The 144,179-nt window shown below is 40.4% G+C and overlaps 2 protein-coding genes, 1 long non-coding RNA gene and 2 other non-coding genes across 6 annotated transcripts; 1 reads left to right on the top strand and 4 right to left on the bottom strand.

Annotated features, from left to right (window-relative positions):
* The first annotated feature begins 16,569 nt into the window (after positions 1-16,569).
* TRNAV-AAC (transfer RNA valine (anticodon AAC)) lies at positions 16,570-16,642 on the top strand. Its single transcript has one exon. It is a non-coding gene; the product is annotated as a tRNA-Val (tRNA).
* Positions 16,643-19,013: 2,371 nt separating this feature from the next.
* On the bottom strand, positions 19,014-31,769 carry RBM24 (RNA binding motif protein 24). Its single transcript, XM_074348137.1, has 4 exons — positions 30,536-31,769; positions 29,358-29,481; positions 27,800-27,854; positions 19,014-21,170 (listed from the first exon to the last, which is right to left on the bottom strand). Exons 1-4 carry the CDS (start codon positions 30,701-30,703, stop codon positions 20,807-20,809), a joined length of 711 nt encoding a protein of 236 aa, XP_074204238.1. The 5' UTR covers positions 30,704-31,769; the 3' UTR covers positions 19,014-20,806.
* A 2,556-nt stretch (positions 31,770-34,325) lies between these two features.
* On the bottom strand, positions 34,326-94,750 carry LOC141574204 (uncharacterized). 2 transcript variants are annotated; one of them, XR_012500978.1, is made up of 4 exons: positions 93,636-94,750; positions 90,321-90,404; positions 75,441-75,547; positions 34,326-34,459 (listed from the first exon to the last, which is right to left on the bottom strand). It is a non-coding gene; the product is annotated as an uncharacterized LOC141574204 (long non-coding RNA). The 2 variants fall into 2 exon arrangements; XR_012500979.1 differs by lacking the exon at positions 75,441-75,547 and having other exon boundaries at positions 34,331-34,459.
* Positions 94,751-95,106: 356 nt separating this feature from the next.
* Positions 95,107-118,661, bottom strand: STMND1 (stathmin domain containing 1). The gene is made up of 5 exons (XM_045509684.2): positions 118,307-118,661; positions 109,625-109,805; positions 105,737-105,888; positions 99,263-99,394; positions 95,107-98,581 (listed from the first exon to the last, which is right to left on the bottom strand). Exons 1-5 carry the CDS (start codon positions 118,544-118,546, stop codon positions 98,297-98,299), a joined length of 990 nt encoding a protein of 329 aa, XP_045365640.2. The 5' UTR covers positions 118,547-118,661; the 3' UTR covers positions 95,107-98,296.
* On the bottom strand, positions 104,909-104,981 carry TRNAA-UGC (transfer RNA alanine (anticodon UGC)). Its single transcript has one exon. It is a non-coding gene; the product is annotated as a tRNA-Ala (tRNA).
* Positions 118,662-144,179: the final 25,518 nt, after the last annotated feature.

Genomic DNA, 144,179 nt, shown 5'->3' with positions numbered 1-144,179 from the left:
ACACATTTAGAATGCGATGCAATGTCTGAGGGCGAAATATTTATGAGAACACTGGACAAATATGGGTCTGGTGCTTAGACTGTAGAGAATCTTAAGCACTTAACACAATGGTTCTCAACCCTTTGAAAACCAGCACCTCCTTTATACAATAAAATAGTAATCCCCCTGCCTAGATAATATGCACATTGAGTAAATTTCTTAAGAATCCAAATAACACAAAAGGAGAAATAAAAGGAAATCAGTTTTTTTATGGTAAATTTCAATATCTTATAGTAACCTATAATGAAAAAGAATATGAAAATGAATATATGTATGTACATGTATGACTGAAACTTTATGCTGTACACCAGAAATGGACACATTGTAAACTGACTATACTTCAATTTTTAAAATTTTTAATATTTACATATTCTGGCATGGCTACATTTACAGTAAACAGCTCAAGGTTCGTCCCTGCAGAACGCATTTGTTCATTCATTTAACAATTCCTCATTGAGTGTTTCTAGGTTCTAAGTACTCTTTTAGTTTTGGGCGTTGGAAAACAGCAGTAAACAAAAGAGACACAGTTTCTGCTCTCATGGAATTTACATTCTCTGACAGGGTAAGATGGGCAATGAGTAAATAAATAAGTAAATAATAATACGATTTCTTATGGTGATAAGAGCTATGAGAAAATAATACGAATGCTGGGATAAAGATCGGTAGTGAAGGGGGCTCCTTCGGATAGTAAAGTCTGAAATGTCTCTCTGAGACATTAAAGACAAAAAAAGAGGCAGCCAGGTGGAGGAGTCAGCAGTATCCTCAGATGGAGAAAAGTTGGGTGTGTTTGAGGACAAGAAGGAAGGCCCAATGCAGCAGGATGTTTTAAGATGAAATCATGGAAGAAAGCACAGGTCACATAATGCAGGGCCTTGAAGATCAAAATAGGAAGTTGAAGTTTTGTTCCAAGTGCCGTATGAAACCATTGGAAAATTTTAATCAGAGGTGTGATGTGATCTGATTTACATTTTTAAAAGTATATTCTGAAGCTTTCCAATTATGATAGCGTGGCAGACTAGATTTCCGAAATGAAATCTAATCCGATCAAAGTGTGAAATGAATCTCTCCCATTAAAAACAACTAAAAATTCTGGATAATTTTGTATGTTTAATGCTTTAAAGATTCTGCAGATAAGTAAGGAACTCGCAGATGCCAAAATGAAATAAAACCAGGAATCCTAGTTGATACATCCCTGAAATTGGCTTTTATCCTAAGGGTGTTGGCTCCGTTTTGGTGAACTTTAATCTCTGTTTTGATCAACACTGAGAGCACGCAGGAGGGGATGAAGTCTAGCGTCTACTCAAGCTGGAGTGTTATAGGGAGCCGCTACATAAAGTTCAGCTCCCAAAAGGATGAGTCTTAAGAGCACGAACAAATCAAATCACAGTGCACAAAGGGAAAGCAAGCACTCTCTTACAGTGTTGCTGGGAGCATAAAATTGTAGTGTAACAACTTTGGAAGATGGTCTGGCTGTTTCTTATAAAACTAAGCATAATCCTGTCCTAGAACCCAGCAATTTCTACCCCTGAGGTCTTTACCCAAGAGAAATGAAAACATATGTCCAAAAATTGACTTGTATGGAAATGTTCATAGAAGCTTTGTTTACAACAGCCCCAAACTGGAAACAGTACAAGTGTTCATCGACCCAAGAATGGATAAACAAATTGTGGTATATGTATACAATAGAATACTAGCTAACAATAAAAGGAACAAACTAATGGTACATTTAACACCACCAATAAATCTCGAAAACATTATGTTACGTGAAAGAAGCCTCACACAAAGGAGCACAGTTGGTCCTATTTATATGAAATTCTAGAACAAGCTAAACTTACCTGAGGAGGGAAACATCTGAACAACTGATACCGCTAGGGTTGGAGATAGAGCTGAAAAAGGGCATGAGAAAATTTTCTGGTGCTGCGTTAATGTTCTATATCTTGATAGGATTAAAACTTATAAACAGCAAAATTTAAATTTGTGCATTTCATTTCCTTTAAATTTTATTCTCCAAAAAGGAAGAACTCTAAACAAATATTGACTTAATTAATGATGCATAATACGCTGAAGTGCTTAGGGGCAACATATACTTTCAGATACATAAAAAACACGATGGAGTGATGTATAGATAAAGGGGTGAATATCACATAGCTAGATATGTAATAAAACAAATATAGAGAAATGAAACTTCTTAGAACAAAATCATGGAAGGAGAAAAGAGTATGGAAATGTGACTGTCTTGACTTTAACAGTAAATGGAAAGCAAAAAATAATTCATATTATCCCAAAGGAAGAATTTAATTTAAATGGTCCTAGGTCGTTAGTGCCCATAAGGCATCTGGAAGAAACAACTGCAAGAAGAATGCTGGTTCAACCCAGGGCTGAAGGATCACTTAGATAAAGTTTTAAGGATATTGAGCCCCATAAACAAAAATCTCTCAGAATGTAAGGAAACAATAGTTCATGAGTGAGAATCAGCAGAAAAAACCAGATCACAGAAACAGGGTATTTGAATTATTACACAGAAAATATTTGATGTTAAATATATTTAAAGAAGTATGAGAGGCTTGCAATTATGAGTGAAGAACAAGAAGCTAAAAGCTTTTATCAAGTAAGTTAGATAAAAAGGCATCTAGAAATAAAAAGGATAATAGAATTTTAAAGCTCAATGGATGGAGTGATGAGTAGATTAGACCAAGTTGAGGGGAGTATTTGTTACTTAGAAGACATGCAAACTGCAGCTCAGAGAGACTAAGAGATAGATAATACGTAAAGAGGTCAAGAGGTGAGGAAGATAAAGAGAGAAGGTCCAACATACATCAAATTAGAGTTTTGGAACTGGGCAGAGAGAGACTGGGAGGAGGAAATAGTTTAAGACACATGCTGAGAACTGAGAATTATTAAAAGATATCAATCCTTTGACTCAGGATTCCAAAAAAAATTATAAGTAGGATAAATAAAAAGAAACCTAACCCTCAGCATATCAAAGTAAAGTTGCAGAAAGCCAAAAGAAAAGAAATTTTTAAAGCATTCAAAGAGAAAAGGATGGATTGCCATAGAGGAGTGGCAATTAGACTTATAGGTGACTTTTCCCCAGCAACCTTAGAAGTCAGAAGACAATGGAAAACTATCCTGAATGTTTCTAGAACACAGAAACAAAGCCCAGAACAAAATACATTATGAAACTATATTTCAGGAATGAGTGTGAAATAAGCACATTTTCAGATGTGTCACTTCTGCTCACATTTTCACTGACCAAATCAGTTTGACAATTATGCCTACTACAAAGGTTGTGAGTATCCAAAAGTTGAGGAGAACCAGAAATCTTCTTTTTTTTTTTTTTTTTTGTGGGTTAAGTTTGAGAACCAGAAATCTTATTGAGCATTAGTTATTCTACTAGTTAGGAAGATGTACATGGGTGGTAAAAACAGTAAAAAGAAAGGCAAATTAGGAACACAAAATTCAAGAGAATGGCTACCTTTGGGAGAAGAAAGAGGGACATGACTGAGGAAGAGCATACAGGGGGCTTCAAAATAATTTATTGATAATATTCTCTCTCCTAACCTGGGCGATGGGTGTATTTGGTGTTTTTTATCACTATTAACATAGAATTTATATATTGTATATGAATATATATACAATGTACATATACAATATATAAATTCCATTAATAATAAATATTTAAACTATATATAATAAATATATAAATGCCTAAATATACATAATTTGATTCTTAGCATATACATACATACATATATATCCACATAGACGTATATATACATATATATATACACACATGTATATATGTGTGTATATATATATTGCTGTTTGATGATAAAAACAACCACAGATCACTCTAGCTACTTTGTGGTGAATATGAATGGACAAAAAGGGTCAAGGTGGAAGCAGGGGAACCAGCTAGGAGGCTACTGTGGTAAACCAAGTGAGGCATCATAAGATTTTCACCAAGAGTAACAGCAATGCGATCAGGGAAAGTGGTTAAATTCGTGATATATTTTGGAGCGGGAGCCAATGAGAAATTTGATATGGGTTGAAGAAAAGACAGAAAACAAGAATGGCTGCTAATATTTTAGTCTATGTGATTGGGTGGATAGAGACGTCATTAACCAAGAAGAGGAAGATTAGGAAAGGAAAAATTGATGGGGACAGATGGAAATTCTCTTACTGACCATTTTAGTTTTGATACCTATTAGATATTAAAAGTGAAGACATGAAGTGGACAGTACGAGAGTCTGGAGGAGAGGTCAGGACTTGTGATGTAAATTAGGGAGTCTGAGCATACAGGTGACATCATTCATCATTTTTAACATTAAAATATATGAAATGTTTAAATGTGTATAATGGCTAGCTAATTACATAAATAGCAGTATTCATAACGGAATATCATATAGCCACTAAACATGAATGTAGATTCACATACACTGATACTAAAGATGTTTGGGATGTATTGTTAAGTTTAAGAAGCAAACGGGATGTGTATCATATGATTTGTGTAAAAACCAATTGTGTAAACTTGTGCATGGACGGAAAATTTCTGGAAGGTGCATAAGCAGGTGTCAACAGTGGTTACATGTCTGGAGGTGGGGTGGAGAAAAGGTATGGGGAGGGTGGATTTTGCTTATTTTTTTATTATTTAAATTTTCACTTTGAACATATATTGTGTAAATAAAAATCAAGTAAATATCTAGGTTGTGGCGGTATTATTTTCCTAAAAGGGGCTTCCAGTTATGACAGAAAGAGAATAAAACTAGGAAAGTGAAAACCTGGTTTTTTAACTGACTATGTGTGATGTGGGACCAGTCATCTCTTCTAAGTAGCCTTTAATTTTCTCATCAGTAAATCATCATCATTAAGCAAAGAGCTCTCTGCATTCAAAGTCCCATCTAAGCTGATTTTGTGTTATGCTATATTCAATTCAGGCTTAATTATTTACACCACAGACCAACACATGAATTCAAATATGCTGCTTTACATCAATCTGATCCAATCTATCCAAATCTATTCAGTTCATCCAATCTTAATCAATCCATTCAAAATATTTAATGCAACAGTGCAGCTACATCTATGTCCCAGGCACTGGGTAAGTGACAAGGCAGTAAAAGGCTGCACTAATCTTCACAACGAGTCCCTGGTCTGGCCGACGAGACAGCCAGGTAAACATCTATAACACCCTCTGTGATAGCAGAGACGTACAGAAGTTCTAGAGGTAAAACAGGGGAAGCAGTGATGCACTCTGTCTGGGAAGATGGGGGGAGGTTCCTTTGGTAGACTGTATCACAGTCTGCCCTTCCTGGGAGAAAATTCTACTTTCCCAACCCACTGAAATCATGCTTGGGCAAGAGACTTGCTTCTGACAATGAAGTATAAGAAGTGATGTGCATCAAGTTCATGCAAAAATTTAAGAGGAGTTTGCACTTTACTGCATGCCTTTCCCTCTGTCACCAGCCACACTCCAGATAGTCTCTCCTAGGGTATCCTGGGTCCCGGAGTGAAGATGACACGAAACAGCACGACAGCCAAACACAACAGACTTGGAGCTCAAGCGAGATTCAGACTTTGTTATCACATGCCACTGAGATTTGGGGATCTATTCAGACTTCATACCTCCAAGGGCTAATCACTGATGCTGGGCTGAGTCTTCCACACAAAGAAATTCAAGGCAATAATCTACTACACTGTCAGGGGTCAGGGGCACCAAAACCATATCATTCACGAGCAAGGCAACCCAGGATAGGTCCTCGGAAGGACAGCACGTTACCTTGACGTGGTTCACCTGTGTTCCAGGGACGAACACACTTCTCTCTCAGCGAGTGATGAGAACACAATTTCTGTCATACTATCCTTATAAGTTAGTTTCCACTCTTGCAAAACTAAACTTAGGCATAAATTAGACAAGTTAGAAACAAAGCCCGTCTCTGACTTCAAGGTGGCTCCTTCCTGAAAGGGGCAAATCAAACCCTCATCTTTATACAGAGAGACCCAAAAAGCTCTAAGTAAAGGCAGCTTCTTTATGTAGTAAGTGTGGAAAGGTCTGTTCCTTGGTCCAGATTTACAAAAACAACACTCACGTCTAATAGCAGGTAGATGATGTGGAAGTGGGAAGGTAACTTGGGAGCAGAGAAGTGAGCTAAGATATCAGGCTTTGGGGCTCTTGGAACACTTTCGGCAACATCATTTTGATGACAACCCAAAGCATTTCATTAGGAATTTCATGACTTTTTCTTTTTTTCCCCTTACCTCTCCTGTTTGTTCATGAAGCTGAATATTTTTTTTCCAGGTAGAAAAACAAGATCATTCTAAATACTGGCATATTTTTTAAAAAGATACAGTGCTTTAAATTCACAACCATGATTAATCTTCGTGGGTCTTGAGAACTGCTTGTTAGTCCTACCGTGTGTCTCGTAATTCTCCCACTCTCCTAGACTTTTATCTTAGACTTTCACCTCCCTGCTCAAAACACATCCTTTGGATTCTCCTGCTGCTTAAATTCTGGGAGCATGGAAGACCAGAAATAAACAAGCAAGCAAATACACTTTTCAGATAGGTGGTAAAAGTAATGACAAAGAATAAAGAAGGAAGAGGGATAGAGTGTGATGGATAGAGGTAGGAAACAGGGTGGGGTTTTTGATTGGCTAGGCTGGGAAGCTTCTCTGATAAGATGACATTTAAACAGAGAACAAGAGTATGTAAACTTGTACATGTTCTGGCTGCTCCCTGCTACCTCCCTGACCTCATCTCCTACCACTCTCTCCCTTACTTTCTCCACTCTAGCTGCACTTTCTTCGTCTCTCTTCCTTAGACACACCAAGCACACTCTGGCCCCAGGGCCTTTGCACTTGCAGTTCCCTGTGCCTGGAAGGATCTTCCTACATAGCTTACTCCCTTACGTCTTTTTGTTTCCTATTTAAATGTCATCTTATCGAGAGAAACTAAGATGCCACTCCCCTCTTCCCACTTCAATCACTCTCAATCCCTTTTCCTTTTTTCACCTCCTGGAATAGTATGTTCACTTGTTTGTTTATTTTTGTTCTTCTATGCTCCCAGAATGGAAGTTCCATGAGTATCAAAACTGTATGTTTTTCTACTCCTGTGCTCCCAGTGCCTAAAACAGTGACTAGCACATATTAAACACTTAATAAATATTTTTCAGATGAATAATTAAGAAAAACAATGATGCAGTTTGGTGCAGCCACTGTGGAAAACAGTATGGAGATTCCTCAAAAGACTAGGAATAGACTTACAATATGACCCAGGAATCCCACTCCTGGGCATATATCCAGAAGGAACTCTACTTCAAAATGACACCTGCACCCCAATGTTCATAGCAGTTATTTACAATAGCCAAGACATGGAAACAGCCTAAATGTCCATCAACAGAGGACTGGATAAGGAAGATGTGGTATATTTATACAATGGAATACTATTCAGCCATAAAAACTGACAACATAGCACCATTTGCAGCAACATGGATGTTCCTGGAGAATGTCATTCTAAGTGAAGTAAGCCAGAAGAGAAAGAAAAATACCATATGAGGTCGCTCATATGTGGAATCCAAAAAAAAAAAAAAACAAAACAAAACCATAAATACAAAACAGAAATAGACTCATAGACATAGAATACAAACTTGTGGTTGCCGGGGGTTGCAGGGTGGGAAAGGATAGACTGGGATTTCAAAATGTAGAATAGATAAACAAGATTGTACCGTGTAGCACAGGGAAATACATACAGGATCTTGTGGTGGCTCACAGCGAAAGAGAATGTGTCAATGAATGCATGTATGCTCATGTATAACTGAAAAATTGTGCTCTACACTGGAATTTGACACAACATTGTAAAATGACTATAACTCGATAAAAAATGTTAAACTTTAAAAAAAAAAAGAAAAACAATGAAAATATCTAGCCTTTATTGAGTGCCCACACTTTACACTCTTGAACTTTCTGAGGCATCAGCCCCCTCTTACAGAGAAGGAAATAGAGACTTCGAGAGGCTGTGTAACTTGCCTAAGGTCACTCAGCTGGCAGGTGGTGGAGCCCAGTCTCAGTCCCAGATCCGTCTACCTCCAAGTCTGAGCTCCGTGCCTTCATGCGCTAATGACCTTGTCCTGCCATGATTTTGGCAAACTCCCTAGTGAGCAATCTATTAATGCACTCTTAAATTAGAAACTAAAAGTAAGGAAGGATTAATAATTAAAGGTTACCATAAAGAAGAACTAGACAGATCTAGAAGATTATGAGCTCTAAATGGAATGAAAAATAGATTTGGGAATTCTATTGATTTTCAGGCTACCATATTGGACTTAGAACCAGGCGGATGACATTTTTATACTAAATATCAGTGACCTGATATAAAGCCAAAGGCCCCAGAATAACTCAGTGCCCTTGACCCGTCTTAGAGACAAACAAACAAGCAAACCTCTGAGCAGGTTTCTTCCTTCCCTCTTTCCTTCCTCCCTTCTTTCTTTTTCTTTCTTTCTCTTCCTTTCTACTGGAGTACAATTGACAAATAGGTCAAACATGGTTTGACCAGAATTTGACCCTAACAAATTAAGTTGGCAGAAAGGACCGTGGGATGCTGTATGCATCTTCTAAAATTGCCTCTGCTCTAAGCTATCTGGTGGTGTCACTGGAAAGTTCAGAGAGTTCTGCGTCACTCGGAGCAGATTCTGTTTCCCTGGAACGAGGGCACCATTGGCTCTGTCTTCTACAAACAGCAACATTTCTTATTAATAGAGCTCTTTCTCCACAGGGCCATGGATTATTGATGGATCTCACTGTTAGGCAAGGACCCTGTTGCCCCAGACAAATGTGACACAGCTTTTCAGCCTCACTCCAGCAGGCACAGATGTCCCCTCCGGTGGTCTACGTACATACTTGCCCAAGGCAACATGAGGGTGGCTGTCATTCAAGCTACCTCTCTGAGGAAGAGCGTCTTTTCCCTGGCCGAGTGACTAGAGAAAGGGGAGGGGAGGGACATTGGCCACTGCTGTCATCACTCCAGACAGACATCATAACTAGGTTTCTCTCAAGTTGACCAGCAAGCTCTCTCTGGACCCAGAATCTTAATTATAACCTATTTGCACCAAAATACCTTCTCATCAAGCTCTTTCTCATGTCTTTCTTCTCTTAGTGTAGGCATTTTAATACACATAAAAGTGCACTGAAGCATGCAGAGTGCTAGAAGATTTATTGTAAGATCAAGCAGTTACCAAAGGAATGCTTTTTAATTATTTTTCCTATCTTTGCTTCATACATGCTTTAAGAGCCGCCCTGTTAGGAGCACAGAAGGAGGGACTTGAACTAAAATCACAGGGTTATTATAACTGGAAGAAAGGAACTCCTGAGCTTCCTTGGGCTAAACACTTTAAAGATAAAGAAACTGAAGACAAAGAAGTAAAGGGACTTGCCCAACACATGATGGTGACCACTGGTGGGGCATGGATTGAACTTGCAGCCCTTGACCTCCCAGTCCAGTGCTCTTCCAATTGTCCTGGCTACCGGCTTCCCCTGGTTGTAGGCTCCAGCCCTTTTAGATATTAGGATGAAAAAAGGCATTAAAGGTAAATGAATTTATTGAAAAAACTTTACTAATACAGCAATTTTAAAGGTGGCGCCAAATAGTTCTCATTCCTCCCATCAAGAGGTGAGGTCTAAGTCCTCCGCCACTGAGTCTAGGTTGGCCTTAGTGACTCACTTGGAATCCACAGACTGTGGCACAAGTGATGCTACATAACTTCTCAGGCTTGGCCAGGAGAGGTCACGCAGCTCCTCCCTTGTTCACTGGAGTTCTGAGCTGTTGTCTAGGAAGTCAGGCAGCCTTGGGACTGCCATACATCTACCGTCTTTGAAGCGATCCTCCAGAGCCCAGCTGTCTGGACCACCATGCATTCCAGCCACCTTGGCCATTCTAACCATGTTTGCTGAGTCTAGAACAGACAATATACAGCAGAGAAGGGCTGTCCCCACTGTGCCCTTTCTGAATTTCAGACCCACAGGACAGCAAATATGAAAAATTACTGCTTTTGATTTTACACCCCTAGGTTTGGGAGTGGTCTGTTATACCACAATGGACACTGGAACAGTTAAATACTTTGATACCTCTCTGTGTTCAAATGTATGATTCTTCACACTATGGTACACTTTATTTAAATTTTCCCACCCTTAAAGAATACTTTGCATCATTCTTTGATGCATTTGCATGGTCCCATAGTCCTTTAATAGCTTTTATGCTTAGATTCATGTCTGCGTTAACTGACATCTCCTCTGTGTCTAAAGAATCTATAAACATATACTAGGTATATCTAATTCGACATAAACAAAATCATGAAAATGATTAAAATTTTATGGTTACCACTGCAAATAATTCCCCTGGAATAATTAAAAGAAAGATAACTGATTTATAAAACAGTGAAAATTTTAATTTTAAGAAACTGGTTCCCACCATTCTAGTTACTCCTGGTTGATTCTATCAGAGGTTTTAAAAAAGTCACTTATTCAAAGAGCTCATAAAAATTAATAACGTCCAGGGAATGTTAACTGCCATCCATTGACTATCACATAGAAGCAAAACTCCAGAAAAATGTAGTATATTTAATATGTCTTATACATAGGAAATGCCCAGTAATGCTCAATAGAGATTAAATTTTAGTGTTGATACCATTGTAACAAGAAAGGAAAATGGAACACTGTTAGAACAACAACAAAAAAAGAGTAAGAATGACTCTGGAAATGAAAAATAATTGTACCTTTCATGCTTATATGCATCTTTTGTTTTTAAATTATAACTTGTAGAATCCACTGGCTGTATCTCTCGTCCGCCCCAGGACTATGAAATGCTGAGCTGATGATGTTTGGAATTGCAGGACCTCAAATATGACACCAATTCATCGTTTAGAGTTACAGAGCTTCCACCCTTCCAGCACAACCTATTTCTATCAGGATCCAAACTGTTATCTAATTAGCAATAGCTAGAAAGAGTTTTCCCTTTGTAACGTGGAGATGTATGTGTGTGTTCAACTGTTCTTCCTGGCAGATTATAATCAGTGCGGGTTTTTACAGAATACATTCAGATATGGCAAATGATCTGATTGAGCAGACAATCAAAATGAGTAAATCCAGCTTGGATGAACCCTGCTTGTTGATTTTCCCCTTATCCTAAGAACCTGGACTTAATTAACTATATAAAAAGTTCGTTCCCGTTTATTCCAAGCATAGTGGCTATGGATTTCTATACAATCAAGAGATTTACCTTCAATATTGGTTGATACCATCCTTTGGAATTATACTCTTAATAGCATACTAGCAACACAATGATAGTTTGACAAATTTGCTCAAATTTCCTAGGTTAATATAGAAGAGAACAATACTGGCCAACCCCAAAGAGAACCAGGGCATTACTCAGGACCTCTGTAATTTTGGAGGATTCTTGAGTGGGAATGAATGAATAACAATTGCCAAGCCAGACCCTCTTATCTGTGCCTAGCAGTGTGGCATCCCCAAAAGTTTTCCTTTCGTTTTTCAGAGGTCCTCAAGCCCTTATTACATATATATATTTTTAATCTCCTCAAACTAAGATTATATTGTTTCTCTTCATCACTCAGAATCCATCATGGTAAGAAAATCTGGTAACCTCACAGAACTTAAAATTATCTTAAAAGAATTAACCCTGAGGTGTGGCAATCACATTGATTACAGAAGCTTAGCATCAACTCCAGCAGGCAAGTGAAACCAACTAGTTTCCAATACAAAATGAGATTTGTCACCAGCTTGCAGCATTTACCTTTGTGTATACAGCGGGGATGCCAGTTAACATTTTATCCAATTGAGAGGGTATTATGTAAACTCGGTAAAGCTGCTGCTGCAGAGAATCTGCATTTGAAAGGGGAGAAATCTCTTGTTTCGGACAATTAAGTGCCCTGTGGTTCTCTTTGGCATTTCTTTGTGCAAGCCTCTTCAGTGTCTCCTCCTTTCAGAAATGCAAGGGTTGCTTCATGGAGCACAGGTTGTATGAACGCGGAGATGAATTTTTTTTTGATAGATTTCAGGGCTAATTTTGCAAAGGCATTGTTATAATGGTTCTCTTCCCTCCCCACATCAGCGTGCTGAAATGTCTCATTCTGTGAGGACTGGGAGACAACCACTGTGCCAAAAGTGGCAGCTGGGAAAGATTTAAAAAAAAACATACAGATAAAGGAAGCCAGGGCTGAAAGGTAAGAAAGACAGCTGGGAGATTTAAGGGATGTGGCTTCTAAGCAGCTGAAAGAGACAGCAGTCCCGAGAGAGAATGTTTGCAAGATAAGAGGCTTTGTGCAATCTGAAGAAATATGCCAAAGATGATAAGAAATGCAGCTGTTGTGGAAGTGTGAATTAATCAAGATTCCTGGTATGCCCAGGACATAAAGCCATTCCACATGCGTGCTTTAAGGGGCAAGTATGATGACTTCTTTTACCAGTCAGTCTCACTCCTCAGATTCTCTGCAAGTGAGGACCCTGTGCCTTCCTCTCACTCAGCCGTCCCCAAGCTGCTAGGGCTCCTGTTTCCGGCATTTTTCTTCTCCAGGTTTGCCTCTTCTCCTTAAGTTCCTCTTAGTTGTCACTGGGGCAGTCAAGCTATTAATGGCAGATGACTTGAACTATCTGACTTGAACACCTTTAATAGCTATGTTCTATATTTAAATCCAATGTTGTTATTATTAAAATTGGCAATGTTTATTAAAAGTCTATAATTATCCGACATTCTTTGACAAATATGCTTATTTAATTTTACAGCTGTTTATAATAATAAATCACAGTATAATACCCTTCCCCCCAAAGCACAGGTGGCTGGAGATCGGGATGACCACATAGCCATTCTAATCCTTAGTCCTATGACTAAACAAATGTTGACGAAAGAAATTAAATTAAGAAAATGAGCACTGAGGCATTTGTGCTATGCTGTCTTTATATATATCTTTATACTTTTAAAGGGTTTTAATCATACAAATAACTTGCCTCAGGGTCCTTGGATTTGGTTTTGACCCCAGAGTCCATAGAACTGAAGGCATGTGTATTAAACATCCCTTAAGAGTTCCTGAGACAATTCCTAGTGACACAGAAAGAGATTTCAAATAATCTAGTGGTAGTCTTTGGCATCATCCAGACTTGGGTTTCAGCTCACAGCTCTATCAGCTTCAGTTATGATTTTAGGCAAATTACATTAACCTCTATGTCAAATGAAGATAATAATGCCAAACCTAGAGTGAGGCTGTGAAGACTGAAGATAATGTATACAGACAGTCGCCAAGATATGGGAGCAACCTAAGTGTCCATCAACAGGTGAATGGATAAAGATGATGTGGTATACATACACAACAGAATATTACTCAGCCATAAAAAAGAATGAAATCTTGCCATCTGCAGCAACATGGATGGACTTGGAGGGTATTATCTAAGTGAAATAAGTCAGATAGAGAAAAACAAATACTGTATAATGTACTTATATGTGGAATCGAAAAAATACAACAAAATAGTGAATATAACATAAAAGAAGCAGGCTCACAGAACAAACTAGCAGTTAGTGGGGAGAGGGAAGTGGGGAGGGGCTAGGGGAGTACGAGGTACAAACTACTAGGTATAAAATAAGCTACAAGGATATATTGTACAACATGGGAAATACAGCCAATATTTGGTAATAATTATAAAAGGCATATAATCTTTAAAAACTGTGAATTATTATACTGGACACCTGTAACCTATATAATATTGTACAGTAACCATACTTCAATTTTTAAAAAGGAAAAAAGAGAAAAAAGTTAATGTATGCACTGCCTGGCATAAGTGGATGCCCAGTAAATGGTAGCCAAAAATCTGGACGTTTAAAGTAAAAATGTGAATGATGGTAATAAAAAGTGTTCAGTTTGATGTTGACTATTACCAGTATTCATTTTCTGATAAAGATCTATGACACAGAATGACTCTTTGAAAGTGACAGCCAGAGCTGCAGGGAAAGCACCAAACAAAGACTCTGTGAGGTAAGATTTTGTACTTAAAATCCCCCATTGATTCATCCTGGGACTTCAGACACTTGCTTCAACTTCCCATTTGGCCAGTCACACAGCCCCCGTGTATTATCTTTCCATCAGACACTGGTTTATGCCAAGCATGTTGCTGAACATGGTCGCTGATGAGCACATGGAGTGTTTTTATTTTATTTACTTATTTTTCTAATTGAGGTATAGTTGATTTACATATTATATGTTTCATGTATACAACACAGTGATCCATGATTTTTAAAGATCATTCTCCATTTATAGTTATTATAAAATATTGGCTGTGTTCCCTGGGCTGTGCAAGATACCCTTGCAGCTTATGTATTTTATATACAGTAGTTTCATACCTCTTAAACCCCTCCTCCAATGTTGTCCTTCCCCCATTGCCTCTCCTCACTGGTAACCACTAGTTTGTTCTCTATATGGAGTGTTTTAAAAATATTATTGATGAGGTAGGCATCATGTGGAAAATTGGCATTAGGTATATTTTTTTAAATATGGTTCCCACTGATAAGCAGGTACAGAAAGAACAATTAGATGTCAGGCCAAAGGTTTAAAAAAAAAGAGTGGATTCAACTGTAATTGGGAATGAAGCAAGTTTGCTCAGGGCAACACTTCCTCAGCCCCCTGGAATCTTCTACCCCCACTCTTCCCAGGAATTCATACCTATATGCAGGAATTTTACCTCCACTAACTCAGTGGTCACATGCTTGTGTGTCATAGGATATGGAGGACCAGGAACCAGTGGCTCTGTCTAAGGAACCCAGGGAAAGTGCTTAGGGTTCACTAGAAACAACAGAGTCAGGAAGCAGCTGGGTGAGGTGGTGGGCACCCAGGATGTGGTTTCAGGCCACCCGACCTTGACATCCTGGTTCTGCACCATGCTGACTTGATGACTTGGGGCAGGTTACTCATCGCCCACTGGGGATACCATTTCCTACCTTATGTTTAATGAGGAGTAAATACAAGTACCTGGTACACAGCATGTGTTTAGTGGTGCAGGCCTCTTCCTTGTATCCCTTTGCTAACTTCCTGTTGTCTCTCCGAAGGTCCACCAAGAGAAGTGACCAGCATCGAGACAGAAGCAGCATAGCATGTGCAAATACCGATGCTAAGGGCCCACCTTTCTCAGCCACAAATGACCTTGTCACATGCTGGAGGAAAGTATGCTGGTTAGCAAGGTAAATACCTTTTCTTTAATATTCCTCACTCTTTCTTCTGATGCTCTTGTCTGCTTAAAATGGAAGGTGACAATAGATAATAGAATGCCACTGTTCCCTATCCCTAGACTCCAGAGCCACGATGAAGCTCTACCAAATCCTACTAGAGGCACCATAATTGTCTGTTTCTGAAAGTTTCCAGTTACAAAGAATATACTCCTTTTTTTAAAAATGTGTAAATCTATGCAAGCACAGTTCAAAAATTCAGCTGTTGCCCTAATTGTTTTTTTTTTATTTAACTAGAAAATTAGGTATCTCATTAGTGTCCATTATTTTATTTTGGAGGGGGGGTAATAATTAGGTTTATTTATTTTGAATGGAGGTACCGGGGATCGAAACCAGGACATCATGCGTGCTAGGCATGTGCTCTACCCCTGAGCTTAGTAAGTGTCCTTTAAATGATCCCCCGCTCCTCGTCCTCAGATGAAGTCTCCTGCCACCCTGCAAGCCACCTCTCCCTCTCTTCCTTACGTAGCTCCCTTCGTGGCAAACCCTCAACTCACATGATCTGGTCCATGCAACTCCCACTCCTTCATCTCCCTGCCTTTCACCGATGTTCATGGGATGCTTTAGACCTCAGTGCTTTTTTCACTTCTTCATTATTTTCTTCTACTTCTTTTTCACATCACTATGTTCTCAAATTTCAAAACGTACATAAGCAAATGTAGAATGGAAGTGCATACATGCTCTAAGACTCTCCAAAGGCACCTTCTCCATCTCTACCTCACAGAGGCACCCACAGCACTGGTGGCACAGCAAAGAGTCAGCGTTTTCAGAAAGTCAACAAGTTCATACCTGGCTGGGACTGTCAGATGAACACAGTTTAAAAATAGAGCTAAAACCCAACTTCTCTACTTGGCAAAATTATGTTTTTGTATTTAGTGCTCATTTTGGAAGTCAGCCTGAGATACTTGCCCTCTTATGAACACATTATCTGAGCTATTAAATGAAATGAAATAATGATTGCTACTCACCCCCTGTTACGATATAATCAGAATTACCTCTAATAGGGGAAAACTGGAAAACATGGCACATTCTCCAACTCACTTAAAATACATTAATAGCTTAGTGGTAGCATCTTGGATTTAAAAAAGCAATGGCATTCATCGTCCAGGAGACAAGTGAGTGGAGAGAAGGGCGCTTTATAGACTCTCTCTGAAGAAGTTGGTCAAGAATGACTAAACACTGTACAGTTTTCAAGACAGAACTAATTTATGAGAGCAAAGCTAAAAATCCTTTTCCTTATCAAAATTTTTTAAAGTTCAGGGAGGGTATAGCTTAGTGGTAGAGTGCATGCTTAACATGCACGAGGTCCTGGGTTCAATCCCCAGTACCTCCATTCAAAAAAAAAACCAAACAAATAAATAAATAAACTTAATTACCTCTCACCCTCCCAAAAACATAAAATAAAAATTTTAAAGTGCTTATCCATGTATTACCTGATTCCTTTCTCATTTTGATTTATGATCAGGATTTCAAAGCCTGGAATGTAAATGACTTAGCTAAAAATCATTATTGAACTTCTAAAATTCCACTCAGAACAACTACCCAAAATGAAACCTCTTCTATATGAAGTACTTGAGCAAAACCAAGTTAGAATTTCCATGGAAACAGTCTGGAACTCTTGAAGGAGAAGCGAGGACACAAGTATGAAAATGCATGAATTTATTTTTTGGTTCCTCTTCACCACTGCCCCTCCAAACCTTAGGCTGTCATCTTAATGAACACTTTCAAGCCTCAGAGGGAATTAAGAACAATATTTGATGGGAGTGAGGAAAGAGCTAAATATATTTCCCCTGTGAGAGAAATATATTCCATCATCTTCTCATCTCCCCTTCCTTCTGCTATCTGGGCAATCTTTCCATCTTTCACTGTTACTTCTGTGCCACTCTGGCTGTACAGCTAGTTTAGCTGTGACTTGGGACAGAATAAAGATAACATCGTGAGATAATTTTGTCCTCTTTTGGAAGGGTCCTTTCATACAAGACAACTGAGGTCAGTTTTCAAATTAATATTCTGTATTTTCCCACCATGTAATTTTCATTTGCCAATAGTTCAGAATTCCTAAAATGCTCTTGGATCAGGTAACTCATTTGATCAGTACAATCTGAAAGGGAAACAGTGCCATTAGGTTGGGTTCTATCAACTCCCACGTTACCAGTTTAGAGGGCTTACCCTGCTGGTAAGTAAAGAAACCAGGACTCTGGCCAGCTCTTTGCATCTCAGACCATTGCTTTCTCCAACTCTACCAATACGACTAGCCTCGTGACCAGTGTAGACACAGTATCATGGCTACTCTCTCCTCTTTAGTAGGTATTAAGAACTTTTATTTATTTACTTTTAGAAATACAGTTTTAGTTTGATAAAGTAAAAATCTTGCTCTAACTGCTCATATTGATATTGGTATAAGATCAGCAAATACCTCCAAGAAAGGCATAGTCAGGGTTAGGTGGACTTTTGGCTTCCCTGAGGATGGCTATTTTTGACAAGCTTTTCCCAGAACCGTCTGACCTATTTTTAATCGATAAATCAAATAATGTTTCATTTTAAAGCTCAGCAATCAATATATGACTTATGGAGGACAAAAGTGACCTTTCATAAATCCGAAACATTGAATGTAGAACACGTCTTCCGGAATAAAATAATCATTGCTGCAATGACTGAATTAAGTAGCTTAGAAATTATTTTACTGATCCAAGATAAAACCTCGGGGCACAATAATCTCTCTCCCTAGGGATAAGGTGGTATCTATTTATCTTTGGAAAATTAAAGGCAGTTAAAGTTGGAGAATGTGATGGCTCTAAATAGGATGATAGCTGTCATAAAGTAGAAAATGTGATGCAATCTGTTATAACTTTCTGCTACTTGTAATTTTTAAAAACTCTTGGAATTCAGTAGAAGAAATTATACCGTGGGTTTGGGCAATATTAAGACCAAAGGAGCAACAGACAACACATTCCATAATTAATTTACCATATACACTTTGACAATCAATATGACATATTCATTTGATGTTCTAATACACACCTTATTAGATATTGCCACATAATCATGGACCGAAATTTAAAAATGGAAACATACTAATAGGTGATTTCCTCTTTGGTTAGATTTTGCTATACAGCATTATAACTACTAGCAGGAATCATTTATCTAGAGTTTACTATACACTTGACTCTGTGCCAAGTAGTTGGTATACTTTATTTTATTTACCATTTAAATAACTAGGATAAGATTAGATATTACCGTCCCAATATTATAGGTGAGAAATCAATAAAAACCTCACCCTAAAAGTGGATTACAAAAAGCAATGTGTCCCATGCATATAGCTAGAACACGGTAGAGGTTAGCACCAAACCTCAGTTTACCTGTTAAGTTTACCTGTGAGGTTTGCCAAACCTCAGTTTCACTGTGTTACTCCAGCTTCCAACCGACTGTGCCCCTCTACAGCCCACTTCTTCCAAGCCATCTTCTGGTAACCAGTTATCCATGAATAGTCCTTTAAGGCTCACTGTTGGAGGAAGACCTCTATCATTCACTAAGCATAAGGCAGATACTGAGTTAATGAAATTTACTTAAAAGGTATAAAAACGGGGCATCTGGGGAGCTTTCTGCTCACTGAAAATGTTACCTATAAATTATGGCCATTAATTCTGGTTAAAGGGAAAACTCATTCCACCTTTATGATAAAACCAGAAACAAGCAGTGCAACAGAAGTTTTTAAAAATTATATTTAATACAAGTGAATAGATTAGAAGATCTGAAATGTTATAAAGCAATATACACAATGAATAAATAATTTGCACAGGAGAGTCATGTCTACATTACATAATACTGTCTAGTATGGGAATACTTAAATCCAGTGATAATGGAGAAAGTCCATAAAAATGCTAACCTGTCTTCCCTTGTATGAAATTGTTCAAGTATAAAAATCCAATACAGTGTAAAATAGTATTCAATTTAGTTTTAGAATAAAAATTGCAAGTATTGCAGTTTCAGAAGAAAAATGTAAAGCAGCATTTAGAAAACTACATAAACTATGTAAGAAGGGTGTTAAACTAATGAAGTAGCCATAAATGAGAATTACACGAGCAAAAATCGGAGAAGGAAGCGTGAAACTAGCAATAGATCCTGTTTAAAAAAACCTAAAGCCTAAAATAAACTAAAATGTGTTAATGTAAGAGTACTCTCTTATACAGTGCACATATGAATTTAAATAAATCCAAGTCAACATCTTTAGTTGAATAGGTTAATATTTAATATGCTACATCTAGACCTACTAAATAATTTATGCCATGAGATGAATACATAATTTTACAGTGTCACATCTAAAGTTCCTTTCTTTAGAGTGCAGCATAGTAAAACTTAAAAATAAATATCTTAAATAGCATTACTATTAAGGCACAGTATAAACCACATTATCATTAACCTTTGAAGAATTGTAATCTCAGTAACCTTGTTGTCTCTTGTACTGTATTCACTAATAAATAGTCTTAAATATGACTCTGAAATAGATACTAAAAAGTGTAAAATTATTTAAAAAGGGAACAAAAAATAAATGTCCTTAAGACAGTTCTTAAGGGTTTAGAGTCTGCAAACTTTGCCTGCCTTTAATCATAAGCCACGAGTCGACACAATAAATAGAAAGAGAAGGCTGTTGTAGGAAAAGCCTGATCCTATTTCAGAATCAGAATTGCTGACACCAGCAGATACAAGTTTCCCAAAATTGAAACAGGATGGGGAGAGGGATTAGAATGTGACAAGCTCATCACACAAGCACAAGTGATGTGTTCTTTCCAGAACTGTGTGTGTTATTGATTGTCTGTACAGCTGTTGCACCCATTCATTTCCACATCACTTGTTTCACAGTCCCACTCATCCACTGCGTAGATGAGAAAATAGCTTTGGTGCCTGTCCACTGTTTCACCCACTGCCACGCTCCTAGATTGATTGTTCGATGCCCATTTTTCAAAGAGTAAGAACACTACCTTCTTACCTCAAAAAGTTCTCCAGGCCATAGTGACTGCGAAAAATGACAATCAGTGCTTTCACCATTTTTTTTTTTTAAATCTGCTTTTAAATGTAATTCAAGCTACATATTGCTCACTCTGTATTCCCTGGTTCAACTGGATTCAAATAGCATTTTCTAACTTGTAAAAGGCAGTTTGCTTCCCTGATACTATAAAAAGAGCAAAAATAAAAATCCCATTTATAAAAGTGAAGTTCCATTGTTACTCCTGCCGGCATTTCGTAGCGGCCTTTCATTTACTCAGGCTCTTTGGGTTTGATTTCCGAAACTGCGCCCACTCCCCCTCACTCTCATCTCTTTCACATCTAGAACCCTACCGGAGTATTAAAAATAATAATTCTGCTTCACAATAGCATAGCTTTTTTTTTTTTTTTTTTAAAGCTGTTAAGTCAACGTTAACGCTCTGATTAGCTACTGAAAATTGGGGAATCGGGAGGGAAAAGAGAGAAACAATTCGACTTTGATCGGAGGGCTGGCCTATTGCATCCGGTCCGTCTGCAGCTGCTGGGGCTGGTACTGGCCGAAGGCGGCGGCGGCGGCCGCGGCGGCGGCGGCGGCGGCCGCGGTCCCAGGCGCGGCGGCGGTGATTGGCTGCTGCACGGCGTAGCCGTAGCCCCCGGCGGTGACGTAGCCCGCGGCGGCGGGGGAGGCGGCGTACGGGTACTGCTCGTAGGCGGCGGCCGCGGCAGCGGCGGCCGCGGCGGCCGAGTACTGTGCGTACGCGGCGCCGGTGTAGTCGATGTAAGGTGTGGTGGAGGCGGCGGCCGCCGTGGGCTGCACGTGTGGGATGACCACCCCCGGCTGCACGAAAGCCTGCGGATAGACATAGTGGGCAGGTATCCTGTTGAGAAACGGAAAACAGAGTCAGGCAGGAGTCGCCTCCTGTCTGGAGCGTGGCTCGTTCAGAGATAAGACAGACTCAAATTTAGTGGTTATTATGAGCATAGGGTTGCCACAATATCTCCTTGCCAGCGATCTGTGCAAGTCCTCTGGCGGTAGCCCAAACCATGGAGTGCCCCGGAAGGAGTTCAACAATGAAAATGGGATGCCCTCCCTGCCAGAATTTGTTATTTAGGATCTTTTTAGAACCAATAAATATCATCGAGAAGAAGTTTGGAAAGCTAAATCAAAGTTCATGAGGGCCTCGCACACAAGAGGTATTTAATAAATGCTTAATTGACGAAGACTTCAACAAATTTTGTAATCGGTTCGTCCACCAAAAATGGTTTAGCAAATAGAAGAATTCTTCGCCGTGAATAAAGGACTCAGAAGGGAAGCCGTGATCGTTTAATTCCGTAAGGGTGTTGGCCAGTTTCTGAAAACTAAATTTCAAGAAAATCCCTGTTTATTATCATGGCAACCCTACTTGAAATTGCTATGCAGACTCAGCACACATTAATCTCTCTGCAACCTCAGTCACCCTTATTAAAAATAATAATAAAAAAGAAGCAGGCGACAAAATAAAAAAAGGAGTTTAAAAGTTCACAAGTGTGGTAAACACAGCAGAATCACACTTCTCAAACGAACTGTAGTGCAGCTCACTCTATCACAAGAGGCTGTTGTGGGAAGCTACAGAAATGCTATTAACATTCATGGCAGTGATTCCCAAAGAGATGTGCAGCACGCTTGTCTTTCTTTCTTTCTTTCTCTCCATTAAATTCATAAGGACACAAGGGTCAATCAAACCTGTTTGACTATCAGGCAACCGAAGGTCAGCCAGCTTGTTTATCTCTATGCAAGACAGACAGAAGGGGTTTTGGGGAAATGATGAGGTTGAGGGAAAAGGCAGGGATAGGGAAACACAACTAAATATTTCTAAAATTAATATCAACTCAAAAGGATTACATAATAATAAGGTTAAGGAAACATTTTTTTGTGTGTATCTACTAAACTCTTGTTTTATCCTCTAACTCAACAGAAATAGATTTATTAAGCGTATCTGTTTTAAATCTTCCCTACTGGTAGATGTTTTATACAAATCAATTCTATTACTAGGTATTCTCCTACAAAAGTTCTAGAAAGTGAAACAAAATCGAGGACCTTTCAAAATTATACATTCAGAGGTCACATACAAGACACATTCCAATGACCTTACTTAAAAGTTAATTTTGTTAAAAAAATAAATCACAAGAGGTATTAAAAAAAAACATGCATCTCTATCCTCACTCTTGTGATTCATAGCTGCCCACTTAAAATGCTACCATTAATACCTGACTTATTTTCATCCTTCTTTAGAATAATCTCCATCAAAACCGCCTATATTTCTAAAAATATGACACTATGATGCTATCTGGTTATTACCAAAGGCAACTTACAAGAAGTACAAGCACAAGGAACAATCTTGCAAATTTTAAAACCTCAAAACAGAAAACTTCAAGTCTAGATTTCAAAACCATAAATTTTGCTTCGCCTTTCCCGAGTTTTACTGAAATCACTCATTAATGAACATCCATGGAAAAGATGAATTTATCACAGAGGGTAGTGAACTTTGACCCCAATGATAAAAATACACTCAATTTTACTAGACTTGTAGATCTTTCCCAGTGCCAGGAGAAACGACGTCATCAAGTGTTTCTGAGGACACTTAGAGATGTTCTTGACTGCTTGTCAGAAACCAGACGCGTGGTCATGCACACACTCAGAACTTCTCAGCGGGTCAGGTGACTGGCTCACTCACAGCGACAGGTGTGGCTTTATGAAACACTGTCCCTGGAGGCCGCCGTGTCCACGATGTGCAGACACGGCTGAGAGAGCCTACAGTCATGCCAGTTTGCATGTGGTGACGGACAGCAGGGGCTGCAGCCGGGCTATTTTTGATCCTGTCATGCGACAAGGGTTTCCAGCGGGTAAAATGTCTTTATAAGGCCAAAGTAAAACATCTATCAGCTGCAAAGGCCAGCCAGTATGAATCTCACTGATACTGAAACATTAACCCCTGAACTCCCGAAGCTCCAAGGACAATATGATGGCTGCTAGGCTTGTATCTTTGAATAAAGGTGGTAACTGAAAATAAGTTTAGCCCACAAAAAGGCAGGATAAAATTGTGTGTGTGTGTGTGTGTGTGTGTGTGTGTGTGTGTGTGTGTGTGTGTTTGAAGAATGCTTTAAATGATAGCTAAGCAGGGCTGCCTGCAGGACTCTTGCCCCTGTATTTTTTTTTTTTACATTAATAGTTTTCATTTGATAATGCCAGCCAATCAGAGTATAAAGTTCCTTGGAATATCAGAAACCTACATGAAGTCTGGCAAGAGTTAGGATGACATCTGGAAGGCAAATGAAACCCTAGAGTATTTTAAGGCTCAGAGAAAGGACGACCCAGGAGCCCATAGAAAGACGAAAATATCTCAGTCCAGGAAGGGAGGCAGTATTGGACTTAAGGGTGAGGTGGCACTGTGGAAGCAATTCCTGTATTAGGAGTTCCTTTAATAGTCTCCAGAGCCCATTACAGCAATTTGGGAATCTCCCTCCTACTAGACAGATACCAGCATCCTTCCCCTCACTGAATCACAGACTGTACATCCTAGCAGTAATAAAAACACAAGAGCAAAACAGACACCTTGGGCAATTTTCAAAGAAAATTTGCTACGTTTTCCTTTTCTTCCTACCTCTTCAAGGCCCTTCTGATGTCTCTCTATGACTTTTGACATCCTTAAGGGTTTCCTCTTCCAACCTATCACAGAAATGCTGACAAGTCTTCATCTCATTCACTGGTACAAAGTAATCTAAGTCCCTAACCTTGTACCAAACTAAGTGCACCATTTCTTAAACTTTGGCCTGCCAGGCCTTTTACACTTCTGGCTCCAAAAGACTTTTTTCCCCAGTATTTCTTCCCACCTTTCCTTGAACCTGGGTCAGCCGGACCACTGTTGACTGGACATGCCACACGTTCCTAGAGCCTCACCTTGGCTGGTGACACCCCTCCGCCAGAGCTGCCAATCCTCACTCTGTCTCTACCTGGTGAAGTCCCAGCCCCATCCAGCCTAGCTCTACCGCTACGTGTAAAGCTTCGGGAATTTGCTTCACCTTGTAGTCTCACATATTTCTCATAACTGAAATGAACGTAATATTTCTCACCCTGAATTATTGTGTATTAAATAGAATTATCTGTGTGAAGAGCCTACGATAAGGAACATACTCACTGCAAAAGTTCCCTATCCTCCCTCATGACCTTTAAAATCTAGGTCAGCTTCTACCTCCTTCATGAAGACTTCCTGGATCCCACCCACCTGATGTCACTCTGCCTCATCTGAAGCCATATGGACAGCTTTCTCGATGCTTCTCAGTTTTCTTATGAGATTACAGGAGAGAGTGGAGTGGTGTCTCTTTGGCTACAGCTTGACACAGAGGAAAGAACATGGCTTTTGAGGTCAGGCAAACCATGATTCCCAGCCTAGAACCAGACTCTATCACGTAGTAGCCCCTGTGGAAAGTTAATTAACCTCCCTGAATCTCAGTTTTTTCATCCGTGGAAAAGACACTAACAGTGCCTTCATCAAATAATTATTGATAATGAAATTATATAATTTATGTAAATCGTTTATCAGTACTAGGCATGTTGCAGGTGTCGAATTCCTGTTAGTTATGGTCCCTCCTGCCCTCCTTGGTGGACAGTATAATACCTAGAATGTGTTAACACAACCAGCATAAAACTTAGCACTTAAAGGAGTACTGAGTAAATGTTTAAGTGTATTTCAACCTGATCTGAACTAGCCTGGAATTCACCTACAGATCCAAAGTTTCTCCTCCCCAAGGTTTTGATAAGAAAATGCTTCTTTCAAATATAAAATATTTATAAGCTACTGTTTAGCAAATCCGCACATTTCTATACATCTGCCCACTGTGTTACATCAGAAATTCCTTCAGGCTAAAATTTTCTCTTTAAAGGTTCAAAGTAATCTGGGGGCCATTTAAGGACTATATATAAAAAAAAAAGTTTAGTTCCTAGAATTTCAAACAAGTCAAGTAAGATTAAAAATTCTCAAGCTTCTTTCCAGGCCTAAAATAGAACATTTGGCATTCAGATAGAATTTAGGATGACCAGGTGTGATTTGTTAGGTACAGACTCTGGGAGTTGGAGCTGTGTTAAGAACCCCTTAAAAAAGAAAGAGAAGGCTTGCTTAGTCTATCTGGAGTGCTGTCTATTTCTAATGAGAATCTCAAGTTCAGACAATTTATGCAAACAGTAATAATCACCATCCTTTATAAAGACAGCTCATATGGGAAGGGATGAAAAACCAATAGTTCCTACTAAAAACATGCTTGATTTGAAATTCCTACATGACACATTTTATTCTGGTTGTTATTACCCTTGTGCTACTTTCTTTCTCAAGAAGCTATGAGACTACCACAACCAGTCCACAGTTTTATGTCTAGCTCTCAGGACACTCCATAAAAAGTCTGGTTTCTCCACGCACTGAGTCTTTTCTCCACGCACTGAGTCTTTTCTCCTCTGTGCTCATGCTCTCATCCTGTACCCTTCAGACATGTTCCTTCTTCCTAGTACCTGTTCAGGACATACCCAGTGGTCCAAGTCTAGCTCCAGTCATCACGAAGCCTTGTCCAACTCCTCCAACTCTCTGATTTTCTTGCTATTCTGAATTCCTTTTGTACTTAATACCGAGTAATTTAGCAATGAACAGTTCCCAATTGGTTGGTGTTAGTCTTGCTTCCTAAACTCAAGTGCCATCTCCTTATTTTGTACTCCTGACTAGCACGGAGAAAAATAAACATGCTAAGACCAGTTGATGGATTTAGTTGTCTAACAACCGTTTGGAGATTATTAATGTGAGATCATGCCTAAGTTCACCATCACTCCTTAAGATGTCTGTTCCCCTCCCCAATCCTACCTTAAATGTAGTCTAGACCAAGGAGAGGGGATCCACAGAAGTATGTGGACCCACCAACCCACCATTGTCAGTAGCCAGAACGGTTTGAATGGGGCATTAATAAAAAGGAAATATGAAGGCCGTTTGTCATCTATTGGATAGAAGACTCTAATATGGTTTAAAAAAAAGTAAGAGTTGGTAGTAAGAGTGAAGTACCGATCTATTAAAGGGACGGTTATAAAGAAGGGATTCATGGAAAATATAACTTGACTCTTCCCAGTCAAATTATTATTACTTTCTTGGATCTAGTCTTGGAGACACATAAGGTAGACAGAGTCCAACCTTCCAGGTCACACATGTAGATGTTTAGGTGCTGAGCTAGACAAGAAATGACTGCTGAGGATGAAACACTTCCAAACAGTTAGAATATTTAAGAAGGGAGTGTAAATCTCCGGCATGAGAGTTACAGCCATGCTGATCAGGTAGAATACAGATGAAACAGACCCTAGGTGTTCAGAATAAACTGAAGCGGTTGGGGCTCTCCCATCCATATCACGTCTGAATGGAAGGGAAATGAGGGAGCTTGGATTAGGAGAGCTGGTAATCAAAAACCTCACAGAACACAAATCGACACCAGCCATTTACCTGAGTCAGGTCTGAACGGTGAAAGTTAGTGCTACTCTACTGAAAACGCTGGCTACTGTTAGTGAAATCTAATGAGTCGTTGATCCTTTAAATGAGAAGGTCTAAAAGTGGATACACGTTGCCAAAGAAAGAACCCCATTCCCAGAAAAACTCCCCAGGAAAACAGAAATTTAGGACATGCAAGCAATGAATCTGTATTCTTACAGAGGGAAATCACACCATTTAGCACTCACTACAAAAATACGGTTAAATGGAAGTCACAGGCTACAGCTTCAAAGCAAGGAAAATAAAAGGCCCTTTGCTTCCCATGGCAAAGTCAAAAGTCAACACCCATCAACACCACCACCAAAACCCAAAACACAAAGAGCCCCTTCCCCGAGGAAAAGAAAACACTTTCACTACAGCTCTTTTCAATTAAGTAAAAAAGCACACAGTTTAGCTATCAACACCACTTCATTACTGTAATAAATAAAATAAAGCACACGGAGGTCTATTGACTATTGTGAAAAATAAAACAACACCACCAACATCCATGCATCGTTAATCACCATCTGAGCTTGTGTGTCTGAGTCTACTGGTTACAGAGTTTAACTCCAAACAGAACTATTCCACCTCTTATCATGGTATCCTTCTGATCAGTTAGCTTAACTGTATACGAGCCCTGTCAGGTTAGAAAGAGATAAATACAATTGAGTCAAGTTGAACAGCAGTCACGGTGTCGGGACACAATCGTCTTGTACACAAGTCATACCTGGTATTTTGTTTTGTTTTGTTAATCATAAGCTCAAAAATGTGTCTGTTTGGAGGCTGCATACTTGGTCAGATAACTTGACTCATCTAAAAACATTTATGTTATCGGCATTAAAAATACACAAACATATGTAAATATGTATAACCAGGAACATTCTGTGACATGATGGCCTTGACTGGATATAATGAAGAGGCAAGTTAACAAGTGGTAGACATATTGAATCAGAGGAGGGTCTGATTAACTGACTTACCCAAAAGGTCTCTGTATAAGGGCTGGATGAAGCTGTTGAACACCAAAGGCAAAACCTAACAATAAAACATATCATATTTTCTGCTTGTGCACGATTAGGCATTTATTACTGCTACATATAAAATACACCTTTTCACTTAGAAAAAGTAATTATTCTTTTAATACTTTAGAGAAAATACAATAAATATGTTTTTAAAAGCCATTTTACTAATGTTATCGTTGATCTAAATGAGAATTTTAATAAATATTATAAATATACTTTTAAAAGTCATTTTACTAACATTATCATTGATCTAAACAAAAATTTTAACAGGCTACAAGTGGAAACTAAAAATGATCTGCAAAGTTTAGTTGACAGACACAGAATAAGACCTTAGAAAATTAGACCTGTGAGAAGTTCTTGTGGAAAGAAAGCAAGAATAATAGGGCTTGATAATGAAGTTACATGTCACAAATAGTCCTACAACTCTGAATCATTATTTTAAAAAAGTCTTTTTCTTAATTTGGAAAATTCTGGAATGCTCTGGACAATGCTTTGGAAGATTATGGATTTTATAGATTATAGTATTAAAGTTCACAAAAACAAACTCTTCTTTCTTTTCTGGATAGTGTACACACACACACACCGTATTAGACAAATACGTTTTTTAATGCTCATGGATATTTGCATATGTACTCCCTTTAGTGACAACCTAGTTTCCCAGTAAATCTATTTGGATGGAAGTGTCCACCTCTTTCCAAAATCTCAGGTGGAAAGACTTAAGAGTGAAGAGCATACAACTTAAAGTTGCGTGCTGAAGCAAAAGATTTTATTTGTTCTATAGTCAACTCACAATTATATGTGCTAATACAATAGGCAGTGTTGTAAAATAATCCCAAAGGTCACGATTTCACATAGACAAAATTCTGCTCCTTTTTGGTGACTAATAGCTATGTGACTTTGGAGTAAACCATTTCTCATGTCTTAAGCATCAGTTTCTTCATCTGTAACAGACGGGCCCTAGAGTACCTGAAATCTCTCCATTTCTTTCATCGCTAATATTCTGTAATTTTATATTACATTTACCATCCAGACACCACCCCCTCCCTGTGCTTCTCTCTTCGGTCAGTGTTCAAGCTGGATTGCCTGCTCGGAACACAGGGCAGCTGGTGGCAAAAGGAGAGAAAACACTAGGCAGGTAAGTATAACCAGCTGGAGTTGACAAATTTGGTCTGTATCATCCACGTGTGGATGATCTACAAGTGGCTACAAAGCGGAAAATGGGGACAGAGGACTATGGCTGTATACAGGAAACAGAGGAGTCAAACTCAAGTCTGAGTGTGCACAAACTGTCCCTCAGATCTGTTTTTTGCCCATAGGTACATTTCAAGTCCACAAAGGAGTGTGTACAGCTCTCATCTATCTTTATTGCCTTGGTAGAATAACCAGCCATGGTTTGACTTCACTAAACACACCTACAGATTCTCAGGGAACCAGTGTCTTCTGAATCAGGGATTCATTCTATTCAGAAGTGGGGGTCTCTAGTGGAGGAAGGAGGGACTCAAGCAACATTTCTCACCTGGTTGCATGATCCTTGGTTTTGCTCCCAAGTATGCCAGATTCACGTTGGCCTTCCTGCCATCAATGATGGGGTTGGGATCCTTGCAGGCTCTTTCAGCAGCAGCCCGGTCAGCCATGGTGACCTTAGCAACACACACACATAGACATACACACAAAGCTCTAAATCAGCCCCTGAAGGAAACTGAGAATCACTGGAAGAAGTCATTCGTGTTAATGAAACTGAAGGGGTTCTTAAACTTTTTTTTTTCTTTCTTTCTTTCTTTTTTTTTTTTTTTTTCTTTTTTGGCAGGAACTTACTCCTTGATCCAAAGGAATAAGAAGAAAACAGAAACGAGGAAAGAAAGAAATACCACCCCCACCCCCCTAAGTCCTAAGGGTGCTGGTAGGGCCTAGCAGAGCTCTGGAAGCCTGAATTTCGTCTTAGAACTCCTCTAGGTCCCCCCTCCCCCGACCATTCCCCAGGTCCCTACCCGGCTTGAGAGGCACTGTTTGCTCTAAAGAAAGACCAGCTTCACATCCGCCCGGTGTTCCCAACCCCATAAACACTCCCCAACGACAATAGCTATTGTCCTACGCTACCCGCTCCTCGGCAGCTGAATTTGCACGCTTAAATCTCCAGGAAGCTTACTATGCTCTCTTTCAGTTCGGCAAAGAGCCAAAGGATCATCTTTGCAATTAAAAAAGGGGGGGGGGGTGACATAAGAAGAAGAGCCCCAGACCTCCTGGGGTGTCCCCTCCCTGCCCCAGCCGGAACGCCGGGAAGACAACGCATTTTTACAAAGCAACAGCGCGCTCAACCACCGGCCTCTACCCTGGGAGTGCAATTCCAAGGGGCTGCGGCCCCTCTTTTCTAGTCCCCCGCACCCCCAAATCCAGCAGTCTACAGTGCTCTCCCTCCACCCCTGCTCCGCCTTTCCCCCGGCACCGCAGCGCTCTCGGTCCGCTCGGAACCCCGCGAGGCAGGCGCCGGCGCGCGCAAACTTTCAGTTCAGCTGGGAGCAAAGGGGCAACACTGCTCTCGCCCGCGGGGTTCCTCGCTCGGTCCTGCTGAGCCCCTCACTCCAAACTCCGACCCTCGGCCAAGCGCCACTCTGTCTCTCCCCGCCCCTGCGGTCCTCGGTTTCCCCGCCGGGCTCTTTGTCACCCACCCCTCCCCCCCGCATCCACGCAACTTACAAATCCATAGCCCCGGGACTTGCCCGTCTGCCGGTCGGTGATGACCACCGCCTCCTCGATCTCGCCGAAGACCTCGAAGTACTTGCGCAGGCTGGCGTCGGTGGTGTGGTAGGGCAGCCCCCCGACGAAGATCTTGGTGTACGTCGTGTCCTTCTGGGTCGTGTGCATCTTCGCGCCCGCCCCGCGGCTCGGGCTCCGGCTGCGGCTGCGGCTGCGGCTCGGGCAGCGGCTGCGCCTCCTCCTCCGGCTTCGCGTCTCCCGCACCCTTTCGGGGCCGCCGCGGGCCAAGGGCGAGCTCGGGGGCGAGGGCGGCGGCGCGGCGGGGGCGAGCGGCTGGGGGCGGCCGAGGGCGCGGGGCGCTCGGCTGCTGAAGTCGCCGGCAGCCTCGGAGACTTGACTTCGCTCTCTCCTCCCGCCCCCCCTGCCGGTCACGGTACAAATTCTCCGGATCGTCTGGGTTAGGCTCCGGTTCTGTAGGATGTGCAAACGGTTTCCACTCACCCGGCGGGGAGGCCAAAAATGAAAACAGAGGGTGGTCCACAAGCGAAGAACGGGGTGCGTTTAGAGGTAGATTTTCCTTCCTTACGATTTAGGTAGGTGTCTCGGGTCGGCGGTGAGAGCGTCCGGGCGCGGAGGTGGGCGGGCGGGGGGCGCGGCGGCCGGGCCCGGCGTGGAGGACTCCGCGCGGCTTCGGCTCGGGTTCTGTCGCTCCCGCCGCGGAAGCTGGAAGACAAGTGGCGAGGACAGCTCGCCACCTCTCTGCTCCCTTCCCCCGCGGGCCGGGGGTCGGCGCCCGGCTGGGGAGGGGGCGGGCCGGACGCCTGCGATTGGCCGCGGCCGCACCTGGGGCGCCGGGCGCCGCCGCCCCCCAGCTGTTGGAAACAGCTGCTTCTCTCCCCGCGCGGCGCGGCGCTGGGCGGCCGGCTCGGACTCTGGAGCCGGCGCTGGGGTAGGGCTGGGGCTGGCTGCAGGCGGCCTGGCCCTCGGCGTCGCCTGCCCTAACCCGTCAAAGTCCAAGGGACTCAGTGTGCGGCCCCAGCCGGGGCCTGGGGCGCGGGGACTGCGCCCGAGGAGGGAGCTGCGTCGCTTTCCAAAACGGCGACGCGAGCTCTTTGCGCTCCGCCACAGTGACAAGGCCGGCGACCCGGTCTGAAGAGCTGGGGGCCCGGAGGCCTGGGGGCGGTTCGCTAGCAAGCCAGTTGCCTCCGGGGCGCGGAGGACCGACGAGCTCGGCCAATGGTACCAGCGTGGGATACTCCCCGGTCCCGAGAGGGAGGGCCGCCAACCTTCCTTGACCCCAAAGAGCCAGTGCTGGGGACAACCAGCGCGGGAGAGCCAGGAGGAAGGAAAAAAAGAAAAAAAAAAAAAAAGGTCTGACCCTCGGGTGTGCTGGGGAGAACCATTAGCTTTCATTGCTCAACGCCCAGCCAAGCTAAGCAATCGTAGACACCTGTCAGGCACCGCCTTCTATTTCAGAGGACCATAAATTAGTACTTGACCTCACAGTTACCAAATTTGTGTTTCCACCCTAACTTACTCCTCCCGAACTATTTGGAAAAATTGGTAGAGATTTCTCATCATAAATCCTGTTGTTTTTTCTCCCTAGGCAAAGAATTAATCTATCTCCTGTTTGAATTGCAGGAACGTTAGGGACTCGACCTCAACTGTTTTATCAGGAATAATTGTAAAAGGTGTAATTTTGGAAATCGACTTGTTACATAACCACTGGTTTTGACCAGCAAACCTTTAAAGCATTTGTAGAAACTGCAGACTCTAGTGCCGCCCATATATATTTATTTTTATATATCAGCTTTTTGCAACTTCTTTTTATCAAGAGTACATTCAATTAGGCTGTAAAATCATGGTCATATTTGAGGTTTGGATGAAGATATTTAATGTGAACAGAATGCTTCACCCACCACTGCTGGCACACAATTTGCTTTTAAGTCATTTCCACCCGGCCTGTCCGCTGAAGTCCACAGAATAATTGCCCCAGGCCACATTTATTCCCTTTAAAGCAGTTCAGTATGTTAACCTATTAGAGGGGCACATACTTCTGTTCCTCTTTCCAGGGCACCTTTGCAGTCAGCCCGAAAGGATGAGATATATTGCATTTGCAAAAGTTAATGGGAATGCAAATATTCTTGTACAAAATGTTAAATTCAGTTTTTCCTCCTGCTGACTTCTGCATGAGGTTGGCCTTTTGAGGTCATCAGTTTCTTTAAGTTTGAACTCCCAGTGGCAGATATGGAGAAATAAGAAATCTAAACTTTTTTTGGAAAATACTTTTAAAATCCAATTGAAAAAAACTATTTTGCAGACCTATGAGAGCCAGAAAGTGAAGCTGTAAACAACACCCTCTCCTCATTGCTTAAGTATAAGTACAGGTTTAAGAGGAACTCTGTGTACTGGTCCTATGAAAGATGATTTTTAAAAATTAGAAAAACAAAGCAGGCCCTGAAACAGAGGAGGCGTGTTCTTTAATATTCAACATCCATTTTGCAGTGTCACTTAAGAATCACTGTACTGAGATGAGGCTCAGGAAAAACCTCTTTGTGAGGGGAAGCCACTTACAGAGAAGCCTTAAAGAGCAGAGTGACTTTGGCTGTCTCCCTTCTCTTCCTGCTTGGAAGAGGAGCCCATCCAGAGGGGACGTGATAACATCAGGGAAGGAGGGTGTCAGCAGCTCAGATGCTCACTAGGTAAAGTGGTGAGATCTACAGGGGAATTCTGATCCTAGTTTGGGATACCTGTGTCGTAGAACTTGGCTTCTGGAAATAAGAGGCTTCCCTACCATAGTCCCAGAGAAAATAATGCAGCCACCCTTCCCCCACCCCCTGTAACCCCTACCTGGTGTGCTTTATTCTTTCAATCCAATAATAATTTGATAGCTTTGAGTCTTCCTTCATTTTGTACTAAATGGTGCCTGGATATGCCTGATTTTGAATTCCAGGGTAATGAAAGCATTCCTAATAATCTGGTGGTGTGTGAAAACAGAGTTTAAGAGGAATGGAGATACCTTGTTTTCCAAATCAATTTAAATAGAAGCGGTAATACATACCCAGTTCTGGGTGACAAACCATCGAGCGCCCCCCACAGGCAGGCACTGTGCTAGGGTGAGGCGTTACTGACACCGGGTTTGTTTTACATCTGCACCAAGGTGAGCGCAGTGACAACAGCCAGACCCATTCTTGGTGAATTTATGAACCTGAGCCATCAGACCGTGTAGCCTCGGGGGCATAAAATCTTTCTGAATTCAAAGTTTCAAGGTTATTAAGTACCAAATATTTCTGCATAATTACCCGCTACAAATTCAGGTTTGGAAAACAACCTTCGGTTAATCCTTCTGCTTTCTCCGCTGCTTTTGGCAGAGAAGAACACTTGTATATTCACAGAGCTGGTGCGAGATGATGTGTGCTTCTTGGGAAAGAAAGAGCCATAAAATACTTTAAAAGTTATAAATAGGTTCCAAGCTTGTCATATCCAAATTCCTACATACGGGCGGCCTGGAATCCTGGGTTCCTACTCCATGGCAAGATCGATATTACTTTATTACTTACAATCAATTATTGTCCACTTTGTCCAAAATCTTTATCAGCCTATTAAAGGCCAAAACCAAATGTACAAGTTTCACATTCATTTATTTAATTTCTTCCCCCCATCGCCACCCTCTTCCTCTTAAATTAATCACGGAAATCAACTCTAGGCCCAAGGCTTATCAAGGATGTTGAGAAAAGATATATCAGGAAGGGAGGACAGTACCACCCCGATTCCAGAGGTGCCTGCTCTGCTCCAGAGATAGTGTGGCTCTGGACAGTAAGTCCCCTCCAGGTAGGGTTGGCCTCTTAGATGTTGCGGGATGTCCTGCAGGTCCATTAAGTCCTCCTCAGGGTTCTACACATATGAACACTGAAGAAATATTTACTGAAGAAAAAAGAGAATTGCTCACTTAAAGATGTCTACTTGTAAGCTTGATGAGAGAAAATACATTTTTAGAACTAACCCCTTGTAAAGTATTTACTTTTTTTTTTTTTTTTTAATTTGGAAAACAAAAGTATGGCTTCCATGAAGTCTTTTGTTTTGGTTGTTTGGAAACATTTGCTTTCTCGTGAGAGTCTGTGTGAGCATTCTGATATAAAACCAACAGGTTTTCTGCCCTTTGGAGAAGTCCCATGATCAGATGTATTTCTGTTTCTCTGGGTGGGTTGGTAATTTTCTCCTAGTAACAGATAACAAATGTGTGTAATAGGTTATGCTGCTATTTTAGTGTGCAGAAGAGTTGGCAGTCAGAAAGCTAGTCAGTTCAGCTCAGATCCACCTCTGGCAGAATTCTATTCATGCTGCATTAAACTACATCTAAGCTAGTAAGTAAAACAAAGTGGAAATTTGTAACTGTTATTTAATCATGAAAATCATAATGCCTCTTTTCCATCAAACATCCAGAAAATAGCAGAATAGGGTCACTTTGGAGGATGAGGGGAGTGAAACGGAAAGAGAGGGAGGGACAAGAAAGCTCACTGCCAACCTCGCCCTTCTGACAGTTTCCGTTCTGCCCTGTAGAAGTGGCTTAAGGGTACTCATACTTTAAATTCTGTTATATAAATCTGAAGGGGAAGGAAGAGAATGCAAATATTTTCAACCCACTATGTGTTTCTTTGCATTTTGAATTCAGGGTGTACTTTGGTTTCAAGTCTTTAAACAGTGAGCCTTGGCGCTGCCAAGTTATTTTAAGGAGCTGATGGTCTCTCCAAATGTATTGAATGACTTTCTCCTGATGACAGATTCATTCTAATGATGTTGCTGGGAGGCAGAGGACACAGTGTGGTGGAAATAACCCTGGATCCCAAGACAGGAGACCGAGGGCCCGGTCCAAGCAGTCTTAACCAGCTCCAAAGCCTTGTTTCGTTTGCTCCATTAAAAAGTACGAGTGGGGTTAGAAGAACTTAGGACTGTCCTCTCTGAACAGGCCCACCATAGCCTGGAGGATGCTGGTCTGACCCTTTATTGACAGATGGTTAGAAGTCACCATGGATTTCTGAGACAGCCCAATGTTGGCACTCAAGTGTTATTTAGTTACTTTTTTAATGTAAGCTACTTGAGATTATTTCGTAAGATTGATATTTTCTCTACTAACAAAGGAAAGGCATCTTTATGACAGAAAATTAGGACAAAGCATAAAGACGTACAAAGAAGAAAATCAAGATTACCCACAGTTCTACTCAGAATAACGTAATATTTTTGAGTATCTAATATTGAGTGTTTCTTGCGCATAAATATTCACTTGTAAGTGTACAAACGAGTCATCCTCTGCACTGTTTTACTATCAGCTTTTTTCACCTAGTGAATATTTTTTCCTTGTCATTAGTTGCTACAGTTCATTTTCAATGCCTAAAGAGCATTTTGTCATGTCAGTGCCCCCAGATTGATTTAAGCAATCCTCTTTTGTTGGGCTTTTTTATTGTTTCCAATTATTCCCTATTATGAACAACTCTGAAATTAATTAATTAATTAATTAATTAATTAAATCCTTATAGATAAATCTTGTTACATATTCTTGATTACTTCCGAAGGCTGGTTCCATAAGGGACTTTGCTTTGTCCATGGCTGAACCCCCTGACTCCTAGAACAAGACTAAAGAAGTGCTTAAATATTTGTTGAATGAATGAATAAATTCTTACGATTTATTAGGTTGAAGGCTATGCCCGTATTTAGATCTTTTGATATATATTGCCAAGTTGCCCTTCAAAAAGTAGTAGAGATTTTACTTCTACCAGGAACATATTAATGTCAGGTTTCCAGAATCCTCATTGACATTGCTGTATAAGATGGAATAATTTTGTTCGCAAGTAAGAAAAATCTTAACTCACGTTGACTCAAGTAATAAAAAAGGAACTTTTTGTCCCTATAGTTGAGAAGTCCAGAGGCAGGGCAGGCTTCAGGTGTGCTTTGACCCCAAGGATCATGTTGTCACCAAGACTGTGACAGCACTGACTAAGAAACTCCTGCCTTCGCCCTCCTCTGCTGGTTGGCTTTGCTTTTTAGCCGATGCTTTCAAGGTAGCAAGTTCACTGCCAGCAGCCACCAGGGCCATGAGCCTCCTTGGTCACATGAAGGGGAAAACAGGACTTCTTTTTGCCCGATTATCAGACCAAAGTCCAATCTTCCTTTCGGTTGTGTCATCTTAGATTGCAAGCTCGCCTTTGAACCAATCTTAGAGGCCAAGGAATGTGATTTGCTGATTTTCTTGGGTTAGGGTTCCATTCTGTTTTCCCATCATGGGGCACACCCCTAAGGCACAAGGATAGATGACATTGATTTGCTCAGACCCATGATGGCCCAGAACTAAGGAGCCCTGCCGAACTCCATGGTTGTGAGATTCTGGGTTCTTTTGGGAAGAAGAAATAATAGAGTAAATGCTTTGGAAACAATAGCAACACTGAATATTAGCATTTAATTTTGAAAATATATGCATTTTCTGAGATAAAAATATTTTCTTGTCACTTAATTTTTTTCTATGTGTCTGTAGACCATTTGTTTTTGAGAACTATCTTTTTTTTTTAAATAGGGTTTTTGTCTTTTTTCCTTCAATTTTTAAGAACACAAAGAGCTGTTCTGACAGACCCATTCCATGTAATTCAGATCGTCCAGTCCAATCCCTCATTCTGGAGTTAAGAAAGCTGAGGTCTAGAAGGAAATGGCTTCCAAAAGTTCACATATTTAGCAAAGGACTCAACGGGGATTCAGATGAACTCTATTTTACCTTTGAGAAAAATTTGTCAAATTAAGAAATAACTTAGGTATACTCAGTTGCTCAAATCTAAACATACACATTATGTACCACATGTAACCATGACCTAGATCAAGATGCAGAACATTTTTATCAACTCAAGAGTTTCCCATCCCTTTCCCAATCAGTGACCACCCCCTTACACACACACACACACACACACACACACACACACACACACACACACACACACAATAATAACTACAATTCTTACTTCTATTACTAAGGTTTAGCTTTCCTTATTCTGGAATTTCACAAAAATGAAAATATAGGGTATTTATTTAGTCTTTTGTGATTGACTTCTTTTACTCAATTCACAGTCACATTTGGAGATGTTAACACTTCTTTCTCAGTAATTAAAGGAAGCAAGATTAAGCTTGCAAGAACTTAGAAGTGGAAAGTTAGCATGATGAGCTACAGCCTCCACAGCTCCAGAGGGTCTCAGGGTACATCAAATCCTCATCTTCACCTTCTACACTGGTCTAGATTCCACTCAGTCCCAGCTAACATGCTGCCATCTTAGTGGTTTGCTTAGAGCTCTCCAGAGAAACAGAACCAATAGGATATGTAAAAAATTATATACATATGGAGAGAGAGAAAGAGAGATTGACATTTAAGGAACTGGCTGGTGCAAGTTTGAAATCTGTAGGGCAGGCCAGCAGGCTGGAAACTCAGGCAGGACTTCTGGCTTACCGTGTTGAAGCAGAATTCCTTCTTCTCCAGGAAACCTCGGGTTTTGCTCTTAAAACTTTTCAACTGATTGGAGGAGGTCCTCTCATATTATTGAGAATAATCTCCTTTACTTAAAGTCAACTGATTGTAAATGTTTAAGCACATCAACAAAATATCTTCACAGCAACATTGAGACCATTGAGCTTAGACAAGTTGACACATAAAATTAACCATCACAATGTATGATCAAAGCCTTCACCCCTAGGGGTTGAGCCCCCATCACCATGCCCCTCTCATGATGTGGCTGCTGCACTTGTCCATCTGTTGTCAAAATAGGGCAGGGGAGAATCAAGAGGAATCCAGATGGATCACGCGAGTACAAAACTTACTGCCTCTGTATTACAAAGCAGCTTTTTTTCCCTCCTGATGGCTGTGGTCAGTTACCCATGTCAGGAGGGTTACTCCTCTTCTTGTCTGCTCGTCCCTGGACATAAGGAGTCTGAAGTGCCCAGGTGGCAGCTGTGGCTTGTATAGTTCTATGTGACTTGTATAGTTCTATGTGAGTTGTATTTCCTGGCTTAGGAGTTGTTTTTTTGGAAGCAGGACCTCTGTACTCACAGAGCTGAGAGTTACAGGGGCAGGAAGCACAGACTTGCCAGAGAGTCTCTGGGGGGTGATGGTAAGCAGGGCTACTCTTTTTTTTTTTTAATATTGTTGTTGTACAATGTTATGTTAGTTTCTGGTTTACAGCATAGTGATTCAGTTATACATTTATGTATTTTTCATTATAGGTTATTACAAGCTATTGAATATAGTTCCCTGTGCTATACAGTAGGTCCTTGTTGCTTATCTACTTTGTATATAGTAGTTTGTATCAGCTAATCCCAAACTCCTCATTTATCCTTCCCCTACTTTTCCCTTCAGTAACCGTAAGTTTGTTTTCTATCTTCCTGGCTGGTGTGGGGTGATACCTCATTGTAGTTTTGATTTTCAATTAATTGATAATTATCTGATAATTATCAATATTGACCGTCTGTGTTTCTTCATTGGAGAAATGTCTGTTTAGGTCTGATAATTAATTCTCTGATAATTATCAATATTGACCATCTGTGTTTCTTCATTGGAGAAATGTCTGTTTAGGTCTTTGCTCACTTTTTGATTGGGTTGATTTTTGTTGTTGTTATTGAGTTGTATGTGCTGTTTGTATATTCTGGAATTTAAACCCTTGTCAGTCACATCATTTGCAAATATTTTTTTTCCAGTCTGTAGGTTATCTTTTTGTTTTGTTTATGGTTTCCTTTGCTGTGCAAAAGCATGTAAGTTTAATTAGGTCCTACTTGTTTATTTTTGCGTTTATTTCTATTGCTTTGGTAAACTGCCCTAGGAAAACATTGCTAAGATTTATGTCAGAAAATGTTTTGCCTATGTTCTCTTCTAAGGTGTTTATGGTGTCCTGTCTTATGTTTGCATCTTCAAGCCATTTTGAGTTTATTTTTGTGTATGGTGTGAGGGCGTGTTCTAACTTCATTGATTTACACGCAGCTGTCCAGCTTTCCCAGCATCACTTGCTGAAGAGACTGTCTTTTCTCTATTGTATATACTTGCTTCCTTTGTGGAAGATCAATTGACCACAGATGTGTGGGAAGAAATATCTTCTTCATGCTAAATTTTTGCCTTAGCCAAAAGACAAAGCAATGATCAATTTTAATGATCAGATTTTGAAATACAGAAACAATAAAAAAAAGTCAGGGGTCCCTCAAAGTCAGCTTCCACATCTGCATCCTTATCCATCAATTTCTGGGCAACTTGTATAAAATTGTTTAAACTATCTCAGTGTTTAGCCTAGAATATATTTGTATTAATGACAGTGCTCAAAAGCAGTGTAAATGAACTAAAATCAACATAAAGAGATAAAATTACAATACAAATGTGTCTTTCAAGAGATCCGTTAGCTTAAAGTGTAAATCTTCACTGCCTCAGAATTCTTTCTCCTTTCTTCATAGATACGTAGATTTGTTTTCTGCAAATGTGGCTCTTGACCTCTAAGCACAGAAGTTTTATGCTCTCTGTTATAAGAACTTGCAACCTTTGCTTCGGTGGACATATGTGAGTTTTTAATAAGAACATGGGAAGGAGGAACCAGAAGGGTTGGGCAAAGCCACACACATCCTCCTGTTCTGTCTACACGGGACAGGGAAGGGACAGGAAAGTGGGGATATATCTGTTTCTAGACATGTGTTTTTGTTTTTGTTTTTGTTTTTGTTTTTGTTTTTCCAGAGGAACACAGTGCTTTACAATGGCTTGGCTTTCTCTTTCTAGGTGAAACTTTCTGGGCCTGGAAACATCATTTCAGATGTTTTCTCTGACATCTGAATATTGATCTTTCCTCATCCAGCAATATTTCTGTATAATCACTGGTCTAAGTCCTCGTTGTGAGAGGCAACCCCAGACATTTGGAGCCTAGAAGGGAGAAATGGAAGAGACGGCGTAGCAACCAGGAGATGGAGTGCAGGAGTGTCAATTAAGGAAGGCATGAAGTCTGTCTATATGCTCGTACCAGGCTCTGCCCCAGAGACCAGTGCCAGTGAACTTGCTAAAAAACACAGCGAAGAGTCAAACACAATGAGGATTTCTGTCACATTCTGGCAGTGATTCTGAGGGGATCTTGTGCAAATAAACCTTTCTGTACTATGTTTTAAATCACAAACAGTGAAAATAAAGATAAAAATTAATATGCATGTGTATATGTATAATTATGGTTAAGATATCTCTGTTTACAAAGCAAAGCAATTCATCTAATTATACCCACAAGAACACAATGGAACAGCCCAAACAATTTATAAAAATAATTTATTTTGGCTTATCTATTCTGTTTCTATTTATATCACCCTGCATGAAAGTACTCAGCCCCATTTGTATATGGAACTATGTCATTTTCAACTTGTACTGATAATCTATCTCAATATAGGATATCACAATTAAAGCAGTTTTCTTTGAACTTAAAAGGACAATTCAAAAGATAAGTCATTGATGTAAAAGTTCCTTAAGGAACTCACTGCACAGTTGGTTATTTTTCGAATCCTAGGAAGATGTTTATAAAATATTTTCCCTCATAGTTTTAAAAACAGATTTTTTTTCTAATCATATTTTTCTTCCAGTTTCAACCTACCTTTTCTTTTTCTTGCATACTTATGGGTGAAAAGCTGTCACTATTTTTTTCTTAGAAAAAAAGAGCAACAAGTAACTTTACATGAAAAAAGCAAACCAACTTTTTATTAGGATGCCTTGTACTTTATAATAAATATAGTACTATGTATCACAATAAATTAGCCTAGATCCAAATAGTGTGTGTGTGTATATATATATATACACACACATATACATATATTTTTTCCCCTGTTATATTAGGTGTCATTACCTTAGCCATGTTGGTAAGTTTGGGAAGAATAAAATATTTATGATAGGCAAATATTGCAGGGTTGGAGATTTTTTTTTTTAATGTTAGAAAACCAAAATCCACCTCTGTTTTCCTGAAACTATCCTGGATACTCTCTATCACAAAGCTCTCTAAATACCAAAATACATTAGTTAAAGATTTCCAGAATTCTCTTCAAATCCTTGATCCATAGACAAGATAGGTTAAAAAGATGAATTGCTCTATTTTTTTCTTACTGGTGTAAGGCAGAGAAGAACTTTTCTGAAAAGTGATTGGTGTGTATGATGTAAAGCCGGATCCTAAATTCTCTGCCACTTTTTTATTAATATTAATTAGGCTATCCCTGAGAAAGCCCACAAGTTGGTCTTACTAGACAAAGACTTCAAATCAGGAATTATAAATACATATAAAGAACTAAAAGAAGTCATACCTTAAAAAATAATAAAGGAAAATGCTAGAATGATGTGTCACCAAATAGAAATTATCAATAAAAAGATAGAAATTATTAAAAAGCATCAATTAGAAATCCTGGGTTTGAAAAGTACAGCTGAAATGAAAATTTTTCTAAGGGGCTCAACAGCAGATCTGAGCTGTCAGAAGAAAGAATCAATGAACTTGGGGACAGAATTGAGATTATCCAGTCTGGGAAACTGAGAAAGAATAGTGAAATGAGAAAAATGAACATAGACTCAGAGACCTGTGGACATCACAAGTGTATAAATAAATTTGTAATGGGAGTCCCAGAAGGAAGAGAGAAAGAAAAGAACAGAAAGAATATTTAAAAAAAATAATGGTTGAAACTTCCCAAATTTGATGAAAAATATTAATCTACACATCACAGTAGCTCAGTAAAGTCCAAGGAGGAAAACTCAATGAGACCCACACCTACACACATTTTATAGTCAAATTGTCAAAAGCCAAAACCAATTGCAGTACAGAACAAATACAATACAAAATCAATTGTGTCTCTGTGCACTTGCAATGAACAATCCAAAAATAAAATTAAGAAAACAGTTCCATTTTTAGTAATATCAAAAATAAAATACTCATGAATACATTTAACAAAACAAAAGCAAGAGTTGTAAATTGAAAACTACAAAGCATCATTGAAGGAAATTAGAGGAGATTTACTAAATGGGAAGACATCCTATGTTCATGAATTAGAAGACTTAACATTAAAATTGCAACTTTTCAAACCAATCTTAAAGATTCAATGCATCACTTTCAAAATCCCAGATACTTTTCTTTGCAGAAATTGGCAAACTGATTCTAAAATTCACATAGAATTACAAAAGACCCAGAATAGCCAAAACAATCTTGAAAAAGAAAACAAATTAGGAGGGCTCAGAATTCCTGATTTCAAAACTTAGGACAATACTGTAGTAATCAAGACAGGGTGGTGCTGGCATAAAGTGAGATATATAGATCCATAGAATAAAAAAACCGGAGTCCAGAAGTAAGACCATACATTTATAGTCAACTGATTTTTGACAAGTGTGCCAAAAAATTTTGTGGGAAACTAAATGGGAAAAGAAATCTTTTCAACAAAAGTGCTGAGAAAGTTATATATCCACATGCAAAAACAAAAGTTGGATTTTAATCTCATACATATGCAAAAATTAATTGAAATTTGATCAGAGCCCTAAGTATAGAGGTAAAAATATGAAACTCTTAGAAGAAAACTAGAAGTAAATCTTCATAATCTTGCATTAGGCTGTAGTAGATCAATCTCAGTCCACAAACTCTGGTGTACAAGAAATATAACTTAAAGTAGAGCATACATGTTAAGGTCACAGATGGTGCTGCCAGACTGCCTGGGTTCCAGCCCTACCTCTGTGTCTTACTGGCTGAGATTAAAACATTTGTTAATAATTCTTAAATATTACCCTGCTACAAAGAAGATCCAAAATACAAATGCCAAAAATATTTTGAGCATTGGTAGCATTACTGAGATAAGTGAATAGCTTATTAAGGTGATTACTGTGTTTATTTATTATCACATGTAACTTCTAGTATGTTTGTAAAAATAGTCTCTTTACTTTCTGGCCATAGTTTTATGTAGAATCACAGACTTTTAGAGATGGAGTGGAATTTACAAACGTTATTATAAAGGTGAAACATCTGACACTGGTGTGATGTGACCTGACATCTTTTTAAAGATCACTCTGGAGGGTGTAGCATGATAAGTATAAAAGCAGGGAGGCTATTAGGAGGTGATCGTAATTATCAAGGTGAGAGGTGAAGGGATGATGGTGGTGGCAGGAGAAGCGGGGGGAAATGGTGAAATTCCAGAGAAAGACTGAAAGTTGAACCAATGAGATTTCCTAAAGATTGACCATGAGAGGCAGCAGGAAAAAGGACTTATGGGTGATAGCAAAGATTTTACCCTAAGCACATGCCGTGGAAAGTCCTGACCTTCAGGTTGGGGGTATTTTAAGGAGCTGTGCATTGAAAGCTCTAAGGACTGATTGTGATTACCTTGAAGTGTCATTTAAATAATACATTAACGTACATCTATGGACACAAATTAGAGCATGACCTACTGCTTCTTTGGGGAAATGAAAGACAACCAAAGACTGTCGTGTACTCTGAGTAGATCTTTATGGAGATATTTTATTTTATTCCACCTGTCAGGATAAAGAGTGCAGCAGACAGCTTTCCAGCTTACCAAATGTTACCAAGCCCTGAATGCTTCAGCCCCGACGCAATTATATCCTTTTTATTTATTGATAAACACCATATGCCTGTCATGTCAGAGATCAGAGAATGTCAAGGAGTCATTCATTAGACTTTACTACAAAGCCACCCTCATTATTCTCCACTTCGTCCATTCTTGCTAAGCCTTCCCGTCTAAGGAACTCTGTCTCTAGGGAACTCACAACAGGGTATTCAACTCACAGCGTGTTTTGATAGTTGAGCCAATGGTGGTGTCACTAATCTGCAACTCCGTTCTTTCAATTACTTGCCCTGATGTAGAGGAGCCATGATTCAGGCGATTTAATATGAGAGAGAAAGAAAGAGAGGATAATAAAAATTATTTATAATTAATTTGGAAATATACAAATTGCCCTTGAAACACGTCACTCTTCTTAGTTATAGTTTACGCAGACTAAATTTAAAGTTGATTAGCATCCTCTGAGCTTACATGAGCTAGAGAGGAGGAAGTCCTGTTTAGTATGACAGATGGCAGGGTGATACTGTTTTGGGATTAAAAAGAAAATACATCGTAGCATTTCCATTAAAAAGGGGCTCTCTGCTTTTGGAATAAACTTACAGGAATGCATGAGATGATAATGGTGGTGATAATCATAAGAAAAATAGAACAATAATAATAACTAATAACATACTGAGCTTTTAATACGTGCCACATACTGCTCTAGGCACTCCACTTCTATTAATCCTCTTAATCCTCATATGAGGTCTGTATTATTATTAATCATATTTTATATATAAGGGAATTTATGTTCAGAGAACATAAGTAACTTGCTCATGGTCATATGGCCAATATGTAGCAGAGCAGGGATTTGAATCCAGATGGTCTGATTTCACATTTTTTACTTCTATATGATATTAGATCATATGCAAATATCAACAGCAAAGGCTCTACAGGAATAGTTCCAACATTCAGGATTAAGGGGTACCCTTGAGGGTGGGAGGGAAACAATGTGAACTACTAGTAGAAAATTATGGACTACACAAAGAAATAAACCACTCTGAGCATGAGTCAGCAGATAAAAGTAGTACACCAGGTATTAGACATGAGGTAACTGGGAAAATGCTGTAAGTATATTTTAAATTATTACAGAGACAAAAAAAAAAAAAAAAAAAAAAAAAAAAGAACAAAGACTGTACTGCAAGATAGGATACTGTGAGTTAAAAGAGTGGATATATAAAAGAACCAAATAGAACTTAGGAAATGAAAAAAATTAAATAAAAACTCAATAGATAAATAAACAAGAGATCTGATACAGATGAGTGGAGAAGTAATGTTCCAGTGGATAGAGCTGAGGAATTTATCCAAAGAAAACAAGATAGGGGAGGAGGGAGGAATTATTATAAAGAGATAGAAAATGAGAGGTTAAGAAACATAGAAGACTAGTTCAGAGGGCCCAACATATGCCTAACAGGGGTTCCAAACTGAAGAAACAATATTTAAAGAGATAATAGATGGCTGTTTCTCAAATCAAAGCAAAACATGCACATGCAAACCAAATTATGAACAGAATGAATAAAAATAAATCCGCACCTAAACACATTGGAGTAAAACCACAGCTCTCCAAAGAAAAATAGAAAAGTTTGAAAATGGACAGATAAAAAAGATATGTAATGAAATGTTATAGTGGGACTCCCTCTGTCTCAATTTCTACATAGGCTACTTAAGATCAATAACAAAATAATAAGGATCAAATACTGTCTCCCTATGCAGGATGTGGGAAGGGAGTAGTGAGTAAAACTAGTGATTTTCCCTCTTCATCTTGATGTCGGCCATTTAGAAACACTTCCTCTGTAGCCTAGAATGTTGATTTTTTTTGCAGATCTCAATGTGTGTTTGCAATGAATATGTGTTGTCTTTTTGATGAATTCAGTGATTTTTTTTGTGGACGTATTTCTAATAAGTAGGAATGCATTTACCTAGGAGTCATAAGGTATACATACGTTCAGATTTAGTGGGAACTGCCAAGGAGTTTTCCAAAGTGGCTGCATCAATTAACACTCCTACCAACAATGAATGAGAGTTCCAGTAGCTCCACATCCTTAGCAACACTGTTATAATTAGTCCTTTAAAAATATTATCCGTATTGGTAGGTGGAGAGTGGTAGCTCTTTATGGCATTTTCTGCTTACTAATGAGGTTAGTCTTTAAAAAATTTATTTACTGGCCACTGGATATTGTCTTTTGCAAAATCTTCTGTCCACTTTTACCTTATTTTTTATTGGGTTAACTTTTTCTTACTGATGCATAGGAGTACATATCAATTACATATTGGTGCATAATAAATTTCCCCAAAACTTACTAGCTTAAAACAACATTTATTATCTCAGTTTATGTGGATCAAGAATCTGGGTGCCATTTAGTTGGGTGCCTCTAGTGAATGATCTTCCACAAGGTTGTAGTAGAGCTGTTGGCCAGGGCTGGTTGGCCAGGGCTGCAATCATCTCAAAACTCAATTTATGCTGGAAAGTCTGCTTTCAAGCTCACTCATGTGACTGTCGGCAGATTTCAGTTCTTCATGGGTGTTGGACTGAGAGCTTTGGTGTCTCACCACATCACATGAGCCTCTCTATAGGATTGCTTGTAATATGGCAGCTGGCTTCTCTTAGAGTGAGTGAACAAACAAATGAGAGAGAGAAAACCTCAATGGAAGCCATTCTTTGTATAACCTAATTGCAGAAATGACATCCATTACTTCTGTTTTCTATTTGTCAGGAGTGTGCAGTAAGACTAGCCACTGTCAAGGACAAGGGATCACCCAAGGCTATACATACAAGAAGTCAGGGATTACTGGGAGCCATCTTGGAAATTGCCGACCTCTGGTAGCCAGTGGGTTGTTCTCTAGATCTGTGAGTCTGTTTCCTTTTTGTTATAGTCACTAGTTTGTTTTGGTTTTTTTTTTTTTAATTTCCACATATAAGTGATATCATACAGTATTTGTCTTTCTCTGAGTTACTTAACTTAGCATAATACCCTCCAAGTTCATTCATGTTGTTGCAAATGGCAAAACTTTATTCTTTTTAATGGTTGAGTAGTATTCTATCGTGTGTGTGTGTGTGTGTGTGTGTGTGTGTGTGTGTGTGTGTGTACACCACATCTTCTTTATCCATTTCATCTGTTGATGAACACTTAGATTGCTTCCACATCTTGGCTATTGTAAATAATGCTGCTATGAACATTGGGGTACATTTACCTTTTTGAATTAGTGGGGTTTTTTTTCCAGACATGTACCCAGGAGTGGAATTGCTGGATCATATAGTTTTTTGAGAAACCTCATACTGTTTTGTACAGTGGCTGCACCAATTTACACTCCCACCAGCAGTGTACGAGGGTTCCTTTTTTAGAGAAAGGTTTTTTTGTTTGTTGTTTTTGTTTTGTTTTTTAAAGTATCATGGGTGAGTATTGAATGTTACTAAATTTTATCAAAATTTTTTTCTGCATCTATCAAGATTATATAATTTTAATCATTTTCTTTCTGTTAATGTGAATTATATTGATGGATTTTCAAGTTTTAAACAATCTTGCGTTTTTAGAATAGAAATTTGTTGTTTAATTTCCAAATATTTGAGAATTTTTAAATTATATTTTTATTATTAATTCCTAGTTTAATTCTACTTTGGTCAGAAAACATATCCTGAATAATTAAAATCTCTGAGTTTTGTTGAGATCTGCTTTGTGGACCAACATATGGCTAATTTTCATAGATGTTCCTTATACATTTGCACATGTGTTCTGTTGTTGGGTATAGTGTCCTATATATCCCAAATAATTCAAGTGTGTTAACTATGTTGTTCAGCTTTTTTTTATAGCCTTACTGATATTTTTCCTGCTTGATCTTTTATTTACTGAGGGAGATGGGTACATTCTTTCATTATGATTGTGAATTTGTCTATTTTTCCTTTATTTCGGTCAAACTTTTCTTTATATATTCTGGTACCATGTTATTAAGTGCATAGAAATTTACAGCTGTTATATATCTTTGTCCCTTTTATTCCAATTAATATTTCTTACCCTAAAGACTACTTTGCCAGCTATTAATATAACTATATCATCTTTTTATTTTTATTTATACAGTATCTTTTTCCCCCATCTTTTACACTCAACTTTTCTTTGTTCTTATATTTAGAGTGTTTCTCTTATAAGTAGGTTATAGTTAGAGTTCACTTATTTTAGTCCAGTTTTAAAGCATTTTTGAGTAACTAGTCTGTTTACATTTAATGTGATCACAAATACAGATTATTTGGGTTTATAGTTACCATTTTATTATTTGTTTTCAATTTGTCCTATATCTTTTTCATGGTCCCTATTCTCTCCTTTCTTTTATTCTCCTGAACTATGTCCCACCACCCATTTATATATGAGCATACCTTGGAGATATTGCAGGTTTGATTCCAGGCCACTGCAACAAGGCAAATATTGCGATAGTTTGGTTTCCCAGTGCATGTAAAAGTTATATTACACTATGCTGTAGTATTAAGTATGCATTTGCTTTATGTCTAAAAAACAATGTACATCTCTTAATTTAAAAATATTTTATTGCTAAAAAATGTTAACCATCATCTGACAATGCAGAGTTGCCACAAAACTTCAACTTGTAAAAAATGCAGTATCTGCAAAGCACAATTAAGTGAAGAAAAATAAAATGATGTATGCCTACACTACTAATATAAAGTAGTATTTTTACATTGTCTAGTATTTATAGGCAATAATAGGACTTTAAAGCACTTTAACTCCATTTATCCCTTCTGCCTTTTGAGTTATTATTGTCATATGTTTTAATTTTGCATATATTTGAGCCCTATAAAACCTTATTACTGTTGTTTTGGACAGTCAATATTCACATAGATTTCCCAACTTTTGTTTGTGCTTCATTTCTACCCACATTTATGTTATCCATATGGGATCATTTTCCTTCCACCTGAAGAATTTTCTTCTGTATTTCTCTGATTAAGGGCTTACTGGTAACAAATTCTCTCCATTTGCATTTACCTGTTAAAGTCTTTATTTTGGCTTTTAATTTTGAAAAAATTTTTTTCAGATGTGAAACTTTGTGTTGGCAGTTATTTTTTCATTATTTGAAAAATGTCATTCTATTGTCTTCAGGTTTCCAACATTTCTGATGTTTCTCAATATTCTTTTTGAGGTTAATATTTTTCTTTTCTCTCTGAGAACAAACAGAGAATATGAGCAAAAAAATCTGTTTGAAGACATAAGATAGTTACTAAGGCATTAAGGAATTATGGGGACAAATCTGGGGGAGGGGAAGGAAGCTTAGAGAGCTAGGCTCAGTATTTGTGACTGCTTTATCTTGGATGCAGCTGTTAGTTTCAGAAAAGGCAGCTGAGAATCTAAAACCTCTCCACTGACACATAAATCTAGGAGGACAAAAAATAAGATGGCTTGTCAAGGGTGGGGAATAACCTGGGAACCCTCACCTAGGTTTTGAATAATCTCAATCTTTGATTGAATCAATGTGATTGCGGATTGCAAATGCCTTAGCCTAGCCTGTTAGAAGCAAATATAAGTCTCTGGAGGAAAATAACATTGTCTAAAACCTCAAATCGTCTTTTACCATCTTTCACATGTCATGTCCACAATCAATAAAAATTAACCAGTCACATGAGGATACAACAGAACATGGAAAAACCATAAGAGAGATCATTAAAAATAGAAACAAATCTATAGAAAATGGAATAGATGAGGTTCAGAATATTTAGAAAATTTTAAAAATTCAGATGAGAATTTTGAAAGATGAATGGAAAACATAAAAAGAACCAAATGATAATTTTAGAAGTAAAAAAAAATAATAGCTGAAGTTAAGAACTCAGTGGATGAGTTTATTAGCAGATTAGAGTCAGATAAAAAGAGAATTAATATATGGAAGATAAATCACATGAAAATATCCCTTCTGAATCCCAGAGCAACAGCAATAACAAAAAATGGAAAACACCAGTAAGAACATAAGAGACAGGGTACATAGGGAAAACATCATCACATATAATTTGTGTTCTTGTAGAAGAGGAGAGAGATAATGGGGCAAAAGAAATATATGAAAAGACAATGGCTGAGAATTTTTAAAAATAACCCCAAAACAACCACCCTGAAAGACATCCAGCCACAGATTTAAGAAAACACTAAAAACCTCATGAGAAATAATATAAAGAAAATCATGTCTAAGCACAACACAGTAAAAACTGCTAAAAAACAAGAAGAGAGGGAAAAAAAAAACTTGCAAGCAGCCAGATGGGAAACAGTAAGAGTAACAGTTGATTTTTCAACAAAGCAATGGAAGCCAGGAGTCAGTAGGATGATATCTTCAAAGTTCTCAAATAAAATAACCAAACACTGGTTTTGGCTGGACTCACCCAGACCTCTGGAGCTGACTGGGGGTGGCTTTGCTCCGTTTGTCTTTCATCCTTCTCCTGGGATTGAGAATGATCTTCTTATGGTAATAGCAGGGATGCAGGAGAGCAAGCAGGTATATGAAGGCACCCTTTAAGCTTCTGCTCATGCCATGTATGTTAGATACCATTGACCAAAACAAGTCATATGACTAAACTCTCAATCAAAGAACAAGGAAGTATGTTCTACCGCTTCATAGGAAAGGGTGTAAAGACATGTGGAAAAGTACATGGTTATAAGAAACATAAAGAATTGGAGCCATACCAATTGCAACACACTGCAGGTAATTAGTGAAAAAGAACCATACAGATTAATGTTTGTAGCCTGTTTCTCTCAGCAGAAATGAATCAGGAATACCTACCTAAGTAATTCTAGCTGTTAGTCTGGCCAGATCTCAAGAGATTTGGTAAGGGGTGTAAAAAACATTCACTCTCACAGCTTCTACTTTCAGAAAACAGACGCTTCATACCACAGGTGCTTGAACTAAACTCTAAGAGCAATTCCTTTTGCAGGACAGGAGGTAAACTAAATGAAGGGGAAAAATGTGTTTACTCTTTAAAACATGGGAGTGATAGTCAATTGGGATGAAGAAAAAAAGTAGATATGGATTTGAGTAACATCTTTGTTACCCAAACTAGGAAAAAACACTATGTAGAACTAATAGAGAAGATTAAAATATATATATATATATATATATATATATATACATATATATATATATATATATATATATATATACATACACACACACACACACACAGGTTATCCCTTCCCAGGCTTAGTAGTGCCACATTGGACCTATAGTCCAAAAAGAATATGGCAGAGAAGCATACAAATGTTTCAAGTTTCCACATAAGACATTGAGGCTATTTCCCCGCTTCTATCCAAGAAGAAGGAAACCCAGCAGATGCTGGAACACATGGGCTTGAGTCACTCGCACTAGTGTACGGAGGGACAGAGGAGGGGAAAATGGCCACAGCAAAAAGCAATTAGCCAAAGTCGTCCTTGGATTTGCTGGGCATTAGAGGCAGTGAGAGGTAAAGCAGTGCTTGTTAAACCAGCCCATGATGTGCCCTGAGCAGTGGCAACACATACTTTCTGAGAGGTTATGCTTGGCTGCCCCAAGTGTAAACTTCCTTTGAGATTTGGGTTCCCTTTAAAAATTCATGTAAATTTTGTTTTCGCCTTCTCCCTCTTTTCTGCAAAAAAAAAAAAAAGTTTGTATTTTAATAAAACATCATTTTAACTTATTTATCCTAAGGTAATATTTAAGATTTAAAAGAACTGGCATAGTTATGCAATGGCTTTGGGTATTTCCTGGCACATGAAATTACAGCCCCCGGATTAGGTAGTTCTGTTGGAGAACTCAGGTTACAGGGTTGGCGTGAGGGTCAGGAGGGCTGGGTTTTACTCTTGTCTCTGTTCCCAGTTCACACTAGTGTTGGAGAAGTTATTTAAACCGCCTCGACCTCAGTGTTCTTGCCTGTAGGAGGTTGGCTGGACCATCTCCATGGTTCCTTCTGGTTCTGAGCCTCTTTGGAGCTCTTCCAGGTCCTTAGCTAATTAAGTTCAACTTTGGCATTTGCCTGTGAGCGGACATTCTCGTGGGCTCCTCTACCATCACTCAGGCATGTCTGGGGCTCATTTTAATCATCCGTCCTAGAGGATGAGAGCCAACGTTCCTTTACAAGCCGATCACACAGACTGGTAGAGTCCACTTTACATACAACCAGGCGTGGTTTCTCACTGTAAGATAGTACACAGTCACTGCATAGAGAGGTATGCGTCCTAAACAAACTAGACACAACGCCAATAGAAGTTTTTTCTTTCATATACCAAATTGAGATACTTTGCATGGAGGAGATTGATAGACTTTGGCCTAATAACAGATGCAGGGTTAGTTTGGTGGGGGGTTTTTTTTGTTTGTTTTTTGTTTCTGATTCCATCAGCTTTGAAACTGAGAATGGAAATGAGACACCTGCATTAATAAAACAACAAGGTGGCGTTTGGACACTTAAACTAAACAAAAGAAATTGGACCTGGGAGTGAATTACTTATTTATGGCCTCTCCTGTCAAGCTACCTAAAGTGGCTTGTGAGGCCTGGAATGCTCTCTTTATTAGTCCTTAAGGCAAGTGGGAAGGACTCTGTGATGGTTTGGGGTTTAGGTCAACGGTGAGCTGGTTGTGGGAGGATCATTTGGTCCAAAGCTTCTTTATAAGGAAATGTACTCCCTCTCTCTTTTCTTTTTTAGTGTTTTATTTGGGGGGGGGCAGAATTAGATTTGTTTATTTATTTACCTACTTACTAACTAAAGTGGAGGTACTGGGGATTGAACCCAGGACCCTGTGCATGCTAAGTACACACTACCACTGAGCTCTACCCTCCCCCTTCTCCCTCTTTTCTTGAAGGCATTCCGAAGGCACTCATGATAGGGAGATATGCTCAGGTACTTCACTGTATACCCAGGAGCCAATGACAAAGCCTTTATTACAACATCATTGCAAGTTGAATCCCTGCAGAGAGAGAAAGGTCTGCCCCGTCCCCCCTCTGTTCCTTTCCCAGCAGGTGCTGTTTCTGAGCGTCCTCCCCCTTTAAACTTCCTCCAAGCAAATGTCCATCTCAGAGTCTGTTTCCTAGGGGACTTGATGTAAGCCCCCGGGGGGGGGGGTTGCTATTTATTTCCCCAGAAAAGCAGATAATAGAATCAGGAATTCCTCACTCTTCATCCCAGCCTCTACCTATCAGGTAGCTTTGCGGTCACACACTGATCTCAGAAGCTTACATCGGGCTGAATCCAAAAACATAATTCTGCCCAGGCAGCATATGAAGTTGAGTCCCCCTTTCTAGGGTTCCTGTTCAATTTCTTCATCTTCTCAAATAACCTTTATTTGAGAAGGAAAATGCTGGAGCCAAGTCTCTTTTTAAATGCTTCCCTTCAGTCTCTCTCCTGCCCAAAGCCTTTCACTCCTTGCTCTTCCTCTGCCTGCCCTTCGAGGTCCTCCAGAGCTGGATCTCATAAGCCTCTTGATAAGGACTCGGCTCATAGCTGACAAGCTGCCCCAGGGTCCCATCGAGCGCTACACCTTTCGGAGCCCTTGCTCTTGTTCTTCTACATGTGTGGAATGAAGTCCCTTTGCCCTAAAGCAGAAAGATCTAAAAGCATTTCCAAAGAGGTAATGAAGTTTAGCTTCAGGGTGCCTCACTTGCGCTGGTCCTTTCTAAGACCCTGGGAGGAACCCCAGCAATGTATTCCCATGGTCATTGCAAAATCAGTAGAAATAAAGATAATCTAACTTCCGTTGACAAGACAACACCCCTAGTGTTGGGTGGTGATGGGAGCCCGTGAGCATTTGGGGGATCCAACTTAGAGGAAGTTGAGTTGGAAAAACATTTAGTTTGGATTTAGTAGAATACATTTATGTGGTAGGCAGTCACTTGCGTATATGGCTAGGTTATTGCCAGCCATGCTGATGTAGGAATGGCTCCTAGAAACCCCTCCTATTGGCTAACTCTGCTAACACCATGGGCAAGGCCAGGGGATCAGTTAGGGTATGTATGTCTCCTTGAGTACCTGGCACCAGAAATACATGGATGGTGGAAGAGAAACAATCAAATGCACAGAGCAGGAAGGTGGTGTGTGGAAAATTCTTCCAATCACCGATTGTAGAAAAATGTCCGCCAAGTATTCTGTTCTCGTGGATGCCTAGTCAAAACAGAAGCTCTCTCTAGAACATTGCTACCTATACAATTATATGTGAACTGTAGTTTCTTCCTATTTTTCATTTTCTTCCTATTTTACAGCCATCACATGAAATAAAATTTATCCGAATTGCTGTGTTTATAAGACTGAAGCCTGTAGCAGTAACACACAAAAAACGTATATCTGGCTGTGAAGTTACATGTTTTATGCATCCCAGCCATCGATCATAAAAAGCAAATTTAAATTAACTCTGCTAGAGGAAGGACTGTGTTATCTTTGTACTTTTGCTTTGTAGAACCTGTTACAAAACCGACATCATACAAAGAGGCGATCAGAGTATGCAGTCAGTGGGGTGGGGCAGGTGGAGAATTAAGAGGTTCAAACTGTCAGGTATAAAACAAGCTACAAGGTTGTATTGTACAACATGGGGAATATAGCTAATATTTTATAATAACTATAAATGGAGTATAACCTTTAAAAATTGTGAATCACTATATTGTATACCTGTAACATACAATATTGTACATCAACTATGCTTCAATTTTAAAAATATGATATTGTAAAATAAATAAAGTTAAAAAAAGAAAAAAGAGAATATAGCTAGAAAGTATAGAAAGAAATATTACAGACATGTCAGGCAATCAAATAAGAAAATATGTTATTTTGGGGGTTTTTGTCTGCTTAAGTTTTACATTAGTAGTTCTTCCTTATACCTGATTTTATATTCATAAGTTTTTATTATGTTTTTAAAACAGGGCCTAAAAATTATGTATAAGCTTCAATCCTCCCCTGATCCCCACCCCCTGAGCCACATTAAAACCTGAATCTCCTGGGAAAAACAAAACATAATTTATTATCTCAATAAATTTTCCCAACACAAAAATAAGAATTCTTATTACTTGAGTGCTCGCTGTGGGTCTGACAGTATTTTAGGCACTTTACAGAATTCCGTTGTTTAATCCTTAAGACAACCCTAGGGGCTGATACGGTTCTCATTTCAAAGGCCACATGGGTCAGACTAGTTCTGTCTCACCCTGCCGCCTGTGCTCCACCCAGTGTGCTTTGCTTCTGTCGCCCTCTGTGTTACGTGGTATATAGCACTTGACTACATTTTTCTTGTGTTGTCTGTCTGCTGTTCTGTCTTTGTGGTCCTTGATTCCAGCTCTAAGTTCCTTGGAGATAAAGAATAGAACCCAAATTTCTTCCATATCACCCTCAACCCATCACAGAGAGTTGGGGTGGAATCTTTTTAATTCTTGACAGTTGAAATGGATTAGAAGTCACATCTGTCTGGAAAATGCCCCAAGACAAGTACAGAATCATCTCAGGAATAAATAAATCTTTTTCTTTTTTTTTTTTTAACTTCAATACAGTAGTCTATCTCATGGCACTGGTGGAGGAAATAACTGATTTTCAATTAAAAATGTAAAAAGGAGCAAATGCGCCGTTTGAAGCTACAGGTAGGCTTTGGGGTTTGTTCTGAGCCACCACTGCTGGCTGGTGAGTACTTGTGTGAAATGCTAGTTACCATAGCAACCAGCACAGCAAGATTAACACCCCCCCACCTTTGGTTTATGAATCCGAATCAATAAATGTTTATAAATAACTCCCCAGTTGGCCAAAAGAAGTAAAAGCACAAGCCAGAACAATCCTTCTGTCCTGTGAATGTGAGTCATAAATATGTTGGCCATATCCTGGGGACAGAAAAAGGCTATCCGCAATATAAACAATTGGCCACATCATTTTCTTTGCAAGAGTGCTTAGGAAAAACCCGCTGAGTGAAAATCTATCTCACATGCTTAGTGACAACAGGAATAAAGGGGCACAGAGGCAAAACTGCAGAAATCACAGGTGCTGGGTCTGAAAGAGAACATTGTTGTAATTGGACCTGAATGATTACACCACTGTTCAAATGGAATAGGTAGAGACATTATCCTGCGTTTGTGGATGATATGTTCTCTGTGAAATGCAAGCAGAATCACACAAAAGTGGAATTCAGTATGAAGAGTCCCAGTGAAGTCGAATCAGGCCAGCAACTATTGTAAGAATTCTTTCTATAGCATTCCAAACAGATGGTCAAACAGCCTCTCCTGGGATATTTTTAGGAAAAGGGAAAGCCATTTTCCTCTAATCTCTAGCTCGTAGCTGTTAAATTTAGTTCCTGAGCCAAAATTGCCTCCCACTCTCATCTCTTAACATCTATCCATTGGTCTTGGTTTGTTCTTTGGCACAACAGAAACCTGATCCATCTGGTTCCCTGTCGGTGACAGCCCTTCAAACCTCTGAAGGGAGCCACTGAGTTTTTCTTTAACCTTCTCTTTTTTACTGGTGTGGTTCCAACCTCTCCCCTCTCCAGGTTTCTTTCCTCCAAATGCTCTTCACTTGCCAGTGTTCCTCATAATATGTGGGCTCTCAGAACGACCTGTACAAATCCCCACATGTGGGTTAAGATTTCAATGAAACTACTTCTTATGCTTTATCTAAGGCTAAGTTTATATTCAAGTGTGTGCGCGCGCGCATGCGTGCTTAACAGCCACACGGCACCGTGAGCACATGTTAAGCTTCTGTAGGCTAGAACCCACAGGGCACCCCATCTCAGAATAGGACTGAATTATCTAAATATTTCTCCCAGGAAGAACCAATAAGGGCTGGGATTCCTTGGCAAACCACTAGCCTGAGAAGCAAAAAGGAACAGTCCTTCTGACAGTTTGGCAAATATTTTAGCTGGCTGACATAAAGTGGAGAAGGAGTAATTGTCCACAAGATGTGGTTCTCTAAGACCCTCCTCACTCGTCGAAGTGTCACCTTGGCTGGAGTTTCACCATTTGGAAATGCTTAACATCTTCTGGCTGTTTTTCCCCCAAAGACATGTTAATCACTAACAATTTAGTGTGGATGAGATGATGCCCTGTCTTTCAGAAACAGGGCAGGGGGGCGGTTGGGAAGTACTAAGTTGGTGGGTTTGGAAGGAGGGTAGAGGTGTTAAATAGGGGAAGATAGTTAAGAAGAAATAGGATGTGCTGGAGCCCTGCAGTTTTGCTTGGGGCCAGCCCTGCTCCACAGTTAATGCTCTCTGTGGTGGGGGAGGTGGCACACATTCAAATGTCCATCAGGGAAAGAAACAGGGGTGGAAGGCAGACTACAGTGCCAGCATCACAACGAGTGGACCCAAGACACCAGGCAATGGTTGGAACACGGCACCTGTGGGTTCCACTAAAGGGATGACCATGGCTTACCTCCAGCCACATATTGCCAAGGAGGAATGCAGCCCTGTATTGGCAGATCTTTCAAATTGTCAGCAATCTGGAGGTTTATGTCAGCTCTTCTAGTTTGGGAATATTGACAAATACTCTGAGAGTCCAACGCTTGTGAAATCTAAAAAAGACAAATTCACAGAAACAGAGGGTAGAGTGGTGGTCACCAGGAGTTGAGGAGTAGGGGATGGGGAGACATCGCTCCAAGGGTGTAAACTTGGTGTTATAAGGTTAACAAGTTTGGGGGTCTAGTGGAAAGCTTGGTGATTGTAGATAATAATTCTGTATCGTATCCTTGAATGTTGCTGAGAGAGGACATCCTGAATGTTCTCAGCACAAAACAGAAATGTAACTGCACGAAGGGATGGAGGTGGTAACTAATACTATTATGGTAATCATCTTGCAACTGATAAGTGTATCAGATCAACACGGCGTATACCTTAAACTTACACAATATTATGTGTCAGTTATATCTCAATAAAGCTGGGAACATTTTTTTGAACAAAACCAAAAAAAAAAACAACCCGCAAATATCTCTGTTATCAGATATGGCCAAGGCTACCAATTTATGGGCTCTAATATTAGAGACTATAGCTATACAATCTACAGCTACATTCATGTCAGTGAAGCAAGCAGCGGACTCCAAAAATAGCAGCTTAAACAAGATACAAGTTTCTGCCTTACTGCTCCTTAAACCTGAGAGGGGAGAGAAGTCGACTTGGAGATCTTGAAGTGTGTTTCCTTGAGTTGAAGGGAAAAATAGTGGATGATGCCTGGTGATTCATATTTGAACAATCTAAGGGCAGGAAGCTGTGACCATCTGCCTAGAGTGGCAGAGCAGAGAGAAAGAGAATTACACAGGAAGTAAACAGCACTTTGCAATTCTCTGTGTGTGCCTGTATGTTACCAAGTGTGTCTGAAAAAGTTATGGAAACTGAGGCAGAACTAGGTCAGAGCAGGTTTGGACAGGTAGTGGGGATGGGGGAAAAAACACTTATGTCTTTAGTTCATTCAATAAAGCAGTTACACACTCACACACATCTACACACACATACAGAAGCACAGATGTATGTGGTTTTTCTTTTCTGAAACTTCTTTATAAAATTAAAATGTCTTGGAGATTTTTTTCTGGATCAGTATCAGCCTTATTCTTTTTCCTATCTGCATATTCAATTGTATGGATTGTATCTGGATTGTATGGATTTCTCTTATCTGCATATTCAATTGTGTCCGTTGCTCCTGACTTTGCCTACACACAAATACATCAGTGCGGTCACTAAAGTGGAATTGCTGTTACTCTGTGCACTTTGTATTTTGAAAGATGTTACCAAATTGCCCTCCAGATGGGTAATATAAATATACATGCCTGCCAGCAATGCATGCTGCAGAGTGTTGTCAGTGGGCCGGCAGGCATCACCAAGGAGCTTGTTAGAAATGCAAATTCTCAGGCCCCACCCCAGACTTTACCCTTCAGAATCTGCAAATTAAACATATCTCCAGGTGGTTCCTATGCATGTAAGATCTAAGAAGTCCTGTCGCCTCCTCATTGACAGCTGTCAATCTGACTGTCTCTTTAGGGTTTTATTTTGTATTTCCTTTAGTGTAAGGTTGACAATCTTTTTATGTATTTAAGAGCCACTTGTAAGTCTTTATATAGTAAGGAAATGATCTCCATGTCTGTGATACGGGTTGCAGTTCTTTTTCTGTTCGATGGTTGTCTCGGATTTTTGTTTTTACTTTGTTGTGCAGAATTTGTAGTTTTCACATAGTTAAATGTATCTTTTTTGTAGTTTTTGTGTTCTGAGTCATAGAAAGTTCTTACCACTGCATAATTACTTAAAATTATTTTGTTTTCTTTAATACTCTATGGTTTTATTGTTTACATTTAAATACATTTTCTATCTGGACTTTATTTTGGTTCAAGGACTGTGATATGGATTTATTTAACTTTTTCCAGGTAGCTATCTACCTTCTTGTTCTCATACTATATATTGAATAATTCAGAATTTCCCCATTTATTTGAAATATCGCCTTAACATATACTAAATTTCCCTATGTGAACTCTATCAGTTACTTATTGTTTCATGCCACCTTTTTTTTTTAGAAATATAGTTGATTTACAATATTGTGTATGTTGCCTTTTGATTAACCAAGATTTTCTACTGAACTGGTGAATATGTTCTCTCCGTGCTTTGGTTCTGTCTTCCAGCACTATCTTCCAGATGATGACTGAAAAGATCACAATGTATTTATTGCCTCGTATTCAATTCCATCAGCATTAATTCATCTGACGAGGAAATACAACATAAAGGCTTACCCAGATTTACAGGTGCATTTTTTTCTTTTTGTTTCATTTCATTTTGTTTTAAATAATGCATTTAAACAAAGAAGTAACTGATAGGGATAAGAAATTCTAGAATAGATCAGATTTTTAGAATTTATCATTTTAGACCGCAGAAGCAATGGCTACTGTGCTTTCCAAGTCTTAGTTCTAAATGAGGAAACTAGACTTAAAGTCTCCTCTGCTCCCCAATTTTCTTAAGTTTTCAGAGCTGTTCATTGACCATCTAGCATTTTTTTCTGTTGCTGTCTTATCATCTTTATTGCCTTCTTACCTCTGATTCATTCATTTTTTTCCCTTGAATCAAAATTAAAAATACTTAAAATAAGTTTCTTGACACATTCTTTTTAGCATCTCTCCCTTTAAAGACATTTGTGCAGAAACCCTGATAACAAAACTATGAATTGGACCTCAAATATATCACTTAAAAATAGGAATATTGGTTTTGACTGCATGGTTTGATCATATTCTCTTTAATTATGAAAGAGTTTTTCCTCTGATGATATGGGATGAGGACACATTATGACCAGAACAAGTCTGGTTCCTTGTTGGTCTCAAGGTGGTCCTACGAACACACTCGTGCAAGTGTCAGCAGATGACTTTGTGTGAAATGTGGGTAGTTTTCCACTAAGAAATGAAATTCTGGGAATTAAACTGACAATTCCTTCTTAAGAGCACCACAGATTTTAGTCACATATTAGTTTGGAAGAAGAAACACCATTAAACTCAATAATAAGAGGGATTTGCTAAATTTCCTGTTCCCTAATCACGATAATTTTCCTCTTACCCATTTTGGAGCAATTTTAAATGTCCTCCTTTTGTAAGACTCGCTTGAATTTTGCAAGCCTGCAATTTGAGGACAGTTGGTTGTTACAGATACTGTTAGCAACAAGCACATAGTAGCATAATGTACAGTGAATTGAAATCCATTTTCCTCTTTAAGAGCTCTGTGTGGTAATATTGTCACAGATCGTTGAGTAAAATCCATGAAAGGCTTATACCATATGGCTCTCATGGTCATCCCTGCTGGCTTAGTCTGGAAATACATAGCCTGAGACCAGGGTCAGCGCCTTAAAATTGAGCCCAAGAAATAGAAGGTGGGAAGGGGCACTGGGGAGAGTGAAACAGAGAGAAGGAAAAGCCAGTTCAAGAAAGCATGACTGAGTTGGTTACTCCTGTCATCAGTGGTGATCTTGCCCACTGTGGCCCCTCTGAGAAACCTTCTAGAATGTTCTTTGGGATCTTCCAAAGAAAAGGAGCAGCAGTATTTATTCCTTGACCCAACTTTTTGTTCTCAAGGATTATTCTGAAAGTGCTGGCTCCTTCCCATCCCAGAGCTGTACAGTATGTGGCAGATTTTTTGGCTGAGTGGTCTCTACAGACATCCCAGGTGGAGAGCTCTGGGCAGTCAGCAAGAGAAGGGCCACCCTGCTGAGGCTCCCCCGGAGGGCACCCAGGCGCCTTGGCAACAGGCAGAACAAAAGGAGGTGCTGAGAGGGTGCAAAATGGGCATTAAGATACCCCCCTCAACATCTGCACACCAGGAAACCTATTTCTAAATGTAATCAATTTCCTGACTTTATCACCTGCTTTATCACTAGCTTTATCACATGCTCCTGGCGTTGAATTTTGGGAGGAATGCAAATGACATTCTAACACCAGCAAGATGGTGAGTGACAGCACTGCTCCTTGTGGCTTCCATCCACAGCTCTCAGTGACCTGGGGCAGCATTTGCAGAATCCCACAGGGAACAGCCCACCCCCACCCCCACCCTGAAACCTACCACCACCTTAGCCACTCCTTGGGCTTTGGTAACAGCACAGACCATTTCTACCTACTCACGCCTGCCAGGCCTCACTGCCACCAAAAGTAATCACGGCATGGGGAAATGAGCTCTGGGGTTTTGTGGTTACCTGCCAGTGCCGGGAACGTGGCTAACACCACAGTGGGAATCTGCACAGTCACCCAGATTCAGCAAACTCATGCCAAAACAACACATGTGTCACAAAGCTATTCTTATAGTCATCCGGTACATATTAGTCCAGCCTTTGCTAGATGATTGGCAGCATTTCACAAAACTTTCTCCAGCGGCTTCAGATCATTTCCGAAATAGAGTAGAAATGATATCCTTATGTACAAATAGGTACACACAAATATAAACACATCTATGCCAAAAGCAGTCATGGTGCAAAGACTGTGACAACTGCCTCCCAAAATCCTCTTGGGTTGCCTGTGAAGACCCAAGTCAATGGGATATTTGATGAGGGAAAAAAAAGGATCTGTGACCTTTTAGGAAGAGGTAAATTTTACTTTTCGGGGAGAATGGAAAGCAGGACCCAGACTGATTCTGATCCTCAGAGAAACGGCGGTGAGCAGTCAGGTGTGGCCAGGCACACTTGCTCAGCAGTGGGGTGCGTGGGATGTGATTCTGACTGGGCTGCCCAGCTCACTTTTCAGCCCAGGCTCTCTGCTCTTCTCTGTTCTGTGTAGCTGACAATCTCCACCTCTCAGTCTTCACAACTTGTTTGAAAGCATTTAGGAACACTGATGATATGCCAAGCACTAATTTAAGAATTTCACAAACAAGCACTCACTTAACTCTCATAAAAATAGCATGACGTCCATAATATTATCGCCCCTATTTTCTAGACGAGGGAACTGAGGCAGGAGGGGCTATGGAGCTGAATGCAACAAGTGAGGGCCGAGCTGGGACACAGTCTGTGCTCTCAACCCCCGGCTGCTCTCAGTGCTGTGTCCTTCTTTGTCTGCAGCTGAAGATGGATTCACTACTTCTCTCCTTTCCCTGATTTCCCCACGGTGTTTGATTCTAGCTCAACCTGGATGATTCTCTAATTGTTTTGCATTTTGGCCTTGTTTCCTCAACTGGATGGTGAGACAGCCATAGGGTAACGGCAGACGCTTTGCAGGTCACTGTAACTGTCAAACAGAATCCGAAGGGTATGAACCCTCGGGGTCTCCAGGTAGTCATTCAGAGCTCATTAACTCCACTTAGAATCTTAGCCCGCTGAGGCGTCCCACCTCATGTAGAGAACAGACGATAAGCCGGAAATCAGAAGTGGGGAGGTTGTAAGAGGCAAACACACCAACGGCAGGGGGCGCAATGGAGAGTGACCAACAGTGCGGTGGCGAAAGACAGGCAGAAACGGCCGTGTTGCTGCATCAGAAATGTCACCTTGTCCCGCAAGGAAAACTTAAATGACAGTCTATCTCTTTTTAGGGGATTAAAGGAGATCCACCCTATCACGAGGCAGTCACGATACAGTAATAAATAGGCTAGGGAAATTTACTGCCTTTTACAGAAAGGCGGGTGTTTAATAACTAAGCATAAGAGTACGGTTTCAGGGGGATGGTGCGGCTTGGTGGCAGAGCGCATGCGCGTGGTCTTGGGTTCAGTCCCCAGTACCTCCATTTAAAAACCCCTGCAATTTCTCTACTCTGTTGAGAAGCAAGGTTAAAGCATAAAAGCCATACATGCTATAAGCCAGGCATTAATTGTGTTATTCCCAATCCTCCCTACAGCCATTGGAGGTGGGTACTATTATTCCTAATTTTATGGTAAGAGAATAAAGTGCAAAGGCATCAAGTCATTTATTTGCTCAAGGTCACAGCCCCAGTAAGTTGCGGACACACGAATCTAGCGCACGTCTGATCAAGTTCAAACCCTCGCTAGCGGCTGCGCTGTAGAGTAGAAAGCGGGTGGGTAAACGACAGGCAGAGAGATGGGCGGATAAAATGATCCAGGGAAAGGCTGTGAAGGATGGTGACCAAGGGCTGTTCTTTTAGCGGAGGGAGCTGAGATTCCTTGATGGAGAGTAACACTAGACTTTATATGTCCTGCTTCTCTATTTTTTTTTAGGGAAATTGAGAAGGCGAGAGATGATCCAGGTGTCAAAAATTCAGCAGGAGTAGGTGTACTGTGAAGAGCTGTTTGGTGCTCTCTACAGGGTTGGGAGCTCTCGCCGCTGCTCTGTGTGGAAACCTAACCGAGGCTGAGCTTAGAAATGCAGCCAGGGAGTGTCCCGGTAGCCGGAGAGGTGGGGGTGGTGGTGGGTGTTTAAAGAAGAGCCCAGAGAAGAGAGAGGGGATTTTGCATTCAGCCTTGGCTGAGAAACCAAACAAGTATTTGGAAGCAAACATGTATGACAACGAATTCACTCAGCTGCTTGATCTTTCTGGTCCATTTCAGCTGGGCCGCCGGGCAAAGCACTAAGAGGTGAGCTCTCCGGGTGCTGGAAAACGGGGATTAGAACAGCTTCAGCTCCTTAGAAATGAACATAACCAATCTCTGACTCCAAGTCTTTAGAATACAAAATCCCGCCCTTAGAAAATAAGCAGCCATTGATAAACTCGCGGTAAATCTTGTCAAGCTGGCAAGAAACACAAGGGCTCCCTGGCTGGGGGTGGGGGAGGCAATGGCTGAGTGTGTTTGGACCATATTCCTCCTTTCAAAGGCCCCTCAGCCAGCTGGAGGCTTTACAAGGGCCCCCACTCGGGCCAGCCAGCAGGGAGTTAAAGTAATCTAATTTTAATTATGTGACAAAGGCAGGAAGAATCATTTAAAGGTCTGTCAGAGGGAAAAATGGCTCCAGTCTGCCAGGACTCCTTAGATGGGATAAAGAAACCCATGCGCGAAATGCTGGGGTTTGGGGCTTAAAAAATAAAACTCACGTAGTAAGCAGATTGCACACTATTGAAACAGAAACGGGCAGTGAGGGGACATCCACAGCTCCATCAAATAAAGACAAAGGCGACTAAGAGGCAGCCGGCTGCATGATGGTAATTCTAAATGGTTATTGGGGTGAAATCGTCTTAAAAATCAGGTGAATATCCTCCCCTTTCTCTAAAGCCAAAGGAGAGGGCCTTTCTGTGGATAGTAGCAAAAATAAATGGTTCAAAAAGCGCGTTCAGTACATTACCCAATAGGGGCTTCCAAAACATTGTCTCATCAGGTCTTTAAGGAAAGTTCTTAGTATTAAGTTAAAAGGGTTGATTTTGAGATCTCATCTGTTTTAATGTACCCCTGGCTATTGTTTATGTAACAGTGAAAAGAAACGTCCTTTTGACTGGATGCTATATTCTGTAGCACTACTTTGAAATCCTGAGAGCCTAGAGCCCAGAGGTCAATTTTTCTTTGAAGCACCCAGCCTTGACAAAAAGACCCTGGAAAATTGGAGGCAGCCTAGTGCTGTGGAAAGTCTTCAGCATCTATTGAATAAATGAGAAGGCAGTGTTGAAATCATTAAGCAGATTAAGACTTGTGGCTTCATCCAAAGTATTGCCATGTCTTTCTCCAAGTCAGCACAGAATTCTGCCCAGGAACGACTCCAGAAGTGCAGTAAGGTTTACTGAGAAGCTGGTCACAAAAGGCACTAGTCTGGAAATCAGTGGGGACCTCAGAGATACAAAATTATCTTTCCTCTCCACATTCATATCTCATCTGTCTTTGCAGCTCCCATCAAGTGGGAAGGTAACCTTTCTGAGTTGATTTCTAAAGAAGTATCATAGTCTTTCCTCCCTGTGCACACTTTTCCAGTAAGAAGAATAGTAGAATCACTTCCCCATTTTCCCCAGGGACTGTGTGAGTCAGGGTAAGGCTAGGTGATGCTTCAGTAGCAAAGTTCAAATTCTCAGTAGTTTTATGTAACAAAAAATGTGTTGTTGCTTGTCACAGGCTGAGACACCCAGCTTTTCTTATGTCTACTTTTGAAAACTGGTCTTTTCCTCTTCCTGAGGCCTGGAGGTCTACCCTGAAACCAGTTCTGTTGGGTTCCAGCAAAAGCAGATTCCATCTTTTTTGAGTCAACCTAAGTCCCAGACAACTTCTTTAATGCGACTTTCCCCTCCCCATTTGGCTTGGATCTCTGAAAATTCACAGCTCTTGGATTCCCAGTCTCTGTTCTTCATCTGCTATCTGAGACTCACTAATTCTGTGGTAGAACCCTCTGATATCCACTTTGTACTGTCTGCCCAGTCTGCTTCCTGTCTCTGCCAACTCCATAGCCCCTCATAGCTAGGTACATCCCTCCAGGGCCTTTTCTCACCCTACAAATGGGCAGAAACTAGCTCTCCTTTTAGGTCTCAGTCCTTCCTGGTCAGCCTTGTGCTGCTGTAGTTAAGACAGAGAATCACAGTCATCCCTGGAGGTAGGCCAGACTTCTTCGTATCTGTCTTTTCTTCTTACCACTTTCTTCATTCAAATCACAGTTTTAGAATTCTAGAGCAGGAAGGGGGCTTCGAGTCAAACTAGAACCCCCTCCCCTCACCAGAGTTTTACAGACAAGTAAATCTGTGTCCCTTCGCCACATTTCCACATCAGTGCCCATTTGAATTCTGGAAACAAGATTTCTCTTCCTATTGGTAAAATGACTTTCCCATGCTTCCACTCAAAACATTCTTTCTCTAAAAACAAAAAGACGATGGCAAACAACAACAACTAGTTTTACATCCCAGAAATTGGCTAGTGGGTAAAACTGGGTGGGGTGTGGTAGAAATAAGTCCCTGTGTTCCTCCTATAGTAAGAGAAAAATAAACCTATTTCCAAATTATTTGAACATAGTCATGTATTTGTATGCTCTTTGTGTTTTCCACTGAGCAGCACTGACAGCTTAATAATGGCAAAACAACATAACCGTTTTCCTGTGACACTATTAGAAAGAGGGAGCGTGTTTCAGAGACAAGGATAATATAAGTGTGGGACTGTGTCTTCCAGAGCCTCATCTAGCTGTTGTAGCAATCTCAGCAAGCAGCACGTACTTGCATCCAGATTAACGGAGGTGCGTGATGGGCAAGATGGCGTCAGCGGGAGTGGGGAGAAAGGGGGTGCCAGGCCCACAACGGGGTCCTTGCCTTGAACCTTGATTTTCTAGCTCTGGAGGCCAGAGATGAACTCAATGTGTAATCAACAGGCAGGGGGTATTCTTTCGTTGATGGAGAAAAGAGTTTATTTAATTTAGCTTTTAAAATGATGATTTAAAATAGACTTATACTCTTGTCATTAACCTGTCACAGAGTCCAGGGTCTTCACTCTGCTTAAGACCTGTGTTATCTTCTCCAAGTCTCAACCCCTTGAGCAGTGTGCTGTATACAATGGGTACTCCATAAATGCAATTTTAATTACGGATGTGTATACCCAACACACTCATATCCTCTGTCACTCTTGAGACTGTCTCAATTTATTAACTTTGCACCACATGAATTGAGTGACTATTACATGTGTAGCCCTGTGTCAGGCCTTGAAGACACAAAGTCATACACACATCCTAGATCTCAAGGGTACCAATAAATAAATCTATAATCATTTTAAAATGTATTAAGTGGAGTGGTTGGTACCTCTTAAAACGTTCTGTTTCAAATTCAGAGAGAAAATAATTATACCATTCACTAAGAGTCTTTATCAGTAAACTTTTTTTTCCTTAAACGTTTTATTCTTTATTCCGGGCTTTAACTTGAGGGAGTCAAAATAATTTCCCTTAAGACAGCCTCCTCCATCGTGCCCCACGCTGGCCCCTTTTGTTATTTTTAAGCTATAGACGCAAAGAAGCACAGCCATGTAGAGCTGGAAGGAAGGTTGGCTCCATATCCCTTTCCAATCTTCTCTTTGAAATGTGTGTCATGTTACTCTCCATTCTGTTATATATATTGCACAGCCATTCAAGTTCTGAACATGAGGAAGGTCACTGGCATAAACAGGGAACGTGCTCCCAAAACTTTTGGAAGTGAGGGAGCTCATGCTTTGAGTACCGGTCACCATCGCTAAGATGGAGATTTACTGTTCCCCTCGTTCCTTAGTCACTGCCGATGCAAAAGGTGAGGGAGGAAGCTGGAAGAGGACTCTAAGAAGTGAATTCCTTTGCCAAGTTATGTCCTAAAACCGGTTTGGTGTTTCCAAGGTTCAGGTCCTTGGAAATAGCTTGGAAAAAAGTTCTGAATAAGTAAATTTGTGTAATGCCCTCGGTGGTACTCAGGCCCATCTCCCAGTATGATTGACTGACTTTAGGAGAGAAGAAAAACCTAATCCAAGGTGTTCTTCACCCATATTGAGGTCTTTGACTATGTCTTAAGAGGCCTGGCATGTGGTCAGTTTGGCTAAATAAAGTTAAGGTATGTATTTATTTCACCTATATTTGTAACTACCGTATGTTTTAGAAAACTAATTAATTTTTCTTACTCCAGAATATATCTTACATTTAATGTATGAATGATAGGAATAACTTTCTTAACATTGGAGCCTGTACATAGGAAAATTCACAATGGAAAAGTGTAGCATATTTGACCACGTAATTAGAAAGAGCATTCATTTATTTTTTTTTTTTTCAACACATATTTAAAGAACTCCCATTTTGTGACTGGCTCCGTGCTCAGGGCTCAAGGCCCTGCTAAATAAGCTTGATCATTATGTCTCTGTATGTTGAAAAATAAAATAAAAACACAACACAAATATAGTAGGAAAAATACTCTTATGAAAATGACAAATTGCTCTTACATTTACTATGTAACATTTAGTAGAATATAATTTGTGACACTGATACTATGCCAGGCTACGTTATTAAAACATGAAAAAGCTGACAAGATAATAAATTAATGGGTTAAAATCTAAATTGAAATAGGAACCAAGCACTTAAAACACTTGTGCCCTGAGGGCATTTGCTGAGCCAGGTAAATGTAGGCTTTCGTTTTGACACTTTTCTGATGCTAAGCGGACAGATGCCAAAGGCAGGATTCCCCTAAGGTAGGGAGACTCCTAGGAGCTTCTCATTCTGTTCTGGCTAAATTTCCTGCCCACCCCCCCCCACCCCCAGATTCATATGCTGAAACCCTAGCCCCCAGCATGGTTCTCCACCTCCCTCACACTCTATTCATTCCTTGTCTCTTTTGCAAATTCCTCCTCTTCTCCTCAAAGCCTTAATGTTAGGGTTCATCGGGGGAACACTTGGATCCTCTCTTCTTGTTTTTATGTACATACACCTCCTTGGTAATCTCATCGAGACTGTTAACTTTAAATGCCATCCATATCCTGAGAACTCCTAAATTTACGTTGCTAGCCTGGACTTCTCTCCCAATGTCAAGATCCAACTACGTGGTTGACAAGGCTACTTGGCTGTCTAGTAGAAACCTCAAACTCAGCATGTACCAAAATGAATGTGGGATTTTAAACGCTCATTAGCCATTCTTCCAACCACACATGCAAAAAAAAATTTGGAGATAGTTTAACTTTCCCCCACCCCAACATTTAATCCATCAGAAAATCCTGTGGTCTCAGCCTTCAGAACATGTCCAGAATCTAAACTCTTCTCACCATCTCCACTGTTATCACCCTTCCCTGAACCATCACCACCTCACACCTGGATTATTTTAATAGTCTTCCCTGTTTCCATGCTTGCTGTCTTATGGTCTACTCCCAACATAGCTGCCAGAGTGGTCCCTTTAAGGTACAAGTCAGATCATTTCAGGCCTCTGCTCAAAACCCTCAGTGCCTCCCCATTTTACCCAGAGAATCCCAAATCGATCAATAGTCTACTGAACCCTACATGGTCTAGCCCTTTAACTTTCTTGACCACCTCACCTACTGATCCTCCCATTGCTACTCCAGTTCAGCCGCACTGGCCAGTTTACCCTTATTCTTGCTCTTCCCTATTCCAGATATCCACACGGCTAATGACCCTTATCTATTTTAACTCTTTTCTTAGCTGTTATCTTTTCAACAAGCCCTGTTCTTATCATCTTATTCATTCCACTGCACCTTCCCTACCTATCCCTGGACCTCCCCTCCTCCACCCTCAGCTCCATTTTTCTTTATTCCGTAGCTCTTTTCATCTTCTAACACACTGAGTAAGACTTATCAACTATGTTTAGTTATTCTTTTCTGTCTCTCCCTGCTAAAATTTATGCTCCAGGAGGTAAGCATCCTGGTTTGTTTTGTTGATGTGGAACTGTGCCTGGCACATTGTAAGTGCTCAATAAATATTTGCTAAGAGAATGAATGAATGAAATATGTAAATTTCTACAAAAATCAAATCCATTAATATTTTAAAATGGCAGTACATTATGACCAAGTTATGTTTGTCCTAGGAATACAAGGTAATTTAACATTAGCAAAGTCAACTGCAGTAATCCACCACATTAAATTCTTACAAAAGATTCATCGTATTTTCTTGATGGGGTAAAAAACCCCCACAGGTTTGATAAAATTCTGCATCCACTCATCATAATAATATAAAAGATATTTTTAGAAAATTATGAATAGAAAGAGACTTTCTTACATTCATCTGAGTATCTAAAAAAAATCTTAAAAAAAAAAGGGAACTTTCTCTTTGTTTAGGATCAAAGAGATCCACTATCACTACTTATATTTACCAGAGATTCAAGTCAGAGTTAGACAAAAATAAATAAAGATATTAAGATTGAAAAATAAGAAATAAACTGTCATTATTTGTAAATGATATGACAGTGTCTGCATAAAATACAAAAGAATACACAGATAAAGTATTAGAGTTAATAAAAGAGCTTATCAAGGTTGCTGGATACAAAATCAACATGAAGCATTTACTTGTATTTTGTGTGCTGGCTACAAATAACCAGAAAGTGAGGTAAGAAAAAGAATACTTTTATCATGAACACTAAGCACACCTGGAACTAAATCTAACAACTGCTGTGCAAGAGATTTTTATGGAGAAAGTAATAAAACTTTATTGAGCATTAAGGAGATTAAATAAATGGAGAGCTATACCATGTTTATGAATTGGAAGATTTAGTATTACGTAAACATGCCAGTTGTCCCTGAATTGAACTATAGTTCTTCCAATTCTAATGAAAATTGAAGCTGATTCTTTATTGAAATTGATTCACTGCTTCTCAAGTGTATGGAAATGCAAATGATGAAAAAAGACCAAAACACTCTTGAAAAACACAAGGGGTGAATTTGTCCTCCCACATGGTAGAAAGGTGCAGTGATCAGGTGGAGTGGTATTGATGCAGGAATGGTAAACAGACTGATGGAACAGAGCCCCAAGAAACAGAGATATACTCATACAGATACTTGATATGTGACCCAGGTGGTTTTGTATATCAGAGGAGGAAATGGACCTTTCAAATGGTAATGCAGGAATGAGTAGGTATCTATATAGAAAAGTGAAAGTGGATCCCTGCCTCACATCATGCATAAAAACCAACTCCAGATACAGAAGAGACCTAAATGTGAAAGGCAAAATTATAAAGCATGAAGAAGACAGGAGGATATCGATGATTCAAGAGTAATGAAGAATTTCTTAATCATTAAGGAAAAGGTTGATAAATTTAACTTTAATAAAATAAAGAATCGTGTTAATCAGAATATATAAATTGAAAAGGGGGAAAAAATACCCAAAGAGAATAGAAAAAAACAAAAGCATAACTGCAACATGTATTACCAAAAAATCTAGTATCTTTAATATATTAAAAATTCCTACAAATCAATAAGGAAAGGACTGAGAACTCACAGAAAAAAATGAGGAAAATGTCCACGTAATCAGGCACCTCACAAGAAAAGGAAATTAAAAGCCAATAGACAAATGAGAAGCTGCCCAATCTAATTGGTGGTCAGCTAAACATACTTTAAAGCCACAAATAGAATCTACATTTTGAGTATTTCCCAGGAAATTTTTTATTCATTCTGAAGTTTCAGAACTATCTTGTAGCCATGAATTATTAAAATCAATGTTGCATATATGTTTTTTCCTTCTTTGGGTGAGTTACTTATCAGAAATAAGAACTGCATCAAAAGGATATCAAAGAAGAACTAAATAAATGGAGATATATTCCATGTTCATGAATAGGAAGACTCAATATATCAAGACATCAGTTCTTCCCAACTTGATCTATTGATTCAAAGCAACCCTAGGTAAAATCCCATTAAGTTATTTTGTGAATATCAACAAACTGACTCTAAAGTTTATGGGGACTCTGTTCTGATTTTTCCCATAATGTCTTAAAAAAATAAATAAAGTTTATGGGGAGAGGCAACAGACTCAGAATAGGCAGCACAGTATTTAAGGGCAAGAATAAAGTTGGAGGACTGACACTACCTGACTTCAAGATTACTGTCAAGCTACAGTAATCAAGACAGTGTGTGGAATCTAAAAAAAAAAAAACAAAAAACAAAAATACAAAACAGAAACAGACTCATAGACATAGAATACAAATTTGTGGTTGCCAGGGGGACGGGGGGTGGGAAGGGACTGGGATTTCTAAATGTAGAATAGATAAACAAGATTGTACTGTATAGCACAGGGAAATATATACAGGATCTTGTGGTGGCTCACAGCGAAATAGAATGTGACAGTGAATGTATGTATGTTCATATATAACTGAAAAATTGTGCTCTACACTGGAATTTGACACAACATTGTAAAATGACTATAACTCAGTAAAAAAATGTTTATAGAAAAAAAAAACGGTGTGGTATTGGAGAAACAACAGGTAAATAGATCAATGGGACAGAATGGAGCCCAGAAATACACACCCATATATATAGTCAATTGATCTTTGACAAAGGAGCAAAAGACAATGTAATGGAGCAAAGGTAATCCTTGTAGCAAACAGTGCTGGAACTACTATTCATCCACATCCAAAAAAATGAATCTAGACAAAAGCCTAATACCCTTCACAAAAATTAACTCAAAATAAATTGCAGATCTAAATGCAAAACACAAAACTGTAAAACTCCTAGAGGATAACATAGTAGGAAATTTGGATGACTTTGGGTTTGGCAATGACGTCTTAGATACAACAACAAAGACATGATCCATGAAAGAAAGAATTGATAAGCTAGATTTCATTAATATTAAACATTTCTTCTCTCAAAAGACATTGTCAAGAGAATGAAAAGACAGACTGGGAGAAAATATTTGCAAAAGACATTTTTGATAAACAACTATTATCCAAAATATACAAAGAACATTTAAAACTCAACAATTAAAAAAAAAACACCTGATTTAAAAATAAGCCAAGACCCTAACAGACATCTCACCAAAAAAGATAATACAGATGGCAAATAAGCATATGAAAAGATGCTCCACATCATGTATCATCTGGGAAATGCAAATTAAAACAAAGAGTTACCACTACACACCTATTAGAATGGCCCAAATCCAGAACGCTGACAACACCAAATGCTGACAAGTTTGTAGAGCAATGGGGGGTGGGGATGTCTCATTTATTGCTGGTGGAACTGCAAAATGGTACAGCCACTTGGGAAGACAGTTCGACAGTTTCTTTCAAAACTAAACATACTCTTAACCTTGCAGTCCAGCAATCACACTCCTTGGTATTTACCCAAGAGTTTAGACTTATGTTCCCGTAAAAACCTATGCACAGATGTTTATAGCAGCTTTATTCACAATTGCCAAAAGTTGGAAGCAACCAAGATGTCCTTCATAGGTGAATGGGTAAATAAATTGTGGCACGTCAAAACAATGGAATTTAATTCAGCACTTAAAAGAAGGAGCCATCAAGCCATGAAAAGACATGGAGGAAAATTAAATGCATATTGCTAAGTGAAAGAAGCCAATCTGAAAAGGCTACATACTGTAGGGTTCCAAGTATATGATATTCTGAAAAAAGCAAAACTATGGAGACAGTAAAAACATCAGTGGTTGCCAGGGGTTAGCGGGCAGGAAGGGATGCCGAGGTAGAGCACAGAGGATTTCTGGGGCAGTAAAACTACTCTATATGATACTATAGTGGTGGAAACATGTGATTACACGTTTGCCCAAACCCATAGAATGCACAATACCAGTTGTGCACAGTGATGTAAACTATAGACTTTGGGTAATGATGTGCCAGCATACGTTCATCTATTGCAACAAATGTACCGCTCTCTCTTGCGGATGTTGATATGGGGGAGGCCGTGCAAGCATAGGGGCAGGAGATATATGTGAATCTCTGTATCTTCTGCTCAGTGTTGCTATGACCCTAAAAGTGCTCTAAAAATAAAGTTTTTTTTTTTAAAAAAGGGATACTACTCAGCCATAAAAATAATAAAATAATGCCTTTGGCAGCAACATGGATGGACCTGGAGAATGTCATTCTAAGTAAGTCAGAAAGAGAAATAAAAATACCAAATGATACCACTTATTTGTGGAAACTAAAAAAAAAAAAAAAAGAAAAAAAAAAAAGACAAACGAATTTGTTTACAAAACAAAAACAGACTCACCGACATAGAAAACAAACTTACGGTTACCATGGGGGAAGGGGGGTGGGAAGGGATGAATTGGGAGTTTGAGATTTGCAGATACTAAATAATATATATATAATAGATAAACAACAAGTTTATACTGTGTAACACAAGGAACTATATTCAGTATCTTGTAGCAACTTATGGTGAAAAACAATATGAAAACGAATATATGAATGTTCCTATATGACTGAAACATTGTGCTGTACACCAGAAATTGACACAACATTGTAAACTGACTATACTTCAATAAAAATATATATATATATAAAAGGTACATGAACTTTTAAAATACATCTTGATTCATATCCCCACATACTAGGTAAAGAGAACTATATCACAGAGACCTGACTTTCGAATGTTAGAAGGCAGTGCTGAGATGGTGGAGCATGGAGAGAGGTAACAGGGGAACGTGGAGCTAGAGGGACTGAATGATGGACCCAGGAGCATAATGTTAAGCTGGATGTGAGAGCATTTTGTGCTCTTGGGAAGAATAATGGTCCTTCTCCCTGCTGGTCCTTTGCCTCTGCTCTGGCTTGTTCCTCCTCAGACCTCTCAGATCTACATTCTGAAAGATGACTACACAAAAGGGAACTATTCCAAGAGACTTTAAACACTATAATTTAACTGTACACCCCCAGTGGGATATACCTTTAGGATAAATACAATGGGAAAAAAATCTAAACACTGATTACAGTATTCATATTGTCAGTAAGTGGCGGCATTATTTCTCTAAGACTGCTGTGAGTATACTGTTAGATAAAGCAAATGAGTGATGGTGTGATATTCTAATTCTGTCACTTTTAGTGTCTCTGACAACTAGTTTGATTGGTGCGGGAGAAAGGATATATTTAAGATAGAAAAATTTAAATAAACTCTTTACTCCTAAATTTGAATTGGAAGTATCAGTATGTTCCCATGATGTATTTTATCTTTTAAAAATTAAAAAAACTTTTTCAGAAACAAGAGGACACTAATGAACTCATCTGCAAAACAGAAACATACTCTCAGACATAATAAACAATCTATGGTTACTGGGGCAAGGGGGTAGGAAGGGATAAATTTGGGAGTTTGAGATTTGCAAATGTTAGCCATTATATATAAAAATAGATAAAAAAACAAGTTTCTTCTGTATAGCCCAGGGAACTATATTCAATATCTTATAATCATCTTTAATGAAAAAGAATGTGAAAATGAATATATGTATGTATATGCATGACTGGGACATCGTGCTGCACACCAGAAACTGACACATTGTAACTGACTATACTTCAATTAAAAAACAAAATCTTTTTCTAAGAAAGTTTTCCAGTTCTGTCTACAGAAATAGCCAAGAAAATAACGATAAACTTCATAGTAATGTATATACCGAGTGGCCAGACTGTGATCTTGCAATTCCATTTCCCACTGTAAGGAAAGAGCTCCTTGGAGACATGACTGATTCCAGGTCTGGGCCAGGAAATGAAAAGGAAAAACCTGGAACATATTTTCAGATCAGAAATCAAGGAAGAAAAGAAGATGGTAAAGATATCTTACTAAGGCATGTCAAAGGCCCTCGGGGCCAAACTGAAGAGGCTCTCCCTGGCTAAAGATTGAGCAATTTTAATATTATTAAGGATAATTGCAATGGATTGAAACACATAAAATATGTTAAAAGCTACAAGTTCATAATAGTACAAAAAGCAAAAAAATCAGCTCAGGCTAATTACCAGTAGATCACCTTTGGAGAATGCTGGCGAGCCAACATGTCAATTTGAAGCCAATAAACAAAAGGAAATAATTAAGCATTTACCCTGATGTTGCTATTTGAACTGTACTGGATAACAAAACAGTAGGTGAGAGAAAGTTTCTTTTTATAGAATTATTCCTGCTAATAAATGAACAAGGATTGATAGACTATTATCACTTTACATCTCTTAATGAATTAATGGAGCTACGTATTAATCATCAGTGGCTGCCCACATCACCCAAAGAAACAACTAAATATTATATTTATTCACATGGAAGATCACACCACCCTTATAAAGCAGGCTTAAAAAATTCATCCCGAATCTTGTCAAGCCTATGGATCCAACTAGCCATTTACAGGAAGTCACAAAAGAGAAAGATACATGTTAAAATGCCACGAAGATACAATGAGCAAATCTGAACAGGGACACAAATCACCGGGCTTTTCCCACAAGAACAATAACACATTCAAGGAAATAAAATAATGGAAGAGGACCAACAGATCACAAGAGACAGACAAGTGACATAGTAACCACCGCCTTCAATGGCCTTTATTTGGATCTTGATTCCAATAAACAACTTGTAAAAATTAACAGAAACAGACTCCCAGACATAGAAAACAAACTTACGGTTACCAGTGGGGGAAAGGGGCAGGGAGGAATAAATTAGGAGTTTGGGATTTGCAGATACTAAGTACTATATACAAAATATATAAACAACAAGGTCCTACTGTTTAGTAAAGGGAACTATATTCAATATCTTATAATGATAAAGAATATATATGTATAACTGAATCATTATGCTGTACACCAGAAACTAACACAATACTGTAAATCAACTATACTTCAATTTAAAAAACCCAAAATGCACACATTGATATACATACATATAGATATCTATCTATGTATTTTTTAATACTTCACTTACTGTCAGTTTTATTCTTTTAGTACTTTATTAGGACATGCCTTCTGGGCTCCCATCCTATCACACATTAATATATTTATGAAATAATTGGAAATGTGAGTATTGGATACTAAATAGTTGATGGTATTAAGGAATTACTGTTAATTTATTGGGATTTATGCGATGTTTATGGTTATTTTTGAAGAATCCTGATCTTTTAGAAATACATACTAAACATTTTATGGATGAAATTAAAAAAGAAAGAAATCAGAAATAATAGAGAACTCACTGCAGATGTGAGAGATACAGTGAGTCTCAGGAAAGTGTCCTTCTCTCCCCGCCCCACCCCCCAGAAGCCAGCATTTCCTCTATCAGTTCCTGGAGGAACCAGCAGAGCCTACTTTTTGGGAAGGTGGAGCTTCCGCTACAGACGGAGAGGAAGCTGGATGGGGGAAGGTTCCATGTTGTTTCAGTCTTGTCCCTAAACACTTGGCTCGGACACTGTGCCCCTTGCATCAGTCAGCTTATGTTGTCGCAACAAAATACCATACACTGGATAGTTTAAACAACAAAAATTAATTTTGTCCCTGTTCCATAGGCTGGGAAGTTCAAGATCAAGGTATTGGCTGATTCAGCCTGCAGACAGCCACCTTTTGGATGTGTCCTCGTGTGGTATGGGGGGTGGGGAGAGAGAGAGATGGAGAGAGACTGAGAGAGCTCTTCCTCTTCTTACAAGGCCACAGGTCTACTGCATTAGGGCCCTACCCTCACGAACCCAGTTAACCTTAATTACTTCTTAAAAGCCCCATCTCAAAATAGTCACATTGGTGGGGGGGGGGTGTTAAGGCTTCAACATACGGATATGGGGAGGTAGAAGTCAGTCCATACCAGCCCCACGCAGGGCTCTCCTGCTTAGTGCTGGGTCCAAGCCAGACCTCTGTTTTGGTAGCCAAGTACCTGAAAGGATCCAGCTACATGAATATTTGCTGGGCTTCATGACAGCCCATATGGCTTTGCAATGTCTGCCAGGGCTGAATTAATTAGATCAAATCCAAGAAGAGAGCCCAATAGGATATTGCTTTTTGCTAGTCCTTTCCCTCGTATGAACAAATACTGAATGTAATTAATCATGTGACAGAAATGGGGAAGATTGGGTTTTTTTTTCTTTTGTTTTCATTTAGCTTAATTTTGTGAGAGCTTTTCTGCAAGGACCATACCCAAACATGCGAATCACCTGCTTTTTTAATGTAAGCATAATGAACAGGAAACAAATCTAATGAAACAACAGATTCTACCAGGAAGACTTCAATATTAGGAGCAGTTGAAAGGCAGGGAGGAACAAGAAAGACAAAAGAAATAAAGAGAAAAAGAACAATAACAAAAGAGAAGGCCCAGGGCAAGTCTGGAGGTAGACGGAAGGAGAGGAGGAGGCGGAGGAGAAGAGCTCCCTGGAGGAAGGGCAGACAGTATTCAAGACAAGAACCAACAGTCCAGAAGGGGGTGGAATTGTTCAGGAGCCCCTGCAGTTGGTTTTTCTTAAAATAAATAGCTCTTGCTTGTTTCTCTCTGAGGTTGATTTGGGCTGAAAGCATAAAAGATTAAGTCATAATCTTTTCTAATTGTAAGGTTAATTAAATATTATTCACGCACAGTTCTTTAGCCTAAAATCATGGGATAATTCTGTTCTAAATGGAAAAGCTCGAAGCCCCAAGTGAATGGAATTCATTTTGGCATTTTGGAATAATGTCAACACGACTGTAGAATGAAATCAAATCGAGGACAAAATGTCTTTATCCCTCAACGTGCACTTTTTAATTAGTAGGGGAGACATCATTGGTTGCCTTCCCAGTAGCCACTCTCCCTTTTTCTTTGCTAGTGGAAGAGTGGTTTTATTTAAATGACAAGATGTCCCACTCCAAGGAACAAATAACCATCAGCTAAACCATTTTGGCAATCCCCCACATCCTTGGTAGTGGCAGGACTAGCGGGGAGCTGATATAAGGGAATATTAGCTTGCGGGGTGATGGGAAATATTTTCTACCTGGTAAAGGAGAGCAGTCCTTCCTGCTCTGGGCGCTGTCGCATGAGAAAGAGCTGCTAGAGCCAGACTGTGAGCAGGCGTAGCAGGTCATGGTTATCACAGAGATGCTGCTCTGAAGCCGCAGTGTTGTTGAACCTCAGAACAAACTCTGAAACTCCCTACCTCTAGACTGCCTGCAATGAGGGACAATTCAATGTCTTTTCTTTTTTTTTAATTGAAGTATAGTCAGTTACAACGTGTCAATTTCTGGTGTACAGCATAATGTTTTAGTCATACATATACATACATAGATTCATTTTCATATTCTTTTTCATCATAGGGTTATTATGAGATATTGAATAGAGTTCCCTGTGCTGCACAGTATAAACTTGTGTTTATCTATTTTATATATAGTAGTTAGTATCTGCAAATCTCGAACTCCCAATTTATCCCTTCCCACCCCCTTTCCCCTGGTAACCATAAGTTTGTTTTCTATGTCTGTGAGTCTGTTTCTATTTTGTCAATAAGTTCATTTGTGTCTTTTTTTTTTTAGTTTTTTTTCAATTCAATGTCTTATCACTCGAATTCCAAACTCACCTGCTAATCTGTCACTTACAACTTAGCACCCTTAACTAGGAACATTAAGTACAAACAAAGCTAAACAATATTAGTGGGATTTGGCTCAACTCTGAGGTACAAACTCCAAACTAGCAGCGGTTCAAAGGAGATAGATATTTACTTCCCTTTCAAATAAGAATCTGGAAGCAAACAGTCCATGATGCCATATAATATCCTATGGCATTGGAAACTCAGGGTCCTCCGAGCTTAAGGATCAGCAATCCATGACCTCCTTTTCCAAGGTCACCTTACAGTCCATGTTGGTTGCTCCAGTTCTGGCCACCAAGTCTGTTTTTCAACCAATGGGAAGGAATAAATGGGGAGAAAGGGGCACAGACATATGGCTTATGTTCAAGACCTCAAGAAATAAAGGTAATAACTCCAATAACCACCTACGTAAAGGCTTCTGTGTAACGCAGGAGATTCTCCCTTAAGCATCCACAGCGCGGTGCTTTTGGAGGGTGTTGACAGAGCAAGTGCCTGGCTGGCAGGGCTGGTGTCAGCCCAGCCCCCTCACTTCTCACTCCACCTGGGAGAGGGGAGCAGGAAGCCCTGGGAAGGAGGGGACTTCAGAGCCAGAGATAGAGTTTCTATCAGTGTTAGCAGACCTCGTTTTCCCTCCTGGTGAGTGTGAACTGAGAAATGTAGGCTACACAAACGGGCATCTGAGTTCTCCATCATTGAGCCAGGCTGGCAGGGGTGTGGACAGCGGCAGTGGGAGACATAAGCCAATTCTCCAGTGCCCAGAGCTCAGCCCACTCCCAAAATTAACCCCTACCCCTGGGAGGCTTCCCCTGCAGAGAGGAGACAGCTAAGGAGCAGGAGCTCGGGACCAAGCTCTCAGGAGAATTATAGTTCAACTCACGGGAGAACAAATGAGTCTGAGCAGATAAAGACAGATTCGGGTTTGAAGCTGGCCCTTTGACTCCCTGGTTCTGGGTCAAGTGACTTAACCTCGCTCAACTTCAGATCCCACCCGTACCAAACAGGTGTCCCCACAGTACCTGTCTGCGTGGGTGGAGTTTTCCACTGCTCTCTGTTTTCCCTCCTCCTCATCCTTGATCGTCCCCAGTCTAAGTGCTGGATGGGTCCAGAGTTAGAGGAGGAAAAATGCTGAGGTGTGTGAATAACTGGACAGGCCTGGAGTGTTACTGCCTGACACTGACTACGATACTCCATATTTTAAAGTTTTAATGTTCTCATTTATAAAATTGGGATGATAACAGCACACAGCTTTGTTTCGGGTATTAAAGAAGGTCATCTGTGTAAAGTGCTTGGCACATGATGACTTGGCAAGAGTTCCACTTGGTTCCAATCATACTCTGACCTCATTCCCTTTTCTGGGTCATCCAAGTCTCTCTTCTTGGTCCGCCTCCGCTCCCCCAGCACAACGAGTGTAGGAGGGTGTTGAGGAAGACTCACACCACATCCACGTTAGCCTTCCTTTCAGTGGCATCCCTTGTCTCTCTCTTGTTCTGACATGAACTGTAAGTCATTGTAGGTTGGCCGGCCTCAGCCGGGGAGAGCGCACACCTGACGCGGCGAGTCTGTCTGCCCTGTGTGCCCAGCTCCCCATCAAGGTGAGAGGTCTGCCCTGAGCAGAATATTGCTCTTTCAAAAGCTCTGACTTGGTGAGTGTTCCAGGTCTCCTTGCTCTCACCATCCATGTTTATTTTTGTGTTCACTCCATGTACTCCCTGTTCTCTGGAGAACATTTAGAAGGAGGAAGCAGTGTTTGTGTCCAAGCCCCAGCATAGATCAAAGGGCTCTGCTCCGTGAAGTGAGAGGCTGGCTAACCCTATCCACGGCTGACTTGGGCCCTAAGAGTGACGGGAAAGAGAATCACCTAGCAATCAGAAAGAGTGCCATGTAAACACTCAGGCACCAATATCCTCACCCAAGAAACCGCTCTGAACGTCGGGTGCCTCACACCTGCTGCAGCGGGCTCAGGGACCAGCCAGACTCTAGGCCCAGCCAGAAGGATGTGATAGTACTGTTCTTTTTTTCCTGCTCATTAATATCCAGTTCTCCTGAGGCGACACTTCTCCTAGTGCAGGAAGGAGGCAAACACGTCTTTGGCCTCCTCTGGATCTTGATGATAAGCTTAGTTTTATAACAGAAGATCCCCAACTCATTCCAATGGTCTATCCATGTCATAAATGGCGGCAGGAATCTACAGGGTTGGACCTATGGTCAGACGTGGGTGAACCCGGGATACACTGTGGCATTGGGGGCATCTGGATGGCCAAGAATCCTGCCCTTTCCAGGGTAGCTGAAGGCATGGCAGTGACCAACTGCCTCTGCAAATTCTGGTCGCGCTTCCTGAGAATTTGCACAGGTGCTGTGAGCAGCAACTCCACCCAGACTGTCTTTTGCTGAAAACTGTATATTACGAGTCTAGCCGAGGGCTCAACCACCCAGGCTCAGGGCCAAGGACGGTCCTATTTCTGTTGAGAAGAGACAGGAATGCTTTCCATTTAATCCCATCTCAGATAACATTCAGATTCTTTAACCCATAAAAATAAATTCAATTCTTTGAGGTCTAATGTGTGTTTGGATCTTTATATATAGACAATGGGGGCTATATTTCATTATTGGCTTTAACAGAAGAAGCAGGGACTGAGTGTCTGTAAGATGAAGCCTGTAAAGCCATTTTAAAGCCTATAATTGTCTTGATAATTGGGGAAAATGCAGTAGAATTCAATAACATATGGTAGATTTTTTTTTTTTTTAAATTCTGAAGACAATATTTGGATTGATAGTTAGAAATACTGTTCAAGCAGGCTTAACTTTATTTTCTCAATTAGCAAAAAGAAAACCATTTCTGATTGCTTTAGATCCAGACCGGGGATGAATAGCCATTTCTGCCACAGAATGATATTGAATTTCTCTGAAAGGGCATCGTAGGGACAGTAACTGTGGCAAAGCCGACAGCTTATGAATTTGCTCAGAGCGCCACCTAGTGAAGAGAGAAGTGTTACCGCTGCAGAAACGTCAGAGAGCGATAATGTAATGAGTTTCAATTTCTTGTTAAGAGAAATAACATGAAAACCCTTTTTAATCTCCAGTTTTGAAATGGTTTTTCTTATCCATGCTGGGGCTGGACCTATCTTGCCTCAGTAAATACAGCATAGTCAACGCAACCAACTTTTCTTAGGCAAGTTGGAATCTGATCATGCTTTAAGGTCATCCTTTTGAAATGATGCCACTGGTTGATCAAATTATAGGTTATAGTTAACTAAGTGGCATATATATGTGTGTGTATGTGCATATATATGTATATACATTTGTGTATACACATATGCACACATGCGCACGCGCACACACACACACACAAACACCACTCCCTTATAAAACATTCAGAATGTGCTTTGCTACACAGACCGCCCAGCTGTGAGCTCCTTGAGGGCTGGGGCCATTGCACATGGTCCTTTGCAGCTGGAGTGCCCAGCCTTGTAATCCTGTGACTGTGGATTGAAAGCAGTGGTTCTCAACAGGGGATGCTCTCAAAAACCCCGATGTCAGGTCTTACCCCAGAGACTCTGATTTAATTGGTGTGTGGAGTGGGCTGAGGACTGGGAATTTTAAAAGCTCCCCAGATGATTCTAATGTGCCATCAGTGTGGGGAACAACTGATTTCAGGAATAAATTCTCCTCCCAAGTGCAGAAATGGCAGCATCAGTCCTCTGAGATAGCAAAGGGCAGCAAGAAGTAAGAGGGTAACACAAAGGCACCTCCTGGGGATTTGCCTGGAACCACATGGCAACAACTTGGTTACCTGGTTTTACCTACTGAGCTATCTAGGGCGAGAATAGAGCATTATGGGGATTTTCCTGGCCTGCTAGTTGAAATGAGTGAAAGGAAGAGTTTGAGGACATTAGGAACGTTCCAGAAATAAACTTCACCTCTGCCACTGGTTTACAAACTATCACAAAACACAAACACTTCACAAAAAGGGAGATAGATTAAGAATATATGGAACGTGTTTAACTTCAATAGTAATTATATGAGTGCAAATGAACATTTCTTCCCTCTTAATTATAATAAAAGTTATTTTAATGATACTCAGTGTTAGGGAGAGAGTGAAACAGATCTTCAGTTGACTAAATTAATTTTGTAAAATCAATTGAGCAGCTTGGATCAAGGATGATAAAAATGCTTACCATTTGACCACCTAATTTCCCTTCTGAGAATCTAAGGAAACAGTTTACAATATGGGAAAATCTACATGGACAAAGATATTCATTATGGTTATCCCTAATAGTGCAATATCAGAAATTGCCATATATATATATCTCCACTGGGTGGAATATTATGCAGCCATTATAAAATGGATAGAAATGAAAATGTTTCAGTTAAAAACCGTTATGCTCTAAAGCTAAGTAAATCATGATATGCTATTCGTAAACTGTGATTTCAGCGGAGTTTTTTAAAAAGTCAGCTGGGACATTTTCAATTCCAAAAAAATTCTTCCCCAGGAAGGACCGCTATTCTGACACACCAAATATTTGCTGTCTCTATTGACTGGCCTGTGATGGTGCAATTTGGGCTTCAGGACTTTGATCTAAACGGTCTGTGCTTTGAGATAGCTGTTAGTCCTTTTCATCAGAGGTTACTATGGGTACAGACTCTTTTTAAAAAGCTATCTTGTACCTTCTTAGGAGAGCCAGAGATTAATAAAAGGGGAGGAACCCAAATCCAATGGAAATTCTCTTTTTGTACAGGGGAGAGGAGACAGAAGCCCATTCCATTCATCTTTTAGGGGACCTATTCCTTCAGACTAGATTTATAAATGCTCTTAAATTAAAGGGGCTTACCAATCACCTTAAAAAAGCAGTTTGGGGGCATAGTACATTACCAGCTGACCAGAGTCTCCAACCTGAGCAGTGGTAAAAATAACCAAGTAGGAAAGAGGATGAACAAGAAAGAGGATTGCTACAAAGTGAATAAGAATCATCTCGCAAATCCACGTGACATTTTCGGAATTTACATGGATATTGGTGCTTTGGAGGAGAATCAGTTACGTATGCAAAGGAGAGCTGTTGCTCAACACGGAGGCCACAGTTCATTTTTCTGCTGATGACCCCAGCCGGTGCTCTGAGGTTGTACGTCCAGCAGAAAGTGCCACAGTCAATCCACCACCAATCAGTGAGACATGTGGAGCTCAGTGCAGGTTTGGTTGCGGTGGAGTACCCGTACCCTCTTATGCACTTATTATGGAAAGTTATTAACCTCTTATTTAAGACGTGATTTAGTCCAAGTTATTTACTATATCGTGGTCCGAAGGCTAAAGTAAAAAGCAGGCTCTGATAGGATGCCTTTCTCTCTTTTGTTTTCTTCTTCAAGGAAAAAAAGGAGTTTTGTTGTCTCTCCTAACTGAAAATTCCAAAGGTATACTGTTTCAGGTATAACTTGACACAGGGGTTCAAAGGGTGCTCATAAATATCAGTCTTTGTCCCCATCTTTTGACTTTCATCTCCTCTTTGTTGAACCAGGATTCCTTTCCATCAGAGAGGATGGAAACCCTACTAACCAGATAAGTAGCAACCCTCAGAGTGAGGTGAAAAATGGTGGCTATTTGGACCTTAGGACGCTATCTATCTATCTTTCTGTTTATCTATCTATCATTGTGGTAAAAGAAACAACAAAATTTACCGTGTAACCATTTTTAAGTGTACAGTGGTATTAAGTATATTCACACTGTTGTGATCTTTAGAACTTTCATCTTGCAAAACTGAAGCTCTGTCTATGCCCATCGAACAAGCACTCCCATTTCTCCCTCCCCACAGCTCTTGGCAACCATCATTCTGCTTTCCGTTTCTGTGAGTGTGACTACTTTAGGTGCCTCAACTAAGTGGAATCAGACAATATTTGTCTTTCTGTGACTGCTTTAGACAATGTCCTCAAGGTTGATCCTTGTTGCATCATGTGTCAGAATTTCCTTTTTTAAGACTCATAAGTCTCTGTATTTTTTGATTATTTGCTTCCTTTAGCCTATGAGTTTGTTCATTGCCTAAAAGCCTTGCACGTTCACAGCATAAAGCCCAACCACTGAGCAGTAACACTTGAGCTTTTCCAGCAGCCTCTCCCTCCCATCCACATCTCTGGCTCAGGCACACCAAACATTTCCGTGTGCTGCCACGAGGCCACATTCCTTCACACTTGCAGTCTTTGCAGACACAAGTCTCTCCCTGGAGAGATTCTCCTATTTCATTGGGTAGACTCCCACTCAACAGTCAAGATTCTGCTTAAATGTCAGTGTCTCCATGAAACCATCACAGGATCCTGCAGAATTATAGTTTCTCTCTCCTCTGTGCTCTGATTTGGAATGCAGCACATTGCGTTTTGATCATCTGTTTGCATATTTAGTGCATCGTGAGCCTCTTAAATAAAGCTAAATTTTCTTCTGTTTAATCCTTTGCTCTCTGTATCCCTAAGACCTAGCACAAAAGACATGCTAGATTAACACTCACTGAATGAAAGGCTAGAAAGTTAAGGACAAACTACATAGGCAAAGAGTTGGTTGACTTTTTCTTTAAAGCATAAAAGTACTTGAAATGAAAAAGTAGGTTTAACCACCATCTAAAGAGGAATTCTATCTGTTAGCTAGATCTGGAAACTGTTTGCAAGGCTGGACACAATGGAAAACATACAGATTTCCATAAAGAATTTCCTTAGACCACTGTACTCTCTACACAGGAAGTAATATCACAGTCTCCATTCCTTACCCCAATATCCCCCCAAAGAGCTTAGCATTTAAAACCTGATTGGCACAAAAGAGAATTTGGGAGTGGTCTCTCTCTGCTAAGCAATAAAATTATTTCACCTGACAAGAAAAAAAAAAACAAAACAAAAATAGCTTAATAACACCCATCACATTTGAAATATAGGACACATTGTAATTTGGAGGATAGAGACTTAATGTTCTTCCTGTTTTATTAAGATTAATGCAAGTATCTTAGGGCTTAAAGACACTTAAGTGGCCACAGGAGAAATTTAATGTGGTTCACAAAAATAAATTACAGTCATCTCTTCTCAGGTTTCTAAAATGTTGGCTAGGCTGAGGAAATCCTAAATTTATAGATGATTCTAAGGGTAAAGATGTTTTCCTGTCACTGGCTGGTATTTTATAAAACATGTCATTGTGTTCAGCCTTGTAGAATTTATGCCATTAGGAGTTGTACATTCAGATAAAAGCTGGTGAAGGAAAGGGGATTGTTGGCAGGGCATGTATCGGTAAATGATTTACAAAAGCACGTGAATCGGTTTGTTCTGAGTTTCACTCTCCCTTTCAATAAAACCTTGACCGAGGGCTTGGAGATCTGACTGTGCTTACACTTCAGAAGGTCAAAGTACCCTAAGTCACGAACAGAAATATTCTGGGATCCAAACACTAATCCCATGTAGAGTAATCATTCACGTAAGCATTCATTCAACAAGTTTTCACTCAAGTTCAGCCACTTATCAGACATTCTTGTTGGCTTGGAGGATACAGCAGTAAATAAAACAGACACAAGTCTCTGCCCACATGGATCCTACACTTGAGTTGGGGAGATTAGGTCAAAAAAACCCCCACAAAAACCCCAAATATGTATGTTATGTGTTGTGTGTGTAAATCACTCTGGAGAATAATAAACCTGGCAGCAGGCTGGGGAACCATGGGAGTTTTCAACCAGGTGGTCAGGGGAGAGCTTATTGGTGGAAGAGTGACCAATCAGGTGTCTGGGGGAGGAGCCTCCCAGGCAGCGGGAACAAGAGGTACGGAGGCTCTGCAGTGGGATCTGCTGCGCCCGAGGAGCAGCGAGGAGCTAGTGTGGCTGGAGCCCAGTGAATGAGGAGGGCAGCGTTAGAAGAGGAGATCCAAAAGAACAGCAATGTGGGTGGGGGGGAGCTGGTCTTGTAAACAACCGTCATTATTTTGGCTTGTACTCTGTGTGAGATCAGTCTGTGTAATGCTGATTAGAAGAGCGACACGAACTCTTCTGTATTTTAACAGGGTCAGTCTGGCCTCTGTCTTCACAATAGGCTGAAGGGAGGCAGGGCAGAAGCAGGGAGATGAATTAAGAGGATTGGAGGGTTATGGCAACAATCCAGGAGAGACACATGTTGACCTCTATTAACTATCCTTTAGCGCCACCTGCTGGACACTGGCCAAAGCAAATAACAGAAGGCGGAACCCTTTAAGGAAAGTCCTTGTGATTAAAAAAATTCCACAGCAGGTGGAAAATAAAAAAGTCCTTAGTGTACTGTGATTAATTAGATAGTCACTTTGCAATTTCATCAGAAGTAATTAATCAATTTCACTAAGCTTGGTTTCTGAAATATCTAGAATATCTAGGAAAAAAAATAGAAGAACAAAAGAGGTTGTATAAAGGGGGAAGCAGAATTTGGGGAAGACTGAAAAATAGGTACTCAATGGGATAAAAAAGAAGGAATGGAAATGAGATAGAAGAATTGTGTAATTATCCTGTACTTTGTCTTTTGGGGGATATAGTATCCATTTAAAATATAATTTAAATATTAAAAAAATTTTTTGATGTGTACATGTGTTTCTCCTTCCCCCATAGGTTTAAGTTTTCTGCAGTCAAGTCTCTCATCTTACACGTTACTCGTAACACTGTGTCTAGGGCAGGGCCTGAGGAGGAGTAAATTATTAATATTCACCAAAGATTTGAGTAAGAAGAAGCAATCAAATGTAAAGCTGGTTTAAACAGACTCACAGAAAGAGAACAGACTAGTGGTTACCAGTGGGGACAGGGAAGTGGGGAGGGGCAAGGTAGGGAGTGGGGAATTAAGATACAAACTACTATGCATAAAATAGATATGCATATATTGTACAGCACAGGGAAATATGGCCTTTATTTTGTAGTAACTTTAAATGGAGTAAGATCTATAAAAATACTGAATCACTATGTTGTATACCTGAAACTAATATTGTATTGTCGATCAACTATACTTCGGTTAAAAAGAGTAAAGATGGTTATACAGCAATGTGAATATACGTACTACCAAACTGTACACTTAAAATGTTAAGATGGTACATTTTATCTTACATGTTTTTTTAACCCACAACTAAAACTTTTCCAAAAATTTTACAATGGCGAATGAATTGTCCTTGTGGTGATGGAAATATCCTAGATCTTGACTGAACTGATGTGAATATCCTGGTTGTGATACTGTAGTACAGTTTTGCAAGATGTTACCAAGGGGGAACGCTGGGTAAAGGGCACATAGGACCTCTCTGTATTATTTCTTACAACTACAAATAAAAAGTTTAATTACAAAGAGTATATAATAAATATGACTTGGTATTGAAAACAAACTGCTCAAAGACCAAAGCATGAAGAAATTAGACATTGGTAGAATTGAAAAGATGGTCTAAAGTTCTGGTGTAGCTTTTTCAAATTCAACCGAGTTGAAAGCTAACTATTTGAACCCCTTGGTGATGAATAGTTGGCAGGAGCAGTATCAGAAGACAATCAGAACCAAATCTAGTGGCTTGGGAGACGATGGGCTTCATAATTTCAGGTTTCTGGTAGAAAATCTTAAAATAGCTTTCTTATGTGAAATAGTCATAATAAAGAAAACCATGTAACAGTATGAAAAATTCAACATACGCTATTAGCCAAATGAATCCAGCATCATGTTAAAATAATAACACCTTGTGACTGCAGTTTACATTGTCACTTGCCTGTCCAGCACCCATCTGCCCTTCTCTCTTCTGAATGGAACCTAACTTTATTCAGGTATCAACCACTTTCCAACTTCTCTCCAGGAAAGCAATCCCATTACCAACTTCAAGGGGGGATTTGATTGTTCTAAAGGTGACTCCCATTCCCTCAACAGCGGCTGGCCCAGGGATTGGCATGGACATGATCCAGGCATATGGAATGCCAAGGGACACTTTCAGGGTTCTTTAGGAAGTTTCCTCCTTGCTTTTATGGGACAGCTTCCTGAAATGACTCTCTTGTGCCAAAGGTAAGTGAGGAAGCATGTAGTCCCAAATGCTACTGAAAAACATTCCATGACCTCAGGGAGTACCTGCTTTAGAATCATTCTGATGTTGTGGGTAGAAGAATAAGAGACAGAAAAACCTGGATCCAGGATGACTGCTGAGCACTGGACCCACACACCATGGACTTGTCTTGCCTTTTCTGTTCTGATTATATACATCAATACATTTTTAATTGTTTAAATTGGTACAAGTTGGACTAAATTGGTGCAAGTTGGACTTCTTATTATTTTTAAGTGAAAGCATCGTAAAAGATAAAGTGACTTGGTTGAGGGTTTATTTTAGGAGTGACAGTGTTGGCAAAGATGCTGGTATAATTCATCCCCTCAGTAGGTCAGAGGAGAAAAACAACATGACCATTCTGAAATATATATATGCTATAATTATATATAGAGAAGAAGCATTTGGAAAAGTTCAAAATACATTTTTGGGTTAGAGATTCTGAGAATAGTAAATGCTTGCAAGCCCTCTCAGAGGACAGAGGTATTTGGGGAACGCAGGGGTCTGAATATGACCATCTCTTTCCCTTTACTCCCAACTCCAATCTAGATGGGCCTCCTGAACCAGACAATTGCTGGGCTCTACTGGAAGCTGGATGAAAGCAAGGTTTTAGGTTTAGCTGGACTGCTGCAGAGAGAACCAGCGTAGGGCTTTCTGTCCCAAGGGTAGGATGATTGCCTGGAGACCAGTCTCAGGGAGCTCAGGGTTGACAATGGTGGATCGTGGGAAGAATGTAGCTTTCAGAGACAAAGGGAGTCCTGGTGAAAATCACCATCCTCCCTGAGAAAACGTGCCTCGTTCCTGGGCTGCCATGGTGCTCAGAAGGTGAAAGGGTGAGCTAACCCACCCTGCCCATAAGGCTGGAAAGTGCCCTGAGACCAGCGTCAGGGCACCTTCTCCGTGCACGACAGTGGGGGTGGCAGCTGGACTTCAACATGCGAAGCTCCCTGGAATGGGGACTGGCTTACCTCCCGCCTCCTGTGACTGCTGCTCTTGAGAGTATTTAAGCACCCGGGTGCTCTGATCAGACATCCAGCAACAACAAATCCCATCTAAGGAAAATCAAAGACAGGATGACAAGCTATAACAAATAAAAGACAAGCCCAAGGAAGAGAAGCTGCTGGAGAAGATGGACAATAATTCAATGAGGGGGGAAAAAAGGCCAAATACAGGGGAGTCATGGGCAGCACAGAAAGCATTTATGATGCTAGATAACATAGTTTACCAATTAAGCAATTCCCAGGACATAGAAGTTTACTCTCAAGAGCCAATTTAGTAGCCTTGGGAAAGCAAGTCTAAGAAACAGCTCAGCGACCAGAGGGAAAAAACGTGTTTCAGTGGTGAGGATCAGACACTTGGAGAAGAGGCCTAAATGCCTGATTCTTCACTAGGGCTCCAGGAAGACAGGAAATTTTTAAAAAAATAATAAGAGAAAATTTCTGTAAGTTGAATAGATATTGGTGGCCTGCAGATTGAAAGGGGGGTACACATTTTCAGACTGCATGTCTGAGGAAGGAGACACATCAAGGAGAATCCCCATGAAATTCCCGGATTCAAAAAAGAAAGAGAAAGTCATAGAGCTGTCAGATCAAAAGAACGAATCACTTCCCAAAGACGAAGAATCACTGGGCTTCTCATATGGAACACTAGAAGCTGGAACACAGGAGACTCAAATCTACAGACTCTGGGAGAGAAAGCCACAGTTCTACACCCAGCCAAAGCGTCCCCTCTCACGTGGTGAATGAATCTGAGAGTACGTAGGAATTCAGAGAGTGTGTTACTTAAGTGTCCCCAAATGAGGGGTTCTTCTCGAGCACTCTAACCAGAACACAAACCCGAGCGGACTTCAAGACAGGGCAAGGGGAAGACGGCAGGAAACAGGGATGAGCTTTGCAACTGGAGATATTTACAACTGTACTGTACCCACATCCACTTCCCTAAATGAATAAAAGTAGACTTTCAGGGGAATCTGTACATAAGTGCAAACGTGGACTCTTGGAACAAAAGAGCATGTTCTATGGCTGATTTAAGAGATGTTTTGTGCTGGTCTCAGGCCATCAGTAGTGATGCCATTGGCCAGGAACACCTGAGGACACTCACTTGGGCACCAGCCAGTCCCTACAGACGTTTCCCCTTTTGGAACCAATGTTCTGGCTGGACTGGCCCTTGTGGTTCTTGTTCTGACTGTAAGATGCACCTCAGCAATAAGCATCAGGGAACGCTGGAAGAGCAGGGTTTATTACTCGCAAATCCTAACGGGTACACAGCACCCCTGGGGTGGAGCAGCAAGGTCGTGGGTCAAGAGAGAGCACATGAGCTCGGGGTCTGTTTTTGGGGGGTTGAGTGGAGGGTGTCTAGGATTTCGCTGCTTTGCTCTTTGTTGAATTTAAAATATAAGAGCAAGAATTAAAGCAGGGGAAGGGAAAAAACAAGAGGTCACAGGGTCAGTGATCTAAGTTAACCAGAGATCTTTAAAAGAAAGGAAACTTGGGAGGAGGGCAGCCTGGCTCTTTATCTATGTCGCTGACAATCTGTCTGTTCGAGATGGATGTCTTTGAAGGAGATGCCTTGGCAATCAAAAGCTTAATGTCAGGCACTTGCAACACAATTTTAAAAAGAAGCCGTCAGGTGCTTACAGGACACCATATTAACCAGAAGTACTAGATTGTCTCAGAAAACCTGGGAATTGGAGTGAGGTGGTAGTGACTCAAATCATTTCAAAGCTTTCAATTTAAGACCAAGGGAAGGAAAAAAAAAACACAAACAGAAGAATATCGCATGATCTCATTGATGCGATGTCGGGGGTGGGGAGAAGAGTTCGGGAAGCAGCCCCTCTCTGGGAGGGCGTGAGCAGCCTGGTTGCTGGGAAGTTGAGGGGGCAGGCACTGTGAGGGTTCCCCTCCGAGCATGTCCTCACGCTGGCCTCGGGAAGTGCTGTCTAGACAGGCCCTGAAATGCTCCTTGATCTTGTGAAACTGGAGGCTTTCATTAGACTAAGTGATGTGAAATTGTCAATGACTGCACCGTCTTTAACCTACTGTTTCTGTATTATAGCGAGTGTACTGTACAATTTTGTCCAAGCCAAGACTCCAAGGCTGTCTGCCAAGAACATCCCTCTGCTCCTTTGCTGTGCAGTAGGTGGTGCTGGAAACATTAGTCCTTCTAGCAACTGACTGGCAGGCCAACAATTGTTCATCTTGGGCTGAGGATTTAAGGCCAAATGAATCTCTTGACCTCAGCTGCAGCTGATAATTACTCGTTTGTTTTTTCTGGTATGGATTTCTCGCATTCAGGCTGCACAGATTTTAACAAGTCTGGGAGGACAAAGGAATAAACAGTCCCTCCTTGGAGAATTAAATAAATGGTTCCAAGTATTCTGGGCTAATGGAACAATTGCTTGTTGTCACAATGTTCCTGTGGCAATGGCACTGTCCTGCACTGTCAACTTCTCTGCAATTGTAGACACAAGACCCAAAATGAAAATTTCTATGTTATAGAACTTATGAGACAAAATTAAAGACTAGTTTAATAAGCTGGCATGTTGGTGTTGACTGTGGGATTGTTTACAACAACTTATTGATAAACTGAAAATAATCAAAACCACCAAAAGACATTGCTTACATAGATAACAGCATCTTTCAACTTTTTAAAAATTACAAACCCCTTAAGCAGTTTTAAAAATACTTTCAGCAATTTTGAATGGCATGTGAGAAAAAAAAAACACCCTGATTTTAAATTTAAAACATTAAAAATTTTTTGGTCAATATATTAAAAATTATGTCAGAAAATTTATTAAAAATACAACAGATGAATCATGTGTGGGAGATTATTAGTTAATAAAAAAGGCAATTAGGCAGGGAGTCTTGAGAAACAGTGCTTACATACCCTAAATATTGTTTTAACTTAAAACAGTTACATATACCTTCATTTGAAAATACTTTGATGTAACACCAAGGCACGGTCGGGATTCCTACAAAAGCCCCATCCATCATGCAGTGTCTACAACTGCAATTTTAATGTCCTTGAATTGGAGGGTGAAATTTGTACATTTTTAAGAAACCATATGAGTCTAGAACCTTCGAAGTTTTTTATACACTGTTGCCTATCTCTTTATAGATGACATTTTTTTAAAAAGCTATTCAAAATTAAATGTAATAGCTGGTTATTGGGCTGCAGCCCGCAGGCCTGCAAGCCTTGTAGTTGCCCAGACTCTAGACGGAAGAAAGAGCCTTCAAACAGCAACAGAGACATCGTCGGGTTTGGGAAAAACAGGGGAAACTTACGAGTCTGAAGCAAAAGGTCCCGGAGCGACACCCCGCCAGGTACAGCAGACGGCAGGCAGGACACGGCAGCAGTCTCCGCTACTCAGGGGAGAAGGAGGCTGCCGATTACACGGGGAGCTGACGTCAGGTTGGCCCATCAGTTACCAGGGAAACCAGCAGAGGGGCTGGGGGGCAAGCACTAGGCGGTTACTGATTAAGCTCTTTACCTAAGAGGACTGTATAGTTGTGTCAGTGAAGCAGGGACTGGCCTAACAGGGGATGGACAGAGAACAAGAGAACAGCCATCTTGAATGGCCTGACCAGACACCAGTACGAAGGGCGTTAATAGTTGTAGACGGGATATAACTGACTCTTGGGAAATGTTCAGCTTGACCCTTGGTGGGCAGGGGTACTTGGACCTGCTGGAACGTGGCCTTCTAGTCACGAATGGGCAGCTTACTGTGGGCACGGCTCTGTAGGCTTACAGAATGAGTGAACGTAAGCCTGAGTGTGCATGAGAACCACCTGGAGGGCTCGTTAAACCCAGACTGCCCCACCACATGATTTTATACAGAAGGTCTAGGGCAGGGCTGAGGACCTGGGTTTGTTACAAGGTCCCATGTGACACTGATACTTCTGGTTGGCGGGTGGGGGTCGGGGGTTGTGGGAGGTGGAGCAGGGCACATGCTGAGAACCAGCACAGGCCAATCCCACAAGGTGGGTTAAGTGATAACCCTCTGTACAGTCTTTCTCCCATTTAATAAACGAGCACTGCTATTTACATTAAGGAGGAAAAAGCATAAATTGTCATATACATTTTTAAGCAATATGTTTGGTTCAGGGATTGAATTGCATTACATGGAGAGGAAATGTATGTATTAATCACTAGAAATGACTAGGAATTGAATTACTGCTTTTACGACTTTGATGTTCAGAATGATTTCATCTGGTGCTTAAAACAGCTGATCGCATTATTTTGCTGACAGTAACTTCTTGTTTCCAAATGACGAAAGAAAAGGTTCCAGACCCTTAACTGCACTTCTCTGTCAATAACACTTTGCCAGTGCAGGTAGCCTTTACCCCTGATTGGTGAGAAGCCATCTCAGATATAAGGTATAATTGTCACTTTGTTTTTTCTTTAGCACATGGACTTTTGAAGCACACTTGAGATCTCAGTGTGCTGAATAGAAACCATGATGGCAGGAATGCAATTCCTGAACAGGAGAAGAGTCTGGAGGTGGATTTGCAAGACTGGTTATTTGTGCTCTGAGAGGCAGTGACCAGAAAGGAGGACAATGAAAACAAGATCACCTAGGCAAGTAAGCATGGCGGCTGCCTGCCTGCCGAGGTGTCTGGACTGTTGTTAAAGGGGGAACGTTCAAGTTATTTTACTTGCCAATTTATAAAAAACAGAAATGGAAACGTGTTACAACTGTCTTTAAGGAACAGAATCCCTAGAAACATAACAGGGAAGCTAAAAAATGTTACATCATTAAGAATGATATTGTGGGAGTAGATTTATTTACCTGAAAAGATACTGTACATTTGAATAAAGACAAGCAAGTTACAAAACAGCTTATGTAGTAGAAGAAAAGAGGAGAAAAATGTCAAGGCACCTAAAGCAAAATGTTTCTAGCAGGATTCTTGGTGGGAGAGGAAAATGTTGGACTCTTGGTATTTTTTGATTATATTTTTCAGTGCATATTTCCTATTACATATTATTAATGGAATTAAAAAAAAACAAAGGCAGGTATTATTTTTAAGAAGCAAATAGAAGTGACACAGAGAGACCATAATGGTCATCTCCCACACTTTATTTCAAAATAATGCCATTTATTGATCTTCTGAGACATAAATTTCACCATCCTACAAGAAGGCGCTGCATATACATGTTATACGTGGGTGCAAAAGTGATCTCTCAACTGACACGCCATAGCATTATACATCTTCAAAATGCAGTATTTACTGTATAATTACGCCTTCAAAGACTAACTATTTATTGATAATAAAATAAACAGAAGTAGACACAGTCATAAATTGCTGGTCGTCACTATAGCAACACTGATAAATTCTATTTTTGTCTTTGTGTTTGCAAAATTACTTTTGCTAACATAAGACTCTTACATTGTGTGTATTTGAAATATCTGCAAACTATTTTAAAATACACCTTTTAAATATTCCTTTGAACAATTACAAATCACCCATAAGTTTTTTCCCCCTTCAATTAAAATGATTATAAATCTTAATCTCGTCTTCCTGACTCATAACTTCCTGATGGTGGTGGTTTAGTTTTAATTGAAATACCCTGGTGATTGTTCAAAACTTTAAGAATGAGAAAAACAATTCTGTTATTTCAGTAGATAAAATAAACATTTTCTCTCTTTCCATCCTGTTAAAATGGATGGTCCTGCTAAGAAGATACGTGGCTTCTCATTTAGGGTGTGTCACTATTTGGCATGTTTATATATAGGAAGAGCCTTTCAAGCCAGGTATATGTGAGAATGCTCACATCTATATTATACATATATTTAACTCAATAAACGTGTCTTCTAAGCCTCTATAAAGAGCATAGGCAAGAGCGTAAGTTTCCAAGAAAAAGTATTATTTGGGTACTTGGCAAATTTGAGGAACAATTTACCTGACAACAATGACTATAAATTTGCACTGAATGTATTTTTTGGTCATTTAAATTTTATTATTTGCAGAGATCTGAATGATACTCCAGCTCTTCCTAACTGTCCCAGTACAATCATTTCGTACCAGTAAATCATCAGTTACTCTAATATTTTACAAGACTGGCCACAAGATCAACTCCATAGAAAAACCTATGGGCAGATGAAAATGATCATGTGACCCACAGAGGATTTTATATAAATAATATGCTATAAAGATTCTGGCGTATTCTAGTTTACACAGTGCTTTTAAACACATTATGTCATTGGGTACAATGCCGTGAGACTGGCGATCCAAAATTAACATATAAGGCAATGGAGGCCCAGGGAGCCTACAGGACTTTCCAAGGTACCGCTGTATGATGTAGACTTTGATTCTTAAAGGTTTTGGTTCTGGAATGAGTTTTGAAAGAACTCTACTACTGCCGTCATACCTCACTGGCTGCAGGAGTCCTCAGTCCTACAGGCTACAGAATACACGAGGCATTTATTTGCAGCATCACAAAGGGAACATATAACGTGTTTAGGAGGTGCCCAGCGGTCTTCAGCTCCCATCAGCCCTGCCCCCAGCCACTGGTTCCCAGAGAAACAAGCCATCTCTTGGGGCTGTCCTGCTTCTCAAGGATGGCTGGATATATAGATTCATCCACTGAAGAAATATTTACATGGCATGTATTGTGTGCCATTCACTTTCCAAGGTACAAAAATGCAACCACAGTCAAGACAGACCCATCCTCTGCCCTGTTCAAACTGACATATCGGGTGGTGAAGATAGAAATGCATCAGATGATTCCTACAGAGTGTGGTAAGTGCGACACTGAGTAATCCGGGCTGCCAAAAGCCAACTATGAGAGAGGGGCCCCTACCCAGACCAGGGGGTTTGAAGGAAGTGGTGTCTGAGTGGGGACATGAAAAACAAGAAGCCAAGTTAAATCAAGCAGTGAGAAGGGAGAAGGGAAGCAGGGAACAGCATGTGCAAAGACCCAGAGGCTAGGGAGAGTGTGCTGAGTTTGAGGACCTGGAAGTTCAGTGGGAGCAAACTATGAAAGCTGAGAGCCCTACCAGTGACAAAAAGAAGTCTGGACTCTATCTTGATCATAAAAGGGAGCCAACAAAGGGTTTTAAGCAGAAGGTTATTGAGTAAATATTGAGAAGACGGTTGTAGTAATCCAGCTGAATGATGGTCAGGTGGTCTGATGTAGGTAATACAGGAAATACTAGGGAAAGGATGAAAAGGGGTATGAGATATTTATAGAATGTCGACTCCTAAGACCTGATAATTGATTGGATGTGGGTGTAAGGGAGGGAGAAGAACCACAGTATGAGTCCAATAAGATGAGGGCCAGGAAAGTCCCCAGCCACTAGCATCATAGCCTCCTCTCAGCTTACCCGCTCCCTCCCCGGGCCTCCTCCCACCGCAGCCCCAATTAAAGTTCTTCTTTTCTCATGTGAAGAAAATTCCACACCTCACTTAATTCTGAGAAGTGGGTATTGCTTCCCTAAGCTATATGGGTAAGACTGTAATACAACCAACTTTAGGCTATTGCTTTAATCACAACACAAAGGGAATTAAAAAAAAAAAAACAAACAAACCCACACATACAGCACAAGAAGCATACAGACCATTAAAATAAAACAAGTCCATACAATTTGTCTTAAAGGACCCTCGGATGGCAGGAACAAAAAAAGGATTTCATTTGGCACAAACACAAGCTGAAAGGTGCTCACAAATTGAAGACATTATCACAATGTTTGAGGCCACACTGAAGGAGAGTGACAACTTTATAATGGGGAGGCTAGTCATATCTTCTTTTTTTTAAAAAAACTGCACAGCCATTGAGTTTACTCAGCTAAGTGCCAGCGCATGGAGCTCACACAGTCATTTCTAAGTCCACCGCACATCCCAGTGGGCGAGGGGTGAGGCATTCAAAGAAAACATGAGACAGACTAAGAATGTCACACCTGGGGAGAACTGGGTGCCTTTTCACAAAATTCACATAAAACGTCTCATTAGAATCCATCGTCTGCTTGGTTGTAGGACATGTCTGACTCCACCACCCCAATACCTTCATAACCATACATTCTGTCATTTGAGGCTGTGTCACTTTTACTCTTTTTCCTTTTCAACAGCTTTCCTTCCTGCAGGTGGGACGGTTCAAACACAGTAGAGCTCTCAGTTTCAAGTCTTTTGGCCAATGGAACCTCCATCTCACCCGGTTCAGCTGCATCTGAATGATGGGCTGGGGGCCGACTTCCGTCACCCCATAGCGTTTTTCTTATTTCTTCTTCTTTAGTCTGAAAAGCAGTATTAAAGAGTGAAAAAGAGTCCAAGTAACTTCCTCCAGGTTCTCATGAATACTGCCTCTAATGAACATTCCTGGCTTCTCTAGTTATTCAGTCACTTAACAAACAGATGTTGGGGAATTACTGTTGAAAGAGACAGACATCCTCCCCCACGCCCACCAGAGCTACGTCCTCGTCCTTGCCCTCCCAGAGGCCAAGCAGAGAGATGGAGGTAGAGGCTGTCAGACCAAAGCTGTGAAGGCTGGTTCCTGGAATGGCTGGCGAGGGTTACTATGGGGACCATGTGCGTGAATGCTGCAAAAGTTGTCTGAGCGTTTGCGCAGCCTGCCCTCAGCTCCCACCCTCCACCCAGGGACCTCTTGCCATCTCTGGCCCCATAGAAGTTTCTCTTTTTTCATGGGAAAAAAACTCCCTACTTAATTCTCAGAATTGGATATTGCTTCCCTAGGCTACACAGAAGAAACTGTAATTCCACCAACTTCAAGATAGTTGCTTCATTTCTTCCCCCACACAAAGAAAACTTAGAGAAATTAAACATACAGCATTGGCAGCATATAGATCACTAAAATAACTGTGACAAATCCATGCATTCTGCCTGAAAGCTGCCGACTGCAGAGGCCGGAGCACATGAGCTCATCTCCCGGGCAGCGCGCCTCACGCGAGGGCTGGTACCTTCCTGCGCTCCTCCACTGCCTGCATCTGCTCGTCTATGTCCTTCATTGAGAAATCTTTTACTTCATTTTTGAGCTTAAGTTTTTTCAGCCTGGCTGGTGGCTTTCTCAACGGCTTCTCAGTCGTGTTCACCTGGAGGAAGACACTTTTTTAAATGGAGAAACAAATGTATTCACTGGCAGAGGAGAAAGAAGAGAGAGAATAAATATTGCTTAAGATGTTAGTCCTGATAAACAATGAGTTTCTTCTGTCTAGCACAGGGAACAATATTCAATATCTTGTAGTAACCTATAATGGAAAAGAATGTATGTATGTATGTGTATGACTGAAACATTAGGCTGTACACCAGAAACTGACACAACATTGTAAACTGACTGTACTTCAATAAAATTAAAAAATGAATAAATAAATACATAAATATAGTCCTCATCTCCCCACCCGCCTCAAAAACAGTAAATGAGATGTTGAGGTTGATATGATTGTAAATGTCACTCCAAGTTAAAAAAAAAGATGTTAGTCCTAAAAATCTAAACAGATTTTTGGGCAGACTTTAAAACCATGGTGTGACCACTGTTCAACGACCAAACTCATTCCTAAAGAGTTAATTCCTGGTAACAACAGAACTCATTCCTAAAGAAAAAAATATCTATTGGATGTCTAGGTAAAAAGAGGCTGTTATCAAAAAACATGAAAAAAATACAGAGATGGAGGAGAGCTCATAAGAAGGAAAAATAAAAAACATGGAGAATGAATATAAGATGGGAAAAGGTGGTGAATGAATGATGAATTTGTAGTTCAAGGTAAAAAGTTAAACCTCATGATCTTATAATAGTCCACAAGCTACAAATGATTTTCATTTGGGATCAAGACTAGTTTTAGGGCTTTTGATCTCGTGGAGGAGAGAATTAACTGATGTGGCCTGGAACCAAACTTGCAGTATCTTCGATGAGGTACTCCTGTACTGTTCTAGGTAACTTCTCTAAAGACTTTTACAGACAAAGGAGGAACTGACATTCATTGTAATCTCTAAAAGACCGTTTCTTCAGATTGCAATCAGTAGTTACTGAGAAAATAAATCACACAAAGAAAGACAGTCCAGCTTTGCAGAAAAGGGCACCAGATCTGAACTCACGCAGCCCTGGGTTTGAATCCTGGCTCAGTCACGGTGTGGCCTTGCATGAATTCTTAAACTCTGTAAGCCTCTCTTCCTCATTTGTCAAATAGGTTTAATAGCATTTATTTCACAGGATTTAAAGAAAAAAAGGAAAGTATACAGTAGCCACTCGGGAAACGGTAATTCCTTTTCATCCAGTGAAAGCAGTGACTTTTTTCAGTGATAGTGCACAGAATCATAACCAAATACAGTATTTGTCACGAAGGGGAGAAATGAGCCTCAGAATCACGGGGCCAGCAGGCAGGAGCGCTGGCCTTTATTTAATCCCGGGCCTTCCACAAATACCCGCTGTGTGACCTGACACAAAGCACTTCTCTTTGGGCTCATTTTTCTCAAAATTATACCATCACCACTGCTTTGCAATTTGCTGAGGACGACGAAGCTTCCCTCCAGCTTTAAAATCTATGATTCTTAGAAAACCTCTTAAAGGGAAAACATTTATTAAAGTTTGGGCTCAGTTACAGCCTTCAGACAGTTTTATGTGGTGAGAAGTTGTTCGCTACAGGAAAACTGGGAGATGTTTGTCAAAGCAAGTCCATCCTCCCCCATCATTCTATTATTTTTATGACAATTGGCTCTTAGGCTTTTGCTGGCAAGAGCCTCCTGTTAACAAGAGGGACGCACTTGCTACGGCTCAACTAGAGAGACTGTGAAATTAGTGCGAAACATGAAACAAGTTTTTTTTAGGGAAATTCACTCCTAGAAGCTAAAAGAGAACGGAATAGTCGTCTAAGATCCAGACAAGAAAGGCTCTACCAGGCTTACCTAGGAGTCTGAAACTTCACTAAAATGATGAGATTAACAGCTCCAAGAGAACTTGGGATTTCCGGTTTGCGTGGACGCTTCCTATGGCTTTACCCCCAAAACGATGCCTAAGAAGTCATGTACTTCCTCCCCTGGCAGAAGTTAATCCTGCATGTGCAGCCCTTGTCCTTTGTCAAGTTTGACATTTTAAGGAAAAGTATTGGAAAACCTGGGGAACAATATCTGTATTCTTTACCACTGGATTTTATAAAGTCAGGATTTATCAACTGTTGGCACTTAAAAATGATAGCAATGATCACATTATGTGCAGAGAGGTGCTACCCATAGAAACTCTAAAAAAAAAACAAAAAACCTTAAAACCTATGGAAGTTACTAGTTCAATTATTTTCTTTAAGAACACGATCAGAGGATGCCATGCCCAAAGACGCTGCGATAAGATTGGGGTCTTGTTTCTAGCCAAACTAACTTGTATACTACATTAGTTCTTTTTTTTTTTTTTTTAACTGAAGTATGGTCAGTTACAGTGTGTCAGTTTCTGGTGTACAGCACAGTGTCCCAGTCATACATATACATACATATATTCGTTTTCATATTCTTTTTCATTAAAGGTTATTATAAGATATTGAATATAGTTCCCTGTGCTATACAGAAGAAATTTTTTAATCTATTTTTATATATAGTAGTAAATATTTGCAAATCTCAAACTCCCAAATTTATCCCTCCCACCCGCTTTCCGCCTGGTAACCATAAGATTACATTCATTTTTGCATCCACTGTGTATTCCTCAGAGCTTTCCTCGTTAACCCACAGATAAACCTACCTTGGCTGTGCTCTCTTAATGGGAGTCTTGTGCATAGAATAAGCCAAAGTTTCTCACAAGAGGTCTCATTCCTGCTCTGTCACTGCTAGAGTTCCTAAGACGGTCACTCTGAGTGTTAACTGCCTTTATTCAGTTTTCACCCAGCCAATGTCTTCCTCCTTAAAAAACTCCCGTGAGGTTCAACAAATAATGTTAGAGGCTCTGATTCAATGTGAACAAACTCCCTAACTACATTAAAGGTTATCAAGTACAGAAGTCGCCTGGAGAAGGGAATAAACTTGGACCAGAGGCAGGAGGCATCGACAGAGAATTGAGAATCTTGTGGAGGGAGACCCAGGACAGGAGAAATGAGTCTGGGATAAATGACACCTAAAGTGGATAACACCTATGTGGATAAGTGAGAGCCAGTCCCATCTCTTTAAAGAGATGTGTACCAATCCATACACATAATTACGTGTATATGAAACCAACATATGTAACACAGCCACTGGAGTCTCATTACAATGTTTTCAAATATATTCGAAGATTCACTTAGTCTGATAATATATCTTTTACATATCATGATTCTTTCTGAGTGAGCATGACACCTATTAACATGAAGATGCTTTCAGGTAGGTTATCCAGAGTGGCTCTGGAATTGCTGTCATCTTTGTCAAATAACAGATAATGAAAAAATTAAGGGAAAAAAATGGTATTTTAAATTTACCACAATAAAAAAAAAAAAAAGAAAAAAGACCACGGTGGGGATGGTGCTGAGGACACAGAAACTGCCGTGGATTTCTAGGAAGAGACTGGCTCACACGGGACCCTCCCCCTTTTCATCATCTTTTATTAGTTTCACTCCAAATGATAACTAAATTAAAGAAGACAACCTGGCTACAAAGGGGAAAGATCTAGGTCTAAAATTCCCTTGTATTTCAGTATACTGTTGGTCTACATTAGAAGCCTTGTTTTTAAAGTATTCTCACATTTATTGTTCTGTTTTTTCCCATCATAGTTTAAGTTTTTTTTTTGAGCAATGAAGAAATGGTCTTCCCATGTCCGACCGGACTCATCACATCATGGTACCTGCTGACATTAACATCTCTTTTTTGACCATTTCCCTTTTGTTTCTTTTGGCTCTTTGTTTCTTAGTCAAAAGTATTCACTGTCTCATAGTATTTCCATTCTTTATATGGTTCCCCTCTCAGTCCTTAAATATTCATTCTCATCTTTTCACATTGGCCTCAGAACTTTCTTTCAAATATTCAAGACACCTGGTGTCCAGCACACACGTTCACAGCTACACCTAGACTGAATGAGACTTCACATGTGATGCTGAGCAGGTATGTCTCGTCTTCATTTCCGTATGCTTCCTGGGTGTAACCTCAGCTCTCTACTGAAAATATGGGATATTTTCAGGGGTATTTTCGGACCCTATTTTGGGGGAGATTTCAGTTTCAAAAGTGTTATCCCTTCCCAGCTTTGTAATGAATCTGGGGGCTTGGTGGACATTTTTATTGAAATTTCATGGCAGTGGTTCTCACAGCCTAGGCTGCCCACAGGAATCACCTGGAAGCTTTCAGAAGCACCACATTCTGGGCCCACCTCCAGCCACTAGTGCCAGGTGGGGCGTGGGCACCAGGAGTTTTGAAAGCTTCCTGGGTGAGGCAAATGTGCAGGTTAAGGACCACTGCACTGGGCAATCCAATGCACAGCTGTGCGTTGTGGCTCAGGTCTGCAAGTCTGGCTTATGTTGGACATCCTGGCCCAATTCCAAAAAAAAAAAGAAAGAAAGAAAAGAAAAAAGAATTGTGTTATTCTTGCCTACCTCTGCAGTCCTGTCGCATTTAAATACTTTCGAGAACAGTTCAACTATGCTCCTGACAACCATTCCGTCTCTACATAATGCGGACACAGACTTCATCTTTGGCTCTCTTAAGGATGTTACTGAGAGTCAAGCCTGTAGTTCTCATTTTTTAATAGATAAGTTCCTTTCACGATGTAGCTTATATTAATTAACCTTGCTGGTGCCCTTGTGAGATCTGAGTCTGAACTCATTCATCTCTGGCGTCTGAATTACTGAAAAAAAAATTTTAATGCTACTCCCTCTGGTGTGAGCATCAAAGTTCCATAGCATCTCCCTGAAGAAGGCCTTGCTTAGATCCGGAACGATTTCACAATCTGTCCTCCTCCAGATGGCTCTCCTGTCTTTTCTTTTTGACACACTTTTTCTTTTCTGACCCCTTGAGATTCACCTACAGCAAGAAAAAAAAAATCTCTCTCGCCCTTTCCATATTAAAGAGGCACCCTTCTTTTAGCGCTTGGAAGTAAGATAAGGTGCTCTGAACCGCCTTGTATTGTGATGGCTACCCTTGGGCAAATGCAGGTTGTCATCCTGCTGGCATCATCTGTTCCATTATAAGGTCCATTTTTAGCCTCCCCTTGTCCCCCACTTCCTTTTATTATTGGCAGCCTGGTAATATTATAAGCCTTATATAATAAGGCTTAACAATCTCCTTCTTTTTGCCAAATACTTTCTGCAGGACTTATTTTTCCTCAAAAGAAAATACCACTTTGGCTTTTATTCATGAGTTCTCAATGTGTCCTACACACAGCGAAGGAAATTACCTTTATTCAAACACTAAGTTACTGGGGCTGGGTGGCAAACTTGATTTAAATAACTAATCCTTTTATACACAATTGATTGTTTTCCCTACAAAACTGGGGACTGGCTGCCACGGAGGCACCTTTGATATAATTTCTGGTCTCTATTGCCACCATTTCTTTCTTTCTTTTCTTTCCCATTCATTTTCCCTTAGCCTTCGTTTCAGTTCTTTTTTTTTTCTTAATTAAAAAGAATCTTTTTGTAGGGGGATGTAATTAGTTTATTTAGTTATTTATTAAATGGCGATACTGGGGATTGAACCCAGAACCTCATGCATGCAAAGCACATGCTCTACCACTGAGCTATACTCTCCCCTCCTTGGTTATTTCTTCTTTTCAACTTCGTTCCTCTGTCTCTACTTTAGGACAACTGGTACTGCCGGGGAGCATTGGCTTAAAACAAACAAACAAACAAACAAAAAACAAAATGATGACAAACCCCCTGTCCTCTTCACAGGTTCACACAGAATTTATTTAAAAATTAAAACCTCAAGACTTTGGCCACAACCAGCTAAAATCAAACTAAAAATATTGCTCACACGACAGAAAAACAATGACAGATTAGTCAAGATGAATCAGTGAAGAAAAATAAGAGTCTAATAATTTCTATAATTGCATTTATCTCCTCATGGTGGACCTCGGGGTGTGTATATACATGTATAAGCATATCCGTTTTAGCTTTGGCATTTAGACCTATTTTCTTATTGGATAACTCAGAGGTCAGTTTTATATTCACATGCCTAGTACATAGGCAATTGTTTAATAAAAATTGCTGAAAGAAGGAAGGCCTTTTATTCCATGGGGCTTTTTATGTCTCAAATTTAGTAAAACCCAAGATATATTTTATTGCATTCATTAATCATTAATGACCAGGCAATTCCTGAATCTGTAAGAGAAGGATGGTGTGCAGAGGGGCGGGGGAGTTTATGGGAGAAAACACTGGCTTAGATAAAGGCTGTGCTCTGTATTGTGACTCTCAGATGCATACTGCTGGAAAAAATAACTTGTGATCAGTCATACTCTATTGCTATTTTAACTATAAGCTAGTGTTAATCACAGGATTACTTGCCATGATGTCATATGATTCTCCATTTCTCAATACTTTGCTGTGGCTTTGTATTATTCCTTGAACAATTAATTCCTCCAGGATGTCTGATGACTTTTGTCGCTCTCCATTCTCTAAGGGTTGGGGTTTATGGATTAATCCATTGATCACTGGGTCTTCCAAAGGAAAAGAAGAAAAAAAGGAAGTGAAATTTAAGCGTGAAGATGTTATCAATCAAATGCTAAATACATGCCTTATCAATCATGCTCATTAATTAATTCTTAGTCTCAACACTCGCACCTAAATGTCTGTTTCTATTACAAGTCTTTATAATCCTTTGAAGTTCGAATCCTTTATGTTCTTACAGAGGATACACATCAACACAATACACTGTTTACTTAGCAGGTCAAATAGTAACACAACAAGAAGTCTTTCATGTGCTGTTATGTACTACTCTTTTGTTGTAACAACACTTGTACACTTGGGTACAATTACATGGGTTCCATGGAAGAATTATGAAGCTAAACCACAGCTATGAATGAGATAGTCTTTCAGTGACTCTGATGAGTTGCAGTTTGGTTTCTATGCTTTGTATACAAAGGATAAACAGCGTGATGTTGCCAAGAGACTTCCAGTTCTGCAACCCTGAGTTTACAATTACGCCATCTGCTAAATCTATGTCAGTAAAAGTATGCCTTTTTGAAAAGACTCTTTGAACCAAATCCGAATTTGAGTCGTGATAGCTAAATTTTTGTTAGTGATTCTAAAAATGGCACTGAAACAGTTTATAGGGGAGCTTTTGTAAACGGCGCTAATGAGAGAGACCACCCCCGTTACAAATCACACAGTTACATAAATAAGCAAACAAGTGTCCATTTTTCACAACCTCATAAAATACAGGTGTAATGAGGAATCCTCAGAAATGAGCTCTCTTCTATTTTGTAATCATCTGGAAGTCCTGAGAGTAAGAAATCCATTCCATCTGGTGGATGGAGTCTTTTTATGAAAATTTCTAACCTCACTGGTTCACAAAGACAGTTTTCATGAATTTGTAGCGGGAAGATAGGAAACGCACACACACACAAACCAGATATCTCTCACTTTAGAACATTAACCTTCCTGGCATGAGAGACTTCTCGGGGGGGGAAGGTATAGCTCAAAGAGGTAGAGCGCATGCTTAGCAGGCACAGTCCTAGGTTCAATCCCCAGAACCTCCATTAAAATAAACAAACCAACCTAATTATCTCCCCTAAAGGGAAAAAAGTGGTAATAAAAATTAAAATAATTTTTAAAAGCTACTAGTAAAAAGAAAATAAGTATAAAAAGTGAAGTCATACCAAAAAATGGGTAGATTCACCTTTAACCTTGGTGTAGGGAAAGGCTTTCTAGCTATGTCTCAAAATCCAGATTCAAAAGAAAGAAAAGATTGATAAATTTTACTCCATTAAAAAAAAAAACTTTAGAAAGGCAAAAAACCCCCAAAAAACTAAAAACCCAAACCCACAATAAAAGTCAAAAATACATATCAGATACCTCCTGATTTGATGTACTAAACAGGATGCAATATCATTTTTAGTATTCTGGGTAAAAATGCATAACCTGAACTTAATCATAAGGAAATATCAGATAAACCCAAACTGAGGAACATTCTACAAAATAAATGGCCTGTATCTCCAAATATATCAAGGTTTTAAAAGACAAAAGTCAAAGGGTTGTTCCAGATTAAAAGAAACTAAAGCCACTTGCCAAGTATATTACACACGTGAACTTGCATTTGATCTTGAACCAGGAATGTATTTATAAAGGACATTTGTGAGATGACTGACATTGGAATAGGAAAGAGAACAGTACTGCATCCGTGGTAACTGCCTGATTTTTGATCAGTGGTAATTGTCGGATTTTGAGCCATTATGCTGTCCTTGTTTTTAGGAAATGCACACTGATATGTTTAGGAGTAAAGCATCATTATGTCTGTGACTTACTCTCAGAAAAAATACAGTTGTGTATGGGAGAAGTGGGGGAGAGGGGAGGGTGAAGGAGGAGGAGATGATGAGAACGCCAGTGTGGTCCAATGTTCACACTTGGGGAATCCGGGTGGAAGAATACAGGCATTCTTTGCTCTGGGTGGCTTTTCTTATCTGAAACCATTCAAAATCAGAACTTTTGTTTAAATAAAAGGAAATACTTGGGAAATGTTAGTGTGAAACTTGAAATGAGTAACAAACTCTATAGCTCTGAAGAGCAATGATACAGAGAGAAAACAGAGAGGAAACTGGGCAGAGAACAAATAGAAACTGCAGGGCATTAGTTCCTATTTATTCAATGCTAAGATGATTCCTGAAAATGTATTTGCACTACACTATGAAAACACCTGCTTCGATAGTTCAGTCCCTCCCCAGCTGGTTTCTCTTAGCTCCATCCTGCTGATCTGGGGCCCTCCCTCCCCACAGTGCTTCCAATAGCATACAGATGGCAGGACTGCCTCTCTGAGGGCGTGCAGGTCCCTGTCCGCCTGACAATCGGTAGTCTGTTAACACATGGACGTTGAGCACTCGTGTTGCAGTCCAGGAGGGCTCTTCATTAACAGAAGTATCAGAGGAAAAGACATGCGTGCTGGCCCAACTCGGGGAGGGGGGAGAGGGAGGAGCCGTCCCTGCACTGCATCCCTGAGCTCCTCCCTCATCCTCAGAGGTCATGTCTACACCCTATCAGAAGCAAGAGATGAGGGCAAATATGAAATTCGTGATGGGTCTAGAGAAGAGTGTGCTTAGGGACGTAAGTCAGACAGAGAAGGACAAATACTGTATGATATCACTTATATGTGGAATCTGAAAAACAACACAAATGAATGTATACGCAAAGCAGAAGCAGGCTCACAGATATAGAAGACACAAGCGTGGTCACCGAAGGGGAGAGGGAAGGGTTGAGGGGCAAGATAGGGGCAGGTGTTTAAGAGCTACAAACTACTGTGTATAAAACAGATAAGCAATGAGGATGTCCTACACAGCACAGGGAATTACAGCCATTACCTTGTAATAGCTTGTAATGGAGTATAATCTGTAAAAATACTGAATCTGTACACTGTGTCCCTGAAACTAATATAATGTTGTAAATCAATTATTCTTCAACTAAAAAAATAAAATGGGCAATAAAAAAAGAACTTTGTGATAACCCAAGTTGCCATGGAAGTCCAAGAAAAAGAATCTCACCTATTAAGCCACCTGTTTTCCAACTCTAAGTTACACCTAAGGAAGAAACTATGATGAGGAATGAAATGAAAGCTTTCTCCCCAGATAGAATAGAGTACTTTTCCTTGAAGTCTGTTAAGTTCAATTTGTTTCAAACGCTGAGGAAATGCAAACAAGGGCTCTTAACAGCAGAAGGGTAACTCAGGTAAAGTGAACACACACCACGGGGAAAACCACAAATAGCTTCTAAAGAACACACCAGGACATAATTACGTCTTCCATGTTTTTGAAAGATATTTTTATTATATATTTGCCGATAAGTTTGAATGGGGAGAGACAGGAGAAACTGCTTGATGTAGGTTTTATTTTTATTTTTCGAAATGCAGAAATTTCCCTTGGAAAGATGTTAATGTGGTGAAATTTAGAGGAATTTAACTAAAGCCTCCTATCCCCAAGGCCTAGCCCAACCACCGATAAGGGCTCTTAGTTTTTTTTAAAAAAAAAAGAGATGGCTTTAATTATTTCATTGACAAGAAGATTAATGGTTAGTATTATTTATTCACATAATGAAGGTCTGTGGCTAAATCCTAACGTCTCAGAGAGGGGGACCCCACCATTTAAAGCATCGCCTGACACAAAGCTGTGAAAGGAGTCGCCAAACACATTATAAAATATATTTGAGAAATAGTATTTTATAGAGATCAGCGTGAATGAGGGCCATTACCTGAATTTAGTCTTTTGTTTCTTTCACTAGGAGATGGGGAACTTTCTGGAATGGTTCCAGGTAAGCTTCCCAGTTGGGCCTGCTTCTCCAGGCCTTCTGGGATTCCCACAGAGTCCCTGGGCAGTGCAGCTTCAGCCTGGGGCCTGCAGTTCTCCCAGGAATGAGCCCCACGGGCATCAGCCTGTGGAAAGGGAAAGGCTTTGTGAGAGTCAAGATTTCTTGGAAACTGAGTGTTGCAAGGTCCGCTTTGTGACTGTTTAGCCGACTAGTGTCTGTGGCAGGCTTGAAGAGCACCCAGCAGCCTGTGGATGTGACTTTGCATGGCAAAAGGGACTTTGCAGATGTGCTTAAATTAAAGACCGTGTGATGGCAAGATATCCCCCGTTATTCAGGTGGGCTCCAAATGCAAGCACAGGTGTCCTTACAAGAGGGAGGTAGAGGGAGACTGACTACAGAGAAGGAGATGGCGGTGTGATGACCGAGGCAGGGACACATCTGAAGATGCTGCAGTGCCAACGATGAAGATGCAGGAAGGACCACCAGCCAAGGAATGAAAGGAATGCAGCCTTAGCAGCTGGAAAAGGATCCTCTCCTCAGAGCCTCTGAAAGGAAGCAGCCCTGCAAACATCTTGACTTTCGCCCAGTGGAACCAATTTTAGACTTCTGACCTCCAGAACTATGAGAGAATAAAATTGTGTCATTTTAAGCCACTAAACTTATGTTTATTTGTTATAGCAACAGTAGAAAACTGACCTAGTGACTCATATGAACCCACCAGGCACAGATGACTATGCTGAGCTTTCTGAAGGGCACCAAGGTGCAGAAGTTCAACCATCAAATATGAAAAGTAAAAGGACCGCTGTGTATTAAGGTTTTTTGAATGAAACCACCTTGACTGTTTTTGCAGATGAAGTAATTAATATGGACTCATACAAATAATTAAATAAAACAGAAAAAATTTGTAATGATCAGTTTCATGGGTCAGCTGAGCTCGGTTATCATAGCCAGTTATTCAATCAAACACTAATTTAGGCTTTGCTGTGATGGTTTTTGGTAGGTGTGCTTAACATCTACCATTAGTTGATTTTAAGTAAAGGAAACGATCCTCAGTGATCTGGGTGGGCCTCATCCAATCAGTTGAAAGTCTTAGAGCAGAACTGAGGTTTCCCTGAGGGAGAAGGAATTCTGTGGATGCAGTTTAAGCTCCAGCCCATCCTTTCTGACCACCCATTCTATTGTATGGATTTTGGACTTGCTTTGCCAGCCCCCAGAATTGTATAAGCCAATTCCTTGTAAAACTTGTAAAACATCTATATATCTATCCACTCACCATCCATCCATCCATCCTTCATACTGGTTCTTGGATCCTTTGGTAAAACCCTGACTGACACAGAAACACAGTAGAAAATAAGAAATACCATTCCCTGGACAGAGCACTACTAACATCTTAGCATATAACTTCCCAGATGTGTTTGATCATGTAAATATAATCTTTAAAAATAAACTGGAATTGGCCAGTAAGCATATAGAAAGATGTTCAGTATCATTTTTCACTAGAGAGATGCAAACCAAAACCACAGTGAGATATCACTTCACACCCCCTAGGAGGACCATCATGAAAAAGACTCATAATGAGAAGTGCCGTCAAGGACGTGGAGAATTTGGAACTCTCATACGATGCCGTAGGAACATACAATGGTGCAGCCACTTTGGAAAACGGTTTGAGAGTTCCTCAAAAATTTCCCCTTAACATAGAGTCACCACATGACTCAGAAATTCTACTCCTAGGCATATATCTAAGCAAAATGAAAAATGTATGTTCATACAAAAGCTTGCACACAAATGCTCATCATTATTATTCATAGTATCTACAAAGTGGAAACAACCCAAATGTCCAGCAATTGATGACTAGATGAATTAAATGTGGCCTATCCACACAAAGGAATATTATCTGGCAATAAAAAGAAATGGAGTACCGATACACACTACAGTACGGATGACAGCTGACAGCACCAAGCTAAGTAAAAGCCAGTCACAAAGATTCATTCCATTTGTATCACATGTTTGAAAGAGGCAGATTAATAGAAACAGAAGGTAGATTTAGTGATTGCTTGGGAAATGTGTGTTGCCTACCAATGGAGAGTGGCTTCTTTGAGGAGGGGACAAAAGTGTACCCAAATTAGTTTGTAGTGATGGGTAAATTGTATATGTGAATTACATTTCAATAAAACTGGTTAAGACATAAAAATATATATTAAATGATATTGTATTTCTATAACCTGTTTTTTCTATTAACGATGCATCAGAGACATTTACCTATGTCAATAAATATAGGTCTACCTCATTCTGTTTAATGGTGAGAGTGGTTGTTCATTAGATGATTGCATGGTAGGCCAACTATACCACAATTTATTTAATCAGTTCCTACAAAAGGATGTCTAGGTTGCTCCGAAGTTTTCAATACAATAAACAGTATTGGCATAACGTCTGTGCTGTAAATTATGACTCTAGGAACTAAACGGAAAATATTCCCTTTAGGAAAACTGAATACAAAAGTGGGACATTAGCATGAAACTCTTGGTACTTTCACAATAAAAGTCATACCAATTAAAAAGATCTAAGCACCTCTGACCACTTTCTGGAAGCACATCGAAGTGCTCTGCAGTCCCTCAGAGGCAGAGTAGAAATCTCCTTAACTAGGCTGTGGTGGCCCCATCACCCTCCGGCTCCCATAATTCAATTAGCAACTCTCACATGTTCAGGGAGACTCACATTCCTTATCACCCTGTTTACAGCACATGATTGCTCTGGCTAAACCAACATCAGTCCATTGTGTTGAGGGTTAATTAGTTCTGTAGCTCGGAACCTCACAGGAAAATATGAAAAACCAACCAATTGAACAGACAAACAAGTTAGCAAACAAAAATGCAATGGATCTGAAATATAAATCAGCACAAGAAGAAAGCCTTGGAACAATAACATGCTTTATATATGCAGTTATTACATATATGCTTTATACATGCTTTATGTATGTAGTTTATATGTAATAAAAGGAGGCCCTGTATGATATAATATGATTATTATTATATGACAACATAGCATGTAATATATGTAATGGCTCTTTTCCTGGGTCAGCTTACTACTGGGGGGCTGCATGGCAGTAGCTGTGTCTATGAAGAAAGAGATGGAGAAAGAAAGAGAAAAGCAAGTACTTGCTCTCACATTTTCCCCTGGTGCTGCTTCATATTTCAGATTGGTTGAGGTTTTGTTTGTTTACTTGTTTGTTCAGTTCATATATTTGTCCTCTGTGTATATATGTGTGTGTGTGTATATATATATATATATCTTTCATATAACAAAGCAGCTCCTTTGTTAAATGAGATAGAAATATGTATATTTCAGATGCTTATCTTTTAGGGGTTCACCGTTCACACTTTACTGAAGGTAAAGATTATGTTGGGCACTCTTGCCCCCCTTTCTAAGTGAACTGTTAAAAACCAGTATCTGCAGTGATGGTAAGACAGATATTTTCACGAGTGCATTTTGTTTTGCAGATCTGTCATTTTTTGAACCTAGCAGAACATTGAGTTACACGCAGGGATTAATTTTGCCATTTAAGATTTCCCACTGGAGATCCTGAGACATGGAACTGATTTAATGACAACAACAAAAACAAACAAACAAACAAATGCTCACATTGGGACTGAGAGCAAATCTGAAGGTTTTCAGGCTAAAAGGTGGCTTTTCACAAAGATATTCTGATAGCTACAAGTCAGAATAAATTTAAATGTCCCAGTTCTGAACAATCTCCCAATTGTTTCATCAAAGCAACTAAACCAGGCTTGAGCAAGAATCTTTCCCATCTGTGCTTATTTAGACAGTCTGCCTTCAAGCTCTGCCAGTGACCGAAACTCAAACTGTAGCCGACGAAACACACTCTTCCAGCATAAAAGAACGTATACCAGCCCTCAGTCTCTGGAGCAGAAATGTAAGGTTTTTCTCTTCTGCAAACTAATAATGTCTTTCAAATACCTTATCAATGTGCAACACATTCTGGAAAATTTAACACCCAATTTCATAATCTAGACTTGAGAATAGACATAGTTCAAAGACGAGAGATATTTACAAGTTAATTAGATCTATGCCCCTCGGGGGTACAGCATAAACAGTTTTTTTGGTCTATCTATGCATGCAGAGTTTGTATTTTCACACCAATAAGAAGTCTAACTGCGATGGTACAGGGGGAGGGGTCGGGGAGGTGGGTGGAAGGTTTCATTTTTTTCCTTGAGATGAAGTTGTAGCAGAAATACAGATTCAATGTTTCTACATTTTCTATCAACTTAATTTGACGCTTCATTGTTTTGGAGATAAATATTTTATGAATTTTAGACAGAATTAAAAAGCCGTGAGTTCTAAAGGAAAGCTATGCATGGGAATTATCAGCATTCCAAAAAAAGTATTACTTTTAGCTATAGAAAGGTTTTTGTTTGCTTGGTTGGTTTTTGGTCTGACAGTATCATACGTTATGTTCTAAAGCGTTGAGGAAACAAACTTGCCAAACAGCTTGGAGAGAGGAGTCATTTGTCAAGGCTCCCTGGAGCTAAAACTTTATTATATCAAATTATTGGCAGATATGCACTTTAGAAATATATTTGTCTGTAGACAAACAGGAAGAATTTTCAAATTTTGATTTTTTTCTAGTTTACTTCTAATAAATGTAATAATAAATAGCAACCCTCCAAAAAGCAATCAGAAATATGACCTTTTAAAAAGCTGGACTTTAAAAAGTAAGTTAGTCCCTTTTACTGATGATAACAATTTTCATGTCAAAGTTTAGAGGAAAACTGTGAAGGATACTTAGAGATCTATTCCAGTCTCATCTCTCCTCTTTTAGATTAAGCAAGGGACTTCAAGTTAATTGTATAGAACAGAATTTCTCCAACTAAAAAAGTTTCCCATGCTTTTCTTATTAAGCGTTATTTTACTACTGTGTCTTCTTGCCACTTTAGTCTAAGGTAAAGTGAAGAGAAAGTCTGGAGGCAGATCTCAGGAAATTTGATTCAGCATATTTTAAAGTTGTTCTGCAAAGAAACATAAGTATTTCATGCCAGCAAACATGCCTGCATTCATTTTATTTTAAAGACACAGCCGAACTACTGAACTCTCAGCCCCATGCATTGATGAAGGTAGCAAAAAGTCCTGTTCTGGTAGCTCGGGTGTTTAACAACCACATTTTCCCTAGATCAGATTCCAAAGTCAAATGCTTGGGGAGGGGAAAGAGAGGTATATAGGTGAGTCAACTCTGAGTCTACTTTCACATTATTTTAAGATTGAATTTTGTCCTTGCCGACTGTCATTAGTCTAGTTATGCCACCAGGAGACAAGAAGACGCTAAGGGAGCAGAAGAACGGAGAGGGACATGCCGTCATCCCAGAAACATCTGTTAATGCCTGCTCTGCACCAAGCTCTGTATCAAGCACTCGAGATACAAAGACGAGGAACAGTTCTTTTCCTCAACAATATCTTGGGATGGAGGCAAGCATGGAAACAGATAAATACAACAAAATGTTTTGAACGGTGATGAGAGAAGGTGTAAGGTCCACTCTGCCAGCGGTCTTGAGTCATCTTGAAACTTGGGGGCGTATTTGCACGTAGTCCAGGAAGACACAGAAGGAAAGGTCTGCAGGAAAGAGAACAGCAGGTTCAAAGGCACAGAGATAGAAACAGACTGGGGCTGGAGAACACGTGGTGAGGTTTGACTAGACTCTGAGGGTCAGGAGAGATGAAACTGGAAAATTTGACAGACATCAGCTGGAGGATGGCTAGTGAGGCTAAGAACTGAGGATTTTATCTCACAGAAATAATTTTAATAATAGTGATTGTAACAACTAACCTTAAGTGCTTATTCTGTGCCAAGCATTGTTATGAGCACTTAATGTGAACTGAATTCATTCAAGTCTCACAGTAACTCTGCAGAATAACTATCACCACCCTCATTTTACAGGTAAGGAAACCAGGGCACAGAGAGCTCCCATAACTTGACCACAGCCACACAACTAACAAGTGGTGAATCCAAAAATCAAACCTGGGTAGTCACACTCTTGACCATTGGTTGGTGTGCCTCCCTTATGGGTTGGGGACTTTTTTTTACTTTTATCAGAGAACTGACAGGTTCAGATCTGATGTTAGAACGATCACGCTGCAGGTCATGTGGAAGTCTGGGGCTGGAAGGAGGTGGAGGCTGGTAGTGGAGGAGGTATCTAGGGGGGACTGGTTAGGAGTCTTGGACAAAAATCCAAGCAAGGGGCAGTGACTATCTGGATTAATGCCTTAATTTCTCTTTGGAAAAATAGAAAACAGAGCACCCCTACATGTTATTCCACAGCAGTGATGCATAATAACAAAGATGACCAAACGGCTCCCAAGAAGCCCATAAATCATGAGGGATAAAGAGCTTTAAACAAACATTGACCACATGATAAGGGAACATCACAGCGTGGTGCTTGAGCTCAGCGCTGAAGGATAAGTAGGAGTTCATCAGGCGGACCAGGAATGGGCCTAGGGAGGGCATTCCAGGAAGAGGGAATGGCCTGGGGAAAGGCCCGGAGTGTGATGAAGCCTGGAAGAGCCGAGTACTGCAAGTTCGTGGTTTGGCAGCCCCGAGAGTCCACGAATGAGAGCAACTGGTGAGGGGAGGATAACATTAGAGGGACTGGTGGCTCCAAATGTAAAGACTTTAGCACACTACAGGGAATTTTTTTCTTAGGACGCTAGGTGGCAGTGTGGCGGTAGACTGGTTAGGATGGCGATGCGGGAGGCAGAAAGACCCAGTGAAGGGTAATAGGGTCCTAAATGCAGACAGTGGCAGTTGGGATGGAAAGTAGAAAGCAGTGTTGAGATGTAGGTCATCTGGGCCCAGGCGTCCCCCCCGAGCACCAGCTACTAAACCTGAGTCTCAGCCCCTACTGGCCTCTGGTTTGTTTCTGATGTACTCCCAGAGCCCCTTAGATGCGCCTCACACACTGCAGGTGCTGTAACTGGCACCGAAAAGTGTCTTACCCTGCTGAGAGGAAGTGCGTGCTCTCAACTCTAGTTCCAAAATGTCCTTTAGGAAGGGTGACCATAAATCCTGGTTCACTGCAGACAGTATGGGCTTAGATTCAGCAAATTTATAGTCGTCTCTTTCACTCTTTAGAGTACCCTGCTTTTTATCTGGAGAAAGCTCTAATTCGAAGAGATACATGCACCCCAATGTTCATAGCAGCACTATTTACAATAGGCAAGACATGGAAGCAACCTAAATGTCCTTTGACAGATGATTGGATAAAGAAGATGTGATACACACACACACACAGAACACACGCAATGGAAAACTACTCAGCCATAAAAAGAATGAAATAATGCCATTTGCAGCAACATGCATGGACCTAGAGATTATCATACTAAGTAAAGTAAGTTAGAGAAAGACAAATATCATATGATATCATTTATATGAGGAATCTTAAAAAATGACACAAGTGAACTTATTTACAAAACAGAAATGGGCTCACAGATATGGAAAACAAATTTAATGTAACCAAAGGGGGAATGTAGGGGGAGAGATAAATTAGGAGTTTGGGATAAGCAGATACAAACTACTATATATAATAGATAAACAACAAGGTCCTACTGTATAGCTCAGGGAATTACATTTAATATCTTATAATAACCCATTATGAAAAAGAGTACATATATGTATAACTGAATCACTATGCTGTACACTAGAAACTAACAACACTGTAAATCAACTATACTTCAATAAAATTTTTTTGAAGACTAATAATGAGTATCCCGCTTTTTTTTAAACTTTTTTTTTATTGAGTTATAGCCATTTTACAATGTTGTGTCAGAGTATCCTGCTTTTGATGATAAATTACATGGTAACATTATCTTTGACTAACCCTTCTCCAAGAGACCCTTGTGGATTCCTAGTTCTGTCTGTGGAATCTCGATGGTGGTGAGGATGTAAAGAAATGATTTCTACCTCCACCCTCATCCCTCCATGCTCCATCCTAGAAAAAAATGCCCCTTTGTCTCTCCAGAAGAATTACTTGAGATGCCACCTTGAGCAAGAGTGGGAAGAATACTGGAATGAGACTTGAAAATTAGGTTCTATCTCCAGCTCTGCTCCCAAACAAGCTGTGCAGCCTCGGGCAAGTCGGATCTTGGGCCTCTCTGGGCCTCAGGATCCTCTTGTGAGAAGCGAGAGGACTCAGCCAGACGGCTGCTAAGTTCTCTTACAGCGCTAAATAATTCCCAAAGGGCCCGCTTTTAGGAAGCAAATAATAGATGGCCTCTCCCAGGAACCTTGAGCTTCCTCTGAAAATCTCTAGTCACCCTGCTCGGGCAGAACGCACCGCTCATCCCATTATTCCTGCCTGGGCCCTGGGGTGTGACCACTTTCGCGGACTCTTGAATCACAAAAGCTAGCCCCGTAGCAGCACGAGTCCGGGTTAAGACCGCAGTTAAACGCTGGCTGAGTTAAGTCGCTCCCTCCCCGCCCACCCAACTGCCCACTCGCCAGGCGGGCTGTGAGCCCCAGCCGAACCTGCTCCAGCCAACTACAGCGCCCCCAAGCTCGGGAATCGTCAGGCCTCCGGGGCGCAAGGCCCTACACGCGTTAGTTTTCTTGTTTGTTTTTACCTTGAATCCCTCTTCCCAGCCCTTCTTGGGCGTGGGCACGCGTCTCGTCTCTTCCGCGGGCTGGGAAGGCCCGCAGCCCATGATGTGCGGCACGCGCGGAGCCTCCGGCGGGGCTGCCCCTGCGCCCGCGCCCCTGCGCCCCGCGCCTGAAGCCTCTCCCACCGCCCGCGCTTGAGGGCTCGGCAGGATGCGCCCGATGCCTGGGCAGTTGCCAGGAACTGTTGCCACAATAAACCACATCACGCGCACCTGGGATCTGGGCGGCGAGGGGACTTTTGTAACTGGAAACTGGAAGATCAGAGGCGTTTGAGTCCCAACTGGGATGTCAGTCGCAGCCTTCTCTACAGCGGAGTGAGGGGCAAGCCCGCTGCCTGGCCAAGTTCGTTTTAAAAGTACCCTAGGTGTCAGCACTCTGCGGGGACCTCTTTTTTTCCCCCTTTCTAAGGCACCGTGGGACACGCTCCCATCCCCACTGCCTGGGCCGCGCGCACTCAGCTGCTGTCTTTCGTGCTGCAGACCCCGTGGGGGTAGAAGGCGACTGCGTGGAAGGCGACAGAAGAGCCCAATGGGCGGGAGCAGCACGCGAGGACAGGTGGGCAGTGGAGGCGACCCGATGGCACCAGACGGCAGGGGCGCAGGACGACCTTGGGGAGGACGGTTACGCAAACAGAAACCCACTCAGTGAAGAAAACCAGACTTTTAGGATCATAAACAGCTCAGATACCGCGAAATGGGTGATGCAAATCATTTTTATGGAAGATGCGTTTTGCGATGTTACCTTGTAAGGGAAGAGGGTGGAGGGGTATGTGTATTTCTCTCAGAGAACTAAAACGGTGTCATCCATCAAAAAAGGCACCAGGCGGCCTGCCCAAATGTGCAACAAGTTGTTCTTTCTTCGATTTTTCTCTTTTTATCTGATTTTCAATTAATTCTTATTTTCCAGAATAATATATTTTTTAAAAGAGCTGAAAGGGACTTAGACGTCATCTCTCAGTCCCTTGTTTTACAGGCTGCACACTTAGGCTCAGAGAGGTTGAGCGATTAGATGGGAGGTGCGGGGGGGGGGTGCGGGACCAGCCAATGAGGGATCTGGGATAACGAACCAGGTGGCCTGACTCAGTTCCACGCATCCAAAACACCAGGAAAATACTAGTAAGGATTCTCCGAAATGTAGTAAAAGCGCTGGCTCCTGCTAAGGAAATGGTCAGCTCTGTTACAGGAAGCTGATTATTTTGCTTTATAGAATTTAACCTCGTTTCACTCTCCTTTCTGTTGTCATGATGCTATCTGTCAATTTTCCTTTGACTAAAATTGAAGAAGACGGAAGATAGGATGAAACTCATGTCAAAGCATTATGATTATTGAGCAACAAGCAATAAAAATTTGTGAATGAAGAGCTGAAACAAGGCTAAAATGGTGTTTTGGGGCACATCTCTGAAAATATGAATTCATGGGTGTAATAAGTCACATGAAATGTTCCAACTGGAAACTGGAAAATTCTCAACTAGGAGAACTCAACACAGAGGATGCCTATAAAATGTTCCTGAGAACGTCTAGTGAAAGTTTGTAGGATGAACCGTAAGAGTAAAATACTGCCGACCATTTTTCCCCCTAAGGCAGTTGGTGTACAGAGGTATGCTAGGACATCAGTGTGAATGAACAATACCCAGATGTGCTATGCAGGTATCTTTTGAAGCATCCTATGATTTACAGGGCAAAGTTGTGAAAGTGCCCTTTTTTCAGGGATGGGCTGAAGCCTGCTCATACTGTCTCACGAGAGCCAGTTCTCAGGAATATTTGGACCTAGTTGTTCAACACAACCATTATTAAAAAATTAAACTATATAAACTCACAATTAACTTAGTTATATTAAAAGCAAAGGTAATAAACACAACTTATTAGTTCCTAATTATTGTATTACAACTTACTGTTATTATGTTTTGAGTTTGTTTACATCTATTGTATCTGTATGGTGTGCTCCTGTGTCTCTTCCCAACTCCACCTTTAGTGACATCACACTGATAGTTGGAAATCAGCCAAGATAGGAATATGCACCCCACGAAATCTGATAAATGCTACACATCAAGGCTTTCTCCTCACCCCCACCCCCAGCCCCAGAGAACGCACCAGTATCCTATCTTTTCCCTCGTATTCCATAATGCTAAAGAATGGCACTGCCCTGTTCACTCTCCCCTGATCTCTCCCTGGAGTGAAGTGGCCTCTGTCACCCCTAGCCCGAGCCACAGGATGTGTGCTTGTAAGCTTCCTTTCACTGGAGCTGGGGCGCTACACTGAGGCTCTAAGTTCTGCACCCTTAACTCTCCTGCTCTGGTCCTGGATAACCCGTTTCCACCTTGATGACTGCTAGAGCGAAAAATCCTTTCATTCTCACGAGAGTAGGGCCATCACTTGCTCACTTGAAAGTCTGACTTTTCTCTTCAGTTCTGAATAATCTCCAGAAGGTCAACTCTCTGCTTCTCTCCAGAATCTATTTCATCCCGAGGTTTGTCTTGAGCTTTTTCCTCTGGAGCAATGAGGCCATTTAAGGACTGGTGCCCCTCAAACTTTACAGAGATCTTGTTAAAATGCAGATTATGATTCAATAGATTTGGGGTGGAGCCCCAAATCCCACATTTCTGAAAAGCTCCTGGAGGTTCTGTCACTGTTGGAAGAGGATCACACTGGAAGGGTCTAGAATGCATCAGAGTATCAAATCATTACTTCCGAAAAGAGACAGGAGAAAGGAAAATGGAAGGAAGGAGAAAGAATCGAGGAGGAAAGTGACAGGGAAGAATAAAATGAAGTCCATTAGACAATCAAGCAGAGAGGAAAAGAAACACTGGCTTCGTTTTATCACGGTACTCTCGATCTATGGAAGCACCTTTACTACGCAAAGTTAGAGCTAGGAGCCCAAATGCCTCGCCAGCTTCTTATCCTGGTAGAGAAGGGATCTTTGTGAGTTAGCAGGTCAGAGTGAAGAAGGGAAAAAAATCCTTACTAGCCATCACCCATTCTCTGGAGTTAGTTTTTCTTCTTCTGTCTATTCTGAGAAAAAGCTGATGCTCCAGGGATGGTAGGAAAACCCGAGAGCAGAGGCGTCCCCCCCCCCCCCCCCCGCACTGGGAACATCAGTGTATCAGGGCAGGGAGTCCGTACCGCGCTGCCCAGGGGTTTCAGATTTCACATGGAAAACTCTCCAATTTCAATTCAGACTCCAGGCTTTTCTAAGAGGTGGGACATCAGAGAAATCAGTTCTGATCCCACCACGAAATCCAGAATTTACCAGCATTCCTCCTCTGGGTACAAAAATTATGTGCTGATCTGCAGTCTCAAATGTGTCCCAGCTGACTTGCTATTACAGTAACAGCTGACATTTTTGAGTGCTTGCTGAGGATTAGATAAATGAAGGAAGCTGATGGCTATGTTGGTATTTGTATTTTATCAGCCAACTGGCTTAAAGCAAGGATAGGAAAACCATGGCCCACTGGCCAAACCCAGGCCACTGCCTGTCTTTATCTGATGCATGAACTAAGAATGGATTTTAAATGGTTGAAAAGTAATAGAAAAAAAAAAGAACATTAATTAGTGACTCATGAAAATTACATGGCATCCAAGTTTCAGTGTCCATAATAAATAAAGTTTTATTGGAACACAGACACTCCCCTTGGTTCACTCATTATCTCTGGTTGTTTTTGTGCTGCAATGGCAGAGTTGAGTGGCTGTGACAGAGACCATATGGCCTGCAAAGCTGAAAATATTTATTATCTGGCCTTTTCCAGAAAATGTTTGCTGCTCTCAGATTTAAAATGATAAAGTAATTCCCACAAGGGTATGAAATAATTCTGTGGAACCCAAATGGCCTGGAAGAGTTTGTACAGCTTCCAGAAGGGCAAAAAACTCCCAGGAAATAATGACAACCCATAACTAACAACCCCCAGGTCCCAGGCCCATAAAACATTTGTCAAGCAGCTTCATTCAGCTGCTAAAACCCTCCCTGCTTAGATAGAGTGCCCTGTTCAACAGGATGGCTCTGGGGTCGGGAATAAAACTTCCCTGTGTTCTCTGCTGTTTTGCATCCTGAGACGTAGCTTCTGCAAGAAGAAAATAGAGCACCAGATTGTAAGAAATGGGGTGGTATTTCGAGTGTCATCCTGAGTTTAAAGAACTGCTTTAAAAACCCCATAGCGTCCTGGTTCTCCATGTCCCTTTGTCAGACACTTCAACCCAAACATTGTATTTCTGGAAAACAGTCCTCCCCTTCACGCACACACCGTGTGGCTCAGATGTGAGCAGCCTCTGAAGTTTCTATCTCAGGAATCCGCTGGGGGCAGGTTGCCTGAGTAACAGGACCAAGCACATTTAGAAAACTCACAAATCTGTCTGGGAACAGTTGTGTGATAAAGAAAACTACTATTCGTCAAGGAAAGTTGTACCCGAATAATATTTAAAAAAAATACACAACAACACATTTGCATCATCGAGATTTTTGCAAATTCACGTGCGAAAGCTTGCAATGGCACCAGTGATGAATTAATGGCGGGGCCGTAAAACTGCAGCGCGCCAGTATATTTCAGGCCTCCCTCTCAGGAACTTGATATGACAGATTCTCGCAGAGAACACTCAGAAATAAATAAATAAGTCGGCAAACAGGGGAGCAATTGTTTGCCAAACTTTGGCATGAAGCCACCAATCTTGATGTTGGCTCCTGCAACCCAAACTGGGTAAATACAGACAGAAAACGCCAGTCTCAGAGGGAGAGCTCAGAGACGGGCAGCTTCGCAGGAAATGGAGCCGTAATAATCCCCCAGCAACATAAGCCTTCTATTTACATCTATGCTTCGGAACCAGTTCTGAACTGCAGTTAGGTGTTAAGGTGGGTCTGATCTTGAGCCAAGAACTTCGCAAGGATGTGTAAACGGGACACCAGTCCTGGCTGAATGGCAGTTGGAAAGGCAAGCTCGCTTTTTAGAAAGCTGCAACAGCTCTTAAGGTTGCACATGGCAATTTTCACACACCGATATTCTCACAATTAAAGAAAAGTAATATTGCAGTGATTCTCACTGCTTCCAATTTTGGCAGTACGTGGGCACGAAGCACTGAGACTTTTCGAATGAGTGGTGTGATTTTTTTCCAGGCTGGCCTTGAACATATTGTTTGACGCTCCAGGGGAGTTCGACTGCTTGCAGAACTGAAAGACGAGGCGAAGAACAAAGCTCTCTAAGAGACTTGAATGCTTGCTCCGCTGGAATGTGGTGGAAAGAATGCTGGGCCAGCTGGCTTGAGAGTGGACTGGCCTCCAGAAGTTACTTAACCTCTGCAGGCCAGCTCCTTGCTGTCCTAATAAAAGGACTTGACTAGGAGATGCTGAATATTTTAAGCCCCTGGAGCATCCAAAGTGAGGTAATGTAGCGTCTGTTTCAAACTAACCTGTGGCTTGTCATAAATGCAAATTCCCAGTGACCTGAACAAATGTACTGGATCAAAATCTCCGAGATTGGTGCCCCAGAATCTGCATTTTTAAGAAGCATCTGGAGTTATTCATATGCACAGGAATGCATGTCACATTGCAGAGAGCACAGGGGAGAAGAATCTGGGCTTCGGAGAAGACTGACCTGGTTTCCCCTTTGACCTGGGGAAATGATTTCTCCTTCCTAAGTCTCAGCGTACTCATCTTTAAAATGGGAGATAGCAATAATACCTACCTCCTAGGGTTATCGGGAGGATTAAAAAGAAAAAAATAAATATATAGGCATGGCAAATGCTTCACTCACCCAGTGATTATACAATTCATGGCACTTAAGATGATTAAGACTATATTTTGACATTTAGAGTTCACCTATTTTTGTTCATTAAGGAGATAAAATTCTAAATTCTGAGAGGCCATAACTTTATCAAATGAACATCACTGCAAATGAAAAAAACAATTGTTTCTGGATAATCTGGCTTTTGAAGGAGATTAGCTTTTTTGTTTGGTTTGGTTTGGTTTTAACCACAAACTTGATTGTATCTCAGTTTTGGACCCACAAGGACAGTTCAACTGCCCTCTAGCCTGATGCATCAGGTCCCAAAGTGCTAGGAAGATTGAAAAAAAAAAAAAGAGTGCAAGTATCTCTTGTCATTTGCCAACCGAACGCAAGCATTGCCCTTTTCACAGAGGAGGTTGCCAATTTTCTTTCTTCTGGAGAAGCCCCCTTCTGAGCGGGTGGGGTTCACGCAAGCCCCATGATTCCCTGCTTCGCCCTCCTTCCCTCGGTCTTGTCTTTGATCAGAGGCTACAATTACAGCAGCTCCAGCGAGCTGCCTGCTCTCCCTTCCTGAACAAGCTGCAGTGAGGGCCTGATAGTCAAAATTACATGGAGGGAAATTATAGCTCTTCTCCCCTAGAAAGTCTGTTGAGTCTCGCCAGGAGAATCATCACAGCAAAGCTGCTACCGATTTCTCTCCCTGTGAAGACTGAAACTCAGGTACCAATATTGCTGTTGGGGGTTAGGGATGGGGGAAGGAGAGAGAGAGAGAGAGAGAGGGAGAGGGAAAGAGGGGGAGAGAGATTGTTCGTTAAGGGGAGGGGCTAGGACAACTTTCTCAAAGAAAGAAGTGTGTGAATATTGAGAAGGATCTTGACTGGCTTCCACTGGGGAAGAGGAACTTGATTCCTCTACTCCTGAATGGGCTTCATCCACACACCAGGGGGCGCCAGTGCCACTGCTTGCAGAAATGGCTCCTTTCCATTGAATTCTCCAAACACCGACTGGACACCTACTAAGTATCAGGCGCTCTGCTGAGCCCACAGTGGGCCTATGACAACACCTGCTTCAGCCATACCTTTCAGCCGAGGGCTGGCAGGTGGAATTCTTTTAGGGACAACCCTTAAAAGAGTAGAGGGGTCAGGGAGATGCTGTGGACCTAAAATGAAAAAAATGTCATTCATTCTTAAAAAAAAAAAAGGCCTGTGTTTAAAATGCCAGCTCGAGTCATAACGCAAAACTCCAGCTCAGTTTTGTAAGCGGTCCTGAGTAGCAGCTGATGGTTAATTTGTGTATGTGTTTAGGTACATGCCACCTCACTTTCTGGTGCTAATATTAAGCAACTGTGTAGGTTTAAAAAGGCTGTGCTGTTTCACTCTCCGTGGAGGTTACATTGGATGATCTGCAGGATCCATGATTGAGGCTGTGTCTTTCCAGAAGCTCCTTTTGCTCATTCTTTCTCGGGGAAGTGTCCCAGACCTAACTCACCTCAGTTTTTCTCATGAATCCTTCATCACCTTCCTAGACTGCTACTCAGGCATCCCAGGTGACCCCATTCCTACGGGCTCCTGTGGCATCTCCAATTGTCTGATGTATTGAATGTTACTTTATAGCCAAACATTATTTGTTACTTTCACCTAATCAAGCCAATTTTCTTATCATCCACACACATTCATATAACCTGCCATATGTTCATTGTGTTTGCTTACTTATTCATTCAACCAATATTCATTGAGCTCCTACTATGCACAAGGCACTGTCCCAGGTGCTGAGGGTACAGGAGAAACCAAAACGAAGTCCCTGCTTTCATGTAGCTTATAGTTTGGAGGGGCAACGGAATAAACAAAAGAGTAGACATATACCCTGGGAGGTGGTGGAAGGTGCTGTGCAGGAAAATAAAGCTCAGAAAAGGACAGAAGTAACTGAAAGGCTCGTGTAATTTTAGATTAGGGGGTCAAGAGACGTGGAGGGGAAATGACCCCTGTGGATGGAGGGATGTGGGGTGGTCTAAGCAGAGAGAATGGTCAGTAAGATTGCCTTACAGCAGAGCTTGCTCAGAATATGCAAGGGAGAGCCTGGAGTCCAGTGTGGCTGCCCAGGATTTAGGAGAATATAGGGATCAGGTCAGAGAGGCAGCTAATGTTAGCATCATTGCTCGTAGGACCTGGTGAAACCACAGGAGGAGTACCAACTAGTTCTTGTTCTTGGGGAGGTCGTGCACACATTGTAAAAGGTGCCTGAGAGTCAGAAGGGGGTTCATTTATCAACCTATGGGCCCAGGATATGGTTACAGCCAATGGTCCTCAGTCCGCCTCGCCTCCCCGAATCCTCCTGTTTCTTCCTCCCTTAGCAGAGTTTCTCTAGCACTCAGTAGAGGAGCATACTATATTTCATGACAAAACCCCCGTGTTTTCTCGAAACGTATTTTACTTTATAAGCGGGAGGTGTTAGTATCGATGGGGAACCCGAGATGGTACCCAGACAGCAATGTGCCCCAGAAGCACGGCAGTAGGTAATAGTCTCCTCCCCGACAGGGTTTATCACTAACAGCTCCATCCATGTCTTTCAGGGCAGTATCCGAAGAATTGAAACAAGTAATTGAAGAGCTGTCCATAGTGGGCAAGCCTTTTAACTTTCCTGCTGAGTTTATTCTTATTCCTCTTCCAGAGTTAATCCCAACAGACTATTAATTAGACTGATTATTTACCAGCTAAGTGCTGAAAGGGCGACAGTGATAGATCTTGGCAGTGATATCAGCAGTGATGCTCACCTAGCAGGGAGAATCTTGGTTTCAAAGGACACTGCACAATGCAGTAAAATTGTACTTTTGTTCAGAGCAGGTGTGATGTCCCTTCAAACTGCTGGAGAGAAATAGTCAGCTTGTTATCCTCTTAAACATTTAGCTTGAGTTGAATTAAATTTAGCAACCATTTAAAAATTCTTTTATTTCCCATTCTGTTAGGGGAAAAAAGCAAAGAATTCTTCAAAGTTGCCACAAGAGGAAAAAGGAGGCATCTCCCTGTCCTCTTCCCTCAATCTGTTATATATTTCAAAAAACAGAAAAATTATCTCAATGGCATGATAATTATATGTCCTGACAGCTCCAAGAAATTTAGTAAAATGATGTCCCCAACCTTTTTCCCTTTTCTCTGATGTAACATGATGCAGACAGACTTTCAGTTGAGATCGAGTAATAAGGACCAAAGTTACTCTCCCACTAGAAACAATGAAAAACAAAATATGTGAAGCAGGGCATCAGGCAGTGGAGGACAGTGGTCCCTGAGAGACGGAGACCAAACAGAGTGAGCCTACAATTACCTTTAGCTAAGTGCCTGGAGAAGGATTCCAGATGAATGATGGTGCGGGGAAGGAGAACCCCAAGAGGGAGTGCAGTCCTCGAACTGAGAAGATGCTGAGAGTTCAGGGAGAGAAAAGGTGGCTAGAGTTTGTGGGGCAAAGTACCTGAGCAGAGACAGACAGAACTCTGGACTCTGCACAGGGTCCCCTTGAGTACTCAGCAGGGTTCTGATCTGCACAGGCATACGGGAAAACTGCCCAAGGCTGGGAAAGAACCGCCCAAACGGATCACAGGGAATGGGGCTCAGAGTACTCACAGTGCCTGTTCTCACCAGTCAGACTAGAAAACCCCAGGAGGCATAGGTTAGAGTACTCAGAAGGTCCTTAGTGCTAGGGAAAAATTAGCCCTTCACTAAGCATCACTATGGTTGCCCCATCAAAGCAATGTCTGAAACTGTGTCCAAGTAATGGAATTGCATCCCAGAGTTCAGGAATATTTACAGAAACGTAAAACTATCCAGGACCCAACAAGGTAAAATCGATCACGTCAGACATCTAATAAAAAATGGACCAGACATGCAAAGAAACAGGAAAATACGATCCACAATTAGGAGAAAAATAAGCCAATCAAAACAGACCCAAAACTAACACAGATGCTGGAATTAGCAGACAAAGGCATTACAACTTATTATTACTCTAGTCTGTATGTTCAGAGCTGGAGGAAAGATTGATCATGTGAAACAGAGACAGGAAAGACCCAAACTGAACTTTTACAGGTGAAAAATGCAATGTCAGAGATTTTAAAAAATATAATGAATGGGATTAATGACAGTCTTAATCCACTCAGGATGCTAGAATGAAGTACCATAGACTGGGTAATAAGTTTATTTCTCCTAGTTCTGGAGGCTAGAAGTCTGAGATCAAGGTGCCAGCATGGTTGGATTCTGAGGAGAGCCCTCTCCTGGTTGCAGACTTCTCACTGTATTCTCACATGGTGGAAAGAGGATGGAGAGCTCTCCGCAGTCTCTCTTATAAGGACACTAATCCTATTCATTAGCTCCATCCTCATGACCCAATCACCTGCCAAGGCTCTAGCTCCTAATGCCATCACACTGGGGGTTAAGATTTCAACATATGAATTTTGGAGGTTGACACAAACATTTAGCCCATTGCAATGACCAGTTATCGGACACTGCAGAAGAAAAAATTAGTGAACTTGAAGACATGGCAATAGAAACTATTCCAAAAGAAACACAGAGAAAAAAGACTAAAAGCAAAAAATGAACAGAGTGTCAGTGAACTGAGGGCCAACCTCACACAGCCTAGAATACCTCTAATTGGAGTTCCCAAAAAAGAGGAGAGAAAAGAGGGTGGTGGGATAGGCAAAAGTTTTGAAAAAATAATGACCCTAAATTCCAAATTTGATGAAAACTATAAACCCACAGATCCAAGATGCTCAAGGAATCTGCAGCACAAGAACATAAAGAAAACAACATCAAAGGACATCATAAGCAGCCAATCAAAACCAGCGATGACGAGAACATCATAATAGCAGATGAAGAAACCCTGCTATGTGCAGAGGAACTGCAGAATGTGAAGCATCTTAAAATACCGGAAAAAAGTGGCAACTTATAACTTTATATCCTACGAACTAATCTTTCAAAAACAAAGACAAAACAAACTTTTCCAGATGCACCAAAGTTAAAAGAACTTATCACCAGCAGACTCATATTAGAAATGGAAAAGGAAGTCCTACAGGCAGAAGAATAATGGTACCAGACAGAACTAGGGATGTATATACAAAGGAGTGAGAGCACTGGAAATGGTAACTATATGCATAGAGAGAAAGGAATGTTTCCCACCATGTAAATCTCTTTAAAAGACAATTGATTGCTTAAACAAAAATAATAACAGAGCAGGTGAAAGTATGTGAGTAACACATATGTAAAAGTACAGTATATGACAGCAGTAATAATACAAAGGCCAGGAGGCAAGAAATGGAAATGTACTGTAAATATAGTTCCTTAATCATCAGGGAAATGCAAATCAAGACTACAGTAAGATATTACCCCACACCTGTCAGAATGGCTATCATCAAAAAGAACAAAAATAACAATGTTGGTGAAGATGTGGAGAAAAGGGAACCCTCCTACACTGCTGGTGAGAATGTACATTGGTGCAGCCACTATGGAAAACAGTATGGATTTTCCTCAGAAAACTAAAACTAGAGCTACCATTTGATCCAGCAATACCACTCCTGGGTATGTATCCGAAAAAAACAAAAACACTAATTCAAAAAGATACGTGCACCCCAGTGTTCACAGTAGTGCCTTTTACAATTGTCAAGATATGGAAACAACCTCAGTGTCCAACAAACGAATGGACAAAGAAGATGTGGTATAAATGCACAACGGAATACTACTCAGGCATGAAAAAGAATGAAATCTTGCCATTTGCAACAACATAGATGGACTTGGAGGGCATTGCGCTAAATGAAATAAGTCAGACAGGGAAAGACAAATACTGTATGTTATCACTTATATGTAGAATCTAAAAAATACAACAAACTAGTGAATATAACAAAGAAGAAGCAGACTCACAGATCTAGAGAACAAACTAGTGGTTACCAGTGAGGAGAGGGAAGGGGGAGGGGGAATGTAAAGGTAGGGGAGTTAGAAGTACAAACTATTAGATATAAAATAAGCTACAAGGATATATTGTACAACACAGGGAATATAGCCAATATTTTATAATAACTACAAATAGGGTATAGCCTTTCAAAATTGTGAATCACTATATTGTACACCTATAACTTATATAATATTGTACAGAAACTATACTGTAGTGGGAAAAAAACCCAATAACATGATCTCTGGATAAACTCAAAATATTTGGAAACTAAAAAACATTTTTCTATACAATCCATGAGTCAAAAAAGCCATCGCATAACTGAAGGGATCCTGACATCTGGTTTCTTTTCCCAGTTCTTTGGGAAATTAAAACACCAGTGAATATCATGGTAGTATTTCAGGGGAGTTACAAGTAATAGTAATTACTTATAACAGTAATTGGGGAGTGTTTCATTTTTCTACAATTTCGTAACAAATCCTTACAAATTTAGTAACTTAAAAAACAACATACATTTATTATCTTATGGTTTTCATGGATCAGGAGTCCAGACATGGCTTAGCTGAGTCTTCTGTTGAGGATCTCACAAGCTGTAATAAAGGTGCTGGCTGGGGTCTCATCTGGGACTCAGGATCCTTTTCCAAGCTCATGTGGTTATTGGCAGAATTCATTTCCTTGCAGCTGTGGAACTCATTGAGGCTTGCTTCTCCAAGGCTAACAGGAGAGGCTCTCTGCTGATTTTTTTCTTTTAAATCTCTGATCTCTAGATCCGCCTTTAAAAGGATCACCTGATTTGGTCAGGCCCACCCTGGATAATCTCCTTTTGATTAACTCAAAATCAACTAATGTGGAACCTTAACTATATCTGCAAATGCCTTCACCTTTGTCATATAATGTAACCTAACCATGACTGTGACACCCCATCATCATCCCAGGGTCCCCCTACATTCAAGGAGATGCGATTATACATGGGGCATACACTAGGATCCTGGCATATTTGGGGTCATTTTAGAGTTCTGTATGCCCCAGGCAGACAGGAGGAAATGAGCATAGGAAAAGATGATTTGTGAATTATTTGCTATTCATAATCTCTTCTCTAAGTGAGTAAACATTGCTCCTGGATGCAAACATTTAGCTTTGATTGGCTTTGTGTTATTTTTTCCCTCAAGATCATTCATAAGATTTTGAATAACCTTAAGAATAATTATAGTAATGATAACAGCTACTGTTTCTTGAGTGCCTAAATTGTGCCTGGTATTTTGCACAGTATTGTACAGATAATATCACATTAGAGCTCCCCAACCAGTGTGTGAGGTGGGTATTATTGAGCCCCTCTTGCAGATGATGGGAAAATCCTGAGACTTAGAAATTTTAAGTAACTTGCCTAATGTAACACAGCCAGTAAGGAAGGAGTCAAGATTCAGAACTAGGGCTGTTTGATTCTAAATCCAGCGCTACAGAAAAAAAAAGAAGGGAATGCAGATAAAACTGTGTTTCCACTGCTAGTTCTGCTTTGTGAATAGTCAGTCATTTCTTCTTGAATTGTTTCCATTAATGATAAATGCAGCCATCCTTAGCTTTGGGGAAACGCTCTATCTGTTGGAAAGAACATTCAGCAAAGACTACTACTATATATATATTTCAACTCTGCCAAAGTATGTTTCATCAGTTAAAAACATCACTCCCCAGATCCACCTTTCCCCTACTTCACCTCAAAGTCTACAAGGATGTACAACTGTGACTAGCTGAATTGTATCTCATGGGTAAGGTTCTGCTTTAGAGAGTGAAAAATGTGTTCGGAAACTTGAAAACACATATACAACTGGTGCTCCCATAGAATGCAATGATTATATGTAATTATTATACATAACTTTGCATGTCTGATTGTTGCTGGTGCTTCTTATTTTATACATTAGAAAATAATTTTGCTGCCTGAACATCTAAGTCCCATGGGAAAGCTAGCTCCTACTGGACTGAATATTGTTCTCTCAAATGGGGGTTCCCAATCATGTGTCTGAAACCAAATGGCTAGTTAATCTGGTGGTCCCCCCCCCCCCCCCCGGACAATGCCTCGAGAGGGCACAAACGTCTTCCGGGGGAGATACAGCAATAGTCCTTAAGGAAAAAAATGCATGTGGAGTGGACACAGAAGCTTTCATGAAGCAAATGCTGTCACGCCTTTTGTCTCTAGTTTCACACGGAGAGAGGCTAATACCATGATCTCCAGGGGGAAATCTGGGAACCTCTGCTTAAACAGCATCTTCAAACGTGCAGGGCTAAGTAATTAACATAGCCACCAGGGGGCAATAATACCACAGCGATGCTGGAATAGTAATAAGCTTGCCTTTACTGTGTCCAAATCATCTACGAGGATAATCTTAGGTGAATGGATTTTGTGCTACTCATGGTCTACAATGCAATTAAGAATCAATGCACTAATTACATTTCTCTTTTAAAGTAACAGTAATAATCAGCCTATGCAGCTGGGCAGTCCCGTTGGGCAGACCCTGTGGGGTAAACTGTTATTCCCCTCTGCTATCTTCCCCCATAGAAAGAAATCTTAGCCTTAAAAGGGATTATGATGGGAATCCTAGGATGGGGGGTGGGGTGGGCGTGGACAGGAGCACGAAAGCTCCCAGAAAAGGAAACTGAAGCCCAGAGACATGAAAAGTGGGTCCTCCAGCATCATCCTCCCAGAAACAGGACTCGGAGCCCAGAGATCTCAAGTACCATCAGGGAATCCCACAAGACTGTGCAGCCTTCTCAGTGAGGAAAGGGGCACCATCTCCTTCGTGTACCCTCAACATTTAACAGGCTGAGTTCCTAATATGTGCAAGGCACTGGGATATACTGGAGGGAATAACAACAACAACAACAGTAATAGTACAGACATGATCCCTGCCCCCCAGGGATTCAGGGTCCGGTGGGAATACAGATGATGAGTTAATGATCAGGCAAATATTTAATCACAAACTGTATTTAATGATATAAGGGAAAGTACGAGTTAGTATGAGGACGTATAATGGGTTGGGGGTGGGGGTTAGAAACTGACACTTAACCTGAGGCTTGAGGGAAGAGACAAAGAAAAAAACCTGGGGAAGAGTATTCCAGACTGACAGCAAGGTACACTGGACTAGAGAGAGAGGCTGGAGAAACGCAGGTGAATGCAAAGTGCCCTCTAGGCCATGTCAAGGGTTTGGGGTTTCATCCTCTGTGCAATAATAGTAAGTGTTGAAGGGTTTTGTGCAGAGGATTGACATGGATCCAATTACATTTTTGTGAGATCAGTCTGGTTTCTATTTGGAGAAAAAATGGAAAGGGAACTAGAGTCAAAGCAGGGAGAACCATGAGGCAGCTCTTAGAATTGCCAGGAGATAAACAATGGATGCTTAGTGATGAAGACAGAGACGTGTAAGCAGAGTCCCCATGTAATTTAAGTGAGACTAGATAAGACCTGCTGTTGTCTTGGACGTTAGGGTTAAGGGGGAATGAGGCATCAAGGATGACCCCCTCCCCACGCCCCACCCCTCCAGATATTGGGAACATGACAGGGGATGGGGGATGTTTACTGAATTGGGGATGGCAGGAAGAAAAACAGAGATCAAGCATTTGGTTTTAGACCTGACAGCCCGGGAGGTCAGGAAGACATCCTCAGAAGGAAGGTGGAGTCTAGAGATTCACTTTGGGGGGATCATCAGCATAAACCCTGAGAGCAGGTGAGATTGCCTAGGAAAACGGTAGGAAGAAAAGAGGAACAAAAAATGACCCCAGGAGGACACGAGGCAGGAGATGGTTTCATGCAAAAGAAACTCTGAAGGAGCTGCCAGGTCTATTTAAGAAAAAACCAGGAGAATGTGGTACCATGGAAGCAAGAAAAGAGGATCTTTCAAGAAGGCAGGAGTAATCCACTGTGTCAAATGCTTCCAAATGATTACTATGAGAGATAATCCTGAAAGGAGAGTTGGATTATGGAATAATCCATATGGAAAGCAATATGGAAGCCATCGGTTACCTTTTAGAGCACACTTGCATTTGAGTCGTGGAAACGGAAGCCAGATTAGAGGGTTTGAAGAGGAAATGGGTGTGCAATATTCACAACCAATCAGGGAGGGATAAAGGAGGAGTTTGGGATTAGCAGATACAAACTACTATATATAAAATAGATAAACAACAAGGTCCTACTGTAGAGCACAGGGAACTATATTCAATATCTTATAATAACCTATAATGAAAAGAATACATATATGTGTAACGGAATCACCATGCTGTACACAAGAAACTAGCACCACGTTGAAAATCAACTATACTTCAATTACAAAATAAATTTTAAAAATTCAAACGTGGTTTAAGGGATTTAAGTGTGAAAGGAGAAACAAACTTTTAGAAGAAAATGTGGAAGAATATTTTCATGATTTTAGAAGAAGAAACAATTTTTTGAGCAATACTCAAAAAGGATAAATCATAAAAAGGCAGGACTGATAATTTTGACTATTTTGATATTAAGTTAATATTAAAAACTTCTGTTTCATAAAAAATGTTAAAAAAAAAGTTGCATGCCTGTGAACCTCCTATTTCACATCTAGAAATATAGAGAAAATCTTGCCCAAATGCCCAGAGATGAGCATAAGAATGTTCTTAGTGATGTCATTTATAATAGCAAAAACCTAGAAACAGCTCAGATGACCACTTTCAAAAGAATTGACATATAAATGGTGGTATATTTATTGAATGGAACGTTACACAACATACAATGAAAGTGACTGAACTCCGTGGGTGTTTCTCACACACATAACATTGAGCAAAAAATTTGATGTGCAGAAGATTATGTAGTGTGTCCAGTTACACAAAGTTCAAGAGTATCACTTAGAAATACGAATATGAATATCCAAAGAAAAGGTAAAGGAATTGGAAGTGTTTGCCCTTGGTCAGCCGACTTGGGCATAGAGAACAGGGCAGACTACATTTTTCAATATATTTGGTAGTAACAGTTGAATTTTTAAAACTATGTACATGTATTATTTCCATGAAAAATGTAAAAAAATCTTTTGAAGTGAGGAAACGGAGACTACAATGGGCAGCTCTGAACAGCTTTGGTTCTGAGTAGAAATAGAAGAGGGTAGTTAGCTGTCACGGGAGATGGAATCAAGGAACAGTTGTTTGTTTTGGCTACTTTTTTTCAGATCAAACTTATTTGATATCAGGTGAAGAAGCAATTCAAGTAGGAGAGGTCAAGGATGCAGATGAGTGGGGAGATAACCCAGAGTACCATCCTGAAAAGGCATGAGGAGGTAGGGACCAAATCCCTTTGATGAGATGGTAGATGCTTTGTACGTGATAACAGGAAGGATGCAGGAGAGGACTGACACAGACACGGGTAGGTTGGTGGGGGGTGCTGGGTAGAGGGGATATGAGAAACTACCTATTGGATGGGCTCACCTTTCTCTTTTTGGGGAAAAGAGATCATTGAGAAGGGGTCACTGGCTCAAAAAGAATTGTTAGGGAGGGGGAACAAGAATTTTGAGAGTGAGGACATTACAAAACTGTCATTGTAGAGCTGGGCCGTGTCAGGTGTCCACTTGAAGCTGGGAATCTTGAGTTTATGGTGATATCAATTCACTCATTTGTGCAACCCCTTTAGCCAGAACTTTCAAACTCAGGGAGTATGTACCCCTCCCCCCGAGACAGCCATGTGCCACCGTGGCTACTCAAGGCCATAGGATAAACATGGCACAACTACTGGAAGGTCAATTTACATGACAATAATTTAATGCATTTTTATTTAAAACCCAAGAACACCTATAAAATGGATTAGAACACAAAGTTTGCAAACAGATTTTTATAGTAAATCAGAGTTATTTTAAATGGGATATGATTACAAGAAGTTGCTCTAGGCTCTCCCTCAAATTCCTGGGTAAGTGAGGTGCTTGCTCCCCTTTGCAGGTAGGGGTGCCTGTGTGAAAAAGTTTGGGAACCACTGACTTAGGCTGTAGTGGGTGTGGAGATTAGGAACGGTTATTTTTGAACTCCAAAGCATGTGATTCTTCTACCTTCCCACCTACATCTATAGATTGCTCTTCGACTGTTTATTTCTGTGTTAGAATGTTCTGTTAAACTGTGTCCCAAGTGATGCATACAGTAATCCCGTATTTCTTTTATTTAACAGACAATTGTGTATGTGGTTCTGGAATGCTGGCTATAAATAGAATTTTATTAAAACCTGTGGCAATCTCTGCCTGCCATTTGGTGGGTGGACCACTCAGCTGTTCGGGGCCTCTTGGTAAAATTCAGAGCTGTACAAACTGGGCTCAACATTGTACTAATTCTGGACTCTGTTCAGGGAAATACGTTCGCATCTACAGCATCCTCACTGTTTGACAGATGAGTAGAAGGAGTCACAGAGGTGTTGCTTGCTTGAAATCCTAAAACTCACAAGCAGAAGCTGCTAGTTTCCTATTCTGTCAGAGTAAACGGTGCTACTATTTTTGGTTTGGTGTTCTTTTCCATTTCTGGTTATCGTGATCAGAGAGAGACAAATTCTACTTTGTTTCTAAGATACTCTCTGATCTCTTTCAGGCAACTCACAGGCCATGTATTGTCACTGAAACTCTCACACAGTAAGGTCCCTGGGGGGTGGTGGCAGGTAAGGGATTATGTGATAAAGCCCATGTAACAAAATACATAGAAAATATTACCTCAAACTCTGTGCCAGGAATTACAATGAAGTCTGTGGACTTCGCCCTTCTTTAATAACTTGTCAAAACCTGTTATCTCCTTAATGTTACGCCCTTTGCAAAGAGCCAGAGGTGAGTAAGTCTCACTGGTAATGAGTAGCATTTATTGGAAAAGCATGTAAAGAGTGTTTGAAGGGGTAAAAATTATTTTAAGCATCTAGGAAAACCCAAAATTCTATCTATATGCTAAAAAGGCTAATATGATAATGGAGTCTAATAATATAGTTGTAATCAGATTAGGGAGAAATTTGCTACTGACAGGAGATGCGAGACTGGGAGCCAGTGCCTTTGTCATCCTAGGAAGGGGCTTGGTTTTATGGGTACAAGAGAGATGCACCCATTCCCTGCAGTGACTGAGAAGCTAGGGAAAAAAAAAGCAAATTAGGAGATTGTTATAGATAGAGCCAGAATTTTCCATCGTTTATTACAACAATGGGGCAGTGGAGGGGTTTGCTTTACAATGCAGGGCATCTGGATAGAAAGTTACCAAACTCCATCCAGACATGGATCTGCCTCTTTGTGGCAGGTGGACTCTAAGATGCACCCCTCCCTCAATTCCTACCTTCTAATAGACATGCTTTTGTGTAATATTCTCTCCTTGAGTGAGGGCTAGCCTAGTAATTTGCTCTAATCAACACAATCCATCAAAATGATGGGTGTCGCTTCTGGATTAAACTATGTAAGACTGTAACTTCCAGGTTGTAGCAGACCCTCTCCATCGCTGGCTATGATGAAGCAAGCAGCTGTGTTGGAGAAGCTCACGTGGCCTCAGGAACTCAAGACAGCCTTTGGCCAACAGTCGGCAAGGAACTGAGGCCCTCAGGCCAACAGCCTGCAAGGAAAATACATCCTGCCAAGAACCCCAGGAGCTTGGAAGTGGATCCTTCCCCAGTCAAGTCTTAAAATCAGACCCCACCACTGGCCAACACCCTGAATGCCGCTCTGTGAAAGACTCTGAAGCAGACAACCTGATTAAACCACGCTCAATCCTGACTCACAACAGTGAAACAAGAAATGTTTGCTGTTTAAGTTGGGGACAAAAAATACCAACTTACAAGTGCATGGATCCATCATGCTCTCTCATACTCGCCTCCTTTGGCCAGCTGTCCCTTCTGCCAGGAATTTCCTTCCTCTCCCAACCCTTCCATCTGGAAGATTCCAATTCTTCTTGCAATGGTCAGCCATGATCCATCTTCCCTGAAACTTTCTCGAATAGTCAGGCTTTTCCCCTCTGTGCCTTTTTGGCACCTTGTTCTCCTTCTTGTCACACATGCTGCATTGTCATTGATCCAATAGGGTCTGACTGTTCACTAGACTGTGAGATCCTTGAGGGCAGTGGCTGAACATCTCCATCTATTTCTCCAGCATCTACCGGAGTGTCTACCTACTGTTGTCAGTATTACCATTTGCCAGTTGGATAAACAGTGTCCAGAAGGAAAATACGCAGACCATGCCTCTGTGAACATGCCAGGGGCCCCAAACTCACAGCAGTCATACCTCATTGTCATAGACATTTAAATAAGTAAATATTTCCCAGTTTGTGCGGCCTGCCCACCAGTTTTGAAACCACACTCATTGTGGTTCACTGCCTTAGCATTCCAGCATAGTCAAAAGACCTGAGATACACTCAGATAATTTGCTGCCAGGAAATTTTACTTCAATAACAGAATGAGCCCTGGATGTCTGAGATACCGCCCAGCATTCCAGCCCTTTCCAGACTATCCCTCCACTTTGCAGCCGTTCCTGCTGTCCCACTTTCACATCACTCCTCCGACCATCATTTTTTGTTTCTCTGTTGCCCAACCCTCTCCAGCCACGGCCTCCACACTAGGCTCTGTGTAGGATCATTGGTAGGGCATCTAGATGGTAGAGGCAGCCTCCTTACCCTCCCTGGTATGTCAGTGAAATTGCAATCTGTGGCTACCTCCTGTTCAATATTTCTTGCAACACTTCTGTCTAATAATAATAAGAGCTTTATGCTGGCTCTTGCTTTGCTTGGCCATACCAGCCAGTTGCAAAGCCTCACGGTGGTGCACTGGGAGGTATCTTTACAGCTTGGTGGATAAGAGCATGGGCTCTAGTTAGACTATCTTGATTCAAAGTAACTGCTTCCAGTGGGAGGGTATAGCTCAAGTGGTAGAACACATGTTTAGCATACTAAAGGTCCTGGGTTCAATCGCCAGTATCTCCTCTAAAAATAAGTAAGTAAAACTAATTACCTCCCCACCAAAAAATAAATAAAACAAATGCCCAGCGGGGTTTCGTTAAATAAAAAAAAAGGAACAAGACGAACACTTCCATTCACAACCTGTCACCCCTTGGGCAAGCTACTTCTCTGTGTTTAAGTTTCTTTATCGGTAAAATGTGGTATTAAGAACACTTACCACATAGAATTGTTTCAAGAGGATTAAGTGTACTGATATGTCTCTGAAGCTCTTGAAATAGTCCCTGGCACCAGATAACTGCTTGCTCTTGCGGAAGATTCCAAAGTTTGCCAAATAATAAGAAATGTGTGAAAATGCTAAGTTCTGGCCAGTTCTAGAGAAACACCACGTAGGAAACATTCAATATTGTGCCATTGGGCAAGTCCAGGGTATGTTAAAGGATGCAGTTTGTTCAGCCTATCTCTTATTTTCTTGCTTTTTCTACTTGGTTAACAAGGCGATGCCCTTCCTTCAGACATCTCTGTATCCTGGCACCCTCATCCCAAGAATCTTGGCCACCATTCCTTCCAACTATAAGAAAGGACAAGTGTTACCTCCATTTTTCCAGCTGTGAAAACTAAGGCACTAAAAGATATAATATGACCTGATGAATACACTTTGGCCTACACTAACCTAAAATCCTTTTAGGTCCAAGGTTTCCTGTCAAAGCTTCATTAATGATGGTCGTCCACATTCATTTCTCCTTTTTTATAAAGCTTACAACGTGCTCATTGCTCAACTAGGCATGATTTTGTTGCTCTCTGCTTCATACATAACTAGTTTTGTTTCATAAAGGAACCTGAACACTTACTAAGGCTGGGAACTCTATCTTGCACATTTGTGTTATTATTCATTCCTCAAGGGAAACACTTCATACTGAGTTCTGAGAAATGGATTGTGAGAGAGGGCAATGGTGGTGGTGGGGGGATCCAGCCATTTGACAGTCTCTAGAAAAGGAGGGAGTGCCTATGTGTCAGTAGGGAGGTGGCTTTTCCTAAGATGCATTATCGACTAGACATATGCAGATTCAACATCTCTGGATCCCCGGGGAAATTTCAGCACAGGAATTAGTAATGATTCCACCAAGAATACACAGAGCTCCCTCCAGACCAGGCAGGTTTGTCTTTTGATTAGTCAGTCCTGGTCCTCATAATTATTGCTGATCTGAGGCCAACAGGAATCTGCTTTTTCTCTCCTTCTAAATTTTTGGTGTTCCATGCTAAAAAAACTACTTTGTTGTTCTAGATCATCCTGGCTCAGTAAAAGTTAAGCTAAATCTTAAAAAAAAAGTTTGCACTCACATTTGGAAACTGTAATATTGACCTAATGAGCATCCCATGCAACTGGTTTGGAATGCTTGTAAGTAACGATCAGCTGATTTTTTTTCTGACTTATGATTGGTCCACCAACAGGCATCCTTACCTACTCATGCCCACCGATTCCTACTTATCTTTATTCTCATGGACGATACTCTGTTTATTCGACTAATTACAGTGACTCTTAGTTGACCCTACCTTGGCCTTTACTTCATCTGACAGCTTCTGCTTATTTTGCAACATAAATCCAGATTTATTTCTAAACTTCCTTTCTCACACGGGTCACAATGAACTTAATAAAGCCCATGGTACATTCATGCTCAACTTCCTTTTTTCATAACTCATCTTCCTTGTTGACCCTCCCTTTAACTTTCTCTTCCCATGTGTCACAGTGTTTACAACAGATGATCTCCATACTTAACAACCTCTGATCTTTAAGCTGACCTGAAGTCCTGGGGTGTAGGGGACAAGAGTGAAATTTCAAGTGTCTGATGATGGTTTTAGATGATGGCTCCACTGCTACATGTCTTTGGTCAAGTGATTGATCTCCTTTAAGCCTCAGTTATAAAAAGATAGTAATAGTTCCTTTATAAGGTCATTGTGAGCATTAAAAGATTTAAACATTTCTGATCTTTAGCACAATGCCTGGGACATAGTAAGTGTTCAGAAAGTGTAGTTACCCATCTTTCTTCTTATCATCGGTAGCTCTATCCTCTGTAACTAAGGACTCCAACTTCTCCCCCAACAAGGTGGCCTGATATCTCACCAAGTTAGCATAGTGCCAGAATAAATGTAATGCTAATTAAAGACTCCTGGATTAATTGCTGGTAATGTTTGGGTCATAAATGACATTTGTCTACATTTATGTCAAAGGGAGGGATTATAATTGCCTTACCATGCCCCATGTCCACCTCCCCAGGATGCTCTGAACTTGATTGTTAACTCTGAGAGCAAATTCTTGACCTTGACTTCGTATCAACTTCCCTTTGCAATCAATCTTTGGCTCCTGCAGTCTCAGGCAATTCTAGACTTCCTCTTCCCAGATGCTACAACTCTGGAAATCCTCCTAGGGTTGTTCAGACATCAATACCCTGCCCCCACCTCCTTCAGGAAATATGGCCTCACTGCTGTGGCAAAGTCCACTATCTGTCCCCCAAATCCTACTTGTCCAGGGAGCCCACCAAGATTTATCAGAAAAGGCAGAGTTCCTCATTATTGTTCAGGAACTTAATGTCTTAATCCTTAAATATTTAATGAATGAACGATGTCTTACAGCTTCCAACAATCAACGGGCAGTTCAAGCATGGGGGTAGGGATATTAAAATATTAAGTGTTACATCCTATGGTAAACCTGGAGCAGAAACCCTCTGGACAAGGCATTATCTTACTTACAACTGGACCACCTCTCCTTCTGTAGTTACAAGCCACTTCTTCAAGCTCTTTTTTCTGGAATTTTTTTTTTTTTTGACCACTATTTCATTTATACCTTGGGTTCAGTACTCACTTGAAGTCTCTAACCTAGAGACCTAGACAGTCTTACTGTTCTGTCCTAATTTTTTTTTTTTTTTTTTTGGTTACTATCTGCTTTATTGAAATGTAATTCACATACCATTGGTTCCCACTTCTAAAGTAGATAATTCAGTGGTTTTAGCATATGCACAAAGTTGTGCATCAATCACTACTATCTAATTCCAGGACATTCTCATCATCCCCAAAGAAACCCATAACCATTTATCAGTCATTCCCCATTCCTCCTCCTCCAGACCCTGGCAACCACTAATCTACTTTCTGTCTCCATGGATTTGCCTTTTCTGGACATTTCCTATAAATGGGATCACATAATATACAGTTTTTTTGTGTCTGGCTTATTTCACTTAGCATAATGTTTTCAAAGTTCATCCATGTTGTAGGATTTATTAGAATTATTTAGATTTATTAGAATTTCATCCTTTTTATGGTGAAGTAATATTTTATTTTATGGATATGCCATGTTTTATTTATCCACTCATTAACTGATGTATGTTTGGATTGTCTCCACTTTTTAGATATTATGAATAATGCTGCTATGAACATTTGTGTACAAGGTTTTGTATACATCTTGGGACTTCCTAAGAATATATTTTTAACTTTTTTTTATGAGAAATTACGAACATATACATAAGTTGAGGAATAGTCTATCCATCACCTAGCGTCAGGAACAATGATTAATTCATGTCCGACCTTGTCTCATCTATACTCCCCGCCCTCTTCCCCCTGCTTCTGGGTTATTTTGTGACAGATTTCTGACAGCATTATGTTTCATGCATAAATATTTCAGGAATTAGTTATACTTTTAAAAGATAACTTTATTGAGATAAAATTAATATGCCATAAAATTAACCTGTTTAAAGTGTATTTTAGTCATTGCCTAATTCCAATGATAAGAATTTTTTCAAGTGCTTGTTGGACATGTGTACATCTTCTTTGGAGAAATGTCTAATTTAAATCTTCTGATGCCTATTTTTAAATTGGGTCATTCATCTTTTCATTATTAAAAGTTGTTACATGTCCTTTATGTGTTCTAGATTGTTACAAGCCCCTTATCAGATTTTAAATTATTTTCTTCCATTCTGTGGGTTGTCTTCTCACTTCCTTGATGGCATCTTTTAAAATACGAAAGTTTTTAATTTTAGTGAAATCCAATTCATCTATTTTTATCTTGTTACTTGTGCTCTTAATATATCATATCTAAGAAGATGTTGTCTAACCCAAGGCCACAAAGACTTACTCCTAGATTTTCTTCAGAGTATTTTATAATTTTAACTCTTATGCTTAGGTTTATGGTTCATTTTCAGTTAACTTTCACGTATGATGAAAGTGGTCCGACTTGATTTTTTGCACACGGGTATCCAATTGGCCTACCACCATTGTTGAGAGGACTATTCTTTACCATTGAAAGGTCTTGAGACCCTTGTCTGAAATTAGTTTCTCATAAATGTAAGTTTATTTCTGGATTTGCAGTTCTATTCTATACATCTATATGTCTGTTCTTATGCCAACACCTAATTCTTGATTACTGTATCTTTGAATAAGTTTTGAAATGGGGAAGGTGTGAGTTTTTCAACCTTGGTTTTTTTATTTTTTTTCAAAGATTGTTTTGGCCATCTGGACCCCTTGAATTTCTGTATGAATTTTAGTTTGTCCATTTCTGCAAAGAAACCAGCTGGGATTTTGATAAGAATTATGTTGATTCTATAGGTCAATTTGGGAAGTATTGCCATTCTAAAAATAGTCTTCTTATCCATAAACATAGGACTTTCCCCCATTTAATTCTCTCATTTCTTTCAACAATGTTTTGTAGTTTTCAGCATACAAATTTTGCCCTTTTTTGCTAAACTTATTCCTAAGTATTTTATTCTTTTTGATGCAATTGTGAATGGAATTCTTTTCTTCATTTTATTTTCAAATTGTTCATTGTTATTTTACAGTAATACAATTGATTTTTATATGTTGATTTATATTTTGCATTCTTACTGAATTCATTTATTGTGTTGGTTTTAATCTTATCACTTTAATCTTAGACTTTATCTTGGAGTTGATCATTTTGCACAAGTCTTTTTCAAGATCTGTCTGGGAGGACCTTGTCAATCCATTCATGTTATATGTATTTTTTAAATGATGTATAATTTATATACAACACAAACATTAACCTTAAGTGTACAGCTTGATGAATTTTTACGTAAATATGCACCAATGCAATCACTACCCAGATCAAGATATAAAAAACATTTCCATCATCTCAGTGAGTTTCTTCACGAGTGCTCCTTTCCAGTTAACAATCTACTCTCCACCAAATAATTCTTCTGAGTTCCATCAACTTAAATGAGTTTTTCCTGTTTTGAACTCCATATAAATGGAATCATTCAGTTTGACTCCTTTGATCTGTCTTTATTAACTCAACAAAATATTTCTGA

The sequence above is a fragment of the Camelus bactrianus genome, chromosome 20 (genome assembly GCF_048773025.1).
Source record: "Camelus bactrianus isolate YW-2024 breed Bactrian camel chromosome 20, ASM4877302v1, whole genome shotgun sequence".
Taxonomy (NCBI): domain Eukaryota; kingdom Metazoa; phylum Chordata; class Mammalia; order Artiodactyla; family Camelidae; genus Camelus; species Camelus bactrianus.
This window is presented reverse-complemented; position numbering and strand designations above follow the sequence as displayed.

What these genes read in the sequence shown, in the direction of transcription:
- RBM24 (XM_074348137.1), bottom strand. Translation starts at nt 30,703, where the DNA reads ATGCACACGACCCAGAAGGACACGACGTACACCAAGATCTTCGTCGGG. An exon ending in ACCAAGGATCATGCAACCAG is followed by an intron (nt 27,855 to 29,357) that starts GTGAGAAATGTT and finishes TTTTATTGTTAG; the next exon opens with GTTTTGCCTTTGGTGTTCAA. An exon ending in CTTATACAGAGACCTTTTGG is followed by an intron (nt 21,171 to 27,799) that starts GTAAGTCAGTTA and finishes GTTTCTCAACAG; the next exon opens with GATACCTGCCCACTATGTCT.
- STMND1 (XM_045509684.2), bottom strand. Translation starts at nt 118,546, where the DNA reads ATGTGGTTTATTGTGGCAACAGTTCCTGGCAACTGCCCAGGCATCGGG. An exon ending in GCTGGGAAGAGGGATTCAAG is followed by an intron (nt 109,806 to 118,306) that starts GTAAAAACAAAC and finishes CCCTTTCCACAG; the next exon opens with GCTGATGCCCGTGGGGCTCA. An exon ending in AAACAAAAGACTAAATTCAG is followed by an intron (nt 105,889 to 109,624) that starts GTAATGGCCCTC and finishes TTCCTTTGGAAG; the next exon opens with ACCCAGTGATCAATGGATTA.